Source organism: Kogia breviceps, chromosome X (assembly GCF_026419965.1).
Source record: "Kogia breviceps isolate mKogBre1 chromosome X, mKogBre1 haplotype 1, whole genome shotgun sequence".
Classification (NCBI taxonomy): Eukaryota; Metazoa; Chordata; class Mammalia; order Artiodactyla; family Physeteridae; genus Kogia; species Kogia breviceps.
In genome coordinates this window covers 92,478,681-92,581,311 of record NC_081330.1, presented here as the reverse complement: position 1 = coordinate 92,581,311, position 102,631 = coordinate 92,478,681, and the positions used below count along the sequence as shown (strand labels likewise).

At 49.4% G+C, this 102,631-nt stretch overlaps 7 protein-coding genes across 20 annotated transcripts; 1 reads left to right on the top strand and 6 right to left on the bottom strand.

Moving 5' to 3' along the window:
* Positions 1-551: 551 nt before the first annotated feature.
* TIMM17B (translocase of inner mitochondrial membrane 17B) lies at positions 552-4,358 on the bottom strand. The gene is made up of 6 exons (XM_059051442.2): positions 4,261-4,358; positions 3,371-3,470; positions 2,259-2,322; positions 1,211-1,339; positions 1,015-1,125; positions 552-924 (listed from the first exon to the last, which is right to left on the bottom strand). Exons 1-6 carry the CDS (start codon positions 4,284-4,286, stop codon positions 836-838), a joined length of 519 nt encoding a protein of 172 aa, XP_058907425.1. The 5' UTR covers positions 4,287-4,358; the 3' UTR covers positions 552-835.
* Positions 4,004-8,349, top strand: PQBP1 (polyglutamine binding protein 1). 3 transcript variants are annotated; one of them, XM_067022857.1, is made up of 7 exons: positions 4,004-4,444; positions 5,025-5,109; positions 6,636-6,747; positions 6,944-7,056; positions 7,223-7,507; positions 7,700-7,763; positions 8,138-8,349. In XM_067022857.1, the coding sequence occupies exons 1-7, from the start codon at positions 4,388-4,390 to the stop codon at positions 8,292-8,294; spliced, it is 873 nt and encodes a 290-aa protein (XP_066878958.1). In that variant the 5' UTR covers positions 4,004-4,387; the 3' UTR covers positions 8,295-8,349. The 3 variants fall into 3 exon arrangements, with proteins under 3 accessions (XP_066878958.1, XP_058907422.1, XP_066878959.1); XM_059051439.2 differs by lacking the exon at positions 4,004-4,444 and adding an exon at positions 4,455-4,622; XM_067022858.1 differs by lacking the exon at positions 4,004-4,444 and adding an exon at positions 4,744-4,858.
* Positions 8,350-8,408: 59 nt separating this feature from the next.
* SLC35A2 (solute carrier family 35 member A2) lies at positions 8,409-16,121 on the bottom strand. 3 transcript variants are annotated; one of them, XM_059051428.2, is made up of 5 exons: positions 15,987-16,121; positions 14,291-14,473; positions 11,685-11,836; positions 10,026-10,762; positions 8,409-8,682 (listed from the first exon to the last, which is right to left on the bottom strand). In XM_059051428.2, the coding sequence occupies exons 1-5, from the start codon at positions 16,075-16,077 to the stop codon at positions 8,655-8,657; spliced, it is 1,191 nt and encodes a 396-aa protein (XP_058907411.1). In that variant the 5' UTR covers positions 16,078-16,121; the 3' UTR covers positions 8,409-8,654. The 3 variants fall into 3 exon arrangements, with proteins under 3 accessions (XP_058907411.1, XP_066878957.1, XP_058907412.1); XM_067022856.1 differs by having other exon boundaries at positions 10,026-10,172; XM_059051429.2 differs by lacking the exon at positions 14,291-14,473 and having other exon boundaries at positions 8,568-8,682.
* A 1,373-nt stretch (positions 16,122-17,494) lies between these two features.
* PIM2 (Pim-2 proto-oncogene, serine/threonine kinase) lies at positions 17,495-22,904 on the bottom strand. Of its 2 annotated transcripts, XM_059051437.2 has the most exons (6): positions 22,621-22,904; positions 22,376-22,485; positions 21,628-21,678; positions 19,376-19,748; positions 18,765-18,941; positions 17,495-18,667 (listed from the first exon to the last, which is right to left on the bottom strand). In XM_059051437.2, the coding sequence occupies exons 1-6, from the start codon at positions 22,679-22,681 to the stop codon at positions 18,504-18,506; spliced, it is 936 nt and encodes a 311-aa protein (XP_058907420.1). In that variant the 5' UTR covers positions 22,682-22,904; the 3' UTR covers positions 17,495-18,503. The 2 variants fall into 2 exon arrangements, with proteins under 2 accessions (XP_058907420.1, XP_058907419.1); XM_059051436.2 differs by lacking the exons at positions 22,376-22,485; positions 22,621-22,904 and having other exon boundaries at positions 21,628-21,855.
* Positions 22,905-25,810: 2,906 nt separating this feature from the next.
* OTUD5 (OTU deubiquitinase 5) lies at positions 25,811-53,270 on the bottom strand. 5 transcript variants are annotated; one of them, XM_067023204.1, is made up of 10 exons: positions 52,718-53,049; positions 52,153-52,637; positions 41,683-41,776; positions 33,606-33,670; positions 33,362-33,518; positions 33,117-33,265; positions 29,092-29,295; positions 27,402-27,603; positions 27,200-27,313; positions 25,811-26,885 (listed from the first exon to the last, which is right to left on the bottom strand). In XM_067023204.1, the coding sequence occupies exons 2-10, from the start codon at positions 52,174-52,176 to the stop codon at positions 26,764-26,766; spliced, it is 1,131 nt and encodes a 376-aa protein (XP_066879305.1). In that variant the 5' UTR covers positions 52,177-52,637; positions 52,718-53,049; the 3' UTR covers positions 25,811-26,763. The 5 variants fall into 5 exon arrangements, with proteins under 5 accessions (XP_066879305.1, XP_058907408.1, XP_058907409.1 ...); XM_059051425.2 differs by having other exon boundaries at positions 25,811-26,888; positions 52,153-53,270; XM_059051426.2 differs by having other exon boundaries at positions 52,153-52,842.
* A 2,823-nt stretch (positions 53,271-56,093) lies between these two features.
* Positions 56,094-64,108, bottom strand: KCND1 (potassium voltage-gated channel subfamily D member 1). Of its 2 annotated transcripts, XM_067024083.1 has the most exons (7): positions 63,916-64,108; positions 61,328-62,572; positions 59,453-59,615; positions 59,267-59,350; positions 59,080-59,178; positions 58,558-58,808; positions 56,094-57,474 (listed from the first exon to the last, which is right to left on the bottom strand). In XM_067024083.1, exons 2-7 carry the CDS (start codon positions 62,446-62,448, stop codon positions 57,246-57,248), a joined length of 1,947 nt encoding a protein of 648 aa, XP_066880184.1. In that variant the 5' UTR covers positions 62,449-62,572; positions 63,916-64,108; the 3' UTR covers positions 56,094-57,245. The 2 variants fall into 2 exon arrangements, with proteins under 2 accessions (XP_066880184.1, XP_058907402.1); XM_059051419.2 differs by having other exon boundaries at positions 61,328-64,108.
* A 1,662-nt stretch (positions 64,109-65,770) lies between these two features.
* On the bottom strand, positions 65,771-86,469 carry GRIPAP1 (GRIP1 associated protein 1). Of its 4 annotated transcripts, XM_059051410.2 has the most exons (26): positions 86,371-86,469; positions 84,246-84,312; positions 84,041-84,102; positions 83,032-83,058; positions 82,046-82,153; positions 79,554-79,704; positions 78,342-78,526; positions 78,099-78,146; positions 77,367-77,398; positions 77,216-77,263; positions 76,977-77,076; positions 75,592-75,669; positions 75,288-75,380; positions 74,434-74,568; positions 73,933-74,028; positions 73,490-73,702; positions 73,245-73,358; positions 72,442-72,519; positions 72,262-72,357; positions 72,077-72,133; positions 71,871-71,970; positions 69,822-69,952; positions 68,567-68,689; positions 68,316-68,409; positions 67,346-67,500; positions 65,771-66,321 (listed from the first exon to the last, which is right to left on the bottom strand). In XM_059051410.2, the coding sequence occupies exons 1-26, from the start codon at positions 86,410-86,412 to the stop codon at positions 66,229-66,231; spliced, it is 2,526 nt and encodes an 841-aa protein (XP_058907393.1). In that variant the 5' UTR covers positions 86,413-86,469; the 3' UTR covers positions 65,771-66,228. The 4 variants fall into 4 exon arrangements, with proteins under 4 accessions (XP_058907393.1, XP_066880014.1, XP_066880015.1 ...); XM_067023913.1 differs by lacking the exon at positions 67,346-67,500 and having other exon boundaries at positions 86,371-86,447; XM_067023914.1 differs by lacking the exon at positions 82,046-82,153 and having other exon boundaries at positions 86,371-86,443.
* Positions 86,470-102,631: the final 16,162 nt, after the last annotated feature.

The window sequence follows — 102,631 nt, the reverse complement described above, 5'->3', positions numbered from 1 at the left end:
CTCATCCGGTACCCTTAAATACTGACAAGCCTGAGCATCGCAGAGCAGAAATCTCTCTGTAGGTGCAGAAGAGAAGATTAAGGGTACCTTCTTCAAGGAAGCTGGGTCTCCCCGACCCCTACTTCCATCCCAGGTCCCTGGTGAGGCCAAATGGAGGGGAAATTATCTTCACAAACGGGGTGACTGGTATCCAGAAAGACAGAGTTCACTGTGAGGTCAGATTTCCCAGTCTTTGCAATGGGGACATGGGGGAGAGGAGTCAGAGGTGCCACATGCTGAACCACCCCTCCACCCCAGCAATCCTGTGTTCACTCATTTCTTTCCCAAGCCTGTTCCTCTTCCGTCTGCTTGTGATTCAACACTTGCCCCCCTTATTCATGTACTATTCACATCTGGATTCATTCCCCCTCCTACACATTCATCCCACAAACCTTTACTAGAGCCCACTCTCTGTGGGACTCCAAATCCTAGGGCTCCCAAGTCCCTGAAGAGGGCTCTACCCCTTATCCTAGTGAGCAGCTCCAATGGGTGGCTCAAGGAGTACAGACATAGGCATTTCAAAACTGGCTTTAAATACTGATCAGGGCACCATGCAAAGGGACTGGGGTGAGAGCTTGTTACATATGAGTGGGGGCTGGGGTGCCTGAGAGAGAAGGGACCCATCCATCAGGGCAGCTGGGGTGCCCCACCCCCAACCTGGGATAAGGGAACAGAGTAGAGGCCCTCTCTGGAGGGTCCCAGGGCCAACTGGGAGCCAGCCCTCCCTTCGAGGTAGATCATCGCGGAGGGAACCGAGGAGGAGCTCCCATGGTGGCGATGACAGGTGGTCACTTCCTCAGTGGTACTGCTGATAGCTGGGGTAGCCTGGGGCCGGGGTACCCTCCTTAGGGGGCAGCTGGCTGGGGTCCTCCAGGAATGGGGGTGCTGGAGCGGGGAGAATTGGATAAAGATGAGCGGAGGAGGCAAGGCAGAGCATTTCCCACCTCTCCCTGGCCAGCTTCACCAGGAACTCACCATTGCGGAACTGCTGGGCAGTGTAACGAGTGAGGAGGATGCCAACACCCTCGATGAGGGCCAACAGAATGCCTCCCATCATTGCCGAGCCCACCATGGCCAATGGGCCACCTGGAGGAATAAGGAGGCACGGAAGACAGGTGAGAGCAGGCAGAACAGGGTGGAAGGGGCTGGGGCCTGGGGATGGGGCACTCACTGCGGGCAGCCAGCACAGCCCCGGTCAATGCTCCACTGGTGATGGAGTTCCAGGGATCTTCCTTGCCCCGCAGCCGCACCAGACCACAGTCGATGGTGGAGAACAGGCCCCCCCACACTGCGAAGCTACCTGTTGGGGGACCACGGCCTAATTAGTGTTTGTGGGGAATCCCCAGAATATACGGCTCAGGGTCCAGGGACTCCCAAGGCCTGAACGGTCTGGCAAAGAACGGGGGGAAAAATCCAGAGGCAAAGGCAGATGGCAAACTCCTAGGGGAGAGCCCCCATCTGTCTCTCTGTGGTAGCTCCTTCAATCTGTCTGTAATTGCCATCGGCACTCCCTTCACCTTCATAGGGGGTTGACAAGTGTTTATGGGCAGATTTATCTGCTTCTATATGGCTTTTTTCTTGGCCCCGCCACACACTCATTCCTCTCAGTTCTCTTTCCACGGATTAAACCCAGGTGACGGCAATGAAAGCCCAGAAATCTAACCACCAGACCACCAGGCAACTCCCTTCTATATGGCTTTAACAGAGCAACTTTGATCTTTGTAACTACCACAAAGAATTGGAATTCTGACCTTGGTTTCAGGGAGAAGAAAAGGGGTTAGCAAAGTCAGTTAATAATACAATAGTTAAAATGTTTACTCAAGTCTTACTGTGTGCCAGGACCTGATCTACGCACTGCATGTTACTTGACTTCTGAAAATTTATATTAGTTAATACTATCAAAGCACTTAACAGAGCAACCAGCACTTAGTAAGTACTACCCAAGTTACATAAATTACAGAACTTACTGTTTTGTCATCCCCATGTTGCTGATGAGGTTCAGAGAGGTTAAGCCACTAGCCCAAGGTCACACAGCAGGGAAGAGCCAGGCCTGGATTTAAACTCCAGAACTCACCCATATGAAATTGTTGGGAAATGTCACTCCCCCAGAAGTCCCAGGCAGAGTTGGCACTAGAATCTGGACCCCCAACTTGCAGTCTAGACTCAAAGGAGCAACCACCTCAACTCTGTTATCATATCTGTCTCCCCAAACCTCTCACCTCCAATCTGAGGGGCTCGGATCCTCACAGCGTTGACACTGCCTCTCATTCGGTGCCGAATTCCCTGGAGGAGAGTGAGGAGGACAGGAATCAGAGCCCTGTTGAGGCCACTGGCAGACAAGGTTTCTAGCTTTTAAGAGAGGGATGGGGGCAGGAAACCTGTAGGGGTATCAGGGGTAGAGATGTGGGGAAGTGGCCAAGAACTAGGGGGCTGAGGAGTACCCCAATATAGGTACTCTCAGAGCTGGGATGAGAAATCATTCATTCATTCATTACTTAGCACCTATGTGCCAGGCACCATGCTGTATGCAGAGATACAGCAATAAACAAGGTAGACCTGGCCCCTACCCTCTCAGAGCTCACATTATAGTGGGGGAGACAGATCCTAAATAAGGGTACAGATAAGGTAGCTTCAGACAGCAATAAGAACCCCAGAGGAAATAGGATAAAAAGCTATGACAGTGGCTGAAGGATCAGGAAAGACCTCTTCAAGGAGGGGGCATTTATGCTGAGACCTTGAGGATGAGAGGGAGAAACCTGGACAAAGATCCAGGAAACAGAGCTCCAGGGCTCCAGGAGATGAGGACAGGGACAGGGCTAGACAGAGAAATTGCAGAGACCTTGACAAATGCATGGCATTTAAAGTCATGACATTTGATGAGGTCTCCCAGGAAGGGGAGGGGGTTTGTCAGAGACAGAGAGGGGGGGATCAATTACGTTAAATTAAAAGCATTTTCTCAGCTTTAAGGCTGTCCTCCTCCTGCCAGTTAAACTCCTGTCGCTTCCCTCTATCCAGGCTTCCAACCCAGAATCTGCCTCTAGGTAAAATCTGACTGGCTTTGCACACACACATTTAGGTTTTGGTGATGACCCTTTTGACATCACAGTATTTCCACAGAGGAGCTCCAGCTGGGTCGGGGGGTGAGGGGCAGAGGTCATGTTTGCAGTTCCTCCAAACTTCCAGATCCTGGAGCCAGGCCTGGCATATAGTAGGTGAGCAGGTACCATTATGAATAAGTGCATGTGACTGGCAGCTCCAAGCAGTTTTCAGAACAGTATCCCACGTGGGCAGGGCAGGACCCACGCACCACCCAGGGAAGGCCAGGACTCACGACAGGGGCATTGCGGAAGCCCTTAATGGCCTGGAAGACTCCACCGCCGATAACACCCATAGTGAAGGCGCCACCGCAATCATCCACAATTCGCCATGGGCTGCAAGCGGGAAGGGGAGGATGGGGTTAATGTGAGCCCTCCCTCTTGCCATGTCACAACGACTCTTTCCAACTGGGAGAAACTAAGTCACCCAAATGGGAAGCAGAATTTCAGATAATAGATTATTTTCCCCCTCATTTAAGCAAGAAATAGTGCGAAGGGGGGAAAGTATTAGTCTTTGCCCTGTCCGCCCCTCCCCTTCGCAGCCAACCAAGGAATCAACCGCTTTACTACTATCAATGATTAAATGAATTGATAACAAGGAAAGAGTTGGCAAGTTTAAATAAGCGCTACAGAAGTGTTAAGCTAGCACTGTTACTAAAGCAGAACGGGCTCGCACCCCCTTTTCCCACAATGAGCACGTCCAACCAAGCCACGCCCTCTTCTTTTTCTTTTTTTTTTTTTAACCCGCGCAACTGGGAAAAACCAAGCGCAGACCGTGGGGATGATCCAGCACCGCTCAACACCACACCACCCCCTCGGCTGGAATGGATTCGACCAGCGTGCCTTTCCTTTAACAAAGAGAGACCGGAAGGTACGAAGGCAAGGGAAACGTGGAGTGGTTCGTCCTTGTACCGCACCTTCTCCTTTAGGCACACAGTTGTGGCCCCTCTTAACGGAGCCCGAGTAGGAGGAAGCAAGTGGAGGGGAGCAGAAGGAGACAACAAACGTCTAAGAGTCTCCCGAGTCTGGGACGTGGCACTGTGTGGCCGGTGCCTCCCCCGCCCGCCTCCCACCGCTGGCTGTGGCGCCCCAGTAACAGTCCCAAGGCCTGCGCCCCTCGCCGTACCAAGGCTCCCGAGCGTACTCCTCCATGGCGCCGGCGTCCGGCCGCGCAGTCTGGCTATGCCCCGGCTGGGCCACGCCCCCACCGTAAATGCACACAGGCGTCCGAGCTTTCCACCTATTCCAGGGCAATGATTGGGTCGTTTTGCCAGAAGTCAGACCAAGGCGCACTCTCACTGGCCAGCCAGGTTTGTGTCATCTGTACGCCGCAGCCTGAGCGTCGCACAGTTTCCGTTAGGGTCGGAGAGAGAGGGCATCGTTTTGAGCTTTGGGCGAAGAGAGTCGTGTAGGCCTGACAATCATAGAAGCGACGAGAGAGAGAGACGGCCATTCTGTCAGCTTTCCACTACCTGCGTGACTGTATTGGTAATGTCGGGGTGGGCGCATTTTTTGGAGCTGGAGGAGGTGTTACACTCTGCTCCCCCATCCCAGCGCTTTGGTTCCTTCCACCCAGTAGTCTTCGGGGAAAGTTGGGTGAGCCCATTTCTGGGGCGAGGGGCAGCCGCGTTTGGCCCCTTTGGCAATGGGCGGAGCCTGGGCCTGGGAGAGGAACCCGGGCCTGGAGCACCCGGCCCTGGAGAGGAGGGTTGGTGACAGTTTTGGTAATATTGCCATTTATCCCTTCCACCTTTTAGCGTAGGGTCTGTCGCCCAGCTCCTAGTGTAGGTGGGGGTCCAGATGAGTACTTGCTGGGGGGAGGCGCTTGGTTACAAGATACAGATTCAGTCCTTATCTGAGCTGTTTTTTGGTCTGTCTGTTCTTCCCTAGGTGTGTCTGCTATCCGCTATGCCTCTGCCCGTTGCGCTGCAGACCCGCTTGGCCAAGAGAGGCATTCTCAAACATCTGGAGCCCGGTGAGAGAGCTAAGAGCAGATAGGCCTACCATGTGCCAGGCTTGACAGGCACTTTGTTGTTGATACTGCCACTTGATACCTAGCTTGGACCTACTTCGCACCAAGCAGTGGGGTGGCAGGCATTTCATTGTTAACAATGCGTATTCCTGACATCCATTCCTACCGTATGAGGAGGCGGGTGGGGACGGGGAATAGACATTTCATCCTTAATAATACTGACAGCTGACGTGTATTTTTGGGTCTTCTATATCACAAGTTTAATCCATCCATCAATCCCTGGAAGTGGTTACAAATTATTTAATAGTAAGGATAGTAACAGTTGACAGAAGCTGACGTCTACCGCAGCCTCCTGTGGGCCAAGCACTGTGCCAGGATGCTAATACTTTGTTCTTTACCATACTAGTAGATAACATAAGTAGACCTACTGTGGAGCCAGGCACTGTGCTGGTGATATATACCTTATTGTTCACCATATCAATAGCTGACATGTATTTTGGGTCTACTTAAGTGTCTGTCATACACATTATGGTGAACAGTATATAAAATAATGATAGGATCTATCATTTAGGTCTACTGTGCTGCTGTTGCTAGTACTTCTACCTTATTGTAAATAATAGTAAAAGCTGGCATCTAGTTTGGGCTAAGGTGTTCCAGGTACTGGAAAATTCATCTTATTTTCACTTTATTGATAAGTGACATCTATTACAAGCCTGTTGTGTGCCAAGCATAGATCTTTGGTTAATAATACTGATAACGATCATTGATATGATTTACTTTAAGGCTGTTGGTACCAGGCCCTGTGCTGATTGTATATATCTTACTAACAATACCGATGATTATAGCTGACATCTATTTTGGGCCTGTTGTGTGACAGGCACTCTGCTGTTGCTGACATATATATTTCATTGTTAGCTATATCCATAGGTGAAATCTGTGATAGACCTACAGAGGTCCAGGTACTCATACACCTTTTTTATTCTGTTGATAGTAACTGACAACAGTTGTAGGCCTCAGGAACTGAATAGATTCAGAGAAGCGTTTGGATAAATCCCTTGCTATCCAAACTTGCTAGTCAATATACCAGAGTCAGAAACCTCATATTTGCCAAGCTTGGGAACTGAACAGATTTGGACATATTTATAGATAAACCCTTTGCTGTTGAAACTAATTTTATCCAAATAGATTTGGAAAGTATGGTGTCACATACTATCTGAACTCAGGAACTGAATAAATATGGATACATGTTTTTCAATGAATCCCTGTCTAAAGTCTGAAACCAGATAAGTTCAGGTAACAGTATGTCATATCTGAACCCAGAAACAGAACAGATTTGGGTAAATTTTTTGGTAAATCCTGATATTCAGATACTTGGATTTGGAATGTGAGCAATATTTTTTTAGGGCACTTGAGACCTGGCACACACACGTGGTCCATGTGAATGTGAATGTGTCTCCCCAGGCCCTGACTTCAGGATGGGGATCCCTCTGGTCCTTACTGCTGTCCTCCTTTCCTCCTTGTTCGCCCAGAACCAGAGGAAGAAATCATTGCCGAGGACTATGATGATGATCCTGTGGACTATGAGGCTACCCGGTTGGAGGGCCTGCCACCAAGCTGGTACAAGGTGTTTGACCCTTCCTGGTGAGTCTGGGGATGCAGGGGGGTGGGCTGGGGGTAAATGGGGGCCACAAAGGAAGAGATCTGGGGGTCCTCCCTGTAGGGTCCTGGCATGGGGCAGGTACAGGCAGAGACTGGGGAGACAAGAGTTGAGGCTACAAGGAGAGGATATCCGTGCTGACATTCCTTCCCTCCCTCCCTCCTTCCCATTGCCCTGCAGTGGGCTTCCTTACTACTGGAATGCGGACACAGACCTCGTGTCCTGGCTGTCGCCACATGATCCCAACTCCGTTGTTTCCAAATCTGCCAAGAAGCTCAGGAGCAGTAATGCAGGTGAGCTGGCGGATACAAGGGTGCCTCGAGTGTTCTAGCAGTTCTCCGAGAGGGGTCAGGTAAAAGACCAGGCAGGCCCAGCCCCAGGCAAAGGAGGCTGTTGAAGGCAGAGGCTTCTGGGTCCTGAGGTGGGAGGGGGAAGGTCACAAGGCTTTCGTGTCCCCAGATGCTGAGGAGAAGTTGGATCGGAGCCATGAGAAATTGGACCGGGGCCACGAGAAATCGGACCGAGGTCATGAGAAGTCAGAACGCGGCCATGAGAAGTCAGAACGGAGCCATGAGAAGTCTGACAGAGACCGGGAGCGTGGTTATGACAAGGTGGACAGAGAGAGAGAGCGGGACAGGGATCGGGACCGCGACCGCGTGTATGACAAGGTGGACCGGGAAGAGGGCAAAGAACGACGCCACCATCGCCGGGAGGAACTGGCTCCCTACCCCAAGAGCAAGAAGGGTAAGCTGGGGTGAGGCAAGGGAGGCACGAGGGGGGCACAATGTAAGCAAGCCCTCACTTGGCTTCACATGAGTGCCTGAGCCTGGGGCCTGGCAGCCTCAGGCTCCATTTCTTCTGGGGATGGGAGGGCTCGGTGATCCGAGACTCCTTGTGCCCCCGTCGAAGACCCCACTCTGCCACCTACTTCCACAGTGGCAAGCCGGAAGGATGAAGAATTAGACCCCATGGACCCCAGCTCGTACTCAGATGCACCCCGGTAATTGACCACCCCTCAAGAGCCCTTCCTTTTTTTTTTTTTAACTGGTACGCGGGCCTCTCACTGTTGTGGCCTCTTCCGCTACGGAGCACAGGCTCCCGACGCGCAGGCTCAGTGGCCATGGCTCACGGGCCTAGCCATTCCGCGGCATGTGGGATCTTCCCGGACCGGGGCATGAACCCGTGTCCCCTGCATCGGCAGGTGGACTCTCAACCACTGCGCCACCAGGGAAGCCCCCTTTTTCCTCTTGACTCACTGCACCGCTGACCATTCCTTTCTTCCTGTCTCCTTTCCCCCTTTGTCACTTGTGGGTGGGAGGTGCCTGCCACAGTACACATATTATACATTCTGCCCCCGCCCCTTGTCACCCCCAGGGGCACATGGTCAACAGGACTCCCCAAGCGGAATGAGGCCAAGACGGGTGCAGACACGACAGCAGCTGGGCCCCTCTTCCAGCAGCGCCCTTACCCATCCCCGGGGGCTGTGCTCCGGGCCAATGCCGAGGCCTCCCGGACCAAGCAACAGGACTGAACCTTCCCCACTGTGGCCCGCCCTGGCGTTAATAAAAACTCTTCAGTGGATCGTGCCAATGAGACCCGAGTGCTTCCTTCTGTCACACTTTTGAGACTTCCCAACCCAAGCCAGCAAGATGCAAAACACATTTTATTTACAAAAACTCACCTAAGAAATAGTGTAGGGGTAGCAGGGGCATGGGGGTGGTTGGGTCCTGTCTGGACCAGAGTTTAGTCATGTCAGCCCTGCGTGGGAGAGGGGGTGTGGGGACAGGGGGTTCGGTGTCTACCCCCCCAATACTGATCAGAGCGTTTGGTCCTGGCTGGACCAGGGCAAGAAGGGAGAGCGAGGCCAGGCCAGCGTCTTCAATCCCAGCGGCTAGGAACCCTTCACCTTGGTGAGCAACCTGTGGTGGGAACGGGGAGGAGAGAAAAACACAGAAAGCTGGGGTGGGCTGGCAGGTGGACGTCCTGAGCAAGAGAGGATGACTAGTGAGGCTGGTAGTCCCCAGGGTTAGTAACAGAGCCCATGTGGAGAGAGCGGGTCCCCTGGGTCAGAAAGGTACACATGGACTAAATAAATACAATATCTTTATTTGGCATTGGGTATCCTGACATTTGTTCATTACAGTTCCTTAAAAAACAAACCAAAAAATCAGAACAAATTAATCAAAAATAAAGATCCAATGGCTCTATGTACATATAGCAAAGACAGCCCAGGCATCGTGCGTCACACACACACACACACACACATACACATACACACACCCGTATACAGCCTGTGGGACACACACACACACACGTATACAGCCTGGGAGACAGTTAAGGGGTCAATAAGCTCTGGGGAGTGCAGGGGGCAGGTTCCACATTTCAGAATTTAAAGACACCCCTCCCCATGAAGTAAGGGTGCCTCATACAGCCAGTGGGGTATCACAAGTGTGGCTGGCAGCTTTATTTTTCCTCTCAGGATATCTTGGAAAATAACCCTGCATCCAGCAACTGACGGTGTCTTAGATTCCATGAGATTAGGCCACATCAAGGACCTCCCTTCTCCATTTTAACCCACACCCTAGATCACTCATCTGATTACACCACAACCCCCCAAATCACAAACAAATGGCCCCTACTGCACCCTCCCCCTGAATGGGCTGATGCAAAAATCTCAGCTGTCGCCCCCCTTCCTCTCTCCCCAGGTGCTCACAAGAGGCCCATTTTCAAGTCCCTGTTAGGGAAGCTGCCCCAAGGCCACAAAAAGAGCTACTAATATGATCCAGTGTGGTTGTCAGGGAGGAGAGAAGGCCTCGAGCTATCAGAATCAGAACCCCACACGTAGGCATCAGTCATTACTAAAGAGCTGTAGGATTTTTGTCCAATTTGTCCCTACACAGGTGGAGGGATTGCTGGGAGGGACTCTCCCAGGCATGAGACACAGGACGCCTCTGGCTGAGGGGGGCAGACAAAAAAAGCCTTGAATGACAACACCCCCAACCCGGTCCCCAAAGGGGTTAAACTGAGACAGAGGAGGCAGCTCTAAAAACCCCTGGCTACAAGGAAGGGTTCACGTGACGCCCTGCCCTAGTCCCACAAGCTTCCGGAAGTCTCGACAACCTGGAAGAAGACCCTTCCAACCCCAGAGGAGCCAGGCCCCGGTGGCAACTTGGGTCCTGCAGATGCCCAACACCCTCCACCCAGTGTCCCTCCCTGTCTCCCCCCAACCGCCACCGCCAGCCCTCACTTCACCAGCACTGACTTTGGCAGAAAGGGCTCCGTGCTGACGTCTCCACGGTGGGAAGACAGCTGCGGTGGCGGCGGCTGCCCCGGAGGCTGCTGGTGAGTGCAGGGCCCAGAGGTGGAGGCAGACGTGGAAGCTATGGCTTTGGCTACACCTCGGGGCAGGCTGTAGAGGTAGACGGCACCGATGACCAGCCCTGCGCCAAGGGCAAACAAAGGGTCCACGTGGAAGCCAAAGAGGCGGATGGAGGCAACAGTGGACAGCACAATGGACAAGGAGGTGGCAAAGCCCTTGAGGATGTTGTCGGCATACTTGACAACAACAGCCACCAGTAGCCCGCCGAAGGCCTGGTTGAGCACCACGCCCCAGACAGCAGGCGTGTACCCGAAAAAGAAGCCGCGGTGGGCTACAGCGGTGCCCTCGGCCCACCAGAGCCCCACCAGGCCCAGGGCTGTGCCAAAGAGGCCCAGCTGCAGGTTGCGCAGCCACACGGAGCCTGAGCTGCCTTTGAGGATCTTCTCGAAGTAGACACCTGCAAAGCCCGAGGACAGACAGGACGCCACGACAGCTGCTAGGCCCGCCCCAGGGTTCTGATCCAGTGGCCGCGGGCCCCCACCGCCAGCTTGCTGTGCCTGGACAATGGCGACTCCGGTGAAGAGGAGCAGCAGGGAGGCCCACTGCAGCCGGGAAAGGCTGCGGTTCAGCATAAGCACGGAGAACAGTGCCGTGGTCAGGATCTTCAGCTGGTACGTCACCTGCGAGTGGCATGCGGAAGACACTGAGGGCTGCTCCCGACCCCCAACATGTACATGTGGGGGACGGCACCCACTGTGGGCCCCCAGGCACAATGCAGGGACAGGGTTGGGTAGATAACCATAAAAACAGCAAAAATATCCAGCCACTGGCCACTGACTGAGATGCAGCTAAATAGCTCTGAGGCGCCTTCCAGAAAGTACACAGGAGGATGGCTGTGCAAGGATGTCCTGGGCCACACCCAAGTGCACATCCCAACCCCATGTCCTAGCTGTGTGATGAGGGACAAAGCACTTGCCCTGTCTGAGCCCTGACATACCATCTGTAAATACACCTGATGTATGTGAAGCACCTCACACAGCAGGTAATGAATGAATGGTAAACATCCTGATGAGGGAGGTCTTGATAACGATGGGTTGATACAAATGAATCAGCCATGAAATGACGTCAGTAAACGTTTACATAGAGCTTACTATGTGCCAGGTGTGGGTCTAAGCACTTCACATGAATTCGTTTAATCCTCACATATGAAGTGTGTTATTGTAATGTCCAATTTAAAGATGAGATGGAGAGGTTACGTGACTTGCCCAATATCACACAGCTGGAAAGTAGCAGATCTGGGATTTGAACCCAGGCAGCGTGGCCCCAGAATCCAGGCTTTTACACCATCTTAAAGGTTGCTTGTAAACAGCCTAAAGCTTATCCATCACCAACCAAGGGCTCTTCCCAGATATTACTTCTTTTAATCATCTCAGTGAGTAGCTACTATTACCATTTCCATTCCCAGTTCTCACAGATGAGGAAACCGAGGTTGAGGAAGATCCATGGACATTCTGGAGGAAACACATCCCCCACTCTCTGCAGCCCTCCCTCCCCAACATCCTATATCCCCCACCCCAGCCAGTTCCTGGGCTTGGGGCTCACCTGGAAAGTGGCAGCTGGCAGGTTGGAGATGGCAACATACTGGAGGTTATTCTGCAAGGTGTAGATGAGAGAGGGCACTGCGAGCTTGAGTGTATCCACATACTGCACCAGGACAGCCTCGTGGAGGAAAAGAACCAGGTGCTTCACGTTACCTAGGTGGAGGGAGGAGAGCCCTGTTTAGCACTGACTTCCAAAGATGGGGATCCTCTAAAGGACAGGACTGGGCCTGGTCCTGTGTCTCCCCACCACACTCCGACTCCCTGAGGGCTAGAATGAGGTCTGTACTCTCGGTTTCTCTACAGTACAACCATGTCTCCAGCAAGCCTTGCGGATACTCAGTCTGAGAGTCACAGACCATATTTCACTCATCTTAGAGCCCACCTCCCTGGCACAAAGCCCCAGGGCAAGCACTCAGTACAGTTTGTGCAATGAAATAATCAACACTAACTAGGAGCTTGTGAAGTAGAAGCTCTAGGAGTGTGGGTGGGAGGCTGTTTACCGAGCAGAGGGAAAGTTTTAGACTCAGCTTTTATTATTATTATTTTTAAAGATCTTTATGATGTGGACCATTTTTAAAGTCTTTATTGAATTTGTTACAATATTGCTTCTGTTTTACGTTTTGTTTTTTTGGCTGCAAGGCATGTGGGATCTTAGCTCCCTGACCAGGGATCGAACGAACCCACACCCCCTGCATTGGAAGGCGAAGTCTTAACTAGTGGACTGCCAGGGAAGTCCCTTAGACTCAACTTTTAGACTTTTCCTAGTTCCTTCCTAGCCTGAGAGCTGCCTGAGGGCAGGGGCCATCTTCCACTTGGCTGCCTCCTTCTGGCAGCCCCCCCACACCAAGCATTTGCCCCCGTCACATGGAAGAATGCAGGCTTGACTCTAAAGCAGAAAGTCTGGTTGGGACCTGCTCCAATCAATAAATGAGAATACTCTCCTATATAATAAGACCTTTGCAAATCTTACCCCACTTTTTTGCAGTTCATCTTTTAGGACTCATCTGAGTGTCCCTCCTCCAGGAAAACCCAACAACCACTGCACAAGGTAACTGCAGGAACCCCTGCTGATGCTCATTCACAAAACCCTGCCCTTGCCCTTCATGGCATTAATCCCAGGAGTAATTATCAAGCTCTAACCCTTTACCCAAATTCCCTGGGCCCAGGGGTTTGGGTGTTTAAAAATGTCCAGGTGTTAGAAAGGTAACGTGGCATATATGCTATATATTTCACATAACACACACCACGTATATGGGGCTGCACACCATAATCAAGCACATTCATATTTCTGCAGTGAGTCACATGGACACATTCATTAACCTGTAGCTATTTGTTTTCCCCATCTAAAATATCAGCCCCCCGAGGGCAAGATGCACGTCTGCATTGCTAACATGTCCACCTCCACAGCCAGAACATGGCCTGCCACACAGCGTTCACTCGAACCGTCTCAGAATCAATCTAGAACAGAGCAGATGAGTTCCTAAACTGCCTCCCAGGGCCCTGGAGCTAATGAGTGGGTGAGAATGTTTTCTTCAGTGTAAATACCTAGGGCAGAGCCGCATGCGAGGCCTTTATAGAGAAATGATTGGGCAACATTTTAAAGAAGAAGGTCTTTGGGGAGGTGTTTAGTAAATAAAGTCAACTTATAGGAAATATAGAGGACAGAAGAACATGTTAAATGAGACCACTGGGAGACACTCAGCAAAATCCAGGCTACCCAAAGTCTACAAGACAAACAACCTTATGTCTTCAAGAAATTAACTGCAGAGAGAAAAAAAGTCAGTTGAAGGGGAACCTAGAGGCTAGCCCACCTAGAAGACACCAACCAATTACAAAGCACTGACTTTATATAAACCTGATTCAAACAAAAATTTTTAAACTTTTATGACATTTGAGAAATCATTACGAATTTGAACACTGACTGGATATTTGATTATTTTATTAACTTAAAAAATTATTGTTAAGTTTTTGATGTATGATTTCTAGCAGTCATGACTGATTGAAGTCATTATTTTAAATGTACCGAACTATTTACTCAAGATAATAAGAGGGAATTTACTTCAAAATAATACTTCATGCGGGACATACTTCAATATAACAAGGTGCAGGAGTAGGTAAACAGACACATAGATTGGTAGTGAATGGATAATCACTGATGCTGTTTAATGGCAGAGTGGCCATGAGTTGATCATTGTTGAATCTCGGTGATGGGACATGGATGTTTTACCATTTTATTATTTTCTCTGATTTTGTGTTTGAAATTCTCCATAATGAAAAGTTAGAAAGAAATCAATAAATCATCATGTAAGGGTCACCTGCTACCTTATGGGCACAGACTGTCTCACTCCTTCAGTGTTTACCAGCCAGCTCCTGGGGAGTTAGGGGTATAAACATGTGGATGCAGCTACTCATAGCTGGAGGTACAAGGCAGCCAAGCCGCACTTACACAGTCCTTAGGCATTGTCATAGACACAGAGATACTCCCCCAACCAAACCCTCCACGTGGGAGCGGGTACAGACACACAGACACACACACACATACACACACTGCAACCCACCGACTCCAATGCAGTCCCCCTCCCTGCAGCCCCCCTCCCTGGCTCATACCCCTCTTCTGTGCGAAGAGCAGCAGCAGGCAAGTGAGACCTTTGAGCACTTCAGCCATGACCACAGCAGTGGTGGCAAAGAAGCGGTCCCCAGGCAATGTGCGGGCATAGCGGATGCTGAGGATGAGGGAGGCATTCTGGACCACCAGCACAGCTAAGGATATGTATTTGAGGCGCCGGTGAGCTGTGGGAAATGGAAGGAGTAAGGGGGAAGAAGGGGTCAAAATCTGCTGTGGCATAACCACACTACCACCCTCCCCTCTCCTTTCTCGACCAGGATCCTCCTAGCCACCGCTACTTCCTCCTCCTGCCTGCCTATCCTAACCCAACGTGAGTCTGATCCCTGCCAGCTTCCACTGCCTCAGCCACAGGCAGGAAGAGCCAGAAAGGGAAAAATGGGCCTCTCCCTGTCCAGCCCATACCTGGAATCCTTGCTGAGGTGTCAGGAAATGGGTGGGGCAGGTACTGGACACCCACCTCCGCCCTCTCTCTCCCTCCCCTGAGTGAGAAGCAACCCTGCCCTGGGCAGAATACCAACTGCATCCTCGATATTTATTGAGTGCTTACTGCGTGCCTATCACTGGGATAAGGGATTTATGTGGATCACCTCAACAGACACCTACATGGCTCTGATCTCTGAAGGAACTATCTGTGTGCCCATTTTACGGATGAACAACCAAAGATTTAGATGAAATGATGGTTCTATTTAGTGAAGGATTGTCTCATGTGAAAAATGATACCCTAATACAAGGAATGAGACCACTGTATAAGGCATGTCCATCCCCTAAGGAACTTTCTCTCATCTAAATTATTCCATTCCCTTACACTCAGAATGGTCTCTCCAACCCCTCCTGCCTATGATGACTGATTCCTCCCTGCCCCAGAATGGTCTAACAAATATAAGAAATGATTCCCTCACTGTCCAAAGGATTGAATCCCATGTAGTAAATGGTTACTCCACTAAGAATGGTCTGGGTCCCTTAACGATATAAGGAAATATTTCCCTATACACCAATCATCCTCCCACCACCACATACCCCCACCTGCAGCCAAGGAATTATCCCTTGTCCGGCTCACACTCACAATGAACTCTCCCCGTTATAAGGAATGGTCTGGCACCCTCAGAACGTCCTTTCTCCGCCATATAAGGAAGGCCCCTCCCACTGCAACATACAATGAACTATCTCCATCAGGAAGGGACCCCCAGAACGGTCTTCTCCCCATATAATGAACATCCCTATCCTCAAAATATTCTAAGTCATATAAGGAAGAACCCGCCCCACCCTAACTCACAATACCCCTGTCCCTTTACAAGGAAGAAACCACTACCCTCAGAACAGCCCCCCTTCTGTAAGGAAGAACTCTCCCGCTCTCAGAATGGTCTCTCCCTTGTATAAGGACGGACCCCCCCCACACACTCATGAGGTCTTAGTGGTCTTAGCCTCCCCAAAAGGAAATACCCGCCTCCAACTCAGAATGGTCTCTACTCCCCATTTGCAGAAGGGATCTCCCCATCAACCTCAGAATGGTCTCTTCCCCGCCCCCAAAACACACGTCCTCCTCCCAGCCCCCCACTCCCCACACATAGGTTGGTCCGTAAGGGATGCTCCCTCTCAGCTCAGTGAGGAACCTTTCTGAACCCCAGCGATCCCGCCCCCCCGGCCCGCCGCCGACTGCTCAGCCACAGCCTGTCTCACCCGCAGTCGCGGTCCCAGGCTCCAACGCCCCTGCGGAGACCGTCCCTGGCCCGGCCGCCGCGGGGGAACCGCCGGACCCCACCGCTGCCATGTTGGCATCTGCCTGGCCCGTCCCCTCGGCAACAGTAGGCCACTTCCGTGTCCGTTACTTCCGCTTCCGGGACCGGTGGGGATGGGGCGAGCGAGAAGCTGCCCAGAGCAGTGGCTCTCCTCATTCGCTTCTGAACGCTAGTTTAAGAGCGACCTCAGGATTTACAAATTCCGTTGGGATCCGGAGACAGGGCACGCAGCCGGCTCAGTCTCCCGCCGTCTTTACAGAGCCTCTTTAGCCCACTCCCGTTACTAAACCCGCTCCCGTCTTCTTTGACCCCGCTTTCCATATCGCCCGCCCATTCTGTCTCCTCGTCTTTGGTTCCGCTGTCCGTCTCCTATCTCGGCTCTTTATTGCCACCTTCTGATGGCACCGCCCTTTCTGCATCAAAACTCCTGGGTCCTTCCGGGTTGGACTGAAGTTCTTTGCCCTTCTGTCGGTGAGGCCAACCCCCGCCCCCTGGAGAGGCAGCGGGCATCTGGGAGGGAAGTGGGACTTTGAGAGAGCAGGGCAGGTGAGGGTTAGGCAGGTAAGCGAGCAGATAAAGGCAGGGCAGTTGAGGATATACTAGTGAAATGGCACAGGAGAGTTCAGACTGAGAAGGGAGGACAAGTGAGCCACCATTAAGAATGGAAAAGTGAGAAGGGGGTAGGTAAGCCCGCAGGTGAGGTTTACAGGTTTTTTGTTTTTGTTTTTTGCCATGCTGCCTGGCTTGCATGATCTTAGTTCCCCGACCAGGGATCGAACCCGGGCCACCGCAGTTAGGACTAGCACCTAGTCCTAACCACTGGACCGCCAGGAAATTCCCTAGGTTAGCTGTTGAAAGCAGGGCAAGAGAAGGTACAGATGAGGTCGGGACAAGTGAAACTATGATAGAATAGGGCAGGGCAGGTAAGTCAAAAGTTGAGGAAGTTGAAGTGAGCGGGATGAACAGGTAAGAAGACAAGGAAGAGGTGAAAAGGTAGGGGCAAAACAGGTGACTCCACCTTGGTCGTTATTAGAAAACAAGGAAGGGCGAGGAAGATTCCTGTCAGCACTCAACCCCCACCCTGCCCTCACCAAGCCCCAGAAAGGGCTTTTCTTCTCCCATGGGGAAGGTATTTCCTCCCCTGGGGTTGGAGGAAAGGAGTTTTTTCTGCCTCTGAGCTGACCATCTTTGATTTGGGAGTGTGTCCCAGACACCTTCAATGTCTAGGGTATCTCCAAAGCAGCCCTTCTGCACACACGGGGTGCTACATAAGAGCTGAGGGGAAAATCAAGTTTTTCTTTCACCTTAAATGAACCCATAAAAGATCTTCAGGATGGCACCACAAGACTGAGGCTTCCCGTGGGCAGAGAGGTCCAATCCATCTCCCTCTTGGCTCAGCATTCAGTATGCTCCACGAATGCCTCACCACATCTACAAATGGCCAGTCGCTTCTGATTCTATTACGTTTATTAAATAGTGGGTTTCCACACATGGCTTTTTAAATAATCCAGGCAGGGGAGAAGGAAGAGGAAGATACAGTTGGAGCTCTCCTTCCCCAATACATAAGTATTTACATTTCAGCAACTGGACAACCCTGGCTCAGAAGGAGGCAGCAAGAATCCAAAAAAGGTGGAGGGTGGAGAACAAACAACAAGACTTATTTCCCCCACCCCATCCCCCCAAAACTATCCACCCCATCCTAGTGGACTCTAGTAGTGTCCATCTCCCATCCCTTCCCAAATCATGAAAGTGGGGTTTCTCCTCACCGGAATAAGAGCACTTGGGATAACAGAGTAGGGTCCCCTCACACACACACACACACACACACACACACACACACACACAAAAGCCCTGGGACAACAATAGGGCTTACCTCCCCCAGAATAAACACACACACACACACACACACACACACACAAAAGCCCTGGGACAACAATAGGGCTTACCTCCCCCAGAATAAACAACCCTGGGCTGAGGTAGGCAAGCAGCTTGACTGAATATGGGACCCTAGGCTAGGGGAAAGGGTCCCTTTGCTAAAATAAGAGCCGCTGGGGTATTGGAAGGAAAGCACCCTTGCCCAAGTCAGAGCATTTAAACTAAGTTTGTGTGGTGGTAGCAGGAGGTGCCAGTGTAGGGGTTACTGCTCATCAGAATAAGAGCCCTGCAGGCTCAGAATGTAAGTAATTTCAACCAAATAAACACCCTTAGCAAAACAAGAAGCAAAGAAGGACCCCCTCCAGAATAACAGAGCATACGTTCTGGGAGGAAGTCTCCTTAGCAGGATTGGGATGGGGACTAGGTAAACTTGGCTTATGTCTTCTGACCCCTGATCCCCAATCTCTGACCCTAGTAACACTGGATTTTTAATGACCTGTAAAACCAGATCAACAGATGTCCATCTATCCCTGTGGCGTGGCCATGGGATGGCTATTCCAACTAATGGGGGCCCTGGCCAGGACTAGGGCAGTAGGGACCAGGCCAAAGGGGTGGAACTCCCTTTGGGAGTGTTGAGGGATGCATCCTCGGCTGGTGTCTGCATCCAAGGGTCCAGCAGGATCTCCTCCAGTGTGGGTCGGGCAGAGGGTTTGGGGTCCAGGCACCGGCGGATTAGAGCACAACAGTCTGCAGATCAGAAGCACACAGGAGATTAGCAGTGAGTTTGGGGCACCAATCCCTGGGAGGGATGAAGTTTGGTGGGCTAGGGTGGGTGGGGCCTCACCTGGGGAGACGTGGGCAGGGAAGTGGAGCTCAGCCTCCAGAATCTCCTGGTCTCGCTCAAAGGGAATGTCCCCACATACCATGTCATAGAGGAGGATACCCAGTGACCAGACAGTGGCTGGGAGTGCGTGGTACTGTTGACGAGAGATCCACTCCGGGGGGCTGTACACCCTTGTCCCTGCACACAAGCCACAGGTTAGACCATTCTCTGATAATGCCCTTCTCCCATCCCACCCTCCCCAGGAAGTATGGTTGCTTCACTAGAATTAAGAGAACTCACTGTATGAGCAGGGTCCCCTCACCAGAATAGAAGCTCAATGGAATAAAAGCACTTAAAAGGTACAGTAGGACCTCCTTACCAGAAAAAGACTCAGGATGATAGCAGGATCCCCTCATTAGAATAAGAGCCCAGAACAAGATCAGGGCACTGTCAGAAGGTGGACTTATTAGAGGGCAAGGCTTGAAAGCCCCTAATATTAAAATTCAAGAACCTTATAAAGGTGTACTATAGATCAAGGGTTACAGGATACCCCAGCACTAGAGGTCAAATGTCAAGAGGCCAAAAAGATAAAAGGTGAAAACTCCCCCCACAGAGATTTAGGGAAGCCTTACCATCAAAGTCAGTGTAGGGTTCATCATGAAGCAGGGCGCCAGAACCAAAATCAATGAGTTTGGCACAGCCCCGGCGGAGGTCCATCAGGATGTTCTCATCCTTGATGTCACGATGGACAACTCCACGGGCATGGCAGTGCCGAACAGCTGCCACTACCTGGGCAAAGAGACAGCGGCTTCGGCCTTCACCCAACGGGCCCTGCTCTGTGATGTAGTCAAAGAGATCCTGGGCAGGCAGAGGCCGCTCAAGGACCAGCATGAAGCCCTCTGGTGTCTCGAACCAGTCAAGCAGGCGGATCACACCAGGGTGTCCACCACCTGCACCCACCTTCCATAGCAGTGCCACTTCCAGTGGGCATGTGACTGAGTCTGACTGGAGGGGGGGGGAAGCAGGGAGAGAAAAGAGAATACAGACGTCAGGCTAACAGCTTTGAGGCTGACTTTTCGCCTGAACTTAAATCATAGCTCCTCAGCCTCCTGACTGTGTGGCCTTGAGCAACCCGTTTCCTTCCCTAGGCCTCAGTTCTCTCATCTTAAAGGCTTAAACTCACATAGCCATTGGAAAGGTGATTCAAGCTTAAGGCTATGGGGTGGGGAGGGATAAATTGGGAGATTGGGATTGACATGTTAACACTACTATATATAAAATAGATATAACTAATAAGGACCCACTGTATAGCACAGGGAATTCTACTCAATACTCTGTAATGACCTATATTGGGAAAGAATCTAAAAAAAGTAAAAGTGGATATATGTATATTTATAACTGATTCACTTTGCTGTACAGAAGAAACTAACACATTTTGAATCAAGTATATTCCAATAAAATTAATTTTAAAAAATCCAAAGCCTTTGCACATCTGGCATGTAATAGGAGCTCAGTTCATGTTTTTGGCTGTGCCGCTTGCAGGATCCTAGTTCCCCAACCAGGGACTGAACCTGGGCCACAGCAGTGAAAGTGCCGAATCTCAACCACTGGACCACCAGGGAATTCCCTCAGGAAATGTTTGAGGAATAAATGAAGGTGGTTCTTAACAAAAGGCCTTCAGCAGAAGCAACTGATAAATACTATTATGCAGTAATTTATCTGTTTTTGTCCACTGATATCTGTAAAGAGACTTGAATAGTACCTTACACACAGTGTTGCTTGATAAATGTTTGTTAAATAGATAAAAGCACTTTATAGCATAGAATCTGACACAGTTAGCACTCAATAAATACTATTATTGTGTGATGGTTTGTCTGCTTTGTTCATTGCCATAGCTCAAACACTAGAACAATGCTTGGTAACAGGGCAGAGCTCAATACATAGTTGCTAAACAGGTGAAAGCAATTAGTAGAAAAGGACTAGCACAAAAAGAGCTCTCAATAAATGTAATATTTTGCTAAGTGCCTAGAATTCTACCTGGCACGCTCTAGGTGCTAATATACAGTTGTTAAATAGCTAAAAGTGATTAACTGTAAAGGAACTGGCACAAAGTAAGAACTCAATAGTGTCATTATGTGATATTTTGTCACTGTCACCAAGCATCTAGAACCGTGTTGAATGAAAGTACTTAGTGGAACTTGGAACACAGTAAGCTTTTATGATGAAGCAAAGTCTGAGGCATACAGTTGGTGCTCAATAAAAGGCATACATGTTACTGGTCACAAAACCCACCCCACTCTCGAAGCCCTGCGCGGGCACACGGACTGCCAGAAGCAGCCTTCCTGCCTGAGCTGGGGCCCTCTGCCGGCCAGTGCACTGACTTGCACAGTCGCAGACAGGTTTTCTCACGGTGATGAAAATTCCGCTACTGCGCAGGCGCACCTTCTCCCTCTGGGTCCCACAGCCTGCTCAGGCGCAGTTTCCCCAGAGCCCGCCAGGGGGCGCTCCCGCCGCTACAACTTGCCCAGACCCGCCCTGTTGTCCGTTAGCGCTCAAAAGGCAGAAGAGAAGCAGCCACCGTCACCATGGCAACCAATGACCTCTGCCCCTCTTTCCTCACCAGCAGGCCCTGCGGGCAGCCCCTGAGGCAATGTTTGGAGGCTGAGAAAAGAGGGTGGGAGGGGAGAATCCAGGGCTCTAGGGGAACTGGGGTGAGTCAGAACTGTATGAAGGTGTGGATATCACCACAGGGGAGTAAACATGGGCTGGAAGGAGTGTTCTTCTCACCGTTACAGGGCCCAAGGAGTCATACAAACCATAGAAAGGCGAAATCCATCGTCAGAGATGGCGTCACCAGGTCAAAAAGGACTGCAAAGATACTCACCCAGGGGGACCAGCCCAGCACGCGATTCCGGGGGATCACTTTGATGGCCACCTGAAGAAGCAGGCTGAGGTGAGCGGGCCAGCAGATGACCCTCAGACCTCTCCCGGTTTGGACCCTCACCCTAGTCTTTCTGATCCCAACCAACCACTCCACACCACAACCCCAAATTAGCTGGAGCTTCTCCCCTACCCTCCAAGTCTCCAAAACCAAGTACACCTCTCCCACCATCTTTGGCCCTGGGCTCTTCCTTCTCAAGGCTTCAGGATCCCTCACTCCACGTGACGAGTTCCGAATTTCCTAACACCCCAAGCCCTCGATCTTCCCATCCAGCCCCAGAACACCCCAACCCTGTAGGGGGGGGGTCCTGGTCCTCATGGCTCCACCCTGGACACCTGCCTCCAAAATCCCCAAAATCTCAACTCTAGGTCCCCACCTTCCCACATATATATACCTCTCCTGGATTGCAGGGTCTAGAGTCCTCATGACCCCCCACTCCCCAGTCTCACTCACTCACTCACTCACACACACACACACACACACACACACACACACACACACACACAGACGCCCGCGCGCGCCCGCGCGCGCGCGCCCTCAGACACCCTCAGCAACCCGAATCCCAGCCCTCATGACCCTACCACTCGCACACACTGTAGGCTCATTCCCTGGTCAATTAGCATCCCAGCCCCGGGGCTCCCGCCGCCGCCACACACACACCTGGCCCTCCCAAGACCCTCGTGGTGGATACCTGGAGTCGGTCTGTGACGCGATGTCCGGCGAAGACGGTGCCAAAGCCCCCCTTACCCAGGAGGGGGCCGAGTCGGTACTCGGCCTCGAACGCTTCCCGATCCTTGCCTCCTACGCAGGCGGAGGCGAGGAAGTCAGGGTGGCGGCGTGCTGAGGCCGGCCGCGACCCTCTCCCCATCCCCCCGCGCCGCCCTCAACCACTTCAGCCCGCCCGGCCTGGTCGCGCGGTAGGGGAGCCTCTCTCACCTGGCGGCGGCGTGGGGGTCATGGGGGCCACCGGGAGCCCCTGCAGAGGCTTAGTCAACATGGAGGAGGAGCTGCGCAGACTGAGCCCGCTGAGCCCGCAAGGCGTCGACGCCCGGGGCAGCGAGGCCGGGGGACCAGGACTTGGGGGCGCCAGGGTGGAAGGTAAGGAAACTGGTGGCCCAGAAGAGCCAGCAAACAGCGATACGTTAAGATTTGCTGCGCGCGCCAGCCCCAACGCTACTGAGACAGGGCACGAGCCTCCCGAGAGAGTCGCCCCGGGCGACGGCCCCGCCCACTTGGCTTTGATCAATCCGGACGCAGCACCTGCTGTACCCCAGCCAATCGGAGCCAGCCCTTATTTGCATGCCACCCTCAACGTTTCAAGTACCCCCTTATGCAAATACATGCCCGGATCTTCCGCGGGGGCGGGGTCTGCATGCAAATGAGGGGGCGCGTGCGAAGAAGAAAACTGGTTTTGGGAATCCCTTTTGCAGCAAGCGCGTTTGTTTTGGTTGTTGCGCGGAGTTGTTTTTATATATGTGTCTGTATGTGTATATATAAACTAAAAAAAAAACTGCACCGCCTCCTTTCCTAGGAAGTTGGTTGGCCGCCCGCTGCCTCGAGATTAGCGCGGAGATAACGCCAGGCCTTCTAAGGGTTCTAAGAATCCCGGCCTGTGGTTATCCAGGACCCTGTCTCGGGAAGGGTGCTCCTCAAACCAGGACCAGGGCCCTCTAGACGCCCGGCGGCCTCCGCCCGGAGACTGAAGCACCACCTCAGGGGAAGCGCTGGTCAAAGGCACCGTTCCCATGCCCGGAGGCCACGGCCTGTGGGGTGTTTGTGGAACCCTTAACGTGGACAGACCTGGCTAGACCCAGCCATGAACCCAGTCAGCAGGTCTTGAATCTGGAATGGCGGGGAGGGGTTCTTGGGGGTGGGAGCCAGCCAGAGTGGTGGTGGCTTGGGGTGTGCTTCTGGATGAGAGAGACAGGGGCTATGAGGGCTCGGGAAGGTGGTAAAATACCCTCAGTCACAAATTTGGGAAAATAGGCCTCATGCTGCAAGCAGACAGACATGCACTCCAAAGACACACACACAGAAGCACCGTATGAGAAATACACAAACACATACGGACAGACACATTCACATGAACTTGTCCTAGATACACATGTACACATGTACTGTCACACAGAGGCTGAAATCTACTGTCAGGCAGGCATGCTGCCAGAAAATTATGTCCCAGAATGACACGAGATGCACTGTTATAGAAAGGCACTCCAGATAGATTCACCTAGACCTACACTGCCATGTGACAAGGACACAGAAATGTCCTGTCAGACATACTGCCAGAACTTGTCACAAAGATACTGGCACCATCAGACGTGCAGTGTCACAGAAAGACTTGTACTGTCCCAGAAATGAGACCCAAAGTCTGTCACAGGAAGACACACAGATGCTCAAGACACACATGCACTGCTCCAAAGGCAGACATATACTTATGTGATAGAACCACAAATAGGCAGTGTCACAAAAACAGACATGGATTGACCCAGTCACAGACACACACACACACACCAGCAGACACGCAGTGTTGTCACTGAAACTGTCCAGAAATAGCTACCCAGAATCTGTCACAGGAATACAAACGGACATCCACCCTATCAGAAAGAAACCACAGATGCACTGTCACAGACAGACCCACACAGACATGCACTTGTCTCAGAAACAGACACAAACCTGTCAGAGATAGAGTCCCACACTCAGTCACCATCTGACACACCTGGAAATAAGCCCTTGTCACACACACTAGAGAAAGACACTGTGAGATGCACATAGAGACTTGGACTCACCAGTCTCACACACACACACACAAACACCCAAAAAGCAAATACACACATGTACTCTCCCTTATTCATCCAACATTTATTAGGGGTCTACTGTAAGCCTGCAAGGCCCTAGAGGGGGTGCAGATATTAAGAGATACACAGATAAGTCAGGCATCATAGCCCTTGCCCAGGAAGTAGATAGTACAGTTACTGGGAAAGGAGTAAAGACATATTTGTAGATAGAGGTGAGAATGTGGATGGGGTCACACAGGACTTCTCAGGAGACCCTCTACCCATCTTGAAAGACAAGGCTGGAGGCTTGGGACAGAGGAAAGGCAAATTCCAGGCAGAGGCCAAGGAAAACTGGACAGAGCGGCAAGATGAAGTAGGCAGGGGCCAAATGGTGCAGAAACTTCAACATTAGGATAATAAATAATACCTGCTAACATTTGAGCTCTCAGAATGTGGCAGGAACTGTGCCATCGTACATTATGTTGACCATATACACTCTCTCAATGCTCACAACCAGAGAGAGCATGAGGTAGTAGACATTAATCACCCCTGTCCTACACATGGGACACTTGAAACTCAGAAAGCCTGTGATTTGACCAAGGCCATAGTTAGAAAAAGCCGAGGTTTCAAACCAACTCTCCAACACATGTGCTTAACCAGTAGATTCCAGAGACATCCTGCAGACAGCCACACCCTCACCTGCAGAACTGGACACACATCCTTCCACAAGGGCCCCATTATTGAGGGACATCAAAGACAACTGATGAAACCTGAGGGCCAGCCATCCTTCCCTGCCTTGGCTTTACCTAGTCTAGGAAGGGCAAGGACAGAAGTGTCAAGAAAACTGAGGAACATGAACAAAAAAAGGTTTAGCTATTCCTCGGTTTCTAAAACCAAGTGTGTGTGTGGGGTCCCCTCTGGTCACTTCCACTAAACTCATGTTGCTATGAAGCAACCGTTGTGGCTGACCAAAGCATTTCCTAATCAAACAATCACAAGGAAAGTGCAAACATATTGTGGCGAGAGGCAGGCAGAGAAGTTGGAAGTTCAGTCCCTGCCTTTAAGCTCACAGTTCTCTGCTCCCATCACACCCCAGGAAATAGAGTGGGCAGGTTACATCCTGTGTCAATACTGAGGCAAGGGCGATGGACAAAGACAGAGCTTTCTTGGTGGTAACAGGTCCAAAAGCTGGTTTAGTAACCAGTGAATCAAATATGAACAAACTCTGGGCCCCCAGAAAGACCCCAATGGAGAGCATACGGCCCTTAGAGGTCAAGCCAAGGTCTGTGCCATCACCACCTCTGATCAGAGGCTCACCCACCCCGTCCCACACAGAACAGAGGCGCTCAGGGGAAACTGACATTTGGTTTTATTGTGCCAAGGACATTACAGATGGCGGATCTTGCTGACACCTGCAGGGCATGGGTGCCCCATCTGCCAAGGCTGCTCCCACCCCCCACACTCAAATCCTGGGCGGCGGCCATGATCCTCAAAGGTGCCCCCCACCCCGAGATTCCAAAAAGACTGGTGGTGGTGGTGGAAGCATAAGGAATGCAGCAAGGTCAGAGTCTCATTGTCCAAAGCCCACTTGACACCTGCCCCCCCTGCCCTCCCACCCCACCCTGGCTCACACTAGACCCTGCCCACCTCCACAGAGCTGGAGGCCAGGGACATCAATCACATCTTCGTGCCCCGTGGCCTGCCTAACCCCCAAACCAGAGAGATGCCACTTTCATAGAGCCAGTGCTGTTGTCTACATCACTTTTTGATTGGCTGATTTTATAAGATAAAAGTATATTTTAATAAAGTAAAAGATCAACATTGAAGGCTCAGACATTCTTGGGGGTACTGGGCAGGGGATTTTCCCACTTCTTCCTCCCACCTCCCCAGCATCACTTGTGGTGGGGTGAAAAGTTTCTGATCTTGAAAGGAATCGGGGACAGGGAGACTTTCCTCTGTCTGAATGTCTCTCCTCAGGGGCTGCCTGGCTGCCAGCTGGTTTGTCTCTGTGTGCCTCTCGCCTACCTGCAGCACCCTTGCCCGAGTCCCCTGTGGAATGCAGGGATGGTGCTGTGCAGGGAGCAACAGGACACATCAGCTGGCGAAGAGACAGGTGATGATGGTGGTAGCAGTGATGAGAGGGTGCGCAGGGGTGGGCTAGCCAGAGGGAAGTGGGGAGGAGTGAAAGGAGGGGAGAGAGGGAAGAAGGAAGAAGGCAAGAGGGAAGAAAGCCAAAGAAGGTGGGGTGGCACCAGAGGGCAGGAGTGTGGGGGTTGGGAGATGGTCTCCAGTCTCTGGGTCTCCATCAACTCTTGTCTGGGGGTGGGTCTCTGTGCACTTTGTTTTTCTTCATACTGTCTAGGTATTCCTGTTGGGACACTGCCAGCACCGACGCTAGGATCTCATCATCATCCCAGTCGTTCAGGCCTGCTGGGCAAGAGGAAGGGAAAAAGGATGACAGAGCACTTTAAAGCCTGCCTTCTCCTTGCCCTTTGCTGATCCCTGGCTCTGGAGAGATCCCATTCAGGCCCCCATCACTCTTTTCTCTAAGGACAAGACTCCTCTGGGCCTACAAAACCCCACTCAGATCCACCTCTGGGACAGACTCTTGGACCTGAAAAATTCTCTTTTCCTGGGGAGATGGCCAGAGGCCCAAGAAGCCCCCTTTGCAGGACTAGCTGGTTCTTCCATCTCTCCCCAACTCCCAGCTGGCCCCTGGACCCTAGACAGAGGAGGCTTACCAAAGGCAGAGGGGGACATCTGCTGAATGAGGGCCCGGCACTCCAGAGCAGGGTAGAGGGACACGAGGGGAGAAGTTGCCCGGTCGGCCCCTGTCGAGAACTGGCTGCTCGTACCTGGGGCAGATGGACAGTCAGAGGCAGGGCTCAGGACCTAGGCAGGACCTCCTGACCCCTGCATGCTCCCTCTCAGCAAGTCACTGACCTGGTGCACAGGGTGAAGGAGGTTTGGCAAGAGCTAAGACAGTGCCTGGGGAAGGGGGCTTGATGCCCAGCTCGGCATGCAGCTCAGGGTGCTCGGGTGACGAGGCTGAACTCCGCTGCCTTGGGGACCGGCTGGTCCACTCCTCCAGACCACTGGAGGCTGCTGCTGTGGCAGAGCTGCACGTGGCGCTGGCTTTCCGGGGCTGCAGTGAGGACGGAGGAGGAGGTAAGAACCAATACCAGTTGCAACCCTCCTCTGCCCCATCCCCAAAGGGCTCGCTCCCTCCCAGGATCCTGGCTATGATATAGCTTCTACATAGGCCACCACCATTCCTGGTCACACAATGGACCACAGGGTGAAGGTAAGCTCTTTCAAAGCCCCTCTCACACCCTTACAGCCAATCTGACAGGAAACCTCTTACCTCCACCTTCAAAGTAGATCCAGAATCTATCCCCTTCTCACCCCCTCCCTTGCCAGCACTGTTGTCAGTCACCAGAACTGCTACAGTAGCCTTCTCCTTGTTGGTCCCCTGCTTTCACCCTTACCCCCTAGACTCCATTCTACACTCAGCAGTCAGGAGGATCCTGTTAAATCCTAAGTCAGATCCCACTCTTTCTCTGCTCACAACCCTCTCATGGCTTCTGCCTCATTCAGAAAAAAAGCCAAAGTTTTCACCACAGCCCACAAGCCCCTTCCAATCTGGCCCCACCGCCTTCCGACTCCACCTACTACTACATTCTGTTCTGCCACAATGGCCTCCAGGCTGCTTCTGAATCACACCAGGTGTGTACTTACTTCAGGGCCTTTGCTCTAGCTGGCCCTCTGCCTTCCCTGGCATAGGCACTTAATCCCCTCACCTCTGCAAGCTTTTGCTCAAATCTCACCTGCTCTGAGGCCAATCCTGACCATGCTATTTAATACTGTGAACTCCCAGCCCCACTCAGTCCTACTCATCCCCTTTATCCTGCTCTACATCTTTCATCCATACCGCCTCTCAATTAATTTATTCATTATGTTTATTTTGTTCCACTCTGCATAAATGTAAGTACCACAAGTACAAGTATCTGGGACTGCCCGGCTCACCAATATACCCCTATACACTGAGAACAGTGCCTGGCATAGACCTGCAATAAGTATTTGCTCAACGAATTACTCAGCTCTTGCCAATGTCTATTAATCACTCTAAACTCCTTGTGATTCCTCAAATGCCTGGCTGTCATGCCCCACTCCCTGCCCTAAAAATTCAACCTTTCTGTGTGGAGACTGACCAGAGCCCTCACCTTCAATGGTCTCCCAGCCAGGGTCAAGGGTCCCACTGATGCATGTGTTTCCCTTAACAGACAGAATCACTGAGGGTGGAGTGGGCCAGACCTGATTTTACATCCTCAGCACAGAGCCTGCCACACAAGAACATTCAGCAAAAGCCTGTCCCTCTGAAACTATCCATGAACCTGCATGTCGCCACCAGTGGCTGCCCTCCCTCACTCCTTAAAAGAGCTAGTTCTGCACAGGCGTTGAGAGTTCTAAGGCACGATGCCAAGACTAAGGCCAAGATGAGGTACAGACGGGGCTGGGAGCTTCCTTCTCTCCCAGATGCCAAAATTGCTTAGTTTATTTTCTGCCTGTTTGTGGGCAGAACGTGGGAATTAACAGGTTCTTAGCCAGGCTAGTGACAAACCCCAGGACCCACCTGGCTGGGGCCACGGACTTGGCGAGCCTGTTTCTCCTGATCCCTCAGCCACTGCAGGTAGGACTCCCGAGCCACCTGCTCCTCAATGGCCTCATTTGTGGCCTCCCAGTCTGTGGCCCGCTTCTTGTCTTCCAGCATCTGCTGTTCAATCCACGACTCCTCCGATGTTTTTATGGCATTCTTCATCAGGGACTGCTCTGCAAACTGCAAGGAGTGGGGGAGGAACAGTGATGTGGGCTGACACTCTGAACTCTGGCCAAGAGCCAGAACTGGCTCAGGGAGGTGGGCCCACAGGCCCGGAAGAGAGGAGACACAAAGGCAGGTACTCTTACTAAGCAACCCCCTGGGCAGGCTGGCTATTCATCAGGGACTGGGGGAAGGCAGGCTTGGGTTGTGGGACGTGTCATTCCAAACTCCTATACTCAGAAGCTCTGCTCCCAACCCCAAGACACCTCAACTGAAGTACTAAGTCTGGGGCAGTCAGGTGCTCTCCAGCCAGGGCTAGAATTTAAAGAAGCCTCACCCAGTGACGACTCAGTTGTTGAGGCCTTCCTCACCTATGCCCAGATGGGACAAGGAGAAAAGATCACCTGAGAAGTGAGCTCTGTGTGCACAGGGTAGAGGGAGTACTGGGGCATTTAACTGGACAAGAGAACAGTGTCAGCATGGTGTGAGGTGCTGTGAGTTGTGGAACACTGTGTGAGAGTGTTCTTTGTCAGGCTGTGAGACATAAGATTTTTAAAAATGGAATAATGAAAAGTATCAGTGCATATCCCAGGGAATAAATGTGAAGTATTGTTCAGTGAAACTTATTTTAATGCACATATACACACCACACACCAATGTGTGCATGCACTAAGTAATGATGTAAAATGTAATTTTTTACCCATGGATAACAGTCCAAAAAGAATGTAAAACTCTGTTAGAATAAGCCAATTAAAAAATGGGGAAAAAATCTAAACACACAACTTCAAAGAAGATATACAGATGGCAAATAAGCACATGAAAAGATGCTGGGCTTCCCTAGTGGAGCAGTGGTTGAGAGTCCGCCTGCCGATGCAGGGGATACGGGTTCATGCCCCAGTCCGGGAGGATCCCACATGCCGTGGAGGGGCTGGGCCTGTGAGCCATGGCCACTGAGCCTGCGCGTCCGGAGCCTGTGCTCCACAACAGGAGAGGCCACAACAGTGAGAGGCCCGCGTACAGAAAAAAAAAAAAAAAAAAAAAAGCTCAACACCATTTGTCGTTAGGAACTGCAAATTTAAAATAACAACAAGGTACCCATCAGTTAAAGATATTAGTAAGAACTATAGCTTCATGTAGATACAGATGGTTACATATAGAAATATTTCTAGATATGTGTATACACACAGGTTAGTATATACACATATACTTCCTTGCTTTGTCAGCTGAAAGGACCTAGAAACAAGGATACCCCGATAGCAAGGAGCAAACTCAGCACCCAGATGCTGGTTTCTAATAACATTCTCCAATAAAAGGAACTAGGACTCCTTGGAGAAATGGCTGGTTCTAGGAATGGGGCAGGAAATATACAAGGTGAGCCTGGAGCACCTTGTAGTGCCAGAAAGTAAGTATTCAAAACAAAATAAAACAGGGACTTCCCTGGTGGCACAGTGGTTAAGAATCGCCTGCCAATGCAGGGGACACGGGTTCTAGCCCTGGTCTGGGAAGATCCCACATGCCACGGGGCAACTAAGCCCGTGCGCCACAACTATTGAGCCTGCGAGCCACAACTACTGAGCTTGCGTGCCACAGCTACTGAAGTCCGTGTGCCTAGAGCCGCTCCGTAACAAGAGAAGCCACTGCAATGAGAAGCCCGTGCACCGCAACGAAGAGGAGCCCCCGCTTGCCACAACTAGAGAAAGCCCGCGTGCAGCAACGAAGACCCAACACAGCCAAAAATGAATAAATTAATTAAAATAAATAAATAAATAAAACAAAAACGAACAAACCAAGAAACACCCCCAGCTCCCAAACGACACCACCACAATGATGAGGGTATGTCAGAGACGCAAGAACCAACAAAAAGAGCTCACAATAGCCAAAATTGGAACAATTTGAGCATCAAAATAAAAATAGTATTGGATTATAACCCAAAGTGTAAAAGTATTAAAGATATACCCATCCGTCCACAATGATATAAATGATTGAATAAATTAATAACGGAGGATAAGAGACAAATCTCCCTTGCAGAAGAATTCCAAATAATTTATGTAGATACTCTGCTCTAAAGGAAATGGGGAGTATAACCCCTCCTTTTTTTTTTTGGCTGTGTTGCGTGCCTTGTGGGATCTTAGTTCCCCAACCAGGGACTGAAGCCGGGCCCTCAGCAGTTAAAGCGTGGAGTCCTAACCACTGGACTGCCAGGGAATTCTCTAACCCCACTTCTTAAGTGTGGGCTGTAAATGACTTCCTTCCAAACAGTACAGCATGGAAAAGGGGGTGGTGTGGGGGAAGAGTAATTTTACAGTGGAGAAAACTTGATGAACACTACTTCTGCCAGATGATCAAGGTCGACATCAACAGTTATAAATCACGTTCACAGTACACAGTGCTGATATGATGTGATGAGAACGGCACTTTACCACTGTGATCCTCCTCCCTGAAACCCAGAGCCCCAGTCTAATCACGAGAAAAACATCAGACAAATTCCAAAAGAGAAACATCCTACAATATAGCTGACCAGTACTCCTCAAACTGTCAAGGTCACCAAAAACACGAAAGTGTGAGAAACCATCATAGACAAGGGAGCCTAAGGAGATATTGTGACTTTAGTTAATAATGATGTGTTAATATTGGTTCATATATTGTAACAAATGTATCACAGTCATCTGATATGTGAATAATAGCAAAAATGTGCGCAAGGGGGAGGAGGGTATATGGGAACTCTGTACTATCTTCTCAATTTTTCTGTAAATCTAAAACTATTCTAAACAAGTCTACTAAAAAAAATTAGGGCACTCACATTTTTAACAAAAGGAAAAAGAAAAGATACACGTGATCAAACCACAGAAAGTCACAGATGACTCTTAAGTGTACAGTGTTACTTGAAAGAAGCCATTGAAAAAACTACATACTGTTTGATTCCAATTATATGACATTCTAGAAAAGGCAAAACTACAGTCTGTAAACAGATCAAAAACAAGGAAATTCAGAGAAACTGGCACAGAAATATGGTCTTTAGTTAATATATCAATATTGGTTCATTAAGTGTGACAAATACACTATGCTAATATGTTAATCATAGGAGGGTATATGAGAATTCTATAATCACAATAATTACATAAATCTAAAACTGTTCTGAGATTAAAAATTTTAAAAACAAAACCTAAAAACCTTTATGTTAGAGGGTGTGTTGGTGTTAGGGTATGTTTCCTAAAATGAGGCAGGAGCACTTTCTGTTTGTAGGAAGTGAAACCTGAATAGAAGATATCAAAATCCCCAGCAGACAACTGTTTATGAGACAGAGAATCAGAATCTGTCAGTGTGTGCTGAGAAAATGTACTGCCACCTTCTGAGCACCTACTAGGCACCAGGCCCAGTGTTAGGCACTTTCTGTATCGGCCAAGCTGCCAGTCAAATTACTTGTACAATCTGCCTTAGGTCCCAAGCCAGTATAAGTGGTGGGGCCAGGCCTACACTCCAAGTCTCTGTGACCACAGCTGTCTGTACCTGCTGAGGTTCGGAGGAGGATCCATGTGGGTGCCAAGACACCCAGACCAAGCCCTGGCTCACAGTTCCCAAGTGTGACTCCATACCCCAAAATGCCAACCCTTAACAGGCACAAAAGATGGGTGAGCCAGCTCAGACAGGCAAACCAAGACCACAGAATGAGCCCTGAGAGATCACCTTGGGTAACTTCCTAACTTCACAGAGGTGAGACCTTACGGGCGACTCAGAGAGGGGACAGGATATTTTTGTGGGCTAGGGGCAAAACTGAAACTCCAACAGAGATTTCTGGTCTCTATATCCAGCATCCATTCTGGGCACGGGGACCTGCTTACCCCCGGTTTGAATGATGGCAGGCCCAGCCCCACACCAATGGTGGCCTTGTTAGGATTCACCACTGAATTGTAGTGGATATTCCGATGGTAGCTGACACGGATGGGTTCATCCTCATTTTGATGGATCCCATGGAATGTGTTGATGGGTTCTGCAGAGAAAGAGAAGGAGGGAGCATCCACAATGGGCTGGGTGGGGCAGGCTCGGGCCAGGCGTGATCAGTCGCTCACCAACACCACAGAAGTACCTGTGCTGTACTGGTACACCTCCACGGGCCGGTTGTACATCTCTGCCATGGCCTGCATCTCAATGTGGTTGCCATGGCAGTTGTTTTTCCGCTTCCGGTTGATGTAGGTGGTAAAGTCCTCTGTGACATAGTTAGAGAAGTAGTCGGCATTCTTCATCTGCAGAATAGATCAGAGGAGCAAGCTCTATGTGGAGAAGAGATCCTCCCACTCTGCCCCCACCCCAAGGTCTCTGCAAGGTCTCACCAGATAGTCCATGCAGTGCTTTCGCACAACCTCATGCATGTCCTGGTCTCCATACACCTGGTCAGCTGCGGGGACAGAAGGAGAGGCTGGGGTCAGAGCTGCCACCAAAGAAGAGTTCTGAGTCACAGAACATCCTTGGGGGTGGAGGGCTAGGGGCCAGGGAAATGCCCTTTCCTACCCTAAGGCATGGAGAGTTCTTGGCCTTGTGGGCTGGAATAGGGTCATGAAAAAAGAGGCAGGCAGGGACAGTCTTTAAGAACAAGAGTACAGGTAAGAGGGACACAACCACAGGCCTCTTGGGAAGATGATTTTGTCAACAAATATTTTAAACCCCTAAGTGGCCTTAAGCACCTTCAATTCCACATACACCCCCCCCCTTCACTTTTCACATGAGAAAACAGAGGCTCGGGGAGTTTGTGGCTTGACCAAGGTCACACAGAAGTCAAGTCTGTGACAGATTCAACTCTAGAATTCAGTTTCCTGACTCTCAGGAGTCAGTATGGTCTTTATAAGGTTAAAAAAAAGGAAAGGAAAGGAAAAGAAAAAACAACTGGGCTCTAAGCCCAATTCTGCTAGGTACTAGTGAGCAAAATGACCAGAGGCAAATGACCCAAGTGTCCTGACCTTCATATGCCTCGCATGTAAAATGGGATGGAGCTGGATGACTTCCTGGCAGGCCTCTCGTGGGATTAATGAGATAACAGGTGTGAAGTGACTAGCACTGGGTTTGGGACAGAGCAGTCACTCAGAGCCCCCTTTCCTGTAGTGGGGCCTGAACGTGCAGTACCGTGGAGGTGACAGAGGTGAGTAAAATCCTGCCCCTATCCGCAAGAAGCATGTAGTCTGTAAGAGAGATAAGACACGTATGCACCTAACTTAAGCTTAATTCAGGAAAGGCAGCCTGTGGCCCAAATGGTCCAGGCATTATAGGGTTTTGGTCACAATAAGAACTAGGCTCCCTCAGCCTCACTTAAGGATGTTCAAACACGCCATTCCCTTTTCAAGACATTATTTCCATCCTCCTTGTCTACCTACTTGTCAAATAGTAATGTATTCTTAAAACAGTTCCCCACCCTCCAGAGCACCTCTATCACCAGATTTATCAAAGGTGCATACAGACTTCATCTGCCTTATCACACTGGGTTCCCACTGAGGGCAGAGGGCAGTTCACATCCAAGTCCACCCCAGCTCAGAGCCTGATGCAGTGCAAGAAATTGGGAACAGTTTGCTAAGTGGATGGGAAGGCTGGGGGAGCCAGGGAGCCTTCTCCCTGAGAAATTAAAGTGGGCTTGAAGATGAGGCACTCCTTATGTCCACTGGCTAAGACGAAGAGGGAATTTCCCTTTGTCTCCCCAGAGGACCGCAGCTCTGACGGGATCCCCCTGGGGCACTGGGACTGGGGCAGGGGCAGGGGCAGGGGCAGGTCCCGCAGGGAACAATGCAGAGTTCTTCCATGACAGCCAGTCTACCTCTGTGAAGAATCGCCAGAAGAATGCCTTCGCTGCCCTCCCCTTCCTTCCCTGGAGGGTTATGTGAGATAAGGAGAAACAGGCCACTCTGAGATAGAAAACGGGGCCCATGCCTGTCTCACGTCCTCCTGGAGGTGCAGAGACCTGAGAGGGATGGGGAGTTGGGGCTGTGAAGGCGGGAAGGGGTAGTCCCTTCACCGATGTAAACAAGGATGTGGGTTCTGTGGCCACACTCTCCCCTGCCCCACCCCCCAGCGGCACTTCCAGCAAGTCACATGCCCTGTGCACAGGCTGGGGGCCCCCTGCCGCTGCCTTTCTTAGAAGCCAGGACCACAGAACCCGCTGTGGCTGCCGGAGCTGCCCGAGGAGCTATTTCTGTAGAATAAACTTGGGGTGCCAAAGAGGCAGTGCTGTCAGCAGCTGCAGTAAACAGGAACTGAGATAGAAGTGAAGGGGTTAAAAAATAGGGGTTGGTCTGTCAGGCTCAGGCAGGTGGCTGAGACGTTCCTAGGGAAGGGTCAACAGGTACTTCCAGGCCTGGGAGGTAGATCTACCCGACCTAGATGCCAGATGCAAGAAGTTGGAGGAAAGAGGGGAGACTGTGGACAGGGAAGGGAGTTGGGGGAGAATCTTCCCATGAGGGTCCCCCCATTGTCCTGTCACTGACTCCTTTGCCTGACAGAAAGGCTCTTCTGCCTCCTAGCTATGTGGCACTGGAAAAGGCCTTTAACCACTCTGGGCCGCAATGTCCTTATCCATAAAGTGGGGGATAGTAACTCCTCTTCCTCTCATGGGGCTTTGTTAAGACTACAGGGGATGGTCTGCCGAACACCTAAAGCATACTAGGTGTTCAAGAGACAGGGCTCCGTTTGTCATAAGGAGGACGATGACTTCTTCAGATAGCTAGCCACCCACAAGTCAGCTAGAATGTCACCGGAACCACTCATTAAGCCCTTCCTCATTTCTGTTGCACTTCATCAGCCAGAGGAAAGCCCCAAACTCGAAGTCTAGGTTGTCCCTCCTCATGAAGGCAGAACTGGTTCTCTACCTTTGCTGAATCCAAAGGTCCACAAGCCTACATTCTGTGCCTGTAGTTCAAATCTTTAGCAACCAAACAGGCCTCACAAAATGAGTTCCTTACGTGTGGGCAAATTATGACCTTTTCTACTTATCTATAAAATGTAAAATACCACCTTCTCTACGGTACATGTATTTAATCACAGCTTTTGGGAGGGGGGATACCCACCTCACTGGTTATAAGATGTACCCTAGTTTGGGGATCATCAACATGGAAGAAAATGTGCATCTCTGAACCAAGGAAACAGAGCAACAGTACCTTGCCAAAGAGGGAGAGTAGAAGGATCTTTTGAATGACATAAGGCAGGAAAAACACCCAGTGCAGGGCTAAGAACACGGAAATCCTCACTCAGGAGATGCTTGTCTGATTTTGCCAGCCCTACCTCTGTCCTCCACAAAGCCCTCATCCTCCCGAGAAGGTGGCACATGGAACCACGGGCTGAGTTGGATTTCCCTGTGGGGTCCAAGGTGGAGGGAAAGGGCCCAGTGGTCCTGCAGAGGTAGGGGAATTCACAGCACTTGTTTTGATAGAAACCGAAACTCCTCCTCTTGCTGACACTGCACTTGTGGGCAATCTGCACCTGCTCTCCCCTCCCAGAGTCCAGCTGGAAGAGGGTCCCCACTACCTCACCTCTGTCCCCAACCCAAATAGGGCTCAGAAATCCTCAGTACAATACTACAATTGGTTCCACCAAGGCCTTTTCACATTCTAACTCATTCCATTCTTACCCCCAAAAACCCCTACTTTACACAGGACAGATACTGAGGTACAGAAATGTGGCATAGTTGGCCCAAGGTCACACATTTGGGTGGTTGAAGGAGAGGCCAGGCTTTCAAGGAGTAACTGGTAACTTCAAGCACTGATGCCCCAGGTGACGTTACCACCACTCCCAATCCAGCTATCACCTTAGCCACCTGACTCCCTAGGCCAGGCCTGATCTTGACTGCCTCAGTTTCCCCACCAGCACAAGCAGGAATCAGCTGGAATGCAGGAAAGGCCTGAAAGTGGGCAGAGATTACAGATATCAGGTGCTGTACCCCTCACTAGGGCCACAGAGGTCAGCATGAACTTTCCCTCCCCACACCCTACTTCTGTCCTTTCTCTGAGCATACAGAGACACCAGTATAGAAATGCATATGTGCATGCACACAGCCAGCAGATCCTGCCAAAGATGTTCCCTGAGGCCAAATACCCACACAACAACCCTCACAACTGCAGAGAACTATCGCATCCAACAAGCAGATGCCCTTGCCACCAACCAGGAAAGACTGAAGGCTGGACAAGATATGAGGCTGTACAAACTGAGGACCCCTCCACACCTCCTTCCTAGCCTTTGCCAGGGGGCCTGATGGGAGGGGGGAATAGCCAATGGCTCTAACAGACTTGTCTCGACCTCCCTCCCCTGCTGCCTGGGGGAAGGTCCCCCCAAATGTACTCACTATTTGTTGAGGAATTATGTGGAAGAGCAAGACATGAGAGCCTGGACTCTCTAAAGAGTTTAAGGGGAACTTCATTGGAGGCCCAGTGATTAAGACTCCATGCTGCCACTGCAGGGGGGCATGGGTTCAATCCCTGGTCGGGGAACTAAGATCCCACATACTGCATGGTGCAGCCAAAAAAATAGTAATAATTTTTTTAAAATAAATAAAGAGTTTTAAGTACAAGGCCCTACAATTTGTTTTAGAGGCACCTGGGGATTACCTCCCTACCAGGCTGCTGCCTGCCTGCCTGCCTACCTGCCTGCTGGAAGAGCCACAGCGAGTTCCACCGAGGACAGAAAAGGAAGCCTGGTGTGTGCAGGGAAATCTAAAAACAAACCATACAAATGTGTGTACAAAGCAGCAGGGGGGACAGGACCTGCTCTATTCCCTGCTTCTCTCCTGGCCCAGTGGGAACCCTGGCCCCACTGAGGAGATGAACCAAAAAAAAAGGCCTCACCTGCCTGTCAAGCAGCTGTGGTGCATACCTGGCCTGTGGCCCCAGCTACCCCAACTGCACCCTCAGCAGGGGAGACAGCAGAACTCAGCCCTCTCAATAGCCTGGTCTCTGAGATGCCTGCTCCTCTACTCAAGAATGCCCATTGCAGGACTTCCCTGGTGGTCCAGCGGTTAAGAATCCGCCTTCCAATGCAAGGGATGTGGGTTCGATGCCTGGTAAGGGAACTAAGATCCCACATGCCGCAGGGCAGCCTGCATGCCACAACTAGAGAGCCTGTGCGCCACAATGAAAGATCCCATGTGCTGCAACTAAGACCCGACGCAGCCATAAATAAATAAATAGATAGATAAATAGATAGATAGATAGATAGATAGATAAAATGCCCATTGTAAAGATAGGAACACTGAAGGAGGCAGGGCAGAGAGAGGTCAATAGAAGCTGGTGTACATGGTGGCCCAGGGGATTTGTCTCCTTCTGGCCTGCTTCAACCTCAAACACCAATGTTCTGATACTGGCTGGGTGACCTAGATAACAAGGCCCTGACTTTCTCTTAAGGCCTATTTCCCTTTTATAGAAGAGTCAAAATTGATCTAAGATCCATTCCTCCAATGCTGATAGTCCATGTTCCAAGACCAAAAAGGTCCAGAGCAGTGGGCCTCACTAATGTTTCTGGGCCCCATCACTGTAACATGCACAGTCCCAGCTGTATCCCCAAGGCCCACGCAGACACACGCACATGTGGCTGCCACTCTGCCCACAGAGGCCGAGGCCAAGGCCAAGACCAGGGCCAGGGCCAGAAGTTTTTGCTGAGTCAAAGCCATAGAGAGAGAGGGAAGAGAGATGCAGACTCACGTTTCCAGGAGGAGGCTATCTGAGCACAGCAGGGGCAGGGCGGACCACAGGATACCTCTGGGACCCAGGCTCCCAATTCCACTCCACCCAAGCCTGTGCCAATGCTCACGAGTTCCCAACAGGTGGTGGTGGAAAAGAGAACTGGGCACAAGCAGTGGATATTGGTTCACACTGGGGACACCCAGACCTCAGAGGTAAAACAGAGGGTAGAAACCCACCTGCCTCAGGATCCTAAGAGTAGAGGACCACAGGCTCCTAGTTGGAAGAAGTAAGACCCAGGGAGGTCAAGGAATAAAGCCAAGGTCACCCAGCCAGTTGACAGCTAAGCTAAGAAGCTAGGGCTTCCCTAGGGTCATAGAAAGAATGTGTCCTTTGGACACCTCTCGGTTCCCATGCAGTTCTGCCACTAATGACCCTGAGCATGTCACTTCCCTTTCCTGAGCCTCAATCTTCTCACCTGTCTCATGGGATAATGATCACAATTTTGCAGGTGAACCTGAAGCACCCTGAGGAACGCCTAGCAATCAGTCAGGGTCAAGGAACGACAGAGTGGTCTCTATGTTGGTCCCCCCTCCAACTCCAGCCCTCAGTTACGTAGTCCTTCTACTATTCAATATGTGGCAGCCTGTAGCCCTTCTCACCAGAGCCTAGGGTAACTACCACCTGTCCCTGTCCAAAGCTAGGCTGGAAGCAGAGGGGCAGCAGAAAGCTTGAGGATAAAGTTCCCTTCCCAGGCACATGTCCTGTGCACTCTGCCCCAGGGAAACCTCCAGGTGACGCCTAGAGACCCGGGGGTCATGTACTTCTCAGGGAGAGGCCGTGGGGCTTCTGAGGTTTTATGAAGAAAACCCAAGGGCAGCCCAGTCAGAGGAAATGTGTAGCCATAGTGCTGATAGGGAAAGGCCTTCAACCTGTCATGGTCGGCTCTTCCTGTAAGCTTAGGCCCCTTACTAGAAGGCCTCAATGAGGGGGAAGGGTCACAAAGTGTTTGGGGAGAACAACTAGATGGACACACACTTAAATTTTGTTCTTGACATGGGTTACTGCCAAGCCAGGTCCTCACCAGGCCCAAGGTCTGCCTCAAAGACCACCCAAGTCCCAGATGCCCAGCTGCATTCTCTGACCCTCACTCCACCAGCAGGCTTGCTTACCCCACATTCAACCTAAGGTCTTGGCACAGGCCTAACACCTAATGGGCCCCCACCTCTTCTTCCTTTGTCTTCCTTTGGTCCAAGATGCCCCCAAACCTAGCTCTTTCTCTAGGAAACATCCCAGGGAGAACATGGACTTGAGCTACAGGGCTAGGAAGGTTGGAGTTTTTCCCAGCCCAGCAGATTCCATTGCCTGAACCTCTTCTGCTTGGTAGAATAGGGAGGCAACCACTCACCCCACCTAACTTTCTTTCACCCACTCAAACATTTGTGGCTCTGAGGCACCACTAATAATAGCATTCAAGCTTTATCAATGCTACTGTTCCATGAGAGTCTACCAAGTCAGGCACTAAAGGGGTTTACTAAAGTAATCTCATTTAACCATTATAACACTACATCTTTTAGCCTCATGGTACACAGGTACCTGAGATAGAGAAAACAGGCTCAGGGGAAAAAGAGGTGCTTGCCCAGGGGCACACCAAGAATCAGTGGTAGAGCCAGAAGTGGAGCCTGAGTCAGTCCAGCCCACCAACAGACGTGAAGGGTCAGCACAGACTAAGAGAATAGCAGACCCAGAAGGGATTCAACGAGCCCTTCAGAATCAACACCATTCACAGATGGGAAAATGGAAGTTATGAGTCAGGGGGAAAACCAGAAGAAAGGGCTTCTGACTCCCAGCTCAAAGCTCCTACTGGAGGGCACTTTTCCTTGGGAGATATCAGAGCTCCAAAGGGAGGCTCAGATCACACTCCCAGTTTCCCTTGGACACCAGCACAGGACCTCACAATTGCTTGTTCAGTCAGAGATTCAGAGCCAGAGAAGCTTCAAAGGTCTAGCTCAGACTGGACAGTAGATGGTATTAAGGAATTATTAATCTTGTTAGGTATGATAATGGCATTTTTGTTATGTTAAAAGAGAAAGAGAGGGCCCTTATCTGTCAGAGAAACATACAGAATTATTTATGAATGAGATGATGGGGTTTTGCTTTAAAAATACTCATTTCAGAAGAGTAAAAAAGAGTGGGTGGGGTAGTGATGAAACAAGGCTGGCAATATGTTAACGATTATTTTGAACATGAATGATGGGTACATGAGGGTTCACTATTCTTCTTTCGTGTAAGTTTAAAAAAAGTTCTATGATTCCAGGGTGACAGCTGTGTGCTGCAGTTAACAGGCCTCAGACTAACCTAACCCAGACTCCGACTTCCGACTGTTCTATGTACTCTCTGACCCTAGGTAAGTCATTCCCTATTTCTGAGATGCTTTTCTCATCTAACAACTGGAAGCAATAGTCCTACACTTACCTAGCTTGGAGGAGAATTAAAAGGGTTTCCTGTAGTGTCTGACGGAGCAATCCGTCCCTAAGTAATGTTACTTTCTTTATCACTATTATTGCTGTTATTACTCTCATACGACCATACTGCCTCATGACTGAGGGCTAGAGGCCAGATACTGACTTGAGGCTGGGGCCTGGAGTCCCTAAAAGACCAGCTAACTCTGCCCCCAACCCTGTCACACGGGTTACTCCTGACAACTGGGACACAGCTCAGGGGCAGCCCTAGGCCCTTGAAGGCTGAGGCAGAGACTCACCTACAGCCCGGAAGAGACAGGCGCCGTCCTCCTTCATCTGCTTGATGATGAAGCCCTTCTTGTCTCGCAGGGCCTTTTCAAACCAGTGCTCCTGCTGGAGGGAAGAGGTGGGGGTCAGCAACAGGAAAGGCCTGTACCCTCGCCCCAGGGCCCTGCCCCTGAGCTTCCAAGGGGCCCAGATGATTGGCTGAGAGGACAATGGGCAGGGTCCAGTTCTCTGCCCTGCTTGACAACTCTGTGCATGTGAAGCAGGAGGAGACCCTTTCTTTTAAGGAATCAGTCACTGTGTGAGCAGACTTGCTCCCAGAGGGGTCTCAGCTTCCCTGAGAGCAGAAGCCCCATCTGTATTCTGACCACTGCCGACCATGCTGGGAATCCAGTGTTGGGCCTTCCTCTAGGCAGCTAGAGGCCCAGACCCAGCAAGTGCCTGGGGGGAAAACCTGGCTCTACCTCGAGGAGTTTCACCTGGGGAACCTCTAGTCACTTAGGGTAGGGGAGATGTTTAGGAGGGAGTGACTGGCAAGAGTCTAGTTCCTGAGCTCCACATACAGCTAGGGAATGCCAAGATATACTGTATAAGGCAAAACATATGCAAGGTATGATCTCACTTGTGATAAAACACATTTAACATACATATATGCATGTGTATACAAACACACATGCACACAAAGTTGGGAAGACTTTACACAACAAAATATTATCCCTAAATGTTGGTATTATAAGTGATTTTACTTCACCACCTCCTTTATAAGAGGTATACAATGCCTTACCAAAAATTCCAAACTTCTAAAAGCTTTGAAAATCAAGTCTTTATCTAACTCACTTAGCATCACAATCTGACCTGAGTTGACAAGAACCCGTTTATTCCACTTAGAGGCGAATATTCAAACATTTCTATGCAGAAACATTCAGGTGTTTGACTATGAGGTGTGGCTATAGACCCCACGGGAGGTGTTACATCATACACAGTACACATACCAGGTGACTTTCCTAAATTCTGAAATTTTTCTGAATTCCAAAGTACAGCTGGCCCTAAAGGTGTGGGGTTAAGTGAATCTGTACAAGTGTGTATTTTCAGATGTTTTTAAAAAAAATAATGGAGAGGGATTTCCCTGGTGATCCAGTGGTTGAGATTCCATGCTTCCACTGCAGGGGGCATGGGTTCAATCCCTGGTCAGGGAACTAAGATCCCGCATGCCGCCTGGCATGGCCAAAAATAAATGAATGAATGAATGAATAAATAAAATAAATAAAGGATAGATGAATAGGCGGAACATACAGGATGTTTAGGGCAGTGAAACTGCCTAAAACTGCTGCAGTTAAGAGGACAGGTTACATCATTATACATTTATCCAAACCCATAGAATGTACAACACTAAGAGCAAACCCTAATGTAAACTATGGGCTTTGGGTGATTATGACGTGTCCATGTAGGTCCAATGTTTGTAACAAATGTACCACTTTGGTGGGGGACACTGATTATGGGGGAGGCTCTGAATGTGTGGGGGGTCAGGGGGTATATGGGAACTCCCTGTACCTCCTGTTCAATTTTGCTGTGAACCTAAAACTGCTCTAAAAAATAAATCTATTAAAAAATAATGTCCAAGTGTCACTTAAAACATGTTTTCCAAAAAAAAACACAACATGTTTTCCATCTCAAAACAAAACAAACCAGAAGCAGCAGATCTTTCCCAGCCTCCTTGCGCCATCTGCTGGCCACCAGAAGAAGCCAGCCTGAGCCCGCATCCTAGGGACCAGAAATCCCAAGGCTGCTCCTTGGGGACACGACCCAGCCTAGGGATTTACAGGATCTGAGCTAACGCCAATCAGACAGAGGAGGTCACCTCTCTGCAGGCCATTTTTAGCCATCTCAGGTGAGAGAAATTCCTGGCAAAGTAGGAAGCACAAGGTTTAGAGGTTAAAAAGCTCTGGGTTCCAACCCCAGCTCTGTCACTCACTTGTTGCATGAGTTCATGTAAGCTACCTGAACTCTCCAAGCCTCAGCCTATCAAACGGGGGATATGTGATCTGCCCAACAGCTGTCAAGAGGTTCAGAGGAGCTTCAGGACCTGAAAAGGCTTTCTAAACAACATACCACGCTCTGGTGAGGTGGTCATCAGTAACAGAAGGGGCAAGACCAGCACAGACAGAGATGACGTACAACTGAGAGGCCCTCAGAAAGTCCCAGGTGAGTGGCTAGATAGGAGGGGATGAAGAGAGGGTGACAAGGGAATAGCCAGTAGCCCCACCATCAGGGCCCACACACCAGGAAGGTGTGGCTGGCTTTCCAGAGATGACAAAGGCACCTGGAAGCTCTTAATGGGCTTCCACAGCACAAAATCTTGTTTGTGTACAACATTCCAGCAGTCCAGGTGTCCCTCCTGCCCTGAGGCTGTCACACTGGACTGGCCTACTCCAGCCAGTTCCCCTATCCCTGACCTGCAGGGTCAGCCATCTCCCAGCACCATGGCGCCTGCCCTAGCGAGGGGTCTTCAGCAGGGAAGCTGCAACTATGACTACAACCCCAGACTGGACAGAAGAAGTAGTTCTAAAAAAGCAGGGCACACAGCAACCTCCTGCCCTCAAGTATGGTGGGGAAAGAGATCGAGAGGGGACAGGGGATCAAAGAGGACAAGAGTGGCTCCTACTTACTCATCCAACAAAGGTTTACCAGGCAGCTGCAAAGTCAGACCCTGGGCTGGCAATGAGGACAGAAAAACGAATCAAATTTGGTCTCAACCTCGATAAATTTATAAACTGCTAGAGGGGTGGGGAAACAGACAATGTCCACACTGAAGTGTGAGCAAGGGCTTTGACAGAGGTGAACACAGGAGTGCTGTGAAACAGAGGAAGGGACCTGGCCAGTCATTAAGGCTGGCACTTGAGAGGAGGTGCCACCTGGGTAAAGGAGTAAAACACCAAGACCTCCAGAAACACTTGTTAATTGGATAAGAGACCACTTCTGTTACTCCAGGGATGCCAGAGGCCCAGCAATGAGTTCAGCAGAGCTAAAGTCCTGGATAGGACTAGGCAAGTAAGCAAGGCAGGGCCAAGAAAAAAGATGAATCCATATTAGCCAAATGCCTGGCCATGCCAGGTGCCAGATGCAAAAGGTGACCTCATTTAACTGTCCTATCACAGCTCAGGTGGCAGGAAGCATTATCTTCATTTTACAAAGGCAGAAAGGAACTGGGGTTTGGGCACCAGCAAAGCCTAGTGTAAAGGCAACAAGAGAAGCCTCATGAGTCACAGCATGGAGATGTACCTGGCAGCCCATTTGGGAAAATCCTGATTTGTCCTTAAAAATGAAGAAGGCCTGAGCATTCCCCTTGCACAAGCAAGGCTTTGGTACTGGGTCAGCCAGACTGGCATCTGGGCCTGGATCTGGAGGTCAGACCACTAGCCACCCACTGCCTTTGGCACCAGCAGCCTTTAAAGCAGGCTCTGGCTAAAACCCCTTCTCTCTCTCCCTCTGTGGGGAGAAAACAGGGACGTCATGGTCCTGGGCTCCAAAAAGAGCTTAGAGTCCCAAGAGCTCAGAGCACAGTCTTTTCCTTTCCCCAGCTGGACAGGAGCCTCCAAGGAAGGTGCCAACTTAAGAGTTGTTTAGGAAAATGGCCCAGGAAGTAAGGGCTGGCGGGAGTGAAAGGTGGGAGCTGGCCCAGCCATAAGCTACATCAATGTCCAGGCCTAAGAAAGTCAAATCCAGACCCTGGGATGTCCCTGGCGGTCCAGTGATTAAGAGTCTGTGCTTCCACTGCAGGGTTCAATCCCTGGTTGGGGAACTAAGATCCCACATGCCATGCAGCACAGTCAAAAAATTAAATTAAAAATAAAAGAAATAAGGGCTTCCCTGGTGGCGCAGTGGTTGAGAGTCCACCTGCCAATGCAGGGGACACAGGCTCGTGCCCCGGTCCGGGAAGATCCCACATGCCGCAGAGCGGCTAGGCCCGTGAGCCATGGCCACTGAGCCTGTGCGTCCAGAGCCGGTGCTCCACAACGGGAGAGGCCACAACAGTGAGAGGCCCGCGTATCGCAAAAACATATATATATATATAAAATAAAATAAAATAAAATAAAAATACAAAAAGTCCAGACCCTGAATCTTCCAAGCCCACTGCTGAACCTGTGGGTGACTCCCTCCACATCTCTGAGCCTCCACAAAGGGGCTGGGCAAAGCTCTCTGACACCTGGGGATCCAAGGTGCAAGACTGCAATCTACTGGTCCAAAGGCACAACAGAAGTTGAAGCAGGCTGTGGGACCCAACTGACTTAGGTTTCAATCCAACTCCACTAACTATTAGCCATGTGATGAACTGCTCTGAGCCACAGTTTTCCAATCTGTGAAATGGGATAACAAGTCTCCCAACAACAGGGATACTGGGAAGACTCAAATATTATAGGTCTTTGCCCAGTACGAGAGCACTTAATGAGTTCCCTTCTTCACCCTGGAAGGGAAACAAGAACACTCCTGTAGTAGGATGAATAATGACCACCCAAAGACATCAGGCCCTAATCCCTGGAACCTGTAAATGTTACAGGAAGAGGATCTTTGCAAATGTGGTTAAGAATCTTGCGATGGGGAGATTATCTTGGAGTATCTGGGTAGGACCTAAATGCAATCACGACTGTCCTTAGAACAGCAGAGGAAGACCTGATATCGACAGAAGAGGAGACCACCCATACACAGAGGAGAAGCAGGCAAAGGTCAGAGTGATGCGGTCAAAAACCAAGGAATGGAAGCAGCCACCAGAAGCTGGAAGAGGACTGGATTCTCCCATAGAGCCTGTGGAGTGAGTGTGGCCCTGCCAACACCTTGATTTTGGGCCCAGTGAAACTGATTTCGGACTTCTGGCCTCCAGAACTGTGAGAGAATAAATTTCTGTTGTTTCAAACCACCCAGTTTGTGGCAATTTGTCACAGCAACCACAGGAAACAAATACAACCTCCTTGTAGCACTCCCTAATGTGAGCTGTGAGGCAACGTGGCAATGCTCACATCCCACAGGATCCACCCTGTTTGAATCCCCCCAGAGAAAGGGTTAGAATTAAGGCTGCAGGGGCCTGGAATCCCCCCTCCCAGCCTGGGAAGCTGCTGACTCTGTCTATTGATGAATGAGTTGCCACTGAAACAGGGAGAAGGCAGGGGGAGATGGCAGCAGCAGTGGCAGCTCATAGACAGATGTCTTCCCAGAACCCACGGCCAAGAGGTTTTTAGTATTCTGGGCTACACGGCTCTGTCCCAGCAAGCCTGGTGCCAAGACCACCCCTCTCTCCCCCAAAATACCCAGGAACACTGGCTCTGCTCCACGGGCTAAACATAGGCAACCCATCCAATGAGAAACAGACAGACACACTGCTAAGGATTAACACAAGCTCTCCAAGGCAGAGGAATCGGAAAAGAGCAAAAGGCCCCAAACCTACTGCCAGGCCACTGGGGCGGGGGATGGGGGGGATTAAAAAACGAAGATTCTATTATTCTGCAACAAAAAGAAACAAAGTCCTGATGCATGCTACGACATGGATGAACCTTGAAAACATTATGCTAAGTGAAAAAACGAAGTCACAAAGGACTGCATGTTGTATGATTCCATTTATATGAAATATCCAGAAAAGACAAATCAATCAAGACAAAAAGTAGATTAGGGGTTGTCAGAGGCCAAGAGCGGATGAGGGGATGGGGGATGATGATGATTCAAGGTTTCCTTCTGAGGTGAAAAGACTGTTCTAAAATTGACTGATTGTGGTGATGGATGTACAACTCTGTGAATACACTAAAAGTCACTGAATTGTACACTTTGAACTGGTGAACTGCATGATGTGTGAATTATACCTCAAGAAAACTGTTAAAAACACACACACAGGGGGCTTCCCTGGTGGTGCAGTGGTTGAGAGTCCGCCTGCCGATGCAGGGGACATGGGTTCGTGCCCCGGTCCGGGAGGATCCCACGTGCCGCGGAGCGGCTGGGCCCGTGAGCCATGGCCGCTGAGCCTGCGCGTCCTTTCCGGAGCCTGTGCTCCACAACGGGAGAGGCCACAACAGTGAGAGGCCCCCGTACCGCAAAGAAAAAATAAATAAATAAATAAATAAATAAAATAAAATTGACTGACTGTGGTGATGGATGTACAACTTTGTGAATACACTAAAAGTCACTGAATTGTACACTTTGAACTGGTGAACTGCATGATGTGTGAATTATACCTCAAGAAAGCTGTTAAACACACACACACAGGGGGCTTCCCTGGTGGCGCAGTAGTTAAGAATCCGCCTGCCAATGCAGGGGACATGGGTTCGAACCCTGGTCCGGGAAGATCCCACATGCTGCGGAGCAACTAAGCCCGTGCGCAACAACTACTGAGCCTGCGCTCTACAGCCTGCAAGCCACAACTACTGAGCCTGCATGACACAACTGCTGAAGCCTGTGCGCCTAGAGCCCATGCTCCCCAACAAGAGAAGCCACTGCAATGAGAAGCCCGTGCACCACAACGAAGGGTACCCCTGCTCACTGCAACTAGAAAAAGCCCGCACGCAACAAAGACCCAACACAGCTAAAAATAAATAAATAAATAAAAATTAAAAAAAGAAAAAAACAAACACACACACAGGGACTTCCCTGGAGGCCCAGCGGTTAAGACTCCACGCTTACACTGCAGGGGGTGCAGGTTCAATCCCTGGTCAGGGAACTAAGATCCCATATCCCGAGTGGTGAAGCCAAAAAGTAAAAACAACAACAACAAAAGAAAACAAAAAACACACACGCAAAGGCCTACAGCACTGGCTGGGGAGAGGGAAGCTGGTAACTGCTTGAAACTTCATAGAATACTCCCAAAAGCCAAGGTGCCCCACTCAAAACTTTCACAATGGATGGGTGGGTGTAGGGAGCAGAGAATTAAAGAGATTACAACTAGCTTCAGAACAATGAGTACAACCTCCGTCCTCACCACTACCCATTTTATGGATGGAGAACCTGAGGCCCAGAAAAAGGAACTGCCAGAAGATACAGGACTCAAACCCAGACCACCCAGACCGAGACCACTTCCTGCTATACCACTCTGCCTCCTCACCAGAGGAATCAGCAGGTTCCTAGAAGCCAAATGAAGGGTCTTTGCCAACAAAGATCAGTTGCTGCAAAGGCTCCTAGAAGAATCCAGATGATCCTGGGGAAACTTCAAGAGAAGAATCAGCCAAGGTCCAAGGTGGGCCAGGTCAGGTATTCATACACTCAGTAACCTTGGGTATGGGTGGACTTTTGGCAGCTAAGCAGGAGATCCTGGGATTTGAACTCAGGCCTGCCAGCTCCAAAGCCTAAACTTTTTCTATACACAACCCTACCTCCAAACCATCCAAGAGGTCTCCCAACAGGCAACCCCCAAGCTTATTCACCACAGCAGGGCTGTCCACAAAAATCACTGTCTGCCAACCCTGAGCCTCACACTGATCAGGCCACTTATCCTGACCACCAAGCTTGGATGGTTGAGAGGGAACACAGGGGCAGGGGAGGGAGGAGAGGAACCCAATTCTGCCTCAAAAGACACCTACCGTTCCCTGTCACCTTCAGGCCCAAAGGGCTTTGGTGTGAGCTCCCTAAAATCCCAAAGCTAAACAGTACCTCACCAGCTCCTTACCTGACCAAAGAGAAAACTGTGGCCCAGGGAGCACAGGCAGATCTATTCTGGTTCATCCAGAAAAGCCCCATCAGAGCCAGGGTGAGAACCCAGGCATCCTGCCTTCAGTGCTAGGTCCACCTTCTCCCACCACTTCAGCACACGGGCACCCTTCACAAAAGGCTCTGTGGGGTCCTCAAGCTCAGAACGCTCAAGCCTTCTTTTCGTAGGGGAGACTCTCAGCAAGGTAGCCATAACTGGGAAAGGAAACCCCTGACAACACCACTTTCCTAGCACTGGGACCCCCAGGGTGTCAAAAGGGCTCCTAAAGGCAGTAGATACAGTAACAGCATCAGGACAGACAAGAAGTCTGAGTAGTCACAAGGACCAGATTCACCATCTGGGCTCCCTCTCAACAACTCCCCTCTTTCCCAAGGATCTAATTGGCCTCTGGGTTACAAATGCCCCCAGTGACGGTTCAGGACCAAGCCTAGGGCAGCAGGAAGAATCTCCCCTATTTTCATCCCCAAGTTCAACCAGGTGAAGCAAAAGAAGCATCTTCTTCCTCCCTTTGTCCCAAGAAGTGGGAGGACAGGAAGGGAAGGTATCATGCAACCACAGAGCTTTACTTCCATGTTCTTATGGGAACAATTACAAGGGAGGGACTCCTAGCCCAGGAGATGCAAAGGGGATGTAAGGAGGTGTCTTTATAGTCACCGTGGAAGCACATGACTTTCCCTCTCTTCCTGGGACTCCTCGTTTCTGTGGAGAACGAAAGGCACACTTTACTGCAATCAGGGAGAAGAAACAACTCCTGGTCCTCACGCTGGCAGATGATTTATCCTGCCTGGAGAAGTAGTAATGCATGGAAAGGGAACAAGAACGGGGGCTCAAAACCAGGCCCTGGCCCCCATGAAGTATACAAAGATTTACCTGAACCAAGAGGGAGAGGAATGTGGGTAGAGAATTTCTTGCAGTAGGGATGTCCCAAACCCCTTCCCTGTCTCTGGGAAGAAAAAAGCTTATTGAAAGCAATTCAGGAAGCTCAGAATATTTCCCTGATCCAGGAAATTAGAAGCATAGCTGGGTCAGGGAGAGACTCAACACATCTCCTAGCTCTTGAGGGTAGGCCTCGGTCCTCATGTCCCCAATACCTGACAACTTTCTCACAGAAAGTAAGGAGAACTTCCTAGCCTGAGCAGGCTCAGGTAGGGAGTTCTTATGACTGTGAAAAGCATCCAGGTCCTTCTGTCCAATGGGGGAGGCCTCAGGCCACATTGGGGAGGACTTCCCGTCCCTCTCCCAGGTGAGAAAGGATTGCCTAGTTGGTGGGGAAGGGAGGGGAGGAGGAGCCTCACACCCAAGGGGGGAGCTCAAGCCCCTCCCTAAGGTGAAGGCTCTCTTGTCCCAGAAGGGAAGCTCAGGCCCCTGAGAGGAGGCTCAGACTCTTTCCCCCAGAATCCCACCTTACCCATGTCCCCAAGAGTAATGAGCAGCCTGCAGGACTTAGTTCAAAGTGGAAAGGGGGCTTAGGCTCAAGTCCCCAAGGCATGAAATCTTATGCCCCCAAAAGGCCTCTAAGACTGGGGTACACGTATGCTGAGAGAAAGTTCAAACTCATGAGGGGAGATGCGGAACCCTATTCCCCAGGAACTCTACCCATGTCCCAAGGGAAGGGTCTCAGGGCTCAAATCTGGTCAGGGGAGACCTCCTGTTCCTGAGGAGTACCTTAAGTTCCTTGAGGAGGAAGCTTGGACCTCACCTCTAGAGACACACTGCTCACTGGGGTATGTATGCATCTCTTGTCCTTGAAGGAAAGCTCAAGAGTCCTTGGCACAGTGTGTCTCAGATGCCCAAAGAGAATACTCAGACCACTCCCTGAGGAGAAAAGTCCCCTAAAGACCTCTATGGAGGAGTATCAGTTTCCTGAAAAGGCTTCAGACCCAGTCTCTGAAAGCCCCAGTCCATAAGCAGGGGGAATCCTAGGTTCCAGTATCCGAAACAGTGAGTCCGATTTTCTTGAAGAAAGCTTCAGGCCTGGTGCTGGGTGGGGGGTGTCTAGATCTTAAAAAAAGCTTAAGCTCCTAGAGAGAAATTCAGACTCTTGTCTCCAAAGAGGTCTCAGACCTCTTAAAGAAAACACAGACCCTTGTCACTTAGAAGGGGGTGAATCTCATGTACCCTATTAGACTTTCTGGTCCCAGGGTGTTGGTTTTGACCCTTATTCCCATAGGGAAGGGGATCTTAGAGGAGTATGTATGTGTGTGTGTCAGGCCCTTGACTTCTAGAAGAGAGAGTCTCAGACCCCACTGCTGCATGGTCCTGTGGTGTATCCCCCTAAGAGAAGGGGATTGTCCTATATAGTGTCTCAGAACCCTGAAACGGTTTTGGTATCTTGGAGACACTCATATCTCTGAGATCTCCACCTTACTTGTATTCCCTGGAGAAGAAGTCTTAGACTCTTATCCCAGAGGAAAAGAAATCTCAAGTCACTGAACACAAACCAAGGTCCTTTGGAGAGTCATGAGACTCCCCTCTCAGGAGGCATCTTGCCTGTCTCTCCTGGGGAGTTTCTACCTATTGGCCCTACACGGTGAGGTCCCTGTGCCCAGAATGACAACTACAGGCCCTAGAAGACACCACAGACCCCACTTCTAAATCCTCCATCTTATCTGGGGCCTCTAATCCCAAGTCCTTGGCGGGGGAAAGAGGTTCTCTCACACCCCCACTACCAGAGAAAAGAGTGCCAGGCTCAGAGAGAAGACAAAGGCCCCTTGGAGAGATCTCAAATAGCCTTCCTTGGGTCCCTACCCAATCTGGGCATCCCGTCCACCATACCCAGTCACCCGTCACCCCCCGCCCATACCTGCTCGACGGTGGCGGGGTCCATGGCCTCGATGCGTGCTGCAGCCGCTTCATACTCATCCTCACTGTTGTACCCTGCGCCGACCTCCTCACGCTCAGGACTGGCTCCGCCAACCGCGCCAACCCCAGGGGCTTGACGCCGCCGCTTGCTGTGACCCGGCCCAGAGCAGCAGCCGCCCACGCCCACGGCACTGCCCACGCCCACCACCACGCCCGCCGCACCCACGCCAGTCGCCGTGGCACCCAACGCGTCACTGGCACCGCCGCCAGGACCGCCGGGGCCCCCACAAGGAGGAGGAGAGGCCTGCTGTGGCCGGGGGCCCGCCACGGCGCCAGGCGGCACGGCCAGCGCCCAGCGATGGAGGGCACCCGGTGGCCCCGGGAGCGGGCCCTGAGGCGGTGGCGAGGCTCGAGGACGGGCGCCAACAACGCCCGAGTCACGGTCGCGATCGCCGCCGCCCACACCCGTGCCGCCGCCGCCCACGCCTACACCCCCGCCGCGGCGAGGCGCCGGGGGCAGCGGCCCGGGCGGCGGCGGCTCGTTGGTGGGATCGGCGTCGGGAGGCGGTGGTTTCTTTTTGGGGAGAATAGTCATGGCTGCACCGCTGAGTACCCCCCAGCAAACTCGGCGCGGGGCACGCCGGGAGAGGACCCGGATAAGGGGGGGCTGCAGTGGTGCGCGAAGCACGACGGGATCGCCGGGACCCGGATAAAGAGATCGAGGCACCGATTCTCGAACCGTCAGCAGCGCGCAGGTCACCGGCCGGAGAACCCGGATGTGAAGTCCAAGATGAAGGCTCACGCAGCAAGCTTGTCGTAGCCTTCTCTCCCAGTCCAGCAAGTTTATTGCTATGCTCCTTCCGGCCTTCGGCTTCAAAGGAAACAGAACCAAAACAAGCACCTCTTCGCCCCGCCCCCTCGCAGGTTCTTGAACTACCGGGTGGGGCCCGGGGCGTTGCGCAGGCGCGCCGGGGCACAGCCCCGCCTCTCGCTCGGAAGTACGTGGGCAAAATCTTCGCAGCCGCCACAACAATTGAGGGCACCAACCAATCGAAGCGGTTGCGTGGGTCCTCGATGATGCCCACGAGCCAATCAGAAGCGAACGATCGCCCTCCCCTGCCCTCTGTCTCAGATTTCAAAGTCGGCACCCTTGTTTCTTGCCTTTCCTCTCGGTCCCGTCGTGCTCTTGTCTCCCCGAGGTTCTGACTCGCAGGCAGGGGTACTGCAACAGGACAGCGTGGCCTGCCCCGCGCACGACAGTTTTTAAATCGCCTCCCTTCCGGGCTTCCAACTTGGCCCCAGTCAGCCGGACTGACTGGAAAATATCAACACTCCCAGAGCTTAGCTAGCCCCTGAAGCGTCACTTCCGTTTCCACCCACCAGAAATCCGCATCCGGTAGAGAGGCGGGCACGGCTTCACCGTGGCAAGAGGCCTAGTTCTGCGATGATTGGTTAAGACATGCCACCACTCAAGTCGAACGGGCCAACCTTGGGACAGACGTGCACCATTGGGACAGTGGGTGTTTGGGAAGCAGACACGCCCACTCTGGCACAGGCGCACCGCTGCCCTCGCGTTGACCTCTCCGCCCCTGTGGCTAGCACACAGGCGCGGCACAGGCTTCCCCTCACCCCCATAAATCCCCCAAATGTGTTTACCTGAATCGAGCAAAGTTTATAAACCAGCTCTGTCAGCAACCAGCGTCTCGCAGTAAGGTTGGTAAAATTCCTGCTACTGAACGGATGGAGAGCTACAAGCTAATCCTAGCTGTGCCCCTCCTGCGTGATCTCTGGCAAGTCATTTAACACCCACCCCATCCTCAATTTCTACTTCTCTGTAAAATGGCAATGATAATCCCAATTTAAGGATCAGAGGTTAATGCTTGCAAAGGGTCTGGTGCTGTGCCTGGCATCTAGTAAGTGCTCAATAAATTAGTCTGCACTGCAGTGCACTGTAAAGAATCCCAGGCTTTGGAGTCAGGAAGACCTCAGTCCCAGGCACGGTGGACCATTACCAACTGTATGACCTTGAGGAGGTCACTGTGTCTCAAATTGGAGGTTACCCATGTGTAAAATGGGAATGATAATGCCTGCCAAGACTACCTCAAGGAGTAGTTACGGAGTTGAGATGAGCTCATGAACCAAGGAGCTGTTGTGAGAGGTGAGGGCTCCCTGCCAGTCTTAGGAGCCAAGCCATATACAGGCCATCCGAAAGCTCTTCTGAGTGCCACCTAACCTCCCTTCAGATGCCAACCCTAGTTGAAGTTCTTCCCTGAAGGGTGTTAGTAATAAACAGACTGTGGTGGTATTTTCTGCTCATGAGACTTAATGGGAGACTTAATGGGAGGAGAAGACTCACGTTTACTGGGCTTACTGTGTTTAGGACACTGTGCCAAATGCCTGTGCACATTATCACATTGAATCGTCTCAGGACCATCTCACTTGATCCATGTATTCCACTCCCTACTCAATATTTGTCCAGCACTACACATCTAAAACTGAACTTATGATAGTAATTGTAGTTAACCTTCACCAAGTACTTACTATGTGCCTGTCACTGTGTGCTCAACAGCTTTGATGTTCCCTTTAACAGTGAATGAATGGCACCCCCTCCAAGCCTTTGCCCAAGGCAGAAACCTGGGAGTCAACTCTGACCGCTCCCTCTTCCTCAACTCCCACATACCTGTCAATCATAAATCTTGCCAATCCTATCTCTGAAATCTCTTGACTTTCCAACTCTTACTGCCACTATCCCATCTAAGCCACTATCACCTGCCAACTCAGCAACTGCAAAAGCCTCCTCACTGTTCTTCCTCCCTCCAGGACTGGTTCTCTATAACCCACTCCCCACAGCCAGAATAATCCTTCTGAAACACAAAACTCGTGATGACTTTCCTGTTTATAAGCCTTCAGAGGTCCCCATTATCCTTAGGAGAAGTCCCCATCTGTATCATAGCTTCAAAGGCCTTTTGTGATCTGGCCTACCTCTACATCCTCACCCTCATCACAGTCTCACACTCTCCTCACCAGTGGTGCTGAACCACTTCAGTTTCCCAAGGCCCTGAGCTGGCGCTCTAACCTCCAGGTCATTGCACATGCTGTTCCCTTTGCCTAAAACATTTTCACTCTTTTGTCTTTTGCCTGGCTAACTTCAACTCATTGTTCGGCCAGGTTAGGTTCTCTTGCCGTCTATATGCTTCTGTAAGCCACTAATCTTGGTTCTACTGCACTATATTGTAATTGCTTAATTGCCTTCCACGCTCACCTTTGTAGATCAGAGATGATGTCTACTTTGCCCATTTTTGTACCCCTAGGGCTAGCACATGATATGCAGTTAATAAATATTTGGTGAATGAATGAATGATTATTTCACAGATTAGCAACCTGAGGCAAGAGAAGACAAGTGATTCTCTCACCCAGGGACTGGAATCCAGGTCAACCTGAATCCAAGGTCTGTCTTCTCTGTGCTCCACAGAGCTGTTACACTAGTCTAGTATATACAGTAGTCCAGAAGAGAGAATACAGGTAGGGGACATCCACAGGGAAGAGGAATTCGCCAAACTGAGAGATGCTTTTCATCAGGGTTCAGTTCAGAGCTGTTTGCTGTCAGGAAGCCTGGGTTTAAGTCTCCTCTAACCAATCGTGTGCTGCTTTGGGTCTCAGTTTCCCCATCTGTGAGTGAGGGGGCTAGAGCAGATTATGTCCATGGGGCATGTCTCAGGACCTCCTAGCCTACCTCACTGGCTGCAGATTCACCTCTTCAAGCACCCTTTTTCATTTCTCCTAGATCCCCATCTTCCAAAACACACCAGCAACCATCCACCTCCCATACCTTTCCCCATAACAGCCCTTCGACTAGTCAAAAGGAATTGAAATTGGAGTATTTTCAACCCCTCCAGCCCAACCCAGCCCCCAAACCCACAGAGCCAGGAGGTGCTCACCCTTGTCTCTCCTCTCAGGTTTTATTGACTGATGGAAACTACATCTTTGTCAGCCACCAGCTCCACAGGGACAGTGCTGGGGACAGGGAACCTGAGATGATGCCAGATTTCAGCCTGAGAGCAGACAGAGAGTTCCGGAAGGTGACCGAAGAGGGAGAAGAGAGAGGGATATGTGAAAAGGCATTGTGGGGGAGGAGGAGGAGATCAAGAAGTTCCTCCTGCCTCCTACAACTCCCAGAGCTCAGGAACAACCCAGGCCTCAGCTCCTGCCACTTCTGGACTCCTGCCCAAGAACATGGAATCAGCCCATGATCTCCAAACACAGCCCAGCTCTCTCCAGCTGCCAGGTTTTTATCTCAGCCAGTCCAGACTCCAGCCCAACCCAGGAAGGAAGCAAGCCAGAGAAGAGAGAAGGAGGAGTAGTTAGAGGTGGCCCCTATGATTAGGGCAGACGTAAATACTGCAGCAAACTGGGCAGAGGCTTTGCATAATGTCATGGCAGCAGCTGCTATTGCTAGAGTTTGCTGGGGGCCCAGTGGAGGATGGGGTTGTGGGGACCCATTTCCAGCAGCCAGGGAAGGGGGGTGGTGTGTTTGTGCTATCTGTGTGTGTTGGGAAAGGCAGCCTGACCCCTGAACCAAGGTCAATGCTGAGGCCACAGCCCATGAAGCCTGTGGTTGCATTCCAAGCTTCGGAATTTGAGAGTTGTTGGGCCTGGTGGAGGGTGGGGACTTCTTCTAGAGGCCAGATCAGAAGTGAGGGTTCTCCTCTCTGAACCCCCAAACCTCCACAGCTCAGCCAGAGAGAAGAAGAAGGTTCACCTCTTCTTCTTGGGCCAGAACTCCTGAAGGGAGGAGCATGCAGGAGGCCCGCTTGGGTAGAGGGGCCAGTCCCAGTGTGCTGGGGCAAGGAGGCTGCGGGCCTGAGGAAGTCCGGTGCTTCAGCTCCCACAAGGAAAACTGTCTGGGGTAGGGGAAGTTTCCCTTTCCCTGGCTATTTCTCCACCAGGTGGGCCATTCCATGAAACTCCATTGCATAGTTCTCAGTGGGGGGCAGAAGGGGTCCCCAGGCTGCCCTTCTCTGCATCCCCAAAATATGGCTTTGGAAGGGAGCCCCCAAGAATTGGGAGAGTGCTCTGGATGGGCAGCCCCGTCCCTCATAGGGAAGAGATCTTGACAGTCTCGGGAAGGAGGCAAGGGGTACCCAGGCTGGAGTTCTTGAGGGTGCTGCTGGCCCCACTGCCACCACCGCCAGGGGAGGAAGGTTGGCTCTCATCTGGGGTGTTGGCAGGAGGGGTGGGGATACTGATGATGGCAGCCACGAAGTCCCGGCTGTCGCAGTTCAAGTCAAGGCTGTCATGGGGCTTGGCATTGAGGCTTGAGCGGCTGTGGATAAGGGTGGGAAGATGGAAGGTTCTTAAAAAGTCATCTTAATACTTGTCATGGCAATCATGACATTTATTGAGTGCCTACTGGGTCCCTGGCACTGTGCTAAATGCTTCCCCTCCACCCTCAATTATGGTGGTGCAGAGTGAGGGCTCTGGAGTCAAATAGTCCTGATCCCACCTCAACTACTCTAAACCTCTCTTCTCTCATCTGTAGCATGGGAATAACAATGTTTTCTACCTCACAGAGATGTTGTGGAGATTAAATGAGATAATAAATGATACAAAGTGCTCAGAGTAGTGTCTGCAACATAATGAGCACACACGTAAAAGTGTTATCTATTGTGGTTACTCCTTGTAGTGCCAGAGTCCTCACAATAGTCTACTGTAAGATCTATACAATATGGTCCCTATTCCTTTCTGATTTTACCTCCTACCACTCTCCCCCTCACTCACTCCATTCTACTCACAGAAGCTTCCTGGCTGTGTCTCTAACATGCAGACCCATTCCTGCCTCAGGGCCTTTGCACAGGCTGTTTGCTCTGCCTGGAAAGCTCTCCCGCTATGTATCCACATGGCTCATTCCCTTTCCTCCTTCAGATCTCAGCTCAGATATCACCTCAGCAAAACCTTCCCCGACCACATTGTTAAAACTGCATCACACCCTGTTCTACACTCTCTATCCCCCCTCCCTGATTTATTTTTCTCCTTGGCACTTAACACACTGCATCATCTGTGTATTTGTTTTTTAACTGTCTCATCTCACTAGAATAGAAGTTCCATAAGCTCAGGATTTCTGTCTGTTCTATTCACTGCCAAAATTGAACTAAACTCCTAAACTAAAGTGAATTCCAAAATGCCCCAAATTGTGCCTAGCATACAGTAGATGCTCAATAAATGTTTGTTGAAAGTGCAAATGAACAATGAGGAGTTCCAGACAAGATAAGCCCAAGCTTCCAGCATGGAGGAGTTTGGGTTTGAGCTTGACTTGCTAGGAGGCCTGGAGTCATGAAATCTCAGACCCCTTGGTCCAAGCTCTGAGCTTCCCCGGGAGGGAGGTTGCACAGCAGGTCAGCATGCTTACCTCTGAGGGGCAGGGCTCCTCTGCAGCCCTGCCAGCGTGTCCAGCTCCTGCATGCTGCCACGACTGACCGAGGCAGTGGAGTTGGCAAGGCGGATGGCACGGCGCTTGGCTCTGCGGGGGCAGCAAGAGGATAGCAGGCTGCCAGGCCCCACTGGCTGGGAGGACACAGAGGTGCTGCGGCTGGTGCGGCCACCCAGCGAGACGGCGCCCAGGGCCTCACTGAAGGTTAGCTCATCCGTGAACTCATGGCACTGTGGGCAGAAGGGAGGCATGGTCACAGGGCACCACAAGGAAGCTGCCCTCACCCCCAGGGCTTTGCTTAGGCCATTCCTTCCTTTCTGTAAGTCGCTCTCTCTTCCCTTCCCTTGCCCATCCTTCAAGGCTCAGCTCTACTGGGGCCTCTTCCAGGAAGCCCTATGTGATTTCCACAATTAGTAGTGAGCCTCCCATCCCAGGAGGGAGCTGGCTTGGTGGCAAAGGGACCCCCTTCATTCTGCCACACCACCTCTCATTAGGCCTCACCGTTGTCTTCTCTAGACAGCGCAGCAAATGGTGATGTTGCCGCTCAAAAGCAGAACGGCTCCTGACACACAGTGCCTGCTCTTCCCCACTGCTGCTGTCCTGGAGTGGATGGAGCAGAGGGATGAGGTCAGCACCTTCCTCCTCCCATCACTGTTCACTTCCCACCCCACTCCAGGCCCCTATCCACCTCAAGACCCCTGTTCTGCTTGTACTGCAGGAAGGCGTTGGTGGTACCACTCTTTGCCAACCGGATCCTGGCCAAGCGCACCTTCTACAGAGAGAGGAGGAGATAGAAGGTCAGGTGGGCAAACATAAGAGTAGACTGGCTTGGGATGTGGGGCATAGGAGGTACTCACATGGAAGATGCAGTTACCTGCTGTGCTCGGCGCTTGTCAGCACGCTGGTTCTGGTGGTAGATGCGGCTAAAGTTGGACACAATGACTGGCACAGGCAGAGCAATGACCAAGACGCCACTGAGTGAGCAGATGGATCCGAAAATCTTGCCAGCAATGGTGCTGGGCACCATGTCTCCATAGCTGGGGCCGGGGGAGGTAAGCCAAGGTCAAGAAAAATGCCCACCCAGCCCCTCAGTCCCCCACTGCATCCCATCCAACTTGACTCACTCTGCGACCCTGGCCAGGCACTCAAACTCTCTGGTCTCAGTTTCTTGCTCTGCAAAAATTGGGGAATGACCTCTCTGGCCACCAGTGGGGTCAAGTGAGAAATGGGCCCTCATTTCAGTAGCCTCCCTACTGTCTGCTGCCCCCATCCAAGCCATGCACCGGGCATCTTAGTCAGCTGGAAATCTATTAATACCAAGCATGGGGGGGAAGGAGGAAGTCACAGGCAGTAAATATAGCCTCCCGGAGAGAGAGTCCCACCACCACAAGCCAGCTAAGGGGCTCTGAGTCCTGGGAGCAGTGCTAGGTTGGTTTTGCTTGTGTCCGTCTTACCTTCTCTAGGTAGCACCCCGTCTTATTCCCCCAGGGGAAGCCTTGAAACGGTCCTCATATTAAAAAATAGTGGGGGAGCCTTGAAACTCCTCCCTCCCTTTCTCCATACCACCCCCCCTCCCATGGAGATGGAGCAGAGCCAATCTTACCAACTTGTTTGGTTGGGGGTTGGGGGAGTGAAGCCCAGCAAGGTTCCATAACTGATTTGCTCAAAATCACACAGCATACTCTTGTTCTAACCACAGGACCAATCAGATGCCCTCCACAGAAATGCAGCCTCTGCAGTCTTAAGCCTCTAGGCCTTTGCCCCCACCCCCTCCCCCAGGATGCCTCTTCCTTATTTCTTTGACTCATTTAAAAGTGTCTCCAACTTGGCCATTTCTGGCTCTGTGATGTGTCATCTCTGACTGTGTCCTCAACTATGAGACATCCTCCCAGGGTTGTTGTGAGGACTGAATAGGATAAAAAGACATCAAAATACCCAGTTCCAACCTGTTCTCAGTGCTCAGTATTTGTCAATACAATCCTGAAACTCCAACCAGAGTTAATTTCTACTTCTTAGAAACCTCAAATCAATTTTTCTCTTCTACTACTAAGGTACTGAGTAATCCCAATGTATCCGTTCAACAGATACTGAGCAGCAACTGCATACCTAATCCCAGTGATAAGAATTTAGAAAAAGACCACAGTTACCTGCCCTAGACAATGTATTTAAGAACAACATGAGTTTGGTGATTTCATTTGTTGCGTTTATCCCATTTCCTCTCAAGGACTGGCAGTAAAAAAAAAATGATGCTGAAAATATCTTGTTCTGGGGAAACATCAAGGAATCACTGAGCCACAGAGGTAGTGCCCCACATAGCAGATGAATCTAAAGGGTTGGGAGACATGGGTCCTCAAGATGGAAAAAGGGGTGATAGAAAGCGAATATTTATCCTGCACCAGAAACATTCAGATAACTTTCATAACCATGATGTCACTGAATCCCCTCTGGATGTTGAAGGGATCATCATTTCTCATTTTGCGGAGGGGAAATCTAGCCCAGAGAAAACAAGGTCAACAGAAAGAGTGCAGCTAAGACCATCGTTGAACCCAAGTCTCCTGACCTGAAAATTAAGGCATTGTCAGAGCTGGGAGGGAGTTGGAGATTAATCCAACTCCCTCACTTTTTACAGATGACCAAATTGAAGTTCAAATAGAGAGAGAGAGATCATTTATCTAACCTTTTTAATTTTACAGAAAAGGTGAGTGTAATTGACTGATTGGGCAGCTCGCCACACAGGGTCTGCACTCACCCAAGTGTGGTCATGGTGACAATGGTATACCAGAAGGCCGCGGGGATGCTAGTAAAGTTGGTCTTGTTTGTGCCCTTCTCGGCATAAAACATAACAGTGGCGAAGATGATGATGGCCATGGTAAGGGAAAAGAGGAGAAAGCCCAGCTCAGAGGCACAGCTCTTGAGTGTGTAGCCCAGAATCCGCAAGCCCTGTGAGTGCCTGGAGAACTTGAAGATACGGAACACCCGGAACACCCGCAGGGTGACAAAGGCGCCCGAGACATCCTCGTTCTTGGGCACGAGGAGCCCGATGTAGTAGGGCAGGATGGCCACCACGTCGATGAGGCTCATTACACTCCGCAGGAAGCGGCAACGGCTAGGGGCCGCAAACAGCCGCAGAAGGTATTCACCTGTGAATATGAGTACACAGGCCGTGTCCATGCAGAAAAAGGCCAGCGGGAAGCGCTCACCACAGGGCTGTTCCCTCGGGGGCCGCCGTGCAGGGCCACGGCACGGAATGGTCTCAACCACGTTGGCGATGACCGACACAGCGATGAAAAAGCCGGTAACATAGTAGAAAACGAGGGCTGCAGTGCTCGTGTGTGGGTTCTCGAAGGCCCGCCAGAGCTGCTGCCGCAGGGAGCTGCCAGCCGGCAGGGATGGGCCGTCCCCGGCCTGCTCGGCCTCCTCGTCCTCCGCCAGGCGCTCGGCGTTCTCCTTCTTGCGGTCCCGGTACTCTTCAAGGCAGCAGTCGCCCACGAGCTCAGGCACCAGGCCATAGAAGGCCAGCTCTTCGTCAAAGGCCTGGATGCACTCCTGCCGTGGGCAGTGCAGTCGACCCGTGCGGTAGAAGTTGAGCACGTGCCGGAACATGTCTGGGTCGCGATCAAAGAAGTACTCGCCTGAATCGGCGTCATAGAAGAATTCCTTTTCTGAACTGCCCAGCAGAGTGTCTGGGTAGCGGTCGAGCGTGTTCTTCCAGGTCTCAAAGCGGCGTCCGCTCACGTTCACCACCAGAACCTCATCCCCTCGAGATGCCTTCACCCCCGGCGCGGGGGGCAGGGGCTGCTGGGCCAGGGGCAGCCAGCCCACCGCGGCTGCCCTTGCAAAAGGCAGCCATGTGGCGACACCCGCTGCCATCCTGCCGCGCCCCAGGCCCACGGAGACTTGGGGTGGGGGTGGCCTTTAGGAGAATGTGGCTGTCTCCAGGATGGTGGAAGCTTGGAGAGGCCCTGGGCCACTCGCACAAGGAAACTGGGGGTGTCTAGAGAGGCCAAGAGGAACCGGGAGGAGGAACTAGAGAGATGGGCAAGGGCTTGGGGGACATGTAGAGGGTCTTAGAGGGACCAGGGCGATGTCTTGAGGGAGTGAGAAGGGGCTAGGGGACATGGAGAGGAGCAGAAGAGGGGCATCTAGAGGTGCCACAAAGGACCTGAGGGAGTGTTTAGAGACTGAGATGACTCTAGAGGGGTCAGCACTGCCTGAGAGGTATCTGGGGGTGTCTAGGATGAAGCAAGAAATGCTGGGGAGTTGTCCACACTCTCAAGAGTTCTGAGGGAAGGAAGAAGGGTCTGGAACCGCTTAGCGGGGTTGGAGAGGGGATCAGGGCATCCGGAGGGGTAGAAATGGAACCAGAGGTGTTTACAAGAGGCTGAGAGTGTCTGGAGGGAGATTCTGAAGGATCTGAGAGAGGTGAGGAGGGTTGTCCAAACTCTCAAGACTTCTGGGGAGAAGATAAGGGGGTTGGAGCCCTTTCGTGGATCTAGGAAAGGGGTCGGTGCATCTAAGGGGTGGCTACAGAGCCAGGAGTTTGTAAAGAGGCTGAGAGGTGTCTTGGGAGTGCCTAGAGCTGCCAAGAATAGCCTGGGGGTGGGGTGTCCACACTCTACAAGAGTTCTGGGGGAGGAAGGAGAGGCGGGGCCCCCTAGCGGGGCTGGAGAAGGAGGTGGGGTATCTAAAGGGTTAGATATGGGGCCAGGTTATTTTTCAGAGGCTGAGAGGTGTCTGGTAGAGAAGGGTATCCAGGGGGGCTGAGAAAGCCTGGTCCACCCTCTCAAGAGTTCAGGGAGTAGGGAAGGGACCTGGAGAACCCCTCAGGGCTGGAACTCAACTGGAAGGAAGTTGGGCACAGCCCCAGAGCATCCAGAGAATCAAAAAAGACTTAAGATAAGAGGAAGACAGGATCCCCCTCAAAATGGGTTGGAGAGCAGGGTGGGGTGTTGAAAGGGAGTTGGGTGTGTCTGCAGGGAGGGGGCTCCTGGGCCTTACGAGAGCCCAGGAAGGCCGGGATCAGGCTGCGTCCCACCGTTGGGGGCTGGTCTGGGGAAACCACACCCCGAGGGGCTGGTGGTAAGTGCTGGGCAGCGGCAGAAGCAGCAGCGGCAGCAGGACGAGAGGAGGAAGAGGAGAAGCAGCCACAGCCAGGCCTGGGAGAGGAGAAGGCGGCACAGGCAGGAGGAGGGGGCTGGGTCCCTGGAAGGAGGCTCTGGAAAGACAAGGTCCAGTAGGACTGTCCCAGGATGGGCTAGGGCCTGGGGGCTGGACCAGGGAAGGACAAGGACAGCACTGTTGGTGGCCCCCTCCCCCTCCCCATAGGGCCGTCCTCACCTGTGTCCCCGCTGCAGCAGCGGCAACAGCGGTGGGGCCGGGGGTACCAAACACCGGAGCTCCTGCCCCACTCTGCAGAGCTGCCCAAGTTCTCCACCTCCTCTGGCGCTCTCTCCCCGCCCCTCTGAGCTTGCCGGGAGATGGAGAGAGAGGCAGGGAGGGGCCTCGTGGCTCCCAGAGCCCCCTCCCCTAGGACTGCCTGAGAGGGACCCTGGGGAGACTCCGCCTCCTACAAAGCTGGTTGGGCCTCAGTCGCGTCATCTGGAAAATGGGGGTGGCAGGGAGCTTTGCCAATTCTCCCCACCCCACCTCCTTCCTGGACTCCCCCCTCTTCCTGCCCAGATCCTACCCCCTCTGCCCCCAGGGGCCCCCACCCCCACCCATCTGAATCAGCAGCACTTAGCAGATCCGATCGATGGGGAGGCGTCTGTTAATGGCCCCAGAGCGGGGAGTGCCACGGGGAATGATGCAGCGCTGTGTCCCCTCCCTGCCCCCTAGGCTGGAGAAGGGGGGGGTGGCGGAAAACTGGTGGGGGGTGTTTCTCTAGAGGCCAGGCCCCCAAAGCTGCTCCCCAGCGGTGCTGGAGGGGTTAGAGTCCTGCTCTAACCAAGATTGCTGCCGTGGGACTGGAACACTGTCCTGTTTGCTGATGTGAAACGTCGGGGGGGGGGCGTAAGGGGAGTACGGATGGGGACAGGCCAGGTCCCACCTCCATAGCAGATTCTCCCCCAGGCAGGCCCCACTCTGAGGTGCAGCCTCCATCATCTGTCCACATCCAGGAGCCTCAAATCAGGCCTCCTCCGCTAGAGGGCTCTGCTCCTGGGTAGCAAGAGCACTGGGTACCAAGTACCTCAGGCATGGGTGGGTTCAAGCCCGAGCTGTGCCACTGACATACGTCCTTGAGCAAGTGACTTGCATTGTTTTTCTCTTTGCCGGATGGAGAGTTACCCCAGCTTGATAGTGTCGTTGGGAGCAGTAAATGGAGTGATGTGAAAGGGGCATGGCACACAGAGGACGCCTTATCTTTAACAATTAAAGGTGTGTGGTAATGGGGGAACAGTAATGCAGAGCCAATTTTTGCCTTTCAATGGATTTATCCATCCATATAATCCTCCATTTGCTCATCACACTCCTGATTTGTCCATTTGTCCATCCCTCGTCCCACCCACCACCCACTTATCCATCCATTCTCCCCCTCACACAGCCAATTACTCTGTCCTTCCCTCTAGCCACCCATCTGTCCATTTAGTCATTAATCCACCTACCTATTCACTCATCCATTTGTATATTCACCCCATCTACCCCTACCCATATGGATCCCCCACCACCCAGCTATCTGTCCATCTATCCATTGATCTATCATTTATTCACCTACTCTTTACTCTTCCCATTAGCTCATCCATCTATCTGCCCACTCATCCATCCACACATTCCCCTAGCCATCCATCCGTCCATTTATACCCCCACCTATCCATCCTCTACCTATCCACCTAGCAATCCATTTGTCCATTTATTCATCCAATCACCTATCCATCCATTTATTTCCCAACCTATCCATCATCAATCCATGCAACTTTCTACTTATCAATCAGTCCATCCAACCACTTATCCATCCTCCCATCTATCTACTCATCCATACCCACACCCCATACACATTCACCCACATACATATCTGCAGATATTTCTGCTCCATTCAGTTTGAGAGGCTGGTCAACAGTAACTGGAGAGAGGCTGGGTGAGGGTGGGGGAAGGAGAGTAAAGTTGCAGGCAGAGACCACCCTCCCCATTCCAATGGTATAACCTCCCCACCCCCAGCACATCCCTCATGGTTGGAAAGAATCAGAGCAGACAGTCAGTGGGTGGGCCAGTCTGGCCAGATGGTATTTTGGCTGCACAGCTTTTACACACACACACACACACGTTGCTAGAACGCTGAACATGGACCGTGCCCCACCCAGCATCCCCAATCCCAAATGCAGAGTAGCCAGGCTTCCAGACATAAATTAAAAAATAAAATAAAATTAAAAAAAGAGTTGGTCTCTGGGAGGGAGAGCTCATGCAGAGATGAAGGCAAAGGCCCCTGGGAGCCAGGGCCAAGAAGAAGGAGAATCCCTACCCCTCCCCTCAGGATTCCCCACTCCCCAGGGGCCTCGGCCCTAAGACAGGGTCACTAACGCCAGCCATCAGGCCTCCAACCCCTTTAATGTCCAGTCTCCCAACCTATCTGATTTTGGCGCTGGCCCCCATTTTCCCACCACAGCCCAAGGGAATGGCAGGTGGGGAAGGGAGGGAGTGGGTGCAGCCTGCAGGTCTTTAGCTGGCTTCTCCCGGTTCTAGGTCTGGGTCGGGGGACCCCACGCACTCCTTGCTGAGCCGCACAATTTCCTGGGACAGAACTTCCATGTCCTAAGAAACAAATGAGCCATCAGGAGTCAGAGAAGGTGGCAGGTGATAGCACTCTCAGCAAGCCTGGGTGTCATCCTTCTCATTCCATCAATGCCCAGCTATGTCTAGCCTGAGACAGGAAGGTATTTGGAGCAGCTCCCAGAGCTCCCAGCAGTGAGCTGGGCTTGGAAAAGGTGTGTGTGGTGTGCATTGAGGGGGTGAGGAGTGCCTGGAGCTAGGGATATGGACATGGGAGTGGATCATCTGCTCTGTGTGGTGAGGCTGGAGGACATGACCCCTACCCCTGCCAGCTTCTTGTCTCTAAAGGGTGAGCTTGCTTCTCAGAGGCAGGGGCCAGACTTGCATCCTTTCTGACTTCCCCCAGAGATGGGGAAATACTTGGGTGGCAGGATGGGTGAGTGGACACGTGGGTGGATGCATGGGAGATCCATGGTAGGCAAATAGGTGGAAAAATGAACTGTTCAGAGGACAGATGGAGGACAACAGGTAGGCAAGCAGGTCGCTGGGCGGGTGGGTAAAAGGTAAGACAAGGGGTGACTGATGAGTAGGTAAGAGAGAGTTATACATCAGGAAATGGGTGCAAGGGACTTCCCTGGTGGTCCAGTGGTTAAGACTCCATGCTCGGGAGTCTAGTCCCTGGTCAGGGAACTAGATCCTGCATGCTGCAACTAAAGATCCCACGTGCCGCAAAGACCCGGCACAACCAAATATTTAAAAAAAAAAGAAAAAGAGATGGGTGCAAAGGCATGGGAAGATGATTAGACGGATAGCAGGGCAAGTGGGCAAATAGTAGGTGGGTTGATGGGAGAGTGGCTGAATGTGTGTATGAATGGATGAGTGGGTGGGTGCAAGGATAGAGGGAAGAGTGAAAGACTAAACTGATAGTGAGTAGGTTGACTGGACGATGGGAAGATGAGGGGGAAGGAGTGCTTGGTGAATGGGGTGTGTGGAGAGGGGACTGACAGATGACCCAGGGACTATGTGGCTGGAGAGATAAAGGGGTAAGCTGGTAGGCCACACTTGCCTTGTGCAAGTGCATATTCTTGGTGAGCTGTTCCTCCAGCATGTTCTGTAACTTCTTGTTCATCTCCCGAAGGTTCTCGTCGCCTGGCTTCACTAGGTCTCTCAGGACGCTGCCCAGCCCACTACGGTCTGTGTGGCCTGCTGCCACAGACACATCTGCAAGGGCCCAGGCTGAGAATCACCCCCTCGGTCAAGCCAGAGGAGAGACAGAGACAGAGCAGGAGAGAGGGAAACAGAGAGCAGGGGAGAAAAATGGGGGGAGAAGCCATCTAATGGAGGGAGCAGAGGCTTTGCCATGTGAGACATGGCTTCACTTACTAGCTGTGCGGCCCTGAGAAATGGGGTTAGGAACTGACTCATGGAGCTGGAAAAACACATATGACTATGCAAAGCACAGAGCACACAGTCAGCTCTCAGCATGCATCAACTGGTATTATTCTGATTAATAAGGAAAAAACAGGGAGAGGAGAAGATGTGAAAGAAGGGAACAAAAGAAATTAAAATGGGAGATGGAGGAAGGAAGAGGAGAAAGGAGAGGGGAGGAAGAGCAGAGAGAAGGACCGTAAAAGGGATATGCATCCAGAGAATGAAAATTTCCAGAGGTGGAACCACTTAGACAGTAGGAACAGTGAGACAAGATGAAGGGGGGATGGGGCAGAAAGGAGAGAAAGCAGAGGAAGAGACACAGGGAGGAAAAAGGACAATGGGAATGACAGAGACACTAGAGAAAGGAGAGTGGAGAGACGACAGAGACTCAGACAGGAGGGAGGAGCTGAGACAAGAGATGGGAATACAGAGCAAGACACACAGGTCCTGGCCTGCCTGACTCTTCTGTCTAGCACCTGTGGTCTAGGCAATAACTTTGGTGAGTTCCATAAGGAGAGGAGAGAAGCCACAGCTCTGGACAGTGAGGAAGGAGTGGGTAGGTGAGGGGCTGGACGAGGGGTGAGGGCTGGGGAGGGGGCACTGACCAATCCGGCTGTCCATGACATAGGTCTCGATGATGGCGCTCTTCCGGCAGAGGTCCTCTGCCATGGACGCACTGCTCACCTCCAGGTGCTTCACCTGCAGGGTGGCCCAGCCCACCTCAGGCCCTCAACTGCGCATGTTCACCCATGAGGAGGGGCCTGGCCAGATATCGCCCCACCCCCACTCCCCACTCCTGCCACCCCGGCCTCCTCTCCAAGGGCAGGCCAAGAGGGGACGAGCAGGCAGACAGCACCTTCTCCTCCAGCATCCATTTCTCCTGCTGCGTCTCTGCCAGGCGCTGAAAGAGCTCAGCCACTTCCTCATCTGACAGCTCTGCTGGCCGCGGGGGCTGGGCCTGAGGGCTGCTGGATAAGGACTGCGGGGAAGAAGGGAGAGAGGCCAACACAGGCTCAGTGCCAACACCCCAGGTAGGATCAGGGGCTGAGAAGGAGAACCAAGCCGGGTGGGCTTTGCCACTGGGGCTGCAGACAAACTGCAGACAAGTCTCGGCACCCTCAGAGACTCTGGATCCCCATTTGCCTTTTAAAGGGGGAGACAGGAACCACCACACCATAGCCTTATTGAGACCATGAAGGGAGAGCCTATAACAAATGAGCTCTCACTTCCAGTTGACAGGAAAACTAGGGGAGAGAGAAACGAGCTGAATGATACCACTAGGAAGCCAGCAGGAAAATCCCAAAGGTGGGACACTTTATTCAGGTCAACTGGGCTGGTCTCTTCTATAGGTTGATGTCATAAAAAAAAGGGATCACACTAGATTCAAGAGACTTAAGGGACATAAAGCAACCAGATGCAGCAAATGTGCTCTAAAATTGAATGCTGGTTTTCATAAAACCAGCAATAAAGCACATTTTGGGACCAACTAGAGAAACCTCACTAAGGTCAAAGTATTCAAAAAGATGAAAATTTACCAAACTGGGAGGGTAGAGATCAACAGGTTACTTATAATCTTATTTAGGTTTTAAAAAAAGAGAGAGAGAGGTCTAGAAGGGTATGAACTAACGATGTATAGTTGTGATCTCTGTATGGTGAAGATGTGATTTCTTTGAATTTTTTAAAAAAAATCTTTGCTTGTGTTTTTTAAACTTTTCTACAATGTATACATACTACTTACAGAATGATAAAAAGGTTATTTCCAAATAAAAGTGTCTGGCAAGGAAGCTGACACAGACAACAATAATAATAAGTGATAATTATGAGTTGGATAAAAGGATCTCCCACATAGATAATGCACCTACTATGAGCCACATATTTTATAGCACCAGGAAAGGTGGAATTAGCCCACAGATGATGAAACAGAGGGTCAGAGAGAATAATTTGTCCATCCCCCATTTAGCAATCTGAATCCAAGTTGGTGAACTTGAGGAAAAGTTGACAAGAAAATGTGTGTGCTGGGCCCAGAGCAGAAGATGGCTGCAGGGGAGGGAAAAAGGAGGGCCCAGAATTTGGGTAGAAGCTGGGGCTGTAGGTTCTTCCCTGCCCCTTACCCTGGCTGGAACAGTCGAGCTCTCCTTCTCCCGCAAGATCTCACGGTAGCTGAAGGAGGAGATGCTACTGCTGTCCCCAGTCTGGGTCCGGCTTGGTGAATTCATCTCTGATAGAACCAGCTCCTCGAGCCCTGGGCAGAGAGGGAAGAGAAATCTGAGCCCCAATCCCCCGGGGTCCCAGGGCACCGACTGGCAAGAAGAGGCAGAAATAGATTTGACAGAGATGGAGAGAGGCAAAGAGACACTCAGGCATGGGTAACAGTGGAAGCAGACAGTAGGGTAGGGAAAGGCGGAAACAGAAAAAGGAGCTGCCTCTCTAGGCAAACACACACCAGAAGTGAAACAAAGGTGAAGATGGGGAGAAAGATGGTGATGTGGACACACATGGGCATAAAGTGGCGAATGCACTCAGACTCAGGATAAAGACAGCTGGAGAGGGCAGAGGGGCACCCCTATGTGCAGAGAAGGCCCCAGAGAGACAGCAAGCCAGAGCTTATGATAGAGGCAAACAGAGACCCTGGCTAAGGACACCAATCAGAGCAGAGACAGAGAGAGAAAAGATGGTGGCAGACTCGTAGCCATGCACATAAATCTGAATTTCACCTAATGGACAGATAGAATGTATGGCACACAATTTGAATCTTTTTGTTGATCTGTACACCAATCTGTAACAGAACAGAAATAAAAGTCCTCCCTTATAAAGAGAGGTAACTTCAGGAGACTGAGTGCCTCAGCAAGACATTGATTTGGTAAGAGATACACCCGTTTTTGCCATGTCACTTGAAACACAGCCACTAAGCTTGTGTCTCTGTTCTTGCAGCTGCTTCTGGGTGTCAGGGAGGGGGGCTGACACCACAAGCCAAGGATCTCCAGCAAGAGCAGGATGGCTGTGGAGGGACAGGAAGCACATTTTCTCTCACTTGTGATATGGGAGATGCATCAGAGCCATCACTGCATCTTATTTATTTAAACGTATTTATAGGCCATTTCTTTCTTTAAAAAAGTCCAAGGCAACTCAAATTTTTCTGTTGTGTCTTCTGCCTTAAGTGGCAAAAATAACATGGATTTTAGCTGCATAATGATCACACGGAAGTGTTGCTGCCTGATTGTAAGTCTGTCTCCCTAGCTCAACAGGGAGCTCCTAGGGGACTGAGACTTGTTGGGGGGCTCCTACCAGGGACCCTGGATGTGAGCGTGAGGGCTCAGTCCATATTTATAGAATGAGAGAATGGATACAAGAGACTTAGAGACTCTGGGTGAGGTGTGGGAGTGTATGAGAGATAGTGGAGAGACAGGGACACAGACGAGAGAGAGAGAAGAGAGACAGAGATAAAGGAACAGAGAGAAGAAAAAGGCAGGAGGAGAAAAGGAGAGAACCAGAAAGAGAAAGCCGGGAGAGAAAGGCAGATACAGAGATGATATGAGGAGGCAGAGAGAGACAGAAACAGAGAAGAGACACAGCAAAAAGGAGAGAGAGACACACAGAGAGATAATGCAGAGAGAGATAGAGGAAGGAGGGACTTCCCTGGTGGCACAGTGGTTAAGAATCCGCCTGCCAATGCAGGGGACACGGGTTCGAGTCCTGGTCCAGAAAGATCCCACATGCCGTGGAGCAACTAAGCCCACGCACCACAACTACAGAGCCTGCGCTCTAGAGCCCGCGAGCCACAACTACTGAGCTCACGTGCCACAGCTACTGAAGCCCATGTGCCTAAAGTTTGTGCTCCGCAACAAGAGAAGCCACTGCAATAAGTAGCTCGCGGACCGCAACAAAGAGTAGCCCCCACTTGCCACAACTAGAGAAAGCCCACACGCAGCAATGAAGACCCAACGCAGACTAAGATAAATAAATAAATGTATTTTTTAAAAAAGAAAGAAAGAAACAGAGGTGAGACAGACACAGAGAAAGGGTAAAAGACAGACACAGTGCAAGAGGGACAGAAGACACAGGAGAGCCCTGCAGAGTGAAGTACAGGGAGCAGCCCCAGCCTTCAGACCCAAGCTCTGCCTCCCTACACCTCAGCCTCCCCTGCCATCCGGGCCCCTCACCTGAGCGGCTCTTGCTATTGGTGAGGATGTCCTGCAACCGCTCCTGCAGTTTATCCGCCCGTTTCCGCTCCAGGTGCAGCTGCCGTTTGAGGTCCTTGAGCTGTGGGGAACGGAGGAAAGATAGGGGCTGAGGCCCGGTGGGCCCACTGGTGGGGGTGGCCACAGGGCAGGAGTGGGCCATGCTTGGACACCTTTCCCCATCGTACCGCAGCACTGCCCTTCTTCTCCAGGATTCGCTGCCCATCCACCGTGTCCTTCACCTCCTGTGGGATAGAGAAAGCACATCTGGTGGGTGCCAGAATGGCTGCATGCAGTGTGCTCCCTCCCTGCCCCATTGCTGCATGCTGAGGCCCGGGGTGTGTCGAGGGACCAGGAGGGACCAGTGGGTGACCTGCTTCAGGCTGCTGATGGTCTTCAGGTGGCAGTCCCGCTCCTCCTGGGCCTGTTGGAGCTGATCCCGCACACCCTGCAGCTCCTCTTCCTTGCTCTGCAAAGCAGAGGGCAGCTCAGGCCGCAGCTTGGCAAACCTCAGTCCTCCCACCAGAGAGGAATGCCATCATGCAATGGGTACCTTCAGCTCGCCGGCGTGCTGCTCCCGACACTGCTTGAGGGCTTCCTCTTGTTCCTGCTGCTGCTGCTGCAGAGATTCCTGCAAGACAAGTCCCAGGTCTGGCCACAGCCCCCCCAAAGGACGTCACACCCCCCAGAGGACATCACACCCAGTGAGTGGTGTGAGGGATTGCAGCAGGGCCCCTGCGTATGCAGAGAAGAAACAGAGTGTCACACTGAGGGCTGCGCCATTCACATCGAAGACCAACGTCTGCATTTACATCTTACTTTATTTAATAAAACATAACATAGCACTTACTGCACACCAGGAATGTTGTAGGGATTTATATATATATTAACTCACTTTATATAACCCTCCCATAACACCTAGACAGCCGGTATTATTGTTATCCCTTTTACAGATGTCGAGCAGCCCAGACAGGATTCAAACCCAGGCAAACAACTGGCTCCAGCATGTGTGCTCTTCACTGCTACGTGACACTGCCTCTTATGTATTACCATGAGTTTTCCAGAAAATGGTAGTAAAAGTTCTGGTTGCATCAAAATTAGAATTATTATATTATAATAATTTTCTGACAGAAGTACAATTTCAGAAGGAAGAGGTGCCTTTTCAAATTTGCACATCAGACATTCTGCCTTACTGATTGATGGCCATGGCCTGATCCCCTCCAGAGGGCTGCTGTTGAGCCAGGGGGCGCTGTGGGGATGCTCAAGTCCAGAGCCTCAGAAAGTTCCAGGGCCTGACCACTTCCAGTCCCCTGCTTTGACATGCATACCCCCCAACCATCCTCTGCACCAACTCACCTCAGCCTCCTTCAAGCGCCGTTCAAACCAGCCCTTGGCTCCATCCATGGAGTGTACCTGAGCTTGAAGTTCTTCCACCGTCTGCTGGAGAGTCTCCAGCTCCCGCGTTCGGGCCTGCAAGAGGGCAGACCCACAAGGGCCAGGTGGAGGAGGGGGCGCCTCACCCACGCCGTCCCCTGGCCCATCAGCAAGGCTACACTCCCCAGGTTTTAGAGGCAGAAAGTCATCATCACCTGCCCACCCACCTTCTCCTCGCGGATCTGCCCACGCAGCTCCTCCTCCTGCCGCTTCTTGTCTTCATGTAGCTCACGGAGCTCACGCTCATAGCGGGCACGCACCCCGAGCACCTCCTTCTCGTGCCGTAGTCGGACTGCTCCCAGCTCCTCCTTGTGCTGGGACTTCTCCTGCAGCGTCTCCATGGCTAGCTCATCCAGCATGGCCTTCCGCTTCTCAGCACTCTGGCACCCAGGAGAGGGGGGCAGGAGGATGTCAGTCAACCTCCTCCCCCGACGCCACACAAGGCCCAAGGAACAAGCCAAAGTCCACCTCCTCCCCATCCCGACTGAACGGCTAAGTCACTCACCCATCCTCATGGAACTGGTCACTTTCCGTCCCCTCCCATCCCCGTGCACTTGCCCACATCACCTGTCCCCCTGCAGACTGGGCCTCCCGCTGTGGTGTTGCCCACCTTACGAGCCTCCTGTAGTTCCTGGGTCAATTGCTCCTTCTCCTGCCCGAGTTCCTGAAGTTGTTCCAGCAGCCGACTATTGGCTCGCAATGACTCCTAATGTGGGGACAAAAAGGGTGAGTTTGACGAAGAGCCCCCAGGAGGTGCTGCTCACCCAGGACATTTCTGGTAGAACAGCTCCCTTGACGCTGGTGAAGTGGGTGATGTTCTATTTCTAGATGAGAAACATGGCAGAGGCTGCTAGCTGCTCCCCAGCATCCATTCTCCCACTATTATTCCGGTTTCTATTGTGGTATCAGAATGGCTATCCTAACTAACTGAAGAGGCTCAGTCTCAAGTGAAATGACTTGGTCTGGGACACACAGGTGCTGATAAGTTCAGGAGTCAGACCGGAACCCAGGTCCACCTGACTCCATGGTCTTCCCACAGCACCTCATGGGAAACTCCACTGAGCCAGGACTAGGGAACTAGGGGGAGACAGGTCAAAGCCAGAGGTGTCACCTGGAGCTGGGAGTTGAGGTCATCTTTCTGTCCCATGAGGTCCTCATACTCAGTCTGCCGCTGCTGCAACTCAGCTGTCAGCCCAGCAGTCTGTTCCCGGAGCATATTCAGTTCTTGGGTCTTTGCTGTTTGGATCTGGAGAGAGTGGTGGTGATGTAAAGTGGAGTGAAAGGGGACCCAGGGGCCAGGCATGGGGTGTTCCAGGGAGACAGGTGAAAGGAGAGCCAGGAGTAGAGAGAGAGTATTTCAGAGAGAAAAGCAGTGAGAGAAAGAGATCAACAGGGGATTGGTAAGTGTGGTATATTCATACAATGAAACAGTACACAGAGAAAGTAGAACAGATCAGTGCTACGTATGGATAAACCTCACAGATATAACGCTTCAGGAAAGAAGCCAGACATAGATTGGGTGTCTGATTCCATTTACATGAAGTTGAAGAGCAAGCAAAACTAATCTATGTTGCTGAAGGTCACAGGAGTGGTTACTTCTGGGGAAGTATTGATTGAGAAGGGGTAAAAAGGACCTTCTGGGGTGCTGAAAATGCTCTATATCTTCATCTGGGTGGTGGCTACATGGAGACAGATAAATATACAGACAGGGATAGTTCACTGAGTGTACACTTAAGATTAGTACACTTCTTGCACTTTACTGGAGAGAAACTAGAATGCAAAAAAAGCAGGGATGGATGACCAGAGAGAAGAGGGGTGGAAGTCAACAGAAAGGAGAAGCTGAGAATGAAACAGAAACAGAGACAGGAGAACAGCATGAGGTCCAGGTTGCCCCAATGTGGATCAAAAGCAGCGGGAGACGGGGAGCTGGGGAGGGATCGGCGCAGGCTCCCACGTGTCCTGTACCTGCTCTAGGGCAGCCAGGCTAGTCCTCAAGGCATTGTTCTCAGCCAAAAGTCCTTCCACTTGTTCCTGCGCATCCGCGCTCTGGATGGACACCTGGCCCCACCCCCACAACGAGTGAGAGTGGGTCCAGAACAGGAGGACAGGACCTACCCGCAGCCAAGAAAGAAAGGACACACATACACACACCCACGAGAACAACGACCAGGGGAAGCAGGACCCTGGGGCCTTGCCTGCCTGTAAGATATCCGCTGAGGCTGCCCCCACCCTCACCCCCACCTCCCTGAGCCCGCTCAGTACAATGTACCTGATCTTGTAGGGCCCGCAGAGCTGCCGCATGCTCCAGGAGCTCCCCCTGTCGTTGATCTCTCAGCTCTGCCAGGCTCTGTGGGGACCAGGCCAGGGGAGCCCATTCCAGACCTCAGCCTCCCCCGGGGTACATATGACCACACAGACTCCCCCTCTGACCACCTGGCAGCATGCTGCCAGTACTTGAGGGTCTTGGACTACCCAGCCATCAGAGATCTCAGGCTCACCCAGACTCTTGGTCATTATCCCCAGGGGGCCTCACACATCCCTGTATCCCAGGTCTAAGCACCTCAGAAACCACCTATGCTCCTGGGGATTTCAAATTCACTCAGCCCCCATCCATAAGATGGTCTCACACTCACCCAGATTCCAGCTCAGAGGCCCCAGGATTCTCAGACACACTCAACCCCCAGGGACTACAACTTCACCCAGATTCCTGACCCCAACCTCCAGGGGTTTTAGACACATGCAACCCCCATGTCTCTAGTTCCCAAGAGTCTCAGACCCACCCAAACTCACCACCCCAGATCCTATAGGTTTCAAACTGATACAATTGTGTAGTTTCCAGCTCCTGGTGAGGTCTCAGACTGATACCTCACCTGCCGCTCCTGTCCCCAGTCTCTGGGGATCTTCACACCCAGCTTTACCCAGACTTCTGTCCCCAGCTCCTAGGGGCTTTAATTAGACCCACAGACCATCATATCCCCCAATCCAAGGGACCTGAGACTCACTCACTCTAAGGGGAAGGCTGGAGGCTTTAAAGTCACCCAGCCGCCAAACCTTAGGAGCCTCAGACCTACCTAGACTTTTGCTCCAGTGGCTGGATGTCTCAAACTCACCAGTTTTTTATTCACAGTCCCCAGGGACCACCAACTCACATGATCCAACTTCCTAGGTGTCTTAAGACCCAAACCGGCCCCCAAGTTCTGAGGGTCTCAAATGCACTCAGCCTCCAGGCCCAACTGCCTTACCCTTGAAAGTCTTATATCCACCCAGCCCCCATAGGTCTCAAAGTTACCCAACCTCCAGGGAGTTCAGACTCACTCCAAACTCCTGGTCCCAATCCAGTGACCACAGATTTCTCCAGATTCCTGTCTCTAATCCCCTGGAGTTTCAGATTCATCCAAACTTGTGGCACACAGTCCCCTAGTCCTCAGCCCCGCTGAGATCTTTGATTCATGCAGATTCCTAGCCCAACTCCTATGGCTCTCGGGGTTCCCTAGTTCCCATTTTCTTAGCTCCTAGGGGGCCCAGGACCCATCCAGTCCCTATATTTCCAACACAGGAAATATCAGACTCCCCAGCTAGCCTCCATAGACCTCAGAGCTCCCCGGACTCCCAGCCCTGTCCCTATCCCAGTGATCTCAGAACCCAATCCCTCACCTGATTGGCAGCCTCAAGTTCCTGCTGCAGCTTCTGAGTTCGAGCCAACTGGGCTTTGAGATCAGCTTCCTTCCGCTGTTGTAACTCCTCAATCTTGTTCCTGGGGGTGATTGGTGGGAGGGAGGGGCACATTGACCAAAGACTGAGGCCCAGTCTCCCAGCTCTGCCCCTGTGATCTTCGGTTAATCCTGCTGGGCACTGCCCCATTGTCCACCAATATCCTCAACCCTAGTAGTTACCGGCTGTCATTGAATAGCGTCTCCTTTTCTGTCTGCAGACGGCAAAAACTGGACACAGAAAGACAGACATACATGGGTCCATTTCACAAGTCAATCCCCTCCCTAGTCCCCCCAAACCCCTTCCCCACAGCTCTGGAAGAAAGAAATTTACCTTTCTTGTTTCTTTTTCAGTTTCTCGGCGAGCTGGGGTGGGGCAGGAGGGTACAGACAAGTGATAAGAATGAGAATAATATTAATAAAGACAAAAATTAACTTCATGTTTACAGACACTCCCTACTAAGTCCTTTATAGAAACTGGAATTTACTTTTGTTACCTCGTGGAATCCTCAAAATAGTCCTGAGAAGTGAGCACCACTGGCTTTACAAATGGGAAACTGAGTCTCAGAAGGGTTAAATAATTTGGTTGTGCAGCTGGTCGGCAGCAAAAACATGACCTCTACCCAGCTCCTCAGGCTCCAAAGCCCAACATTTATGCCTCCGACCTATCGACCGATGACCATGTCATAGAATAGCTAGGCTGGGAGGCCTGGAAAACAGGATCATGATTGGCTGCCTCACCACTGGGTCTCAAGTTCCTAAGATAAGAGCCAGGGATCTATAAATGCTTGGATGGATGGATGGATGGATGGATAGATGAATGAAAAAGCAGAGATCGGAGGACCCAGAAGGATGGGATGGGGCCTGCCATGCACAAGACATATAAGGACCACATTAGCCCATTTCATATTGAAAGCAAATCCAAAACATAAATGTGAGTGTCTCCATTTTACAGATGACAAGACTGAGGCTTTGAGGAGATACTCTGCCCCTCTACCCTACCAGGGGAAGCATGGCAGGTGGGGAGTGGGTGGGGCAAAGTCCAGGGAAAGCTCAGCAGCCCCACCTTAGCAAGTTCTTCCTGCAGCCTGGATGTTTCAGCCTGCTTCAAGGTCTGCTGGGAAAGATGAGGGAGGGAGTTGTTATCAGCAAGGGGGTAGGTAAGACCTGTGCCTTTCCCTGCCCTCCTGCCTTCCTAATCCATCAGCCCACAAGATGGTGATGTCACAGATATCTCTGTGGGACCACAGGCAGAGCTAGGGCATCTGCCTGCTTCCTGGCACCCCAGCCCCAACAGACCCAGATTCACCTCCAAGCCTTGCAGTTGCTCCCAGAGCAGTCTCTTTTCCTCCTTCTCCATTTCCCATTTCAGCTCCACTTCTGCCAACGGCATAGGGGCCAGGACAGGGGAAGCTGGGCCCCCCAGGGGATCCCCTTGATCCTCACTGGCAGCTGGGGACCTTCCAGCCTCTTTCCCATAGCGCTCCTGAAGGGCTGGTGGGTAGAACACAGACATATGATGGATGAGGTAGTCTCAGAAGACCCCTGACACACCTCAAATAGAAGAACTGGCCTTCAACCCCTTAGGTAGCAGAAACCCTGCCTCAGTGGTCATAAGCCTACAAAACAAAGGTTCACCCCCACCTCTCACAAATCTTTTAAGCCCCACCAACCACGGAAATCCTGTCTACCATCAAATCAGCCCAAGAGGGCTTCCCTGGTGGCACAGTGGTTGAGAGTCCGCCTGCCGAAGCAGGGGACAGGGGTTCATGCCCCGGTCTGGGAAGATCCCACATGCCGCGGAGTGGCTGGGCCCGTGAGCCATGGCCGCTGAGCCTGCACATCCGGAGCCTGTGCTCCACAATGGGAGAGGCCACAGCAGTGAGAGGCCCGTGTATCACACACACACACACACAAATCAGCCCAAGATAATTTCCCAAGCCCCACTCCTATCCCCAAGCTCCACCCACAGCCCTCCATTTACAGCTGAATCCTCCTATAACCTCTAATCCCCAGCCACATTCTACAAAGTCTCCTTCCTGATCACCAAACTACTACCCACCACCCCACAAGCCCAGCTGCTCTCCACAAGTCCACCCACCAGGACACTCACTCCCACACTTTATCAAGCTTTCTTTCAGCTTTCATCCCAGACCCCACTGACAACTTGGGCTCAGAATCTTCCTAACACTCCTTCATTCACTTTCTCCATTTAGCAAACACCTCCTTTCTGATGTTCAATCTACTTATCAGTAATATTTGCTAGGTACCAGGTGCTGAACTAAACTCAGGAATATATCACCTCTTATCTCTACTACAATTTTCCAGGTGGTGGACATTACTACATGCACTTCGTAGATGATGAAGCTTTGGCTCAGAGAGGTGAAATGGCTTGTCCAAAATCATACACTGGTTCATGGCAGGGGCAAGCCTGATTCTGAAGCCTTTTTCTTCCCCCAGGGAAGACAACACCTTACTCAAGCCCCAAGGTCCCCACATCCCCAGGAGGGTCTCCATGCACCTGCCACGTTCTTCTGCAAGGCTGTGTTCTCTGCCTGCAGTCTCAGCAGCTCTCCATCCACAAGGCTCCCGGCTTGGGCAGCCCCTGCCCTGGCAGCCCCATCCTTCAGTTGCTGGTTCTCCTGCTCCAGCTGTTCCATCTGGCTACAGAGCTGAGCAGGGGACAAGTGAAGTAGCAGAAAAGCAAAGAATCAGAACAACATCTGCTGAAATATACATAGCATTTGGCCCATGTACTTTACAATTCATTTAATTCCCATAATGCCCCTGTGATGTAGAGGCTCTCATTACTCATTATCCCCACTTCACAGATAAGGACACTGAGGCACAGATGTTAAACAACCTCAAACTCAAACACCTGTTAAGTGACAGAGACATGGAAGATGGAGAATACTGAGAACAATTTTCCGCTTGCCCACTTTCAACCTCACAGTCGCAATCCAAGACCTCAGGATCCTCTGGAAGTTGCTGGTCCAAGATGTCAGCATCATGGATAGCCCCACTGCCAGCCTTCTTCTGTGGAGGGGTCTGCGTCTGGGAGCCGAGGCACCACAGACAGCTTTCAGAGCATTTCCCGGGTTAGCACTGCCCATGGCTCCCTCTCGTTAGCCCTTGGAGAGCCCGTGGAGAGGAGTACAACGCAAATAAAACTAAGCCAGCCCCCTGCTCAACTCCTGGAGAAAACACAGTTCACACAGCACACCTGACAAGATCCTTTGTCCCCATTTTCAGATGAGAAGACTGAGGCCCACAGAGAATTTTTATTTTATTGCCTGGGATATTTTCTACCCAGAACACCATTCCTTTCATCCAGTTCTTCACATGACTGACTTTTTTGCATCCTTCAGTGCTCTGCTCAAATACTACCTTTCAAGTAGTATCCCCCAACAAAGAAATTCCAATACTCTCTAGCACAGCATTCTGTTTGTTTCTTTATTACCTAGCATGAATCGCAATTAAATTTACCTAATATGTTCTTAGTTTCTTAAATCTCTGAAAATGTTTGGATCATAAATTGTGATTCACAATTAAATTTTATTTTGTAACATAAGTCACAAGCATAGATTCGGAAGCCAGATCCCCATCCCACCCCTAGAATATAAGCTACCCAAGAGGAAGGACTATTTTGTACTGCTCACAACTATTTCCAGAACACAGAGCACATAGTGGGGACTCAATAACTATTTGTTGAAGGAACAATTGAGCTGAAATATCTTGGCAAATAAGTGGTGGAGGCAGTCCTGGAACTCAGGTCTCCCTGTGAGCATTTCTAGCTTCCAGGAGGAGGAGGGGTAGTGCGAAGGAGGTTCTATACCTGGCTCAGTGCCTAGCCCAGGGCAGGTGCTGAGAAACATGAGCTGGGTTTATAGAGGAATAACTGCCCCTGCCTTGCCCGGCAAGAACCATGATACCACTGAGGCCAGAGGCAGGAAGCAGTGAGAAGTGAGGCGATGAGGTCAGCTGTTATGTGAGCACCAGGGGTTCTGAAACTTCGGGGACAAGGACCTACTGGGAGGTGTTGTTTAAAGAAGCAATGTGGTAAGACCTGTGCGTCAGGACAACCGTTATGGCTTGGTCTGGTAAAAGAAGCTAGGAGTGAGGAGACCAGCGAGGAGACTGTGGGAATAGAGGTGGTAAGGGCTGAGGCAGGGCAAGGTCATAGGATGGATATAAAACTTTTAAATAGTCAAGAAATATTTTAGAGGGAAAATGAATTAATAAAAGGATACTATCAGTAGCTAACACCTACATAGCTGATACTATGTGCAAGGCTCTGTTCTAAGTGGTTTGTAGACATTAACCCATTCAATCCTCACAAAAGCCCTGCCAGGCAGGTACTGTCATTATCATCTTTTCCATTTTAAATATTTGGGAACCAAGAAACAGGAAGCTTAAGTGACTTGCTCAAGGTTACAGTTAGTAAAAGGCAGAGCCAAGAGTTTAATCTAGGCCTCTGGCTCTTAACTACTACTTACTAAATTGCCTCTGGTACCTACACAAAGGTTGTGTTTTTGGTTTGTTTTCTTTTTTAAGGTTTTGAGCCCTACATTCTCAGGTAGAGCCTTGGAAATACCTTTTTTATTGCTGTGAAACTTTTCCCCTTAAAACACATGAAAAACTTAGAAAAGGGAAGCAGCTCGAACATCCTTCCATCCCATACTAAGCATAAGAATTTTACCTAAGACCTCCCAACAACCTGGGGCTCCATAGCATCAACCCCAAAACATACACAAGGAGACTTGAAGCTCAAAGGAAAGGAGTGACTTGGTCAGGAACCAGCTGACCTCATGGCTTGCAGCCTTCTAATCCCAGCACAGTGGGTGGTCCCATCTGTCAAATCACTGCCCCCCAACAGACATAGAGGCCCTGTTTCAGCACCATGGACAGTGACCCAGGGCCAGCCTCTCTCCAACCACCCTCAGCTGCCCTCCGGCTTCAGCCCAGGTGGCCCCTACCCCTTGGACCCCCCTCAACTATCCAGGGCACCAGCACCTTGCTGAACTCGGCCATAAGCGTGCTGTTCTGCAAACGGAAGTCCTCCTCCTGGCTGTGCAGCTTTGCCTGCAGCATCTCATTTTCACTCAGCAGCCCCTCGACTTCCTGCAGTGGCAGATGTGGGCCAGGTCTCCAACAGGGGTAGAAAGGATGGGGCAGTAGGGCAAAGAAACAGAGAGAGGGAGAAAATGACATTTGGGGGGAGAACATAGGGTACAGAGAATGAGATGGGTGAAATCAGGAGATACAGGGGGAAAGACAGACATAGGAGGGATAAAAGAGGAGATAAGGAGGGAGAGAGAGACATGGGGTAGAGAGAAGGGAAGATGCGGAAGGAGAAAGGGATGAGGGAGACAGTGGGAGGAAAGAGAGGGGTATATAGAAATAGGGAAGAAAGGAAGCAGAGAAAGATGGGGAAAGGGGGTTAGATAGGGAAGGAGAGAGGGATGGGATGGGAGAGAGAGAAGAAAAGAAAAGGTAGGATGACAGAGAGATAGGAACAGAGAGATCAACAGAGGGAGGACAGAGAGAGGGGGTCAGGGAAAGAAATGAATCAGGAAGAGAAAAAGGAACAGGAGAGAGAGGAACGGGGAGACAGAAACAGGGGAGAGAAAAACAAGGAGTCAAGAGACAGAAAGAAAGGGAAAGAAGAAAAGAGAGAAACGATGGCAGAGATAGGAACAGGTGGGGGAAAGAAAAAGAGAAGGTTGGGGAGAGAAACAAGAATCCGAGAGGAACAGAAAGAGACAGAGAGAGACTCAGAGAGGAGGACACAGAGAAAGAAAGGGAGAAGGAAAGACATACAGAGAGAGAGACAAAACAGGAGAACAAAGATAGACACAAAAACACATGGCAGGGAGGTAGTCACAGATGCAAGCACACACACAGAGAAAGAAAGGCCAGTACCAGGAGATCCCAGCATACAGAAATATCCCCTCTAAGGCAGTCTCCCCGACACATTTACCCCCCAGGGGTCCCCTTACCTGAGCTTTCTTGCTCTTGCTCAGTGCCTAAAGGTGAGGGAGGTGAGAAGAGAGATAAGGTGACCAGAGATGCACTCCCTCACTAGGGTATGGAGATATTGTGGCAAGTGTCAAGGGGGGACAATGATAACAGGGGGTGAGGGATGGGGGTGTCTTTAACCACAATTTGTAGCCCACAGGAATGATGGAGTGAGTGAGTGGGTGAGTGAGAAGCACCCTGCTTACATCCTTTCCTCTAAGCTCTTGAGGCTTTTCATGGGTCTTAGTATTTAACCCTTCATAGGCTGGATCTCCGGGCTCAGAAATTATGGCTTCACTGTTCCATCTGTCCAAACACATCTATGTGGATCCCTCCCATGCACCGTGGAAACTGCTGTTCCCCTGCTGGGCAGCTGAGAGCATTGCCAGGTTGGGAAATCAGCACCCTACCAAAGAGAAGCCTAGATTTCTGACTGCCAGACTTTTCTGCATTCTGTATTCCTTCATCTAACAAATATATATGGAGAACATACTGCATATAACATTGTACTATGCATGGGGACAGAGCAGTGAAGAAAGAGACAAAGGAGGGCCTTTAATGCCTTGAGGGGCCATGATAGGTTATATGCTATCTTATCTTCAAAGGATTTGAGAGGTAGGTTTAGTGTCACTTTACCAATAGGACCAGGACAGGGGTGGGGAAAAGGAACACAAGGCAGGAGTATGAGTGGGGACAGGAGGCAGATTCAAGGCAGATTTACTGATAGATTCGATTATTTAGTTAGAAATCAGTGAATGAGAATGAGTAATTGAAATTAAAAATGAATTAAGAGTAAATGAAAATTAATTAATAAATTAAGCAGACCTAGATAAAATTACCAAACAAAGGAGACTTCCATGAGAAATTTTTGAATGACTAGTGACAGCATGAAACATTAGGTCTGGTTCACTGTAGGTGCTCACTGGACAGAGGAATGAGTCAGATGGCTACAGGGAACACACGGGTGGGTGAGTAGGTGGAAGGAGGTACCTTCTGAGCTTTGCTGAACTCCTTATCCAGGTAGGCGACCTTCTGTCGAAGACTGGTAAGTTCTGGTGTGGGGAAAGCAGGGAGTCTCAGCCTCAGTCAGTGGTAGGGAGCTGAAAGGTCCTCCTGCCAGGCCTCTGAGATTTTTTTTCCCCTTGGCCTCTGTCTTCCAAAGCCACCCCCATCTAATGAGACCCTCTTGGCTCACCAACACCATTCTTGCGTAGTTCATCTGAAAGCTGGTAGTTGTTTGTCCGGAGTTCTAGGAGCTGAGCCTTAGGGGGAAGCAGGGAAGGAAATGACTTGGCAGGAATGTGCCCCCTACCCTCATGAGGAGAGAACCAATCCTCTGAGCCCTACAGACCCTGCTGCCCTCCATGCGCCTCTTTAGTTACTCCTAAGACCCCTGCCTGCTGCATCCCAAATGAGTCCAGCCACTCAGCCTGTCCTACCTTCTCCAGTTCTACTTATATAAACACAGCCAGCCTCACCTGTCTACCTGCTGCCTCCGTATCTCCCCTTCCAATCCAACTATGCCCTCAGGCCATGACAGAGTGCTGACCCAGTCAGTCTCTTGCTCATGTGTGTTCCATGCCCAAAGGATAAAGTCTGCCTCTTCATCTGGACTGGCCTCATCACACGCTAAACACTGTTTTGTCTTCTGTCAGAGGTGTTGTCTATCCTCTTGGCCAGAGTAGGGGGCAGGGGACTGCCTTCCTCCCTCCTTCTCAAGGGAAGAGGGCCTGGTATTATGACCAATTTCACTGAGTAAAAGGGGGCTGCCCAGGGTCCCCACCCCCAAGGCTCTCAAAATATGTCCAGACCCCTTTCAAGAATTGAGGGAAAGTGAAGTATGGGCCATTCCAAACAGCATATCCCTACCTACCAGCCCTGTAGAGTGCTGAGGCCAATTCTTCCCAGACCACCATCCCTTACCCCACCAGGACCTTACCCTCTCTCCCATGGCACCAGCCTCCATCACTGGGTGGTCTGGTAAAGGTGAGAGGGCTTGGCCTCTATAGGATCTTTCCTGCCCCTGTCCTCTCCCAGACCCAGTGATCTGTCTTCCCCAGTCTTGATCTAGTTGGAACACCCCTGGCACCCACTTGCAGTCCCTATCCATCAGAGCCCAATGGTTTTCCCTTCACTCATGACCAACAGAATCAATCTTCCTCATTCAAGGATCCCCTATACCCCTCAAGATCTCCCCAGTCATAATCCAATGGGATGACGCTATACCCTTCAGGGTTTTTCCCACAAAAGGCCTTGGGTGGGCCAGTTGGATTACTCTTACTCACATGGAATACTTTGCACAAGTTACAGGGGCCTTCCCCTTTTTTGGTCCAATTATCTCACGCTTCCACCCTCAGGGTCCCTTGCATAGAGACAACCAGTTTCCTTCATTCAAGGATGAATGGATTACCTGCTCTCACTCGGAGTTCCTCCTGTCCTCCCACAGGACCCTACGCAGGGTTTCCCCCTTTCAGAGTCTCCACACAAAATCCAATGTTCTTCCCCAGTTAGGAATTCTCTCAACAAGGGCCCACTCTGGCCTTTCATCCATCTCAGAGTCCCCCCAAAAAGAATCAAGTGGTCACAGTACTCAGTCAGGGTACCTCTCCACAGACCGGTGATTTCCCCTCCACGCGGTCCAAGGTATCACTCTTTCACCTCCTCTGGTCCTCTCTCTAACAAGGATTAATCGTATTACCCATTCAGGGCCTTCTTCACCCCACATCTAATGGGATCACCCGTAATCATCCAATGGTACTGCCCTCTCTTGGGATCCGCTACCACCCCTCGCACAGCAGCTCCACCTCTCAGGAACAATCACATGTGGGGGTCTTTCCCCAGTCCCCTGACATAGTGGTATCTCCCACAAAAACGTCCACCTCCCACCGGTAATGGTATTGCCCTCTCCAGGGCTCCCCACCATGAAGCAAACAGCCCAACGCCCGCTTCCTTCCTCTCCAGGCAAAATGGTTTCGCCCTCTCAGGATCTCCTCCCCTCAAAGCCCAGCATTACCATCGCCCACCCAAGGTGTCCCCCGCACGGGCCCAAAGGTCTCGTCCCCTCCAGGTCTGAGTAAGGTATCGCCCACGCTAGGACTCTCTCTTCCGCCCACAAGGCTAACAGAATCCATTCTCAGAACCCAACAGTATCTCGGAATCCAGTAGTCTCACCACTCAGAGCCTCAGTTTCCCTTCTCCAGACCAACCCCTTAGGCTCAAGGTCCATCCCAACCAACCCCTGCTCAAAGCTGGTGGCACTATCTTTCTCTTCCCCGCCCCCCATTGCCTAGCCCGGTAGTCTTTTCCCCGGCAATCAGCACCTGCATCCGCTGAAACTCCTCCTCAGACAGAGCTTGCGCCATGTTCCTCCCCCCCACCCCCCCCACGAGCTTTCTGCACAGACGCAGTTTGTCTCTCCTGTCAGTAGTATTAAGGTCGGACCAAACCATTGGGCAGGAATAGAGGGGGAGGAGTCTACTCCGGAAGTTCAGCATTTTGGAAAACGAGAGAAGAGAAGGAAACTGACAGGTTAGGTGAATTGCAATGTAATATTTTACCAGAATCAAGGTCATTTGTTCTGGCTTTTGAGCTCTCATAGACTACTCATTGTGATGAGAAACTATGGCATCCCTGTGTCATAGGTGGACTCGTCGCTAGGCATGCGTTTGCCGACCGAAAATCACGCTTCTGTGGTACTCCTTTAAGGAGAATCGTTGGCTTTACCGTAGAAAAGAAAGCGGAAGCTTTGCGCACGTCTTGTTCCCGCCCTCCTTCGAGTGACCCCGAAAGGGAATTTCGCTCTGGTGAACCCGTTGGCGTTTTTTTTTGTTTGTTTTGTTTTTAAAGATTTGACGCTGATTTTCTTAACATGATGCTGTTGTTAGGTAAAGGGCCTAACCACCAATAAATTTAAAATAACTGTGAGGAAAGAATGGCAGTGACTCAAACGGGAAAGCTGCATTTAAAAAACAAAAATAGGATGATGAAACACCGGGAACAATCAAATAAGTATTAAAATGCATTATAAGCCTCTCTTGTGCTTTCTGGCCACCTCTGCAAACCCTGCCACCCAAACAGTAGTTTTTATATGGGAAAGAAAAAAAAATAGAAAGCATGTTTAGCAGCAACATATCTGTACTAGGATACACCCTATTTTCTTTATTTTGGGGGGGAGGGGGGAGAAACTTAATTTTGATGCCATTCTAAACGTACAGAAAAACAAGAATGGTACAAGGAAATTCCCTGTACCCTTTTTCCAGATTCATCAATTGTTCACATTTTGCCACCTTTGCTTTATCATTCTCGCTCTCTGTCTCTAAATATAAAAATTTTGAACCATTGGTTTCAGCAACACCAACATTCCTTTGATACTTGTTACTCTTCTACTGTAAAGAAGAGCGTTCTCTTCTTCTCCATTTATGTGTTTATATCTGTGCAGACTCGTGTTCTTATTTTATTCAATAAATTATAATCAATCACTATCATTATTTCCTTTGACGCTCAAACTGTCCCAGATTTGGCCAGTGGGAGCTCCTTCAAGTTGACTTTTGTGTCCCTTTCACATGCACCCATCATTTTTCTTAACGCACTTCCTTTCTGGCATTACAAGATGCTTCAGACTCAACATTTTTCCTTTTCAGCCCCAATTGAGAAGGTATTCATTGCTACTAAGGTGTAATTGTTTCTAGGCCCTCTCAGTGTACAGAGCTAGAAAATACATGTATATAGTCTAATCCATGTAAACACACATCTATATTTATATATTTTGTTATAGGTATATATACTTTAAAAACATAAGTACACTACTAATACCTTCCATTTCAACACAACAACTCAAGATTCATTCTAGTTTCCTCACTTTTCATATTTGTAAATCCCTTCTCCAACAGAAAGAAACCTAGCTCCTGATATCCACAATAAATTTACTTGTGTAATCATATAATACACATTAACTCCAGAATTGCTAACCTATAAAACTGTGAAAAACAACTATACCAACTACAGGTCAATACTTTTCTACAGCTTCTTTTGCCTTCAGGTTCCTGGTGGTCTGTAGTCAAAATACTGTGTTTAACAAGCCTATTGTATCTTCAATATTTGATGCAGTTCCTTTTTGTTTTTAATCTGATGGTAGTCAAAATACTGTGTTCAAAAATTACTTGAGGAACTTCCCTGGTGTCTCAGTGGTTAAAAATCTGCCTGCCAATGCAGGGGACATGGGTTCGACCCCTGCTCTGGGAAGATCCCACATACCACGGAGCAACTAAGCCCGTGTGCCACAACTACTGAGCCTGAGCTCTAGACCCTGAGAGCCACAACTACGGAGCCTGAGTGCCACAACTACTGAAGCCCACGTGCCTAGAGCCCGTGCTCCACAACAAGAGAAGCCACTACAATCAGAAGCCCACATACCGCAACAAAGAGTAGCCCCTGCTCACTGCAACAAGAGAAAGCCCGTGCGCAGCAACGAAGACCCAACACAGCCAAAAATAAATAAATAAAATTAATTAATTAATTTTTAAAAAATTACTTGGGTTAGTTCTCCCTCTTCCCAACCTCCCCCCATGAGGCTGCACGATTCATTTGAAATATTGTTAGGTTCCTTTGTTTTCACTTGAATTCTATTTTGCCCTCCCCTCCACCCCCTTGTTGAGGTAACTAATCTATTTAATTTCTGGTTTATCTTTTCTGTTTCTTTTTGCACAAATGAACACATATGAAGGGGAGCAGAAATGCCACCCCAAAACGTGCCACTTTGGTTTGCATTTCTCTAATAATTAGCTATACTGAGCATCTTTTCATGTACCTGTTGGCCATCTGTATGTCTTCTTTGGAGAAATGTCTACAAAATGTTCCACTTTGGCGTGTGCTTATTTTAAGCTGAAAACAATCAAGACCCAGCACACTCAAGAAAAACCTTTACCTCTCTTTTAACTGCTTAGAAGAATTTAGATAGGGGTCTGGCCCAGAAAGAGAGCTATATCAGAGATAACTTTTTATCTGAAAGACTTACCCACATGTCAGGGCAAACATTTGACTACCAAACATCTGCTCTTTTCATCATCCTGTGAATTGGCCTCCTCCCATTTGAAACCCTTCTGAAGCCCCTATTCCATTCCTTAGCTCAGGATGTCATATAAGCTTCAATTGCCTAACTACCTTTGGGTCTCATATTTTTATGGGTATCCTGTACATACGAAATTAGTTTTTCTCCTGTTAATCTGTCGTATGTCAATTTAATTATTAAACCAGCAAAGAACTTAGAAGGGTAGAAGGAAAAATTTTTCTGCCCTGACACATACATGTATATTATCTTATTTATCCTACATTAAGGATAGCATCCTATTACTATTCTTTTACACTTTGCATTTTTCATTTGATAATATCTTTTTTCTCTCTCTCTTGGTCTCAGGTACATAGTACCCCATTTTGTAGATGTATCATAATTTAGCCACTCTTCTATTTTTCCCATGTAAGTGGTTTCCAATATTTTTCAATTATAAACAATGTCAAAAAGAATAACCTTGTACATATAAGTATTTTTTATTATCTGAGGTTTATCGTCAGGGTAAATTCATAGAACTGGGATTGCTGCATCAAAAAGTGAATATCTGGATTTAGTTGATACTCCCAAATTCCCTCCCAAAAGGGCTGTTCCAAGTTCATTCCTACTATCGACATGTCTGAGTGCCTGTTTCCCCACAGACTAGCCAATAGCCTGTGTTGTTATATTTTTAAATTTTCTCCAATCTCAGAACAAATAAATGGTATCTCATTGTAGTTTTTTTCCCCTCTCATTTTCATCAGACTAAATGATCTGCCTGCTGTGGGAAAATGGTTTCAGCCAGGGCTCTTTTTGTTTTTTCCTTTTTCAATGTATGAACTTTATTGAGATATATTCTCTATCTGTACACCCCTCTACCTATTTTGAGGGTACAATTCAATGAGTTTTGACAAATACATACAAAGTTGTAACCACCACCACAATCAATATATGGAAAATTTCCATTACCCCCAAAAGGTTCCTTAGTGACCCATCCCAACCCTCCACTCCATCTTAGGCAACCACTGATTGGCTTTCTGTCACTGTAGATTATATGTGTTTTTGTAGGGTTTCATACAAATGGAATTAGACAATATATACTCTTTTGTGTCTGGCATCTTTCACTCAGCATAATGCTTCTGAGATTCATCCAAGTTGTGTGTACCAGTATTTTTTCCTTTTTATTGATAAGTAGAATTCCATACCGTGGATATACCACCATTTGTTTATCCATTCTCTTGGTGTAGTTTTAATTTGTTTTTCTCTAATTATGAGTGAAATTATGCTTTTCATATAATTTAAGGCAATTTTAATATCCTTTTTTAATCTGTGAATCGCCCACATCTTTTGCCCATTTTTTCTAGTGGCTTTTTGGACTTTTTTCCCCTTGATTTTCAAGAATTCTTTGTATACTGGAGATAGTAACACTATATTGCAATATATGTTGCATATATGTTGTCCCAGTTTTTCAGTTGTCTTTTGACCATGTTTATGATCCTAGGAGCTAGAAAATCGATGTATGCATGCTAACCCATGTATACACACATATCTATAAGTATTTCTGTATCTATTCATCTCTCTCTATATATATTTAAATAAATTTCTTTATTTGTTTGTTTTTATTTTTGGCTGGGTTGGGTCTTCATTGCTGTGCGCGGGCTTTCTCTAGTTGCTGCAAGCAGGGGCTACACTTTGTTGCTGTGCATGGGCTTCTCATTGCGGTGGCTTCTCTTGTCGTGGAGCACAGGCTCTAGGCACGCAGGCTTCAGTAGTTGTGGCACGTGGGCTCAGTAGTTGTGGCCTGCAGGCTCTAGAGCACAGGCTCAGTAGTTGTGGCACACGGGCTTAGCTGCTCCGCAGCATGTGGGATATTCCTGGGCCAGGGCTCAGACCCATGTCCCTTGCATTGGCAGGCAGATTCTTAACCACTGTGCCACTAGGGAAGCCCCCATCTATATATTTTAAGATAAACACAAATTCATACTGATATTCCAGTACTGCATAGTTCATTCTAGCCTTCCCTTCTTGCTCATCTGTAGCCTTGCATTCCAACAGTGAGAAACCTAGCTCCAGCCATCCATGACCCATTTACTTAATTGTTTGACCCCAGTGTATATGTTAGCAATATCAGAATTGTTAACCTGTACTCCTGTGGGAAACAACTTTACCAAAGTTGAGCTAAGTGCTTTTCTATGGTTGCCTTTGTCTTTAGCCTTGGAGTTTCCAGTCAAAATACCATTTTCCAAGGTTACTTAGATCAGCATATCTTCTCCCCATGCTCTTCAGCAACATTATGTCATACGTTTATAACAAATTTAGATTATATTGTCACAGCCTCCATTCCATACTGGGATTCCCTGACCTCCTGGTTGATTTTTAATTTTTTTAATACATTAAGATGCATTTTTGTGTGTGTGTGCTGTAAATATCTATGGGTTTTGACAAATTTTAAAGTTTTCTTCACATAGACTTTTTTTTCACATTTCTTGTTAGATTCCTTCTTAAGGTATATTATCTTCTTTGCTGCTATTATAAATGGGGCTTTCTCTAACTAGTTATTATATGTATATGTGAAGGCCATTGATTTGTGTATATTAATTTTATATCATTCCACTTTGCTGAATACTTTAAAATTTTTTAAAAATATTTATTTATTTATTTTGGCTGCGCCAGGTCTTAGTTGCGGCATGTGGGCTTTTAGTTGTGGCATGCATACTCTTAGTTGTGGCATGCATGCGGGATCTAGTTCCTTGACCAGGGATCGAACCCTGGGCCCCCTGCATTGGGAGCATGGAGTCTTACCCACTGGACCACCAGGAAGTCCCCTGAATACTTTTATCATTAGAGTTAGTTTTATCATTGATTCTCTAAGGTTTGCCAGGTACAAAATCATATCACCTGAAAATAGAAATATCTTTATTTCTTCTTTTCCATTTCATGTGCCTCTAATTGGTTTCTCTTGTCTAGCTGATGTGGCAGGAGAATGGGACACAAGAGGATGGTCATGTCCCAGGTCTCAGGTGAGTCCCTGGGACGGGCCTCCAAGTGAGGGTCCTTGGATTTGCACAGGAAAGAATTCAAGAGTGAGCAGTAGTAAAGTGAAAGCAGGTTTATTTAGAGAGATACACACTCCATAGACAGAGTGCAATCTGTCTCAGAAGGCAAGAGTGGCCCCAGGGCATGGGGTAGTCTTGGAAAGTGAGAGCAGCGCAGAAATATGGGGTGGTTAGTTTTGTTTTTTTTAAATATATATATTTTTATAAATTTATTTATTTATTTTTGGCTGTATTGGGTCTTCGTTGCTGCGCACAGGCTTTCTCTAGTTGCGGCGAGCGGGGGCTACTCTTTGTTGCAGTGCACAGGCTTCTCATTGCCGTGGCTTCTCTTGTTGTGGAGGACAGGCTCTAGGCACGCGGGCTTCAGTAGTTGTGGCTCGTGGGCTCAGTAGTTGTGGCTCACAGGCTTCAGTGGTTGTGGTGCACGGGCTCTAAAGCACAGGCTCAGTAGTTGTGGCACACGGGCTTAGTTGCTCCATGGCATGTGGGATCTTCCCGGACCAGGACTCAAACCCTTGTCCCCTGCATTGGCAGGCAGATTCTTAACCACTGCATCACCAGGGAAGCCCCTGGGGTGGTTAGTTTTTATGGGCTGGGTAATTTCATATGCTAACAAGTGGGAGGATTATTCCAGCTATTTTGGAGAAGGGGGTGGGAATTTCCAGGAATTGGGCCACCGCCCACTTTTTGGCCTTTCATGGTTGGCCTTGGAACTGTTATGGCACTGGTGGGTGTGTTAGTTAGTGTATGCTGATGTATTACAATGAGCATATAATGAGGCTCAAGGTCTACTGGAAGTCAAATCTTCCGCCATCTTGGGCCTAACCAGTTCTAACCAGTTTATGTCCTATCCTCAGTGGCTATGTCATTCTTTTAAAGGTTGTGCCCTGCCCCCTTCCTTCCTGTCTCACTACCACATTCCACTAAGAGCAACCAGGGCTCCTTGTTGAAATGGCTGGTTCCAGGGCTGGGGCAGGGAAAGTACAAGATGAACCTGCAGCATCTTGTTTTACCATCCATTGAATGAATTTGAATTTAAAAAGAATCCATGACTCCAAACTGATCTAAAGAAATACATGGAGCACAGGGGAAACTCTTCCTTACAGAGGAACACCAACTAACAAATGTAGAAGAAATGATGGAATTAGAAAAATCACTATTTGGCAAACACCACTGTAATAATTGCTTCAGGCAAGTATCAGCATGGGTGTTAAAACTAGTTGGAAAAAGTGTGATGAGGAACACTATGTTTACATAATATCAAAGGATCTCCCCCCAAATTACTTCTTAATTATAATGAGAAAAAGTGTAACTTTACAGTGGAGAAACTTGGTGGACACCCTTAACCAAGTGGACAATATTAACATCACCAATATGGGGACAAACTGGTGTTTTGTGACTCCTGATATGATGCACCATGAAAGACACACCATCAGTTCTGTGGTATTTCTTCCCCAAATTCATAACCCAAATCTAATCATGAGAAATATGAGACAAATCCCAACTGAGGGACATTCTACAAAATAACAGGTTTGTACTCTTCAAAAACATCAAGGTCCTACAAAGACTAAGAAAAACTGAGGAAGTGATCCAGATTTAAGGAGACTAAAGGAACACGACAACTAAATGCAACATGTGATCCTGGATTAAATCCTATACCAGGATAAAGGTTTCTCTCTTACTATAAAGGATGTCAGTGAGACAATTGGAAAACTTTGAATAATGTCTGTAAAATAGATAATAGGACTGTATCAGTATTAATTTCCTGATTTTGATAATCATGCTGTGATTATATGAGGGAATGTCTTTCTCTTATACGTCTTTGTACAGGAAGAGTTACCATAGTAGGCCTGAGACTGCCTATCCTTAGGAAGACCTGATTACAATGTTGGCCCTTTGCATTTCCATATGAATTTTAGAATCTACTTGTCAAGTCTAGAAAGAAAGAAAGGAAGGAAGGAAGGAAAGAAGGGATGGAGGGAGGAAGGAAAGAAGGAAGGAAGAGAGAGAGAGAAAATAAAGAAGGAAAGAAAGAAAGAGAGGGAGGGAGGAAGGAAGGAAGGAAGGAAGGAAGAAAGGAAGGAAGTAAAAGAGGGAGAGAGAGAAAGAAAGGAAGGAAGGAAGCAAGAAAGGAAGGGAGACAAAAGGAAAATAAACCCTGCTGGGATTGTATTGAATCTATATATCAATCCTGGGAGAATTGATGTCTTAAATAATATTGAGTCTTTTGATCCGGTAACATGTGTACCTCTCCATTTATTTAGGTCTTTAATTTCTCTCAGCAAAGTTTTGTACTGCTGAGACCTGTACTGTGCGTACAGGTCTTGTGCGTGTACTTTCGTATTTTTGACACTATTATGAATGGTATTTTAAAATTTCAATTTTCTATGGGTCATTGCTAGTATCTAGAAATACAATTAAATGTAGTATATTGATCTTGTATCCTGCAATCTTGCTAAAGTCACTTATTAGCTTTAGTAGCTTTTTTGTAGATTTCATACGATTTTCTACACAGATGATCATGTCATCTCCGAATAAAGACAGCTTCATTTCTTTCTTGCCAATCTTCATGACTTTTATTTCTTTCTTGCCTTATTGCACTGGATAGAACCTCCAGTACAATGTTTAACTGAAGGGCTGAGAGTAGACATCCTTGCTTTTTTCCTGATCTTAGGGGGAAAGGCATTCAGTCTTTCACCATTAAGTTTGATGTTACTATACGTTTTTTCATAAATGCTCTTCATCATGTTGAGGAGATATTACCTTTTATTTGTAGTTTTCTGAGAGTTTCTTTTTTTGTTGTTTCTTTTTTTTTAAGCCAGGAATGGATGGTGGATTTTGTCAAATGTTTTTTCTGCATCTTTGAGATAATCACGTTTTTTCTTGCATGGGGTAAATTCAACTTTGTTTTGATGTATTATCTTTTGTATATACAGTTGGATTCGATCTACTAAAATGATTAAAACTTTCGCATCTCTGTTTGTGAAGAATAGTTCCATATGGTTTTCTTATACAATGTTCTTTGGTTTAGTATCAGTGTAATTCTAGTATCATAGAATGAGTTGGGAAGTATCCCCTCCTCTTAAATTTTCTGGGACAGTTTGTGTAGAACTGATATTATTTCTTCCTCAAGTATTTGGTAGAATTCCCCAAGGAAGCCATCTGGGCCTGGACTTTTCCTTGTGGGAAGATGTTTTATTACAGATTCAATTTCTTTAATAGATACAAGGTTATTCAAGTTTTCTGTTTCTTCCTGAGTAGGCATTGGTATTTTGTGTCTTTCATGAAATTTGTTGCCAGAATTATCATAAATTTGCTCATAATATTCTATTATTCTTTTTTAAATTGTGGTAAAATATGCATAACAGAATTTACCATTTTAACCATTTTTAAGTGTACAATTCAGTAGCACCGAATACATTCACAATGTTATGTAACCATCACCACTGTGTATTTCCAGAAGTTTTTCATCATCCCAAACAGAAACTCTGTACCTATTAAGCATGAACTCCCCATTCTCCCCCAACCCCCAACCCCTAGTAACCTCTATTCTACTTTCTGTCTCTGGGAATTTGCCTATTCTAGATACTTCATAAAAATGGAATCATACAATATTTGTTTTTTTATGTCTGGCTTATTTTGCTTAGCAGAGTGTCCTCAAGGTTCACCCATGTTGCAGCATGTGTCAGAATTTCATTCATTTTTATTGCTGAATAATAATCCATTATATGTATATACCACATTTTATTTATTCATTCATCTGTTGATGGACACTTGGGTTGTTTCCACCTTTCAGCTATTGTGAATTATGCTGCTATGAATGTTGGTGTACAAGTATTCCCTATTATCCTTTTAATATATGTAGAACCTGTGATGATGTCACCTTTCTCACTCCTGATACTGATCTTTTGTATCTTCTCTCTTTCTATCCTGATCAATCTGGCTAGAAATTTATCAATTTTACTGATCTTCTCAGTAATATTGGTTTCATTAGTTTCTTTATTGTTTTTCTGTCTTCTATGTCATTGATTTCCACTCTCATCCTTATTATTTTGTTTCTTTTGCTTATTTTTCTCTTATTTTTCTTTTTCCTTAAGGTGGAAGTTGGGGTATTTGATTTTAGACCTTTCTTGTTTAATATAAGCATTTTGGTACTATACATTTTCCTCTAAGTATTGTTTTAGCTGCATCACATAAATTCCGATATGTTTTCATTTTTTTCAGTTCATTTGATAATTTCTTCTTAAAATTCTCTTTATAATTTCCCTTTTGATTTCCTCTTTGACCCATGGGTTATGTAGAAATGTATTATTTAGTTTCCAAATATTTGGGGACTTTGCAGATCTACTTTTCTTATTAGTTTCTAATTAAAATCCATTGTGGTCAGAGACCACAGTATGACTTGAATCCTTTTAAATTTCTTAAAACTTGTTTTATGGTTCAGAATATGGCCTATCTTGGTAAATATTCTATGTACACCTGAAAAGAATGTGTATTCTGCATTTGCTGATGGAATCTTCTATAAATATCAGTCAGGTCAAATTTGTTCTGATTCAGTCTCCTACATCATTACTGATTTTCTGTTTACTTGATTTTCTGACTGATTGTTCTATCATTTACTGAGAGAGGAGTGCTGAAATCTCTGACTTTATTCATGGATTTGTCTACTTCTCCCTGCAATCCTATCAGTTTCTGCTTCATTTATTTTGAATCTCTGTTATTAGATTATTGACATAGTTGGGTTTAAATCTACCATCTTACTATTTGCTTTCTATTTGTCCTATCTATTCTTTGTTTCCTCTTTTTTTGCCTTCTCATGGATTTATTGAGTGTTTACTATAATACCATTTTAGCTCCTATGTTGATTTATTAGTTATAACTTTTTGTCTTATTTTAGTAATGGTTTTAGGGTTTAACTTATTTTTAACTTATTATTTATTCATCTTTAACTTTTTAAAAAATATGCTGTCCAATGATAGTGTACTATTTCATGTATAGTATAAGAAACTTATAACAGTGTATTTCCATTTCTCCCTTCCCAATATTTGTGCTATTGTTGGCCATACATTTTATTTCTTTTCTTTTTTAAAATAAATTTATATATTTTATTTATTTCATTTTTGGCTGTTTTGGGTCTTTGTTGCAGTGCGTGGGCTCCTCACTGTGGTGGCTTCTCTTGATGCAGAGCATGGGCTGTAGGCGCGTGGGCTTCAGTAATTGTGGTGCAAGGGGTTAGTTGCTCTGCAGCGTGTGGGATCTCCCTGGACCAGGGCTCAAACCCATGTCCCCTACATTGGCAGGTGGATTCTTAACCACTGTGCCACCAGGGAAGCCCTCCTTTATATTTTGCACTCAAGACAAGTGCCTCACTTGTCTGTCCCTAGTCCTAGCTCTGGTTAAGTCCTGCTTTTTATTTTTCTGGCCTTAAAATCCTTGCCTTTAAGGAATTCCCTGGCAGTCCAGTGGTTAGGGCTCTGTGCTTTCACTGCTGAGGGCACGGGTTCAATCCTCAGTTGGGGTACTAAGATCCCACAAGCTGTACAGCACAGCCAAAAATAAATAAATTAATTAATTAAAAAAAATCCTTGCCTTTAATGGGAGCTTTTAATCCATTTACATATTATGGAATTATTGATATGGTCAGATTAAGCTCTATCTGGTTACAATATGTTTTCTATTTGTTCCTTCTGGTTTCTGATCCTCTGTTCCTCCTTTCCCATCTTCTTTTGAGTTAACCAAATATATTTTAATATTCAATTGTTATTCTATTGGCTTTTCATCTGTACCTGTTTTCATTATTTTCTTTAGCAGTTGCCCTGGTGATTACAAAATGCATCCTTAATTTATCCCAGTCGACTCAAAGTTAATATTTTACCATCTCATATGAGATGGAAAAACCTTGCAAAAGTATAGTTTCATTTCCCAAATCCTGTCCTTTGTGTTATGGTTATGTATACTATAGCTACATACATTTTAAATGTTACAATTCAGCTTGATCCATTTGAAGCATGTTTTAGGATATTTTGGAGAAGATCTACAGTAACCCGTCCTCTAGGGCTGAAGTAGCCTACTCTTAAGGCATGGTCTTTCTGGGGTGTCTGTTTCTAAGTGGGGCATTGGGTGAAGATTCTGCACTCAGGCTGGTCAAAATCCTTGTGTCTCTCAGAACTGTGCAAGCATTGATTCAGTTCACATAAGCCCAGGACTGATCTCTGCTTGGCCTCGCAGTGTCTCATTCTAAGCCTGCACAGCCTAGTATTTGAACAAAGATCTGAAGCAATGCCTTCGGTGACTTCTGGAAGTCTGCCTCTACAAAGCTCTTTTTTCTCCAATACCATGCCTGTTAGACCGAAGTCCCAAATTCTGATCTCTCCCACCCGGCTCAGCTATATTGCTATTCTCTTCCAAGACTCCACTTTCCTCCAAGGGGCTCCTGAAACTGACCCAGGCAGAAAGAAGGTACAGTCTAGGCTTACTGCATGCTCACCTTAAAGTTTTGCCCACTAACTTTATTTTATTTTCATTTTAACATTTTTATTGGAGTATAATTGCTTTACAATGGTGTGTTAGTTTCTGCTTTATAGCAAAGTGAATCAGCTATACATATACATATATCCCCACATCTCCTCGTTCTTGGTCTCCCTCCCTCCCACCCTCCCTATCCCACCCCTCTAGGTGGTCACAAAGCGCCGAGCTGATCTCCCTGTGCTATGCGGCTGCTTCCCACTAGCTATCTATTTTACATTTGGTAGTGTATATATGTGCATGCCACTCTCTCACTTTGTCACAGCTTACCCTTCCCCCTCCCCATATCCTCAAGTCCATGCTCTAGTAGGTCTGTGTCTTTATTCCCATCTTGCCCCTAGGTGCTTCATGACCTTTTTTTCCCTTAGATTTCCATATATACGTGTTAGCATACAGTATTTGTTTTTCTCTTTCTGACTTACTTCACTCTGTATGACAGACTCTAGGTCCATCCACCTCACTACAAATAACTCAATTTTGTTTCTTTTTATGGCGGAGTAATATTCCATTGTATATATGTGCCACATCTTCTTTATCCATTCATCTGTCGATGGACACTTAGGTTACTTCCATGTCCTGCCTATTGTAAATAGAGCTGCAATGAACATTGTGGCATGTGACTCTTTTTGAATCATGGTTTTCTCTGGGTATATGCCCAGTAGTGGAATTGCTGGGTCGTATGGTAATTCTATTTTCAGTTTTTTAAGGAACCTTCATACTGTTCTCCATAGTGGCTGTATCAATTTACATTTCCACCAACTGTGCAAGAGGGTTCCCTTTTCTCCACACCCCCTCCAGCATTTACTGTTTCTAGATTTTTTGATGATGGCCATTCTGACTGGTGTGAGGTGATACCTCATTTTGGTTTTGATTTGCATTTCCCTAATGATTAGTGATGTTGAACATCCTTTCATGTGTTTGTTGGCCATCTATATATCTTCTTTGGAGAAATATCTATTTAGGTCTTCTGCCCATTTTTGGATTGGGTTGTTTGTTTTTTTGATATTGAGCTGCACGAGCTGCTTGTAAATTTTGGAGATTAATCCTTCGTCAGTTGCGTAATTTGCAAATATTTTCTCCCATTTTGAGGGTTATCTTTTCATCTTGTTTATGGTTTCCTTTGCTGTGCAAAAGCTTTTACGTTTCATTACGTCCCATTTGTTTATTTTTGGGTTTATTCCCATTTCTCTAGGAGGTGGGTCAAAAAGTATCTTGCTGTGATTTATGTCATAGAGTGTTCTGCCTATGTTTTCCTCTAAGAGGTTTATAGTGTCTGGCCTTACACTTAGGTCTTTAATCCATTTTGAGTTTATTTTTTAAAATTTATTTTTATTTTTTATTTTTTTAAATTTTTTGCGGTACGTGGGCCTCTCACTGTTGTGGCCTCTCCCGTTGCGGAGCACAGGCTCCGGATGTGCAGGTTCAGCGGCCATGGCTCACGAGCCCAGCCAGTCCGCAGCATGTGCGATGTTCCCGGACTGGGGCACAAACCCGTGTCCCCTGCATCGGCAGAAGGACTCCCAACCACTGCGCCACTAGGGAAGCCCTTGAGTTTATTTTTGTGTATGGTGTTAGGGAGTGTTCTAATTTCATTCTTTCACATGTAGCTGTCCAGTTTTCCCAGCACCACTTATTGAAGAAGCTGTCTTTTCTCCATTGTATATTCTTGCCTCCTTTATCAAAAATAAGGTGATCATATGTGCGTGGGTTTATCTCTTCTGCCCACTAATTTTAACATTTAGCGTTTAGCTGTGGATCCACTCACCAGTATTACTGTGGTATTCTAATGGTAATTTTCTATTTATCTCATTCCTTCTATATTTATTATTTGGAATTCTAATGCAAGGAAGAGTTGTCCCATCTCCAGCATTTATTTACTTACCCAAATATATCAGTGATATATATAAGTATGGAATCATGGATATTTCGTTTTTGGACTACAATAAAGCACTATCATTATTTTTTGTTGCTCAAATTGCTCCATCTTTGGTTATTGGGAGTTATTTTAGGTTGGCTCCTGCATCTTTATGACACACTCCCATCTTTTTTTGTTTAGGTTCTTCCTTACTTTCTGGTACCACACAGTGCTCCAGGCTCATAATGTGTTTCCCTTCCCCGGCCTTAAAATCAGCCATTTCTCCAAGGAGCCCTGGTTCCTTTCATTGGAGAATGGCATTTAGAAACCAAGATGTGGGTACTAGATGTGCTTGTTGCTTCTGGAATAGCACAATGTCTAGGCCTTCTCAATGGGCAGACAGAAACTGTCCGAGGAGACCAAGAAGATATGACAGCTCAACCCAATGTGGTAGGGAGCTTCTAAGATGTGCCCCCAGTGGTCCTACTGCAATTCATGGTCTTGTGTAATCCTCTCCTGTGAGTAACTTGCTTATAACCAACAGAATGCCTCATTGGTGGGCTTCCCTGGTGGCACAGTGGTTGAGAGTCCACCTGCCGATGCAGGGGACACGGGTTTGTGCCCCGGTCCGGGAAGATCCCACATGCCGTGGAGTGGCTGGGCCCGTGAGCCATAGCCGCTGAGCCTGTGCGTCCAGAGCCTGTGCTCTGCAACGGGAGAGGCCACAACAGTGAGAGGCCCGCATATTGCAAAAAAAATAAAAAAAATTAAAAGTGCCTCATTGGTGAGGGTATGTCACTTCCATGATTAGATTACAAGAGACAGTAACATCTGCTTTGCTAGCAGACTCTTCTATTGCTGACTTTGATGAAGCCAAAGTATATATGTTGTTAGCTGCCTCATGGAAGGAAAGGCACACATGGTAAGGACTGAGTGCACCTCCAGCTGACAGCCAGCAAGCAACTGAGGCCCTCTGTTTAACAGGCTGCAGAGAACTGAGAACTGCCCCAAACCATGTGAGGGCAAGTGTGGAGCAGATTCTTCCCCAGTCTGGCTTTCAGATGAGTCCTCAGTCCTGCCCACACCTCCCCTGATTGTACCTTCTTGAGAGCCACTGGAGTAGAGGAGCCAGCTAAGCCAGCCTGGCTGCCTGACCTGCAAAAATTGGGAGATATTAATGAATGCATGATTTTTTAGCCACTAAGATTGTGGTAATTTGTTACACAGAAAGAGTTAACAGTGTATCCTTATTTGGATCCTAGAACAGAAAAAAGACATTCGTGGAAAAACCAGTGAAATCCAAATAAAGTCTGGAGTTCCTAGTACTGTGCCAATGTGATTTTCTTAGCCTTAATAAATGTGCCATGGTTATTCAAGCTGCTAACATTAGGGGGAGCTGGATAACAGGTATGAGAACTCTCTCTACTGTCTTTGCCACACCTCTGTAAATCTAAAATTATTTCAGAATACAAAGTTAAAAAAAAAACACTTCTGGGTATTACATGTTGTCTTTGTAAAATAAAGAGAATATAGCCAATTTGAGGAGAAAAAAAAATAAAGCTATCACGGAGCCATCAGTCTGGTGGTAGAGGTTCAGCTACCAGGCCCTAGGGCTCACAGTATGTTAGGCTAGAAAGGGGCAGGCAGCAAGTGTGGTGGTCACAGCCTGATGGGGGTGACACAGGGCCAGGCCCGATACCTGTCCTGGGAGTCAGTTCGGTTGAGAAATTCCAGGAATATTTTTCCCCAGCCTACGATACTTGTGTCTGTTCACTTCCATTTAAATTCCCCAAATGTCAACACCTGTTCCAAAACCGAGTTGTTTGCTTGTTCCTCTACCTTTACGGTTTTTGTCTTTGCCATTTCCACCATCTGGAATACCTCCTACTGTCTGCCAGGAGATATCCTCATATACTTCCTCATCAGCTTCAAAAGTGAACTTGCAAGAAAATCTTCATTGGCCCGTCTGTCCTCAATGACATTGTTCAAACCAGAGCCCTCACTTACCTAACTTTACCATTTAGCGCTTCATCCATTTACCAGCTGTATATCGTCAGATAGTTACTTAAACACTGTTCTATTCGTGTTTCTTCAAACGTGAA

Bases quoted from the DNA above. Each gene is read 5' to 3' on its own strand.
- KCND1 (XM_059051419.2), bottom strand. From the start codon at position 62,448: ATGGCAGCGGGTGTCGCCACATGGCTGCCTTTTGCAAGGGCAGCCGCG. The intron at 59,179-59,266 runs GTGGATAGGGGC...CATCCACTCCAG, and splicing joins AGCAGAACAGGGGTCTTGAG to GACAGCAGCAGTGGGGAAGA. The intron at 57,475-58,557 runs GTAAGCATGCTG...CCTTATCCACAG, and splicing joins AGGAGCCCTGCCCCTCAGAG to CCGCTCAAGCCTCAATGCCA.
- TIMM17B (XM_059051442.2), bottom strand. From the start codon at position 4,286: ATGGAGGAGTACGCTCGGGAGCCTTG. The intron at 1,340-2,258 runs GTGAGAGGTTTG...GTCCCCCAACAG, and splicing joins CCGAGCCCCTCAGATTGGAG to GTAGCTTCGCAGTGTGGGGG. The intron at 1,126-1,210 runs GTGAGTGCCCCA...TTATTCCTCCAG, and splicing joins GGCTGTGCTGGCTGCCCGCA to GTGGCCCATTGGCCATGGTG.
- SLC35A2 (XM_059051428.2), bottom strand. From the start codon at position 16,077: ATGGCAGCGGTGGGGTCCGGCGGTTCCCCCGCGGCGGCCGGGCCAGGG. The intron at 14,474-15,986 runs GTGAGACAGGCT...CATTTCCCACAG, and splicing joins GCCTGGGACCGCGACTGCGG to CTCACCGGCGCCTCAAATAC. The intron at 10,763-11,684 runs GTGAGCCCCAAG...TGCCACTCGCAG, and splicing joins TGCCAGCTGCCACTTTCCAG to GTGACGTACCAGCTGAAGAT.
- GRIPAP1 (XM_059051410.2), bottom strand. From the start codon at position 86,412: ATGGCGCAAGCTCTGTCTGAGGAGGAGTTTCAGCGGATGCAG. The intron at 84,313-86,370 runs GTGCTGATTGCC...CTTCCCCCTAAG, and splicing joins AGGAGTTTCAGCGGATGCAG to GCTCAGCTCCTAGAACTCCG. The intron at 66,322-67,345 runs GCAAGTGTGGCC...TTTGTTTCTTAG, and splicing joins AGAATATGCACTTGCACAAG to GACATGGAAGTTCTGTCCCA.
- OTUD5 (XM_059051425.2), bottom strand. From the start codon at position 52,746: ATGACTATTCTCCCCAAAAAGAAACCACCGCCTCCCGACGCCGATCCC. The intron at 33,671-41,682 runs GTGAGTCTCTGC...CTGTCCCCGCAG, and splicing joins CTGTCTCTTCCGGGCTGTAG to CTGACCAGGTGTATGGAGAC. The intron at 27,314-27,401 runs GTCAGTGACTTG...CATCTGCCCCAG, and splicing joins TCCTTCACCCTGTGCACCAG to GTACGAGCAGCCAGTTCTCG.
- PQBP1 (XM_067022857.1), top strand. From the start codon at position 4,388: ATGATTGGGTCGTTTTGCCAGAAGTCAGACCAAGGCGCACTCTCACTG. The intron at 7,057-7,222 runs GTGAGCTGGCGG...TCGTGTCCCCAG, and splicing joins GCTCAGGAGCAGTAATGCAG to ATGCTGAGGAGAAGTTGGAT. The intron at 7,764-8,137 runs GTAATTGACCAC...TGTCACCCCCAG, and splicing joins TCGTACTCAGATGCACCCCG to GGGCACATGGTCAACAGGAC.
- PIM2 (XM_059051436.2), bottom strand. From the start codon at position 21,855: ATGGTGGGAGAGGTGTACTTGGTTTTGGAGACTTGGAGGGTAGGGGAG. The intron at 19,749-21,627 runs GTGAGTATCTTT...CCCCCCCTCCAG, and splicing joins TGCTGGGCTGGTCCCCCTGG to TCAGACTCAGTCACATGCCC. The intron at 18,668-18,764 runs GTGAGGCCCCAC...TCTGATCTGCAG, and splicing joins CCCTGCCCACGTCTCCCCAG to ACTGTTGTGCTCTAATCCGC.